At 45.4% G+C, this 141,634-nt stretch overlaps 5 protein-coding genes and 2 long non-coding RNA genes across 12 annotated transcripts; 4 read left to right on the forward strand and 3 right to left on the reverse strand.

The window, feature by feature from the left end:
* The first annotated feature begins 4,516 nt into the window (after positions 1–4,516).
* On the forward strand, positions 4,517–6,699 carry LOC123640551 (glycosylation-dependent cell adhesion molecule 1-like). Its single transcript, XM_045555161.1, has 4 exons — positions 4,517–4,580; positions 5,262–5,333; positions 6,092–6,325; positions 6,569–6,699. Exons 1-4 carry the CDS (start codon positions 4,517–4,519, stop codon positions 6,697–6,699), a joined length of 501 nt encoding a protein of 166 aa, XP_045411117.1.
* A 13,283-nt stretch (positions 6,700–19,982) lies between these two features.
* On the reverse strand, positions 19,983–21,049 carry LOC123639732. Its single transcript, XR_006735793.1, has 3 exons — positions 21,010–21,049; positions 20,110–20,254; positions 19,983–19,997 (listed from the first exon to the last, which is right to left on the reverse strand). It is a non-coding gene; the product is annotated as an uncharacterized LOC123639732 (long non-coding RNA).
* A 3,223-nt stretch (positions 21,050–24,272) lies between these two features.
* On the forward strand, positions 24,273–32,287 carry PPP1R1A (protein phosphatase 1 regulatory inhibitor subunit 1A). Of its 3 annotated transcripts, XM_045553786.1 has the most exons (8): positions 24,465–24,543; positions 27,977–28,065; positions 28,319–28,379; positions 29,346–29,383; positions 29,715–29,778; positions 30,375–30,530; positions 31,487–31,593; positions 32,157–32,287. In XM_045553786.1, exons 2-8 carry the CDS (start codon positions 28,036–28,038, stop codon positions 32,163–32,165), a joined length of 465 nt encoding a protein of 154 aa, XP_045409742.1. In that variant the 5' UTR covers positions 24,465–24,543; positions 27,977–28,035; the 3' UTR covers positions 32,166–32,287. The 3 variants fall into 3 exon arrangements, with proteins under 3 accessions (XP_045409740.1, XP_045409741.1, XP_045409742.1); XM_045553784.1 differs by lacking the exon at positions 27,977–28,065 and having other exon boundaries at positions 24,273–24,543; XM_045553785.1 differs by lacking the exon at positions 27,977–28,065 and having other exon boundaries at positions 24,273–24,543; positions 32,160–32,287.
* Positions 32,288–33,305: 1,018 nt separating this feature from the next.
* On the reverse strand, positions 33,306–60,512 carry PDE1B (phosphodiesterase 1B). Of its 3 annotated transcripts, none has more exons than XM_045553745.1 (15): positions 60,398–60,512; positions 43,944–44,057; positions 42,878–43,060; positions 42,623–42,689; positions 41,810–41,926; positions 39,413–39,553; positions 38,915–39,015; positions 38,680–38,805; positions 38,451–38,552; positions 37,279–37,399; positions 36,880–36,961; positions 36,441–36,549; positions 35,824–35,954; positions 35,198–35,318; positions 33,306–34,699 (listed from the first exon to the last, which is right to left on the reverse strand). In XM_045553745.1, the coding sequence occupies exons 1-14, from the start codon at positions 60,505–60,507 to the stop codon at positions 35,215–35,217; spliced, it is 1,608 nt and encodes a 535-aa protein (XP_045409701.1). In that variant the 5' UTR covers positions 60,508–60,512; the 3' UTR covers positions 33,306–34,699; positions 35,198–35,214. The 3 variants fall into 3 exon arrangements, with proteins under 3 accessions (XP_045409701.1, XP_045409700.1, XP_045409699.1); XM_045553744.1 differs by lacking the exon at positions 60,398–60,512 and adding an exon at positions 54,313–54,443; XM_045553743.1 differs by lacking the exon at positions 60,398–60,512 and adding an exon at positions 48,665–48,852.
* On the forward strand, positions 52,635–56,083 carry LOC123639730. Its single transcript, XR_006735791.1, has 3 exons — positions 52,635–52,811; positions 55,074–55,157; positions 56,069–56,083. It is a non-coding gene; the product is annotated as an uncharacterized LOC123639730 (long non-coding RNA).
* A 5,046-nt stretch (positions 60,513–65,558) lies between the features above and the next one.
* On the reverse strand, positions 65,559–108,539 carry NCKAP1L (NCK associated protein 1 like). The gene is made up of 31 exons (XM_045553736.1): positions 108,362–108,539; positions 107,129–107,239; positions 106,350–106,442; positions 100,800–100,856; positions 99,873–100,015; positions 98,643–98,733; positions 98,415–98,552; positions 97,356–97,404; positions 97,101–97,257; positions 92,486–92,542; positions 92,085–92,181; positions 91,425–91,534; positions 91,132–91,264; positions 90,668–90,749; positions 90,429–90,487; positions 90,069–90,214; positions 88,883–89,015; positions 88,474–88,593; positions 85,876–86,021; positions 85,451–85,582; positions 82,697–82,915; positions 81,022–81,152; positions 77,880–77,977; positions 77,658–77,751; positions 77,423–77,505; positions 77,040–77,120; positions 74,543–74,636; positions 73,577–73,693; positions 73,129–73,238; positions 70,521–70,610; positions 65,559–66,986 (listed from the first exon to the last, which is right to left on the reverse strand). The coding sequence occupies exons 1-31, from the start codon at positions 108,461–108,463 to the stop codon at positions 66,855–66,857; spliced, it is 3,405 nt and encodes a 1,134-aa protein (XP_045409692.1). The 5' UTR covers positions 108,464–108,539; the 3' UTR covers positions 65,559–66,854.
* Positions 108,540–124,130: 15,591 nt separating this feature from the next.
* GTSF1 (gametocyte specific factor 1) lies at positions 124,131–137,614 on the forward strand. Of its 2 annotated transcripts, XM_045553788.1 has the most exons (9): positions 124,138–124,230; positions 124,529–124,666; positions 126,142–126,186; positions 130,133–130,233; positions 133,505–133,631; positions 134,076–134,159; positions 134,622–134,685; positions 136,232–136,326; positions 137,251–137,614. In XM_045553788.1, exons 3-9 carry the CDS (start codon positions 126,171–126,173, stop codon positions 137,265–137,267), a joined length of 504 nt encoding a protein of 167 aa, XP_045409744.1. In that variant the 5' UTR covers positions 124,138–124,230; positions 124,529–124,666; positions 126,142–126,170; the 3' UTR covers positions 137,268–137,614. The 2 variants fall into 2 exon arrangements, with proteins under 2 accessions (XP_045409743.1, XP_045409744.1); XM_045553787.1 differs by lacking the exon at positions 124,529–124,666 and having other exon boundaries at positions 124,131–124,230; positions 137,251–137,306.
* The last annotated feature ends 4,020 nt before the right edge of the window (positions 137,615–141,634 follow it).

The raw sequence follows: 141,634 nt of genomic DNA on the forward strand, positions 1-141,634 counted from the left end.
CCCCAGACATACCCCTAAAGCTGAGTTGCTGGCCATAAGAAGGGAGGTCAGACATGCCTTGTCATGCCCCCTTCCCTTCTTGGAGATTTAATTCCTGTCTCCCTGAAATCTTTAAAACCAAACTTTAACCCAACCACTGCAAGACCACTTGCTCGAGGCTTTTTGAGTGTGGCTCCAGGCCACAGTCACTCATACTTAGCTCAGAATAAACCTCTTTAAATTATTTTACAGAGTTTGGTTTCTTTTCTGTTGACACAGACAACAGATCCTACTCCACAGACAGGGTAGGGGTTCTTTCCCAAACAGGAGGGGAACCCCTTATAGGGCAATAGTAATGTTCTATGTGTTCAAAAACCCCACTAGGGAACAGCCATCATGACCAGCATTGTCTTGCGGGCAGGCCATAAAGATTCATCATCAACTGCTCTCACAGAAAGTAAGCACAAAAGTTTGTAAGGCATCCAGCTTAGTAACTCATCCATCCTCGGGTGGCCCAGGCCGGCGACTTGCTAACAACTTCCTTGCTCAGGGTGGTTAGGGCCTGTTATCGGCCAAAATGGCTGCACTCAGGCTCTCCGGACCTTCCTTTGCTGCCTTATCCCTGCACTGAGAGGAATCTCATTGGCCTTGTGAGGGACCATCCCACATGGAGCACCAGAATCGGACAGGTCTCTCAGCCAGGCCTCCCCGGAAGCCGCTGGTCTTCCTTGTGCCCAGCCTGTTGACGGTTACCTCTGAATAAAGCCCAGACTTTCTCACAGACAGGAGTGGTCAGGACAGCAAGGTCATCTGGCTCAAAGTCTGTATCTTTGAGCAAAGAATCACTGTGACCTCTTTTCCCAGAAGGGAGTTATAGATGTGACAAACACAGTCACCTCTCCCCTGTATCCAAACCCTTCCCTGAGCACACAGCACGAGACTGGGCTCTTGAAGAGACAGGTCAGGAAGGGTGGATGTGGAGAGCCTCACTGCTTCTCATCCCAGTCTGAGGCTGGTCTGGAGCCTTGGGGGCCATATTTAGCAAATAAATGTGCAACACTCAATTAAATGTGATTTCAGATATATTGGAGACATACCTATGTCTTGTGCAATATTTGAGGCATATTAAAAAATTTCACCATCTATCTGAAATTCACATTTAACTGGGTGGCTTAAATTTTATCTGGCCCCCTTATCTGAGAGAGCAGAGACCTGGTCTGTTTTGCTCAGTGTTGGAGCTCCAGCACTCCAGCACTATGTACCATCATGCCTGGTAGATAGTACACATTCAATGCATTCTTGTTGAAGCATTTATTTGTGGAAGAAGGCCTCTCAGAGGTCACATGCACACTAATAAGATACTTCACTGTACAAACATATCCCCCAGGGACCAGCCTTGAAGAGGCAAATTGACTCATTCAACAAAGCTGTACTGGAGCACTTAGCAAGTGTTAAGATTTATGCCAAATAAATTGTGATTCAGAGGTAAGTAAACTATGGCTCTGTCCTCAAAATGGTAGTTGACTAGTAACAGCAGTAGATCCCAAAACAGATAATTACAATAGAGTGTGATAAGTGCTAGACAATCAAGGCCAAAAGGACAGGGACCTGGAGTGACATTTAGGTTACCATATATCTCCAAAACTTGCTATATGGCAGGCACTCAATAAATAGTAATAGAATGAAATAATGAAAAGGTAGAGATATGAACAATATATTGTGGAATTGCAGCTGAGATGACTATCCAAGGGAAGAAGGATGGTGAGAAGGTTGGGTTTGTTGGTTCTGCTGCCTGCCGCCCAAGTACCAAACACAAGAGGTAAGTGTTGGTGAAGGACAGGTGGTTTATTCAAGTGCTAGCAGCCTGAGGAGGGGCACACTATTGTCTCAAAGGCCATCTCATCTCCTCTGCTTCCTGAGCGACTTATAAAGGGAAAAGGGAAAGGCAGTTGGTGACAGAAAGCAGGCTTTGTGCAAGTCATCATTGAAAGGATGGTCTTGCTAATAAACTATCTAACAGAAAATTTAAAAGGAGAAAACTCACTCACAACAAATAATTGCCCCTCTGAAGGGAAAGATCACAGCACAACTGCCCCTTTTTCATAAATCACCTGAAGCTTAACCCGGTGTCTTTAAGATTAAACACCTGCAGAGTTTTGTTTTTACAGCACTTGAAAAGAACTGAGCAGATAGAAGGAGGAGTGATGGTTCCCAAGCTCTTGCCAGACCACATCGCAAGGACTCTGATAAGCCAGCCTCACAGAGAAGAGGGAGAAAAAGGAAAAACAGATGCAGCTGTTTCACAGCCATTTTCTGCTATCAACTGGCAGTAATCACTTGTTTTTCTTCTTTCTCTCTAGCCCCATAAAAACTCCCGAACTCCTTATCCTCCCTGCCAGCACTTCTTTCTTTCTCTTATGCTGAGCACATCCCTCCCTTTGGGAAGTAAAATAAACTTTCTTTCTTTAAAACTATCCTAATCTTTGTGTCGAGAATTCTTTCTCACCCCACACTATGAGTTCCCATCCAACAAGCATGACTTGCTGGCTGATTATCAGCGAACAATAGGGTATCTGGTGGATCTTGTTATGAGTCTGTGGTTGGCCTATTCTGGCTACATCTGTTTTTCCTCAAATTCATTTTCTAATCTTGTGCCTGGCAGCTATGTAAGCAAGCAGCAGGTTAATTCTACACTTTTAAGACAGAACAAGCTGAAAACACACTGGAAACAAATGGCTCCCCTTTAGCCTAGGCTAGTGAACAATCTGAATGGCCCTTGGGGTGTGCTTACAGGTTCACTCCAGGGAGGAAATGACATCTGGCCTGGATCATGGTGTAGGAACATACCAGGCAGATAGGAAAGAGCATTCCTGAAGAGGAACAGCATGAGCCCAGGTCTAACATTTTAGGGAGTAGGGAATACTCCACAGGGCTAAGAGATGAGGTTGGGAAGGTGGAGGGCCAAGGAGTTTGGACTTTATCCTATGGGTGAGGGATAGTCATTAAAGAATTTTGAGTAGAGACGTGGCATGAACTTGAGGCGATTGCTCCAGCATTAGCATGGAGAATGGAGTATAGTGGAGACAGACTGGAGGCCACAAGAGCAGTGAAAAACTAAAATATCCTGTTCTGGAGATGATGGAGGCCTCAACTTATGAATTATTATGTGCATTAGGAAATAAGCCTGCAGAGCTAAAAGCTCTGTCCTTGTGAGCTTGCTGTGAATGCCCTCATCTGTCCCCGTCCTATTCCTAAGTGCCCTAGGCTATGGGAGGGGAGGTTTCTGGTGAAAGGGGGAAATCAGGGAGGAAGGGAAGGTGGGAGGCAGCCCAAGACAAACTTCCTTCACTGTACCCTCTCACCTAAGGAGATGGCTGTTCTGGAGCACATGGAGGACAACTGCTAGCCCTCTGGGGCTCTCCCCTCCTTCAGTAGGAGGGAAGGCCTCACACTGGTTGGCACAACCAACTGTGGTCTATAGATAGGACGTACCCTCAGTGGAACCCCCACTTTCCCAAAAATCCATGCTCCTTGCTGGAGGCTCAGTCTCAGGGTACAGTAGCCTTCTCCTTCCTGGAGATGATCCAAAAACAGAGGTTCCAGTGAGATCATCAAAATGTCCAGCTGGAGGAGGGCACAAAATCAACTAATTCAGTCCCTAGGTCCAGGACCAGTGCCCAAGGCCTAGGCACAACCCCCATCTCTTTTCCCAATGCCTCTTTGGGCATCCAACTGCTCCATCTTGCCTGCTTCTGGAGTCACTAAACCCTGGATGTGGAGTTACACTGGCCTGGGTTCAAATCCAAACATATATATGCAGATCACCTCACCTCTGTGAACATCAGTTCCTTTGCTTGATAAATAACACATATCTCTCAACTATCATGATTAAATATCACACATAAAAACACTCAGGACAGTGCCTGGCTCATAGCTGGAATTTCTGTAACCACCTCATTCCTTCATTCCTGAAGTGATGGGAAGTTTTATCTGGAACCTACAGGACAGCCTGGCCCTTCATTGATTCATTCATCCAACTAATATTTTCTGTGCTGCTACTATGTGCCAGCTACTTGCTAGGTGCTGGAAAAACAATGGCAAGAAAAACAGATATAATGGAGATTTCAATCTTCTGGGGGAGAAAGATATTAATTAAATGACCACACAAATAAAAGTAAAAGTATACCAGTAGCGAGTACCATGAAGGAGGAGAACTCACACTCGGGTAGTTATTCCAAGGACGTCCGGGGATGGAGCCTGGGGCTGGCACACCCTTGGCATGGCCTGGGCCAGGGGGAAGGCTGGGGGCCATACTTTCCTATTAACTTGTTTTCCAGAAACTCCAGTTCCCCAAAACAAGTGTATTCAGAATGAGGAACTTGGGAGGGGAAACATAGTATGCTCCCAGGTCCAATCCTGAACCAGTTTCCCCAGAGCCCATCCTTACCCCAAAATAAATAAAGCCCCTGCCAGGCAGCCTCCTCAGCAACCCTAAGCAGCCTCCCCCAGGGAAAACTGATCCTGCTACAGCTCTGCCATGACATTTTTCACTGTCCTGCTGCTGGCCAGCCTGGCCTCCACCTCTCTCGCCGTCCTTAATGGTGAGTCTGGCCGCCTTCCCACTCCCCTTGGCCCCCTAGAGGTCATTGAGCCATCAGCTGCAGAGACCTCAGCACCAGGAAGGCCCTTTCTTACCGCTTGTAATGTGCTGTATGGAGAGGTGGAGAGATGCAGAACCAAAATTCACACCTGGAATGACTTGGTATGGAGGCAGAGAACTAGGGCATATGACCTGAGGAATCCTGCAACCTAGGAAACCTGGGGCTAAGGCCAGGGAGTCAAATTGGACCCAAATCAGGGCAGAATATGGGTCAACAGAGATTCCAGTTAGATTCCAGCCTCTGGTGATGCTGGACAACCCAAGCAGAGTCACTGCCTTTCTCTGGACTTCTGTGCCTCCCTCTGCACAATGAGGACAAGATATATACACACATTCATTCCATAGCTATTTATTGAGCATTTACGCTGTGCCAGACACATAGTTCTAGGCACGTGGGATACACTAACAGAACAGACAGAGACTCAGCCCTCACTGAGATTACATTTTAGGTGAAAGAAACAGTGAACATATTACATAAATTACATGATGTATTAGAAATGCTAAGGAAATCAAAGAGTAAAGTAAGAGAGATTGAGAATGCTGAGGTGGGAGGGGGTTACAGAGAAACAACTCGAATTAAGCATCTTGAGACTACCAGAGACTTTAACCTCTTCTCTATCAGAGCCAGAAGATGAAATCCACTGGGAGACTCAGCCCACAGATGCTCAAAAGTCTCAAGCTGGCATCCCTCAGAGTAAGTTGGTGGTGGTAAAAGATTTTCCAGTAAGTGATGAATTCTCCATCTGGGGAAGAAGAGGAGCTAAGGCAGTCACTCCCGGTTTTGGACCTTAATCCTTCCTGCTGCACTAACTGGCCAAGATCTGGAGGCCAGGAGCACTTGAATAGCACTTTACGGTGGGTAGTCATTGGAGGTGGGAGTGGGGCCTACATCTCACACCCAAATGCTAGCAGGTGAAGGGTTTTAGCTTCCCCTGAGGTGTGGATGTTGGAGGCGCTCATCGATTCCAGTCTCCCCACCCCCACTGCCCCCAAACCATGAACATTTCAGGGTTCTGCTTCATAGATTACCAGTATACATGGGTTATTCGCAGGCTGGCTGGCTTCCCCCAGTTTACCTGAGAGAAGCCAGAGAAGGCAGATGCAAGCAATACCCGGAATTAAGAGGAAAAGAACCAATATTTATCAAACTCCTCCTATGCACTAGACAATGGGACAGGTGTTTGCAAAGTTAATCTCTTTTAACTGGGAAGGTAGATTTGATGCAAGAAGTGGAATTCCTGATCAATGGCATTCAAAATCAGGGACATGACTTTCAAGTGCTTATAGATCTGGATTCTGGTATGGGACTCCAATCCTACTTGTATGTTAATTAGGCAATGATTCCACCTTGATCTCCTCCACCTGCTAAGGGACATGATCTAGGACTGGCTGGCTGCTTCTCACCATGAGCTCTTTCTCTGCCCCTCACTCTCTCTATCTCCTCCATCCCAGATGCCCAGTTCACCGCTAGCAGCCACCCCGGGATGGACCATGTCTCCAATGAGGACTTTTCTAAGGAAAGTTTTAACTCCCAAGAAGAGCTGATTTCCAAAGAGAATGTTGTGATAAAATCTGCTGGACAAAAGAGTCAAAACCCTGAGCTGCTTCACCCCATGCCACAAGAGGACAGTTTCAGAAATGCTGAGCTGCAATCAGAAGAGACCGCAGAACTCACTCCCATGGCTGGTATGAGTCCCCGGGAAGAGGGGAAGACGCTGGGAAGATACTAAGCTCCTTGGGTGGAAATAGGTAGGGTTAGAAAGAGAAAGGAAGCGGGGGGGGGGGGGGGGGGGGGGGACAATAATTAAATGTAAATAGCTTCAAACGATGCCTTGATTGCCAGCACTGTGGAAGATTGTTGCTGGGGTGCAAGGAGGGACAGGCTGGGAACTCGCCTTAACTTGACATTTCTCTCTCCATATTGCCCAGCAATCACCTCAGAGGGAAAACTGCCCAAGTTTGGCCAGAAAATCGGGAAGTATCTGGACAAAGCAGCAAAAGAAATCACGAACTCTCTGCAAAGCCTAATCCCTAGCGCCAATGATGTCATGAGGCCCTAAGGAAGAGGGTGCCTGAATCCTAGGCTGGGCCGTGGAGGCACCTACATCATCCACACTCCACTCATCCCAACACCATGTCTTAGCCCCTCAGACTCATGCATTAAAGCAGTGCCTCCCATGCCTGGCTCTGTGATGGGTTCGTTGGGTCCAGGAAGGGAGTCGGGATGCCCCACTCTACCAGGATTCTTCTCTGGTTTCCCTGTCCCTTTGAGTTTAAACCTCTCATCCTCCTCAGTGAGTCTCCACATCCCAAACATCCTTTGCCAAGTCTTGGCCTTCTCACGCTGCCCCCAGCTCACCAAGGCATCGCCTCAGGGCCACCTCCTACAGCCTGCCCGCTGCAACTGCTCTCCCCGAAGTCACAAACAACAACAAACCCATGTCTGCTTCTCAGTCCTGATGCTCTTTACTGTCTCTATAGAATTGGACACAATTACCCCTTCTAGAAACTTCTCCTCCCGGACTTTCCAGGACACTGCACTCTCCTGGTTCTCTAAGCTCCCTGTTCCTTTCCCAGCACTCTATGCTCCCAGGGTCCCACCCTGCACCCTTGTCTTCCCTCCAGCCCTCTTCCTCTGTGCCCCTTCTGCCAAGACTCTGCCTCACCTCTGAATGACCCGTATCTACCCACTCAACAAACGTCCACCAAGTGCTTGCGATGCCAGACCCGTCTACCTGATATGTGCCGATCTCCTCCCAACACTGGCCAGTTTTCTCAGTAAAGGCGTATGCGGCTCAATGGGTAAAGATGAGCACAGGAAATGTAAGCCTCTCTGTCTTATAAACAAAAGGGAGGCTGCCACACAACGGCAGGCAGGCGGGATGGCAGAAAGGGAGCCACCTCTGATCTCTAGTGTCCTACCCCCAGGACATATCAACACATGTGCCTAGAAGATCAATGGAGCAACTGACCTACTGCAGTGCAGGGCTGGTGCTGTCCCGGGCCAGGAACATCTGGAAGTATGTTCAGAGCTAGAGACAGATAAAATTCTCCTTCCTTCCTTTGCTCTCTCCTGGTACAGAAAGTTGCCACATGCTCATTTTCCCTAGTTTACCCACCCTCCTCCCCGTAGAAGGACACACAACTCTGCAAAAAGCATCTCCCAAACTAGATTGAAAGTTCTATTATGGGTCTTTCTTAACCTATAGCTTGAGACGAGGCAAAATTCTTGTCAAAATGACAGAGGAGGTAGGGTAGGAGATTACCAAGTTCAGGAAGGAATTGGAGGGGACATTTCCTGAGAAAATTAGATTAGGAGAATGGAAGTGCCCTGGAGACTAAGAAGCGCCAGACTCATCCTTCTGATGCTCTAGTTCAGACCAATAGAGAAAATGGCGTGAGGGTCGTTACCCAATGGGGATGGAAGCACCCACCTTACTAATGGCTGCACAGCTGCACCAGAAACCCACAGTGCAGGTGAGGTACAAGTTCTCACCACTCTTCTTTGTATCCTCCTGGAGTCGGCGAGGAGGGCTGGTCAGCTCACTTTTGGCCCCCATGGCCTCTGCATTGGGTTCATCTAGGACACAAATTAACTCCAAGACCATCCTGTGCCCTAGACTCTATGTCCTCGCTCTAATGACCTCAGTCATGTCGCTCAGCACCACTCACTCGAGGGTTACAACACAAGCACTACACAGCAGCTTAAAATATCAAATAATTCAATACCAGCAACAAAAGAGTGCCCTAAATTGGAACATAAACCCCCTCCTAATTTCAAAAATAACAAAGAACAAAATTGAAATACACTCTCTTTTAAATAAATTAAAATTCAAGGAAATGAAAGTCTAAAATTTCTTCACTTCCCAATTTCTTATTCTGCTCATTCTTAGCCAGGGGTCTCACTCCAAAGGAATCTAGGTATGTCCCTATTCCTGTTCCTAGATATCCCTATTCCTAGAGATATCAATGTCCCACAAAGTCAGTTCTCTATTTCCCCCAACTAGCTGCCAGGCTCTGGCTGGGCACCCACACCTGAAAAAACTTTGTGACCCCTTGGGATGGGCTAGAGAGAGTGGTTTTGTTGCTGCTGTTGCTCCAGCTGTTTAGCAGAATAAGGTCTGGATTCTGGAAGGGAAAGGGCAGGTACACACACCCTCGGTAACTTTAGCTTCCCAGAGTGGAGGTAGCGGGTAGGTATCTCCATCCTCTCCCTGGCCAGGGCTGAGCCACATCTCCAGACCTCCAAAGTGTGACCAGAGGAGGGAGTGTGGTGAGAACTCACAAACTTCCTGAGGATGAGGAGGATGGAGAGCCATTAGCATGAGGCGTGTTCCCTTGGAGTCTGGGGAAAGGCTGTTAGGCCTGGAAGTAGGGGACTGGCTGTATCCTGCTCTTTTTCCCCCTGAAATGTGAGTAGTTCCTCTAGTATCTCCAAAGTTGACTTAATCCATCCCCAAGTAACTCATAGGCCCCTCTTTTTCAAAGTCAGAATAACTAGGACACATGAAATACCATGGCACCAGCTCCACACCAGCATAACTTAGAAACATAAACACATTCGCAGACCCCAGGGCAATTACGTGCCCAGAACCTAGTGCATGGCTTTGTGTGGGTTTTGTTTTTGTTTTTGTGTTTGTGTTTGTTTGTGGGTTTTTTTGCAGGGAAGTGGTGGGAAAGAAACCTTTAAACACAGGTTCAAAGTGCAAAACAGATGTTGTGGAGGGCGGGCGCTCAGTGCAGCACCTCGTGTATACATGCCCCGTGCAGGTTCCCCAGCCGTGCTGCCGCTGCTGCTTGCAAGCCTCCTCTCATCTGTGCCGTCCTAAGCGTCACCATCAGTGAGCAGCTCGCAGCAGCACAGGGGGCAGGCATCTGTCTTGCTCAGCCGGGGCAGAGTGCAGTTGAGATGGAAGAGGTGACAGCAAGGCATCTATGTCAATGACAGTCTCCTCCTCCTCAAAGTCCAAAAGACACACCGGGGCACTTGAACTCTGTGGGAATCACATTGCTAATGCCAGCATCGTGCTATGGCAGAAACTTCGTGGTATCTGCAAGAAGACAGAAAGCTTTGACTTCACCTCGCCAGGATGTGCTCAGTCTGTGCCAGCCCTTTAGAGTTCTCAGCACGTGAACTTAAACCTCAAGTGGGAGAAATCTCTCATGGAAAGGTCAATTTTGACATTAAGTTTACCTTTGGAGGGTGGGGGCGTGCATACTGTCTCTTCTCTCAAAGTGGAGCATTTGAGATATTTCTGGCATCTTGTGATATTTAGAAATTTAAGGTTGACTTAATCATGCCACAATGTATACATATATCAAAACATCCCATTGTATCCCATAAATGCATACAACTGTTACCAACAAAAAATGAAAATCTTTTTAAAAACACAGAATCTCTTTTAAAAAATCATGTTGTACACCTGTAAAAAAGTTATTAAGAAATTTAAAGTAATGGTGCCATTAGTCCCAATTTAACTCAGAAGTGACTAGATCTATTTCTTTTGTGCATGAATTCCCTTTTGAGTACGTTTCATCTTCTCAGTAACCTTGTGGTGTGTTTCCTGGGCACATTTCCTCAGGACATAGGCAATACCCCACCTCCTAAAAAAAAGAAAAAAAAAAAAAAGCTGTGTCCCTTTGAAACTTACCTAATAATACTTATGCCACTAAACCTCCTGGTCTTCTTCCCTCACACTATGCAGGTGACTAAGTCTGTGCTCCCTCTAGTGGCCTCACTCCATTTTGCATCATTAACTCTCTAGGCCTCATTCATCCTCCCTGATCTAGTAATGAATAAATATTCAGCCCTTTTCTAGCTCCAACCTTAAAACTCTTTAGGAGGCTGCATGTGGTAGCTCACATCTATAATACTGGCACTTTGGGAGGCCGATGTAGGAGGATAACTTGAGGCCAGAAGTTTGAGAAAAGCCCAGGCAACATAGCCAGACCCAACATTTTTTTAAAAATTAGCTGGGCATGGTAGCATGTGCCTGTGGACCTGTAGTCCTAGCTACTTAGGAGGCTGAGGCGGGAGGATCGCTTGAGCCCATGAGTTGAATGTTACAGGACTACAGTGAGCTATGATGGCACTGCTGCACTCCAGCCTAGGCGACAGAGGCAGACCCTGTCTCAAAAAAGAAAGAAAAAACACTACTTAGGCATGGAGACATTTCCTTTTTCTTTTAGTATACCTCAAGCATGGGCTTTAAGAACTCAAACTTTCTCCCAAGAAAATCTTCTCTCTTCCCCCAGCCCAATCAACAGAACTGCCTTCTTTTTTTCTCTCCCTTTCTCTGATTTTTCTCCTTACAAGACCAAAACTTGGGCCAGGCGCGGTGGCTCATGCCTGTAATCCTAGCACTCTGGGAGGCCAAGGCGGGAGGATCACTCAAGGTCAGGAGTTCTAGATCAGCCTGAGCAAGAGCGAGACCCCATCTCTACTAAAAAAAAATAGAAAGAAATTATATGGACAGCTAAAAATATATATAGAAAAAATTTAGCCAGGTATGGTGGCACATGCCTGTAGTCCCAGCTACTCGGGAGGCTGAGGCAGGAGGATCGCTTGAGCCCAGGAGTTTGAGGTTGCTGTGAGCTAGGCTGACGCCACGGCACTCTAGCCTGGGCAACAGAGTGAGACTCTGTCTCAAAAAAAAAAAAAAAGACCAAGACTTGTATCTTACATGAACTCCATGTCTCCTTGATTCCCTAAGTAAATCTTATTTCTAGAGGCAGAAATTTCTGTGGTTAATCCCACAGGGGTATGGTGGGCCTCTGAAATCCAAACCCTGGTCAGAGCTTAATAAACCTATAACCCCAAGCCAATTGGAGGCTATGCGTTGGGAAATAATCCAGGAGCCTATGATCACACCATAGGCAGAATCCCTCCTCGGTTCCCTCTATGGCCCTAAATGCAGTTCAGGACAAAGTAGACAATCAGGAACTGGGAGCATCACCTACTAAAGATTAGCACACACAATCTGAAACCAAAATTTCAGTCTTGAGATGTGTACCCATGTGTCATTGGGGTAATTTCATCTCAGCCTCAGGGATGACCTGCACTTACAAAATTACCCGTCGGAGCTACCTTTAGAGACTTTGCCTATTAAAGGCCACTGAACTTGGGTCCCCCAAGGCCAGTCTTTGACTTTACCACCAAGTCTCCAGGGAGACCCATCAGCATGCCATCCTTCTACTACCCCTGAGAGTCCAGAGGTGTCCAGAGAGCAGAGGGCAAATAGGAGACCAAAACGTCAGTCTTATTAAGGGCTACACACACTCCAGAAACCCCAGCACTCTGACCTCTCTGGCAAAGCTGGGCTGGAGAATGCAGCTGAGACACAAGTCCAAAAGGGGCCTCCTCTCCATCCTCCCATCTGAGCCGCTAAACAGAGGGAGAAACAGCAGACGTCCCCCAGGGGAAAAGTGAGGAAGGGAAGCCCTGGCCAAGTGTGTGCCCTCATGAGACAGGGCAGGAGAGAAAGAGGCAAAGCTATGCAGGAACATTCCTGTTCATGCATTAACTCCACCCCTTTTTGAAACATAATCTAGTAAATGTTCTGTCTCACCAGCTGTCATAGCATCCCCCCCGCAGAAGGGAGCAGTCACCCAGAAGACGAGAGCCTTTCATCTTGTATTAGTTTTCTAATTGCAAATTACCACAAACTTACCAGCTTAAAACAACACAAATTTATTATCACACAGTCCTGTAGTTCAGAAGTTCCAGATGTCTCTCACTAGGCTAAAATCAAGGGGTCTCAGCAGGGCTACATTCCTGTCTGAGGGCTCTAGGGGAGCATCAAGTTCCTTGTCCTTTACAGCTTCCAGAGGCTGCCCACATTCTCATGCCTCCATTTTCCAGGCCAGCAACATCTGGCCAAGACCTTCTCACCCTGCCATCAGTCTTGGTTCTCGCTTCGGAGTCCTTCTTCCACAATTTAAGGACCCTTGAGATTACCTTGGGCCCACCCAGATAATCTGGGATAATCTCCCTAGTGTAAGAATAGCTGATTAGCAACCTCAATTCCATCTGCAACCTTAATTCCTTATTGCCAATGTAAGCTAACATATTCGCAGCTTCTGGGAATTAGAATGTGCTCCCATGGGGCTGGCCACCACCCACATCCTCCCGCTAAGCCACAGTAATCAGTCACTGGGGCTCCCAAACCATCCAGGCAAGTACTGAGGTCTACCCCTTGTCCTGATTGCTCTTAGAGGAAGGTGGGCCACCAAGTTCCTCCTGTCCTGCTCTCTGTTGACCTCAATCCCCACCAGGGCCAAGTCAAGGCCACCAGGTATCTTTGTTATCCAGAACCCCATCCCCACTTGGCTCTGTCAACCCCAAATCCAACCAATCCTCTGCCAGTCTCTCCCTCTCAAACCCTTTTACCATGCCCTCTAGAACTCTTGATCTGTGATCAGCAAATTCCTTGATATTCCCAGTGTCTTGTTTTGAAGGCTCTGTTGCCTAATCTTAAATAACATTCTAAGATTTTCTAAGAATCCCACAGCCTCTACAGCTCTCTCAAGTGGAAACTGCTTCCCCCTTAACCACTAATCACCCAGAATCAGAAGGTGGAAAGGGCAATCCTCTGTGTTCCCCACTGCTGCTTCACCCTCCTCCTCCTTTCCGCTGCAAAATCTCCCCTCCTTTGGAGCTCAGAACGCAGCCGGCCCCCTCCTCCCAGCCGCTCTCTCTGCATCGCTGATGACCTCAGCACCTGGCCTTCCTCCTCCTACTGCTCCTGTGGTCATTCTTGGGGACATTCAACATTCATGTGTATGACCCCTCCAGCACTCTGGCTTCTCACTCCTTGACCTTTGTACCTCAGACTACACTTTGCTGCAGTAACCTCTGAAATCCGAAGTTCAAGGACCACACCTTCTGTCCACAGCCTCCTGTCCCAGCTCCATCACTGTAGGGCCCAGCCGTAACAACTCTGACTTGATCCAGACCTCCGGTCACTGACCCTGCCATTTTTCCCACGTGGCTAATGGCTGCCTTTCCCCAGCTTCATTGCAACTGGATATAGCCACATGACTAGGTGTTGGCCAGTAGGATCTGAAGAAATATGATAACGGCAAATTATGGGTGATGCCCTTGACAGAAAAGGGGTGTGCCCTCCCCTTCTTTCTAAACCCTTGCCCCTGAGTGGTAGGAGCTAGATCAGCCTTCTTAGGCCACTGAATGGAAGCTGCGTACTGAAAAGGAAGAATGACGAGATAGAAAGTCTTGAATATTGTGGAGCCACCATATTATCCCTGTTTAACTTCTGTTCTGTTTAAACCATGGTATTATGACCTTGTTGCTGCACCTGAACTGGTACTTTAACATACTTTCCCATCTCATCTTCTGTGTCCTGAAATACCACCACCTAATACTCAAACCAAAAACCTGAGGATCAATCTTGATTTCTGCCTTTCCCGTAATCTCCACAATCAATACATCAATAAGACCATAGACTGTATCTCCAAAATATGTCTTTATTTCATCCCTGTCTTCCCTTCTTCACTGCCAGCACCCTATTCCCACCACTGTCATGTATCACCTGAACGTCTGCGACAGCTTCCTGACTGACCCTCTGCCTCCGCTCTCACCCTTACACTCCAGCCTCCATTCAACACTTAGACAGGTGACTTTTTTTTTCTTTTGAGACAGAGTCTCACTCTGTCACCCAGGGTAGAGTGCAGTGGCATCATCACAGCTCACTGCAACCTCAAACTCCTGGGTTCAAGCAATCCTCCTGCCTCAGCCTCCCAAGTAGCTGCAACTACATGTGCATGCCTCCACATCCAGCTAATTTTTCTATTTTTAGTAGAGATGGGATCTCACTCTTGCTGAGGCTGGTCTCAAACTCCTGACCCCAAGCAATCCTCCCGCCTCGGCCTCCCAGAGTGCTAGGATTACAGGCGTGAGCCACCATGCTCAGCCCAGACAGGCAATCTTCCTACAGCATATGTAAGATCATGTCACTCAGTCTGCTACTTAAAACCATTAGATTGTTTCCAATTACACTTCAAATAAAATCCAACCTCTTTACTGGGCCCTACCTGTGTGGTCTGGCTCCCAAGCAGCGCCCCCCCCCACCGCCGCCTTCATCTCATTCCACCCCCAGCCCAATGCAGTGTGGCCACGGCGAATCCTTCATGGTCCTTGCGCACTCGCCAGCATCTTCCCCGCTCAGGCCTTCATCCTCGTTCCTCTGCCAGAACCCTCTTCCTCTTGCTGTTTGCGCAGCTGACTCCTGCCCGTCCTTCAGGTCTTTGCTCAAAGGTCATCTTCTCAGAGAGGGTTCCCCTGGCCACCCTCTTCAGCACCCTCCCATCTTCCCTCCCTCCAGTCACTTGTCACCTTGCCCTGTTTATTCCCCTCATCGCATTCTTACCATGCTCTGAAATTATCTTACTTATACATTTGCTTACTTGTTTATGTACTTTTTCCCTCATAAAAATGTAAGCTCCATGAAACCTGAGAACTTATCCATCATTGTTATTCACTATTTTCTCTCCAGTGCCTCAAACAGTAATTACTGGGCAAAGAGTTGGAGCTCAGTGAATGAATTTGAATTGAACCCAGGAGTGAACTGAATGAATAAATAAATGAATGAGTGAGTGAGTGATCAGTGAAATTAACTACTCTTTTCCTCAAAAGGAGCAAGTAAGGAACAGAGAGAGGCTAGACGGGTTCACATCAACACTCACCCCCTTGTGAGGAGGGAGCAAAGTCCTCTCCTCTAATGGAAACAGGCACAGGGAAGGAGGGAAGAGTCTCCCTCTCTCCGAGTGGTTGGGAAGGAAAAGACCCAGGGAGGGGCTGAGGAGCCTTCCTGCTCGGAGGTCCGGTGCTCCCATCCGCAGCCCCCACAGGGTTAATGTAGAGGTGAGGAGAAGGCACCTGCCCAGAGGCTCACGTGGTGTTGGAGATCCAGACACTGCAGGGAGGAAGCCCGACGTTATGTCTCAGGCAGGGCTTCTCAACACATGTCAGGTAAAGGGACCCCAGAACGGGGACCTTCTCTTATTGGGGGTGGGAAAGGGTCTCACAAAAGAAGAATGTCCCCCTTTGCTCCCAAATTTCCTACCCAGAATATGGAGTTCTATCACAAGGAGGTAGGATGGGCAGGACAATGTCCACAGAGCCTGCTGTAAGTCCTCCCCGGACACAAGGAGGCAGGACAACCAAAGCCTCAGACGACCTGGCTCTAGACTAGCGAAGCACCAAGTCTCTCTACTGCCAGCTCCTTGTCTCCTGTCCCAGGGGCCCTTTTCCTTCAAGAGGAATCACAGAATCTTTCACTCACAGCCTCTGATGCATAGTTTCAGAACAACCCAGGATCCCAAAGCACTGAGTTAGAAAGAGCCCCTGGACAGCTTCTGCTTGGGCACCTCCATCAACAGAGATCTCCTTCCGCACAAGGCAGCCTGCTCCAGGCTCTGGTGGCCCTGAGGGAGGAGCTTTCTTCCCCCCAGCCAGTCTAACCTGTCACCCTCCAACTGAGGGTAGTTCATCCTGGTGGAGCAGCACAGGTAAGTTGGTCCGTGTGACAACCTTTGAGACATCTAAAGACAATTATCCTAATAATAAATGACGCCATTTAATGAGCATTTACCAGGAACTGTGCTATTATTTACTTTATCTCATCAATACCTGCAACATCCCTAAGGTGTAGAAATTATTATTCCCATTCCATAGACAAGGAAATAAGCTCAGAGAAGTAATGCAACCAGCCCGTGATCACTTGAGTATTGAAGAGTCAGGATTTGTTCCAAGGCCTGCCTGACTCCATCCAAAGCCCGTGTCCTTGCCCCGTCTGTTACACCAAGCTCACCCTACCACTACCGAATCTTTTCTCCCAGTTGAACAGCAAATCCTTCCAGCGATTCTTCTCTGAGGAGTGCTGGGTCCCCTTCCTCCCCCATTTCCTCCAATAACCTCCAAGTTCAGTGAAATCTTTGCAGCCACAGAGTCTCAGACCCTCCTCCTGGAAACTGGGAGTGGAAAAGGAAGTCCTGCTTCTGCTAATAGTAGAAAATAGAATCTTCCCAAATTTCTCCCCCCACAGCCCAGTCTTCAAACACAGGCCGCAGCAACCCCACCACTCCCTGCCACCCTCCCTTGTTCAATTTCACCTCCCTTGTCCACCAGGAATTTGTCAATCCGCCTCCCCCTTATTCTCAAGTTCTTCTTCCCCAGAGTCCTACTTAGCCTGTTAAAAACCTAACTCCAGTTCAGCCTCCTCCACAAAGCCTCCTCCAGTCGTTCAGGCTGCCCCTTCCTCAAAGCTCCCAAAGCCCTTATTTCTGCCTCGACAACAGCAGTTACTATTTGCAGCTTCTGGTGTCTGTCTACAGGTCTCCGTCCCCAGCTGGGCTTCTCCAGGGCACAAAGTATGACTTTAATCTCTGCATTCATTACAACGTAGGTGTTTAGTACATGGTTGTTAGCATCAAATGCAGATTGATTCATTTTTGATACTTCAAAAATGAACCTAGAATGGTGGTTAGGCTGCAGAAATCCAGGAAGCAGTACTAACATCAGGGAACTAATGGAGATACCATGAGAGCTGGGGCCCCAGCACGTAGCGGGCACCTGGCCTCTGGAGATTGAATGAAATAATGTATTCCAGTGATCATGAGTTCAAGGAAGGAAACAGGGTTTGAAGCAGGGTCTGCTGCCCTCTGGTGGCCATTCCACCACTGAGCCGTTTGTTTTGTTTCTATTTTTCCCCGAAGAGAAGTCAAGTTGCTGGTATAGACTTAGAAACTGACACCTGTCTCTCCTGGCACAGTCTTAACTAACCCAGTTGCTTTGTAAAAGGTTATTAAAATTATAACTTCAACTAAGCATCAGGATACAATAAATGAAATTTCAGGCTGGGCACAGTGGCTCACACCTGTAATCCTAGCACTTTGGGAGGCTGAGGCAGGAGGATCACTTGAGCCCAGGAGTTTGAGGTACACTGAGCTATGATCAGGCCACTGCACTCCAGCCTGGGCAACAGAATGAAACCCCCCTGTCTCTAAAAAAAACTTTCTTTAATTTTAAAAAAGCAGTTTCACGGTAAGATGCCAAACCATCACATGAAGAATTTCAAAGGAAATTTTTAAGAACCAGTTTCTGACCCCCTAAAGCCAGATCAAGGATATAAATCGGGGTCGTATTACGGGGAGGAGGGGGGATTATGTGAGGAGGAAATGTATGGAGTAAACTGTGTTGTCAGCCCCATCCGCTCCCTCCCAAGGAAGGAGAGAGGGGCCTCCTCCCTTAGAGCGAACCTAGTGGGGTGCTTGCTCAGGTTACCCCACTACCAGGGTGTTCTGGAGCCTGGGTGCTGCCCAGAAGTTTAGAAGGAAAGAGAAGACTGAGGAACTGCCGTGTGCGCACCCTGGCAGAGCCGCTGCTGAGACACCTGGGCCACAAGATTTGTGTGACAAAGGAAGAAGCAGCTACGGCCCCGCAGAAGCTGGGTGCATCCCCATGGGTTCACCTTCGGTCCTGTGCAGTAGGGCTACCTCAAGGGACAAAAGGACCCCAGCAGTTGAGGGAGGAGTCTCAAGCTCCTGGGACAAGGGAACCAGGAGAACGGGGCTGGCAGGGCAACTCTGAGGAGCCAGGAAACCCCCCGAGAGAATAATCACTGGAGAACACAGAGATGGAGTCTGGGGACAGCACCAGCTGATGGACAAGGAGGCTGAGCACCAGCTGATCTCAAGCTGGTCTGCCCTGCCCACCTGCTGTGCACCACCCCGCCCCTCACCAGCACACCCCGCTCTGAAACAACATCTAGTGACAGCGGGAGAAGGGCCAGGCTGGGGGGGGAGCAGGAGGGAGCACATGACGGATAAACAGGACAGAAGCCAGCCGCACCCCCTCCACCACGGCAGGCTTCCACCACAGTAGGGCCCAGCAGGCTGGAGAAGTGACATTAAATAGTTCCAGGTTTTGATTCATACACTGGCCTGGTCATTCTAATCTCTGAATAGAAACGGCCCCTTCCCTGAGAGTGAGCAAAAAAGTTAAGAGGCTTTCCTGGGTTCTCACCAAGGAGCAAAGAAAAAATGTACCCTTGCCCACCGCCCAGTAAACTACAAAGGAATGGTTTACGGGAAACAAAAAGTATCATGAAATCAAAATGCGACTTGGATTGTATAATCAAAACGCAACTTTATTTTTTAATTATTTGACAAGTCTTGGTTTTCATCACACAGGTTACAATCTCCACTTCACTGGGACTTAGGTACAGCGACCCAAGATTTTCCCTTCAAAGTCCTCTCAGCTTTCTTTTCGCCAATCTAGAACACCCCTGCTGCTGCCCCTCCCCTCCGTACCCCAGTAGTCTCCCCTTCAAGGCCTCTTGAGAGCAGCACAACCCCACCTAGGGGTCCTGAACACTTCCTCCACTTTTTGGGCAGGGGAGAGAAACACGTGCCACTGGCCTCCTGTACAGTCCAGCACGGTCCCCTCACCACGCCCCTGCCCTGTCCGGCACTCTCACCATCTGTAGTGCATTGAACAGTGTCCCCCAAAATTTATGTCTACCCAGAACCTCAAAATAAGGACACAGGGTCTTTGCTAATGTAATTAATGACAATTTCAAGATGAAATAATCCTGGATTTTGGGTGGGCCCCAAATCCAATGACTAGTGTCCTTGTAGGAAGAGGGGAGGACACAGACACACAGAGGGAAGAAGGCCATGTGAAGATGGAGGCAGAAACTGGAGTTACCAAGCCAACGAACACCTGGGGCCATTAGAAGCGAAAGAGGCACAGAAGTGTTCTTCCCTGGAGCCTAGGGTCCTGCTGACACCTTGAATTCAGGTTTCTAGCCTCCAGAATCGCGAGAGAATAAAGTCCTGGTGTTACAAGCCATTCGTGTCTCACCCCATCCCTCCAGCAGCAATCAATGGCTAACCTCTGGCAAGAGGAAATGGTGTGGGGGGGGAGCGCAGGGCTGTAACTTTCAAATGACCCCTTTGTCCACACTCCCCTGCTGAGCAGCCCCAGGAAAAAGGCAGGCATCTGCTCCCCCGGCCACCTAGAGCAACATGGCCAGAGCCCAGGGGGCCCTTCCCCGGCCACTCCTGGAAATCTACCTTCATCCTGTCCTGCAGGCTGGGGAATTTTCCATCCTCCCACCCCCCAAGGCAAAGTCATTAGATTTAATCATTAACAAGGCGGGTGCTAATTAGCAGAACAGGGTGATTGTCCCTGCTGATGAGGACACACTGGACATCAAGAACAGCTGTTCCATCAAGAGCGGGGAGGAACGGGACCTGGCTGAAAAGGAGCAAGGGATGTCCTCCTGTGGACGCCTTCTCCCAAATCCTGAAGGCACTGAAATCCCCGTTCTTCATCCTGCTTTCTCAAGAGTCAAAGGAGAAAACATTAGCAAGTGTGTAGTGGGTGCTAAGCACTTTACTACGGACAGTACCTCATCCCACCCCTCACTGTACACAGTAGGGATACCTACCTGTTGTCAATCCAGTTTTAAGGGTGAGGACATTGAGGTTCAGAGAGATGAAGCTACTTGCCCAAAGTCACAGAGCTAGTAAGTGGCAGAGCTGGGATGTGAAGCCAGGCAGACTGCTCCCGAGGCTGTGCTTTTAACCACCATGCTAAAAGGAGCCAGCACGGAAGGGAAGCAGTGGGGTCTGAGCAGAGGTCACGCTGATCTCCTTCCTCCTTCCCATGCCCCTTACCCCACAGCATATCGTACTTCCACTTTTGTAATACTCATGGCTGATGACTACTTGGCCACCCCCCGCCACCCTGGCTCCTGCTAGCCCCATAAGCTGTCAGCGAACAGAGAGACTTTGTCTGTTTTGTGCTCCACCATGTCTCCAGCACTTAGCATAATGCGTGGCACATACAGAGACCCAATAAATATCTGTTAAAAGAATAAATTCAGCCTTTCAGAGGGTTGGGAATGGAAGGGACCGGCTAGAGGCTAGCTAGGGATTGGGTCTTCTGTACTGTTGATGATCACAGTTAAAATGCATCTCAAGAGGTCATCTGGTCCATGCCCCTGCTTCAGGTTGAGCCATTGCCCTGCCATAGCCACCAAACCTGGTTTGCTGGGAAAAGCATTGGCGTGGCTTCTGGTCCTTGGGAGAGCTGCTGCTTCTCTATCGGCCTCCATTTCCCCTCTCTAGCCTGAGGGGGGTGGATTGGCTGTTCTCTAAGACTCTCCCACCTCTACCAGTGGTGTTTGTGGTTCATGAAGAGGCAAAGCACTTTGGAGATGAGCATCCCCTCTGTCTGAATCACCAGCTCTGGCCCCATTCCCAAGAGTGCCAGCTGGGGGGGGGGGTGCACCCAAGCCTGGCAGAATTGCAACAACGGGCTTTTTCAAAGGCAAACTGGGACTTACACAGTCATCTCCTCAGAGGCCGTACATCTACTCCACTGCCGCTTCTGGGGCTCACAAGAAGCTATGGAAACTCTTGCAGAGAGGCCTTCTACCCACAGGACCAGTCTCCCTGCAGGGCACCCACGCCTCTGTTCCAGCTCAGGGCCTGCTCCCCACCTGGCTGCCTCCTTCACAGCGCTTGCCCCTTAAAGACTCTCAGTCATTTCCAAAAAAGCAAAGTCGCCCCAAATGACACAAATTCACTCCCCAGTTAGGATTTTCAGAGCATATGCCACAACCTCTGAGATTATTCCAAAAGAGCTTCCAGAAATGTTTGAGAAACTGCAGCACATCAGCATGAGCATATGGCTTCCTGGGGGACCACTTGGAGGGGTCGCTGCTCCTTTGGGTGTACGAAAGCAGTCTCGCCTCAGAACTGTGTGTGTGGAAAGTGCACACACATGAATTTAACAGGCAGGAGTGTGCCCTGCCACACTGGCCAGGCAGGGAGAAATGCAAAGACGGAGGCAAGGTGCCCACCTGGTTGGTTGTGAGGATTAGTGGATTAATGCATGAGGAGGTTAGTGGGGGGTGAGAAGGGTAAATAAATAAAAGCAGAAAGTGCTGAGAGCAACCAAGAGCAGCCACATTAACCCAGAGCCCAGCGAGATGAGAGCGGGCGGGTGGGACTTGCTAAGTGGCTGCATCACCAAGTCGCATCCCTGTAACCTTAAATATTTCATGGACCCCGAGGTGCAGCTCCTCCAGCCAGGCTGTGACTGCAGCAGGGCCGCGAACACTTGCACACTCGAGCACACCTGACACAGAAACACGCAAGCGGAGGGAAGGGGTTGCGATGAGGCAGCTCCATGTCTTACTCACTCTAGGAAAGGCTCCAAACGCAGGCATCAGGCCCCGTGCAACTCCCAGCCTGTGTGTGAGCAACCCACGCCTGCTTACACCCACCAGCCCACCAGGCACTCTCACACAGCCCTGGACATAAATAAAAGTCAAAACAACACACACCTTCACAGACAGACCCATTCCAGCTTAGCCCAGCACCCAGCCACACTCCTCCTCCCTACTACCCATAAACACTTCGCCCACCTGCCCCAGTCTCCTCCTCCCCAAAGCCAGTACTGAGAGCTCTCTCCGCCTCCCTCTCTCCTCCTCTGCCTCCACCCCAGCACCAGCTGCTCCCAGGACCCCTCTTCCCACACGGCCCCTCATGAGCCATCTCACCAAAGCCTGAGCTCTCTTGCCCCCTCCCCTGACCTGTGGCTCTCGGGACAAGGGGCTCTCAGAATCTGGGACTTGAGATGACAATATGAAGGGTGGGTGTGAGGCTTTGGGAGGAATTTCCACGACCAGACCACAGTTTGAGGGAAAGAAGGGAATATGCAAGAGGACTGGGCAAGCTGGATGGCCAGGTGGGGGTGGGGATCTTCTTAGGAGAGTCTGGAGAGGTGGCCCCCACCCCAATTCTGCTGACCTGCTAGGAGACAGCAATAATGCCAGCAGCTATCAAAGCATTGACGACCTTCTGTGTGCCGGGTCCCTTACTTCACAGCTCAGCCCTGTGAGGCGGGAACCATTCTGTCCATTTTACAGATGAGACTGTGGCTCAGTGAGAGGAGACTGAGTCCCCGGAGATGAGGGTGTAGGAATCCCGGCTTCACGTCCCCTGGTCCTGGTAGAATGGGGGAGGGAACGGACAAGCCAGCTATCTAGAGGATACTTTGCATGCTGCTCTGTGCATGTGTGAGGTGAGGAGGGAGAACAAGTGACTGGGCCCTAATGCGCCAGGCACCTCCCCACCCCGCAACCTTATCCTGGCTGCTTCAGTGCTTTCACAATCTCTCCGTCCACTGTCACTTCTTGGGGGTGGGGTGCACAGAGGTTGGGATCCAGGGGCAAGCTGTTTTCCGGCTGGCCCTGCTACACCCAACAGAGAGGAAAAGGGCCCAGCAAGCGCAAGCTGGGTGTAGGGAGTCATTCCTGGAGTCCAAGTGGCAGCAAAACAGGGGCCAATTAACATGCAAAGGGAGGTCCAGCTGGCTCACTGGGTCCCTATAACCCCAGCCTTGCTCTAAGAAAACTGAGCCTGACGAGTGTAAGAAGATATGGCTGGGGGGAGGGCAGGCCAGGTTATTTTGGGAGGGAAGGGAAGGGCTGCCCAGGAAAGGAGATAACTGAGAGTTGAGGCTGACCCCATAGAAAAAAGGATGATTGTAGGGTCCTCAGAGAACCAGGCCTAAATCTGTATGGAACTTGGCAGTTGCTTGGTTTAAGGTAGGAAGGAAGGATGGATGGATGGAGGGACAGAGGGAGGGACAGAGAGAGGGAAGGAGGGAAGGAAGGGATAAAGGAAGGAAGGAGGCGAAACAGACCCCCTGCCCCTCCTCCAGCACTCCCTGTGCTCCTCCTCCCCAACCTGTCCTTCTCCCCTCCAAAGACATCCAGCCCTGTCCCTCCCCAGTGCCCTCGCCCCATACCTCCCCTCCCTCTGTCCAGTGATCCCCAGCTCCTAGGAATACTCTGTCTCCCTCACTCCCCGGTGTGGATTGACAGCTTAGTCCTACACCAAACTAGTAAATTCTCCACATAGTCTAACCGGGGAGTCTCTCTCCTCATTCCCCAGCATTCTCCCCTTGCAGGCCTTTCACCTACTTTATGGTCCCCTAATTTAGCAAGCAGAATGTGAAATCTATTTCACAAGCATTATTGGCTCCCCACCCCATTACTCCTTCTGCCGGTTCCCAGATGGTCCTCTCTCCCCAAGCCCTCCACCCACTCCCATCCACAATTCAAGGGAGACACTCTCTGAAGACCCGCTGAGGTCTTCAGTTCCCTCTCCTTGCCGAGTGAACACAGGACGGGTGCCCAGACCCCGCACCTCCCCCCGCCCCAAGTTTTCACCTCCACTCTAGGGTTTTTCTCTCAAGGAAAGTCCCTCTCCGAGTCTAACCTTAATCCCTCCTGCTGCATGCCTAAATCTCCTTTCTACCTTTTCTCTATAACACAACCCCTTTTAAGATGATAAATGAAATCTTCCTCGCCTGCAGCGCCCCTCCACTTCCCCAGACCCTAAAACCTGCCCCAGCTTGAAGAAGTTCTTCGTAGCCGCTCCCCAGCCCCACTCCCTGCCCAGAAGTCTGAGGATACCTAGGCATCTGCCCCGGCCACCCGCTCGCCCGCGGGGCGGTGACCCCGCAGCCGCCGGCGCAGCCACGAGGGGGTTAAGGCTCCGGGCGGGGGGAGGGGGCCGGGCGGGGCAGGTGCGGAGCCAATCGGCGGCTGCGGAGTCCCGCGGGCCGCGGGCTGGGACCGCTGAGCCGCGAGCCGGGAGCCGAGCGCGCCGGGCTGGGGCCGGGGCCGGAGCGGAGCGGAGAGGGAGCGCGCCCGCCCCAGCCCCGAGTCCCGCCGCCTTCCCTCCCTCCGCAGCGCGGACCCGCGGCCGCCGCCCCAGCCATGGAGCAAGACAACAGCCCCCGGAAGATCCAGTTCACCGTCCCGCTGCTGGAGCCGCACCTTGACCCCGAGGCGGCGGAGCAGGTGCGGAGCAGGGCGGGGCGGCAGGGTGCTCGCCCAGCAACGAGCGAGGACCCCCTGCGCCGGGGGGACCCGGGATCCCTGCCCAGTCCTTCCTTAGCAGTGCGCCCTTCTGGGGACGAACGCGCCCAGTTTGGGGGGTCTTCTGTCCCCTCCCCCACCGTCAGAGCCACGTCTCCGCATCTGGGCTTCTCTGAGACCGACCAAAGGACTAGCGCCTCCGCTCGATGCCCATCCCGCGAGTCACTCTCTGCCTCCCCGGCCCTGGGGGAGGGGGCCTGCCTGAGGCCTCGACCCCTCCCCCCTTAACCAAGCCTGCGTCCCCCACCCAGTCGACCCCGCCGGAGTCTCTGAGTTCGGTGGCGTGGCGGCGCTGGCGGGTACCAGCAGCAGCGCGGGAGGGGCTCGGGAGGGGATCGGTAATGGAGGGAGCCTGGGACTGTGGGAGTTGGAAGAGGAGAAGCAGCTCTCCTTGTCCCCTCCTAAGTGGAGGCCACCTTGCCAGGCTCCACAGAGAGGTGACACGAAGGGGCTGAGGACAACCGAGAGAGCTGGGGCTTTGGGGAGAGGGCCGGTAGAGTCTGCAGACTGAGGCTTCCTTCTTCAAGTCTGGGCACATGGTCCTTATTCCCAACTCCTGCCCTGTGGAGTGGGGGGTGGGGGTGGGACGAGTGAGTGGCACTGGGAGGCCAGAGGCGGGAGCTTTCTAAGGGCTGGGGTCCAAGCTGAACAATATGCAAGGGAGAAGCACAGTGACAGGCTTGGCTCTAGGGGTGGGAGTCCAGGGCCCTGGCCCAGCCTCCCGGCCTGGCCTATTTTTAGCTCAGAGCAGCCTGGCAGAGGGGGCAGTGTTTGAGAGTGTGAGCAATTGTGAGTCTCGGTAAGACGGAGCATATGTGTGGAGAGGGTGACCACCCGTGAACCTTACTACTGCTCAGTTGTCAAATATTTGCTTATTTGACCGTTGCTCCATTTCTTTGTGTTCTCTGTCCATTTGCCTAGACATCCTCATTCCTAAAGAATATTGATTTCCCACAAGGTCACTCCTCTGTTGCCCCCAACCCAGCTGCCAGGCTCTGGCTGGGCACCCACACCTGAAAAAACTTTGTGACCCCTTGGGATGGGCTGGAGAGAGTGGTTTTGTTGCTGCTGTTGCTCCAGCTTTTTAGCAGAATAAGGTCTGGATTCTGGAAGGGAAAGGGCAGGTACACACACCCTCGGTAACTTTAGCTTCCCAGAGTGGAGGTAGCGGGTAGGTATCTCCATCCTCTCCCTGGCCTGGGCTGAGCCACATCTCCAGACCTCCAAAGTGTGACCAGAGGAGGGAGTGTGGTGAGAACTCACAAACCTCCTGAGGATGAGGAGGGTGGAGAGCCACTAGCGTGGGAAGTGCTTCCTTGGAGTCAAGGGAAAGGCTGGTATGCCCAGAGGCAGGGGACTGGCTAAGACCCAGAAAAGAGGGCTCTGGGGGTTGGGGGTGAGGTTCCAAAGAGAACTGCCTCCCACTGGCACAGCCAGGGCCTGACACCTGCATCTGTTTGGTATTGGAGGAGGCAGGTGTAGTAGGTGTGTGTTGGGAGGAGGAGGGGTAGGCCAGCTGGTTCAGGGATGTGGGGGACAAGGGAGGGGCATGAGGCAGTGCTAAGAAGCAGAGGAAAAAAGAGACCTGGGACTTAGGCCTGCTTTTCTCTAATCTTCAGAAATCTGTGTCCCAGGCTTGAAATTCTACCTGTAGTCTAACCTCAGCCCCTCCTGCTGTGTTACCAAGTGTGCAGGCAAAAAGCTCCTGGCTTGGCAGGTGCTCCTAACCCAGACCAACCCAGGAGGGTGAAAGGATTTGGAAGCTCTGAGTGATGGAGCACAGAGTGGCAGGGAGTGGAGGGTGCCCGCAACTTCCAGATCCTTGGTGTGACTGGTTTAGAAATAAATCAGAGATGAAAGCACCACTGTCAAGGTCCTTGCAAGCTAGGATTAGGGGTAGGTACGGGGAAAAGATGGGCAAGAGACCATCTACTTATTTCCTAGTAGTTCGGGTGCCCAGGAGGTGCTTCAGGAAGTCTGAGTTTCCTCCTCTCTGCTGTAGGATATCACAATTCTCAAGGACTCTGAGTGCTTAGAAACCTTGTCCAAGGCAAAGCAGTAGGTTAAGGAAAGGACCTGTCCAAGATCACAGAGCCCTGCTGCCCTCTCAAAGGCCCTTCTTGTCATACTTGCAGCCTCCTTCTCAGGCTCCCAACTCAGATGTTATCTCAACTCCTAATCCCCACCCCACCCTCTCCCTGTCTCTTCCACTCTTCTCCAGCGAACACCTCCCCACCCCAGGATGGAAAGAAAAAGAGAGGAGGAGTCTCCTAGTAAAAGAATAGCCCCCACCCCACATACATGAAGCACACATGCCCGCCTGCTGGCCCCCAGCCTGTTTGTACCAGGAATAGCGCTAGACAACTCATAGTTAATGTTTGTGCGGTGCATGCATGTGTACACACACACACACACACACACACAAAGGACTGGTACTGCTGGGGACCTTGAAATGTCATCAAACACAGATGCCACTGGATTCTCCTGGGAAAACAATGCTCTACCCCCACATACCCCCATTCTGTGCATCCTGTTTCTTCTTTGGGGAGAGTCCCTACTCAGGCTTTAACAGCCCCTCTTGCTGTAGCTGGTACCCACTTTCTGAGCATAGAGAAGGACAGCGTTCACCACCCTGCATCCCCCACTGCCAGTGGTGATGGTACTAAATAATGGATACACAGAGATGAGGATTTGATCATTCAGTGTCCTCACCCTACTCCTCTCAGTCCTGGATAATTTAAGCCCCACTCCCAGCCTCACTGGCCTTCCTTCCCCACTTCTGACCTAGAGGAAGCTGCAGGGACTCTAACCCCCATCCTTCTACTCAGCCAAGCCTCTAGAGCCTCCAGAGAAAGGGAAAAAACTACATCTCCCAGGAGCCTTTGGACTAACTTCAACAACAGTCAACTTTATTGGCAGCATGACAAAAGAACAGCAGGGTGAGGGGCTCAGAGGGCCAGCAGTCAATCAGCTTTATATGTTAATTTCCTAGATTGGGACCAGGAGCCCACCATAAGATTTTTCAGCTAAACTTTAGTCCCTGACCAGGGTCCTGCCTAGGGCTCCACCTCATATTGTGTTTACCATGACGAGGATTTCCCTGAAGCCTATTTTTTGACAAATCAGGATGGTAATGTGTCCAAGAATAAGGAGGACATTAGAGGATGAGGGCACAGGCCAGAGGAGATGCACATTCAGACCTTCCTGCGCTGTGCTGGGCTCCCAGGCTGGGGGTGCTTGAGGGATGCTCTGTGCAGGCGCTGACCCACAAAACCTTAATGTCTGCTCGAGGGGTGGGTGGGAGACAGAGGGAAAACCCTGTGCCCTCTCAAGTTATTTCTGACCATTGATCCAGGATGGACGGAAGGACAGCAAGCCAGAGATCAATACATTAGAGCAGATGTAGCTGCTGAGATGGAGAGCTGGGGCCAGAACCAGGGGGAGGTGAGAGATGGAACAGAGGGATGGGGGCAGGCAGTGGAGTTGGTCTTTTGGGTGCTCAGGAGTAGCTCTCCCCTGGGGAGGGGGAGGGGCCCAGCCAAGGATGTCCACCCTGGACAGTGGGTCCAGTGTAACGTGGCAATTTCTGTGGTTTGGTAAATAGGCTGGCCTGGGTTGTGTTGCTGCGTGGCATTGGGTGGGGCATTGATGCTTCCACGTGCACTTGACCTCTTCCCCCTTTCCCACTTTCCCTCAGATTCGGAGACGCCGCCCCACCCCTGCCACCCTTGTGTTGACCAGTGACCAGTCATCCCCAGGTAACCCAAAGGATGGGTTTCTGACGGGAGTGGGGGCCGCCGCAGACAGCTGGGTCCCGGTGGGAGAAGATGGTGCTAGATGGAAGGGCAGATCTGAGGAGGCAGGGATCACCTCAGTCCCCGGCGTGAAAGTGGCCTGGATGAGCAGGATTTCCTTCGCTTTTAGAAAGATGGAACAGTGCTAGGAAGGGGAGGGAGACCACCTGGCTTCTAAGCCCCCCAGGAATTGGGGTGGTCAACTAAGTGCTGGTTGCTGCGGCAACAGCCTTTCAGGTTCCTCCAGCAACTGGGATGCTGCTGCCCCCACCCCCAGAGGCAGTGTCAGCTGTGAGGGGGAGGGACTGCCTCCATCAGCTGCCTGCACAGCCCCCAGAGGGGAGGGAAGGTTAGAAACAGCTCAGGGAGCAGCTGGGATTCTGGTCACCAGCATCCCCATCAAGGTCTAGGGAGAGAGCAAGGTCCCGGAGAATGTCAGGGAAGCTTGCCCGGGGGTGGAGGAGAGGCGGCCAGGCTGATACGCTGGGCTGGAATTCAAGGGCCTGGGTCTCCAGCTTTCCTCCAACTACTGAAAATGACTGTACCTTCCTGGACCCTGCACAGAATCAATTTCCTGTTCTTTGTCAGTGTTCCCTCCTATACAGGGCTCAGTTCTGGCTGGCCCTGGGGTGGGGAAATTGGAAAGAGAAAGACATGGATACTTCAGAGGGACGATGAAAGCAGAAAGACCACAAACTCCGCCTACAGGACCGCCAGGTCTGAGGCAAGGATGTGGACGGCAGAGTCAAGGCCAGGGCTAGTGCAGGGGCCAGAGGCAGCCAGCAGAGCAGGAGGAGTAGGTCGGGGGCAGATGTAAGGGACAGATCAGGAGGGAGGTGATTGCAGAGTCTCCTCCCCTGGGAAGTCAGCTCTCTGAGGACCCCTGGATTTCCTGTCCTGACCGCCTTCTCCTTTCCCTGTTCCCCTCAGAAGTAGACGAAGACCGGATCCCCAACCCGCTTCTCAAGGTGAGCTGGTCCCTCCCACTCAGCCTCGCCCAGGGATCCCACAGATTCATTAGGGGATTTCTCCTCAACACCCTGCCTTCCATCTCTAGGATCTTCTAATTCCCTCTTCCCTGCACCCCTGCAAATGTGCATGAGTGGATCACATGCCCCCCACACATGCACCCTCTCAGTCTTCTTGCTCACCGCTGTGGAGGTGGCTGGGGAAGCAGGAATTTTGTCCCCCCACCTTTTGAAGCTCACACCTACCCCCAAGCTCCAATGCAAAAGCACAGCAAGGCGGAGGAGGGGGGCAAGGGGGCTGGCACCCAGCTGTGCTCTGTGTCCTTCACAGTCCACTTTGGCAATGTCTCCACGGCAACGGAAGAAGATGACAAGGATCACACCCACAATGAAAGGTGCGGAAGACCCTTCCCATCCCTTTTTTCTCCTCTGTGCCTGAAGCTGGGGAGTAGACCTAATGACCCCCTTAGAAGGGAAGTCACTCAATCTGCCTTTATCATAGTGGGGCTGTTGCTAGACACCTGAGGCCCGAATCCCAGCTCTGCCACTGACTAGCTGAGTGGCCTTGGAGAAACTGCTTAACCTACTGAGCCTTGAGTACTACCTCACTATGTCAGATAAATAAAATATGTGAGCTCATCAGCACAATGCACAGCACATAGAAAGTACTCAAATAGTTCTTGAATCTCCATTGAGTCTTTCCTCCTGCCCCCAGGGGAAACCATGTATCCCAGCAAGCTGAGTATCTTTTGTTGTTAAAGGCTCTTCCCCTACTGTCCCTTACCTGTGAAGGAAGTACTGTTTACAGTCTAGCTTTCCTCCATCCTAATTGGCCAGCTAATGTCACCTCCTGGTTCAGATCTCAGTGGATGGGAAAGTCAAACACCTGCAGTGTGTGCTGATCCTTTAGTGGGGCTGTTGAATTCAGGGGTCCACAGGGAGACTCTAGGCAGTCATGTCCAGTGTTCCCTCCCTTTCTCTGTGCCCCCAGAGCTCCAGATGATGGTTGAACATCACCTGGGGCAACAGGAACAAGGGGAGGAGCCCGAGGGAGCCGCTGAGAGCACAGGGACCCAGGAGTCCTGCCCACCTGGGATCACAGGTGCCGGAGCGGAGTCAAGGCTGGGCACCTCTGGGACAGCACAAAGTATGTTCAGGCTGGGGAGGGCCCCAGGCACCCTGCTTCCCAGCCCAGCAGGAGGCAAGCCTTATCTACTGGGGGAGGGAGAAAGGGCTGGAGCCTGGGAGAGGTCTAGCAGTAGCCAAAATCTATCTCAAGGATACAGATATATTTGCATGTTTTGCATATATTTGAATCTTCCCTTTCCTTACCAAACGACCAAGCCCTCCCAACTCAGACCAAAAAGATCCCCATTGAGGCTGCCTGGGGGAACCTACCTGAAGGGGAACAGCATTCACAGGCTAGAATCTTGTCACTTTACCGGCCAAGAGGCCTTGAGCAACTTACTTAACCTCAGTCTATGATTATAATGATGGTGCTTACTTCATTGGGTTGTTTGTGAATATTAAATGAGACTGGTTCTTAGCACAGCATTGGACACATACAAAGAATGCAATAAATGGAAGCTGGTGCCAGTGGTCTCATACATGTCCACCATCTCTCTATCCTAAGTGTATTCCAGAATTCAGAATTTTTCCAGTATTATGAAGGTGATATAGTATATATATTGTATCCTACCTAATAGCCCCAGCACAGTACCCTATAATCAAACACATTAATATTTCCACAATCCACTAAATGGTCTCATTAAATGAGATAAATAATAAAGCCTAAAAACAGCTTCATATCAGTTCAGGTCAGGTTTAGCCACACATTGACTTTATACCCAAGTTTTGTTTAACTTTTGTAGGAGAGTTTATTCTTTCTTTTTTTTCTGATTGCAGATAAAAAAATAGCGAACCTATAGTAGTAATCATGATCAGAGAAAAAAAACCCTGTTGGTCTTGCCCAGTTGCACCCAACTGAGTCTTGGGGCCCTATCAGGGGCCAATGGGGTATGGGATGTAGTAAGCAGAAGCAATCCCTTCTCTCCAAGGCCTTCATAAATGCTACCTCTTCCACCACCCACTTTCCATCCTTAGAGCCTGCAGAATCCATCCCTAAAACTCAGGGGAGGGGCAGTGAGAAGCCCAGCACAGAGGAACCCTCAACCCATATACCACCATTGGATTCCCAGGGGACCAACTCGGTAAGACCCCAGGGCTGGGCTGCCAGGTCTACGGAAAGCAAGCTGTGTGGATGAGAGTAAGGGGCTAATATTTGGAGCCCAGAAAAAAGGGAACAAAGGACCAGCCTGAGCCACTGAAAAGTTATCCTTTATGGTAAGAGAACTTGCATCTCTGACAAAGAGAAATGGGATTAAGCTACAGCAGGAAAGATTGAGGTTAGACTTTATGTAGGACTTCTGACTCCTGGAATGGGTGATAGAAGTGGGCCATGAATTTTTTTGACTTTATCAAATGCATTTAGGTATTTGGAACCCAAAGGGAGAGCCTCACCTGCCCAGGCTGGGTAGGCAGTGTCCCTCCCTGCCTGGAGGTGGATGCATCCATAACTTCCTGAGCTTTGATTTTATAATCCTCACTTCCCCCGCGTGCACTGGACAAGAGTCAGCCACTGTTACCAGACATCAGAACATACTTCTTGAGAATTCTGTTAGGTGCTTGACAAATGGGATGGTCAGCAGGGGAGGGGACAAAATGACCTCTCATCCTCTGGCCTCTCACCTCCTTCTGCCTCTTTCCCCCACAGCAGGTCTGAGAGATGAGGAGGTCCTGGAATCAAGACTGCAGTTGGGAATGCATGGACACTGGATCTCTTTCTTATTTCTTCACTTTTGGGGAAATTTTGTTTTTAAAAAGTGATAAATTTGTTGTTAGGTCTTTGGCACTTTCCTTCTTTCATGACTCAAAGAATCCTTTCCCTCCCTCTTGTCCTGCTCTTTCCAGCCCCTTCCCCTCCCACTCAGCTGTCTCTGGGGAGAAGGGAGGAGTTCCTCTATCCCTGCCTTTACTTGCTGTGGGGAGAGAGATGGGGGGGTCTCTCTTCCCACGGATAGGCAGAAGGACTAATTTCCAGGGTGCCAAGAAGGAAGAAAAGCCCCAGGTTCTTTTTTAATTGAGGAAAGATCTGACCACCAGGCAGGCGTGCCCTGCACCTGAAGGACTTGGAGCACTAAGGCGCGAGCCACGTCCAGCTGTGACTGTGCTGTGGGCGCCATCTGCTGGACACAGGGGGAACTGCGCCCTGGCGCTTGGCCCGTGGGAAAGAGAGGGTGTTTGTGTGGATGCCTCCTTGCCTGCCCTCCAAACCTCAGCTGCCTTGCTTTTGGGTTCCCAGGCTTCAGGATGTGTTCCCTCCTCCAGCTCTGAGACCACGTCCCTTATTCCAACCCGTTAGCAAAGGCGGATAGAGAACACGGTGGCTGTTAATGAAGAGGCCCTTGCTGGGAGCGGGAACATCTCTCCCCTTGTTCTAGATACTGAGGGGCCCAGATTAGACCAAAACCAAGCGTAAGTGAAGAAACTTCCTCAGCTCCCACAGCCAGGCCTCTCCTGCCACTGCTTTTGATTTTCCCAGGTAGTGGAGGGGAGAGACGAAAGGAGGGAAGGCAAGATTCTTTCCCCCTCCTTGCTGAAGCAGCAGTGTGGTGCGGAGGAAAAAGCAGAGCCCGAGAAGTGTCGGGTCCCACCTCTGCCCTGCACCTGCTGTGTGTCCTTGGGCAAGGCCTCGTCTCTCTGGGCCTCAGCTTGGCCACATACACATTCATACATTTATATAAATACTTGGTGTGTGCATAAAATAAGAAGAACACCTTACCCGGATTTTATCAAGCTTAAAAAAGTAGTGTATGTGAAGATGCTCAGTCAACGTCCACCCAGTGAATACCAAACAGCCATGCCAGGTCTCTCTTCTTTATTGATCTCTGGCTATAGCAGGGGTCTGGGAGACCATGGGCAGGGGTGAGTCACATGCGTCTCTGCCCCACTAAGGGTGGGGTGGGAGGACAGGTATCAGGGTGGCAGGTCTAAGAGACCATGGATATGGATTTCACACGAACAGGGCCCACTGTACAAATGCATGGTTGGTATTTACAAGAAAGGAGAAGGGCAGTCACCTGGACTGGCCTTTCCTGGGGCAAGGTGGGAGCAAGGAGGAGCCTAAGGAGAGGAAGGGGCACCAGGCCTGGCCGGCATCTCTCCAGAGGCCATGCCAGCGGCAGCCCTGAGCCTCTCGTCCATCTGCCTTTCACCCACCACTCCCTACTTGTCCCAGGGGAGGAGCCTCTTGGTGCCCGCCGGGCCAGTTCTGAGAGATGGAGGGAGGGAATGGACCCACAGGATTCCTGGATTATACCTTACCCTCCCCACGCACCCTTGACCCCAACCCGGCTGGTCTCTCCTGCCTGTGCTGATGAGATACATCCTGAAGGTGCTTTGCTGGGGAGATCTCAAAGCACTTTACAGACATTGGTCGGATGGGAGCCTCCCAGCCCCCGGGGAAGAGGAGGGAGGTAAAGAGCTTGGGGGACTCAGCCAGGGCAAGTGACAAGCCCCCAGGGCCCAGACCAGTCCCAAGTTCTTGAGGGCTGCAGAAAAGACCTCAGGCCCTGGTCCCAATGGCTCCTCTTTTCCCCCAGTCACTGTTTCAGAGTGAGAGGGAGGGAAGATTGCGGGGGTCAGGCTGGGAATGGGCTGAAGCAGTAGAGTCTGGGGTGAAGAGGATGCCTCCCCGTTCCAGGTCCTGGAAAGGTACCATGCCCTGAAGGAGCCCACTCCAGTCCCTCCCTGCACACAGGGCTCTGAAAACCCCATCTTTCTATCCTAGTCCAGCCCTTCCCAGGGGAGGAGCAGGGGCACCCAGACCTGCCAGCTAAGATCTGGGGTGGGGGACTGAGGGAACCCCCAAAATGTATTGCTTAGAAACTTGGAGGCAAATAGGACAGGGGAGGGCCAAAGGGGCTGGCATCTCTGACCCTCCCCCCGCCCTGGGAAGCCCCATGAAGCTCTCCCCTCCCAGGTAGCCATCTGGCCATGGGGAGAGCCCAGAGGCTGGGGGGAGGGACACAGTGACCACTGGGAGCCTGAAGTTCCCCAGTCTTGCTGCTGGGACATTGATGTATGCCCCAATGGGTGTCAGGTGGGGAGGGGCCCTTCCCCCAACCCCACAATCTCTGGCATGTGGCCTTCGGGTGGGTTGTCTCTTCCACAACCTCCACGCTCCCTTGGAGCAGATGGGGGAGCCAGTCCTGATGGATGGTGCTGATGATGTCGAACACTGGACTCAATGAGGACCTGGGGAAAGAGAAACCTCAGTGCTCTGACCTCTCCCTTCGTCTCCGGCCTGACCGTCCTTCTCCAAGTCCCAGTCCCCACTCAGTCTTGAGTATAGTTGTGCAAACAAATGCCCTTCAAAAGGGTGGCCAGCTAAGAGTGTGAGTGGGGGCTGAAATCAGAGTCACGTTCAACAGACCTCACTGAGCCTTGTGCCTTGGCTGGGCTGCTCCGCCCTCCCCCACCAAGGTGCTGGGCCGGCCAGCTGCAGCCCGGCGCAGGCCCCACCCTGAGCTCTGAGAAGCTGCCTCCTTTCTTCCTGCTGGGACTGTAGGACAAAAGAGGGTGGGAGATTTCCCTGCCCATCCACACCCTAGTTCAAGACTGTCTTTACTTCCTCCATTTTACTGCCTGGAAAGAGGGAGGGAGAACCTCACATCCACTGGACCCCAGAGATGACCCATCCCAGATGCTACGTGGCATGCCCAGCTCTCCCGACTCCCCCCACAGCAGGCCCACCTGGGCCAGCCCCAGGGCTAGTCCAGATTCCCATTCTGGTTGTGTTCGTCTTCGGCAGGGGAGGGCGGGGCCTCTTCTTCACAGGGGGACAGCTCATCAATGGACATCTGGTTGGTGATGCCTGCAGAGGAACATAAAGTTGAGCTTAGACCAAGAAGTATTTTTCCCCAGGACCCAAAAAGTATGTGGAAAGAAGTAAGGGATTCTCATCCACCTCTCTGCCTTGAAGCTCAGCTACATTCAACCCGTCCCCACTTAGGAAGAGCCTCTCCAGCTTTGCTAAAACTCACAACCTCCACTCCCCCATAAAGGAAGACATTTCCTTGCCAGGGCCACCAAGTTACCCAAACCTCCAAGGACACCACTGGCAGAGACCACAATGTGCACGGGGTCCCCTGGGTTGTGGAATATTATGGCTGTCCCTATCTATCGTCTATCCAGCCCCCATTCTGGAAAAGTCCAGGCCATTCAGCCAGTCTTTCCTGTGATCTAACATTAGTCTGGTCAGTCCGATTGCCAACTCTAGGAGTCCACCAAGGGTTGCTCCAGGGGCTTAAGAACAATGGACCTGCCGCTGCGCCATTAGCCGCTCACACCAGCGCTCCCCACCCGCCAACGGCACGCACCGCTTGCAGCCCGTTCCTTCCACTTCTGCTTGTTCTCTTGAATGTACTTGATCCAGGTGGCACGGAAGCTGACCACATCAGGGTTGGGGTCTCCCACTTCCACATCTAGAGAGGGCTGGCGCCACTGGAAGCTAGAAGAAGGACCCCACACACACCCCCAGAGGTGAGACTCAGGCCCCTGCAGAACCACCTTCGCAGCCCCCAGAGTGGAGGAGATGGAAGACCAGGAAGAGGTTCAGGGAGCCTCATCCTTCTCCTCTTCTCCCTCTACTAGATACCCTCCAAGTCCCTGTCCTTCTCCCCTAATTTCACCCCTCCCTCTCCACATCTCCCTAGGAGAAGGAAAAGACAAACAAGTTTAGCCAAAAGGCAAAAAAGACAGAACTAAAGGAGTAAACAAAAATATGGCAGAAGGGAGCAAGATGCAGGTCACACCCTTCTGATCCCATCCTTCTGCCCCTGTGTGACAAGCACCGGAGGGGCTGCCAAGCTTGGAGCAGCCTGCCACCCTGCCACCTCCACCACAGCTGCACCCCCTCCCTGTGAGTCAGGCCTCTGTGTGAGGCCAGCTTCCCTCCCCCAGAGCCAGGGGACCTGGCTACCCCAGCCACCGTCACCTGGGCTGGTTTTTAGACTTGGAGTCTTCATCCGATAGGGGCTGGACACTCTTCTCTGCCACATCAGTCAGCACAGAGAACGTGGGATCCACGATGAAGTCGATGAAACCTGCGGCAGAGGGAGCAACACAACAGGGATGTCTTACTCTCACCTGGAGGGCTGGGCATGGCCGGGACCCCTGGCTGCATGTAAAACAGGGTGGAGAGGTAACCTGGGGCTGAAAACTTCCCACTGGGGATAGGCTTCGGGATGATGTCTTGGTGACCCCAGAGAACTCCTCCCTACATTGCCACCCCCTGGCCTCCCCCCAGGACACCACGCTCTGGCACAGCAGGCCTGCCTCTGCAGGGCTGGGGGCTTGGAGCAACCCTGGCCCAGGCCCGGATAGCATCCTTTCCCCTTCCCAGTCCTCTCCTCCCTGCAGGAAAGGACACTCACCAATCTGGGACTGTGCCACCAGAGTGGAAGTGCGGTCACAGAGAGGAGAAAAGGGCAGGCCCAGCTCTGCCTCCTTGTCACCCTGGGGGAGAAAGGACAGGGTGGGAAAGCTGGAGAGGATACCGCAGACCTACCAGATCTGGGGTGCAGGTAGAAGTGGGGGGGGCGGTTGAAGGAGGAGAGGAATTTCTGTGCCTTTGACCTGGAAATGAGTGACATGCAAATGGAATGCAGCCACTGTTAAGCTTTTAAGATAATGAGATTTTATCCCACAGATTTAGGATCAGGTCAGAAGCTACAGGTAGCTGAATGAAGATCTGGAGTTGGAGTAGGGAACTCGGAGAGCAAAAGGGGAGAGCAGACCCCATGGGCAGAGGGTGGGCAAAGATGCCAGGCTACCTGGCGGAAGAATTCCTCCATGAGGGCCTTGGTCCAGCGGCTGTGGACCGCCCACTGCTTGGTTGGGTGGCTGATGTCAGCAGCATGGAGCAGTAGAGACAGGGCCTTGGACTTGTCAATCCTGGTTGGGGCAGGTGGCAAGGGAAGGGAGATTGATCTTTTAGGGAAAGGAAACCTGGACTGTTCCTAACTTCCCATCACACACCCTCTCTCAGACCTATACGAGCACATCGTTCCACACAGCTTCAAACACTCTCCAAGGCTACACACACCCACATGTTTATAGGTAGCAGCACAGGTTAGTAGCTGAGAACCCAGGCTCTTAGAATCAAAGGGCCTGGGTTCAAATCCCCACTATACCTACCACACACTCGCCGCGTGACACGGAGCAAGTTACTTAAAATTTCCATATTTCATTTTCTTCAACCCTAAAATGGAAACAACTCTACCACATGTTGAGTTGTTCTGAGAATTAAATGACATACAACGTGTAAGCATTTAGGAAAGTGTCTGGCACATAATAAGCCCTCAGGAGATATTATTTATAATAATAATAATCATTATTATACCCCCAACAATGACCCGCTGTGACGCTGCATTCTCCCCCACACAGGCATCATACACAGAGATTAATACACACCTTCAGGACACACACGAACACAGTCCAGTCTCACACATTTATATACACCCACCCACTTTTAAGCAACATTATATGTAATTATGGCGTTTATTCTGTGTTTTTTTTTTTTTCTTTTTTACCTCGCATGACTCTCGCAATAGCCCTGTTAGAGTAGGAATTGGTGGCAAGCTGTTGTGGAGGGAGGCGTATCATTTTTACCATTTCACAGATAACAAAACCGGAGTACAAAAGAGGTGGATGAATTTCCCAACACTTTGGAGTGAGCCTGTCCTGAAGCTGCGGTGAGAACCCCCATGGCAGAGTCCTGGCCCAAAGTTCTGTCCCGCAGACCAGCCACCTAGGCTGTGCGTAAACCCAAGACCACAGGCGCACACGCACACGCACACGCTTACACACAGACACACTCAGATACCTGGAGCCAGGACAGTCTCTACATCCAGGTAAAGATCATACCAGCTACCCATGGCTACAACCCCCAACTCACACACCCCTCCCTCTGGCCTGGCCCCAGCCACACCCCGCCAGATGCCACCTCTCCAGCTGCTGCAAGGCCGTCTTCATGGACTTCACTTGCTGGAAATGGCAGGACATGTCTGTGGCCAACACCATCTCGATGACCAGGGCCCGCAGCTCTCTGAATGGACAGAAAAAGAGAAGCGATCAGCCTCCTCACCACTGCCGGGCAGGAGGTCCAGGAAGTGGGAAAGAGGGGCTTGGATAAGGGAGCCTCTTAGGGATGTCAAATACTGGCTTCTGCTCACACAAACTCATCCTTGGTGAGGTTGATGAAAATGTTCATCTCGTCATCCTGCATCATTCGGAAAACAGAGCTGATGTGGTGATTCTCCAGCACCGAACGATCGTTGTACAGGATGGCACATTCTGACCTGCAAAACCAAAGGTCATCAAGTCCAGCCCCTTGTAAGGAAGGACTCTGGCAACCGCCCCCCGCTTCCACCTGGCTCCTCCTGCCCCTGCCACATCCCCACCCCTCACTTGGTCTGGATGTGGAAGCTGTTGGTGGTGCCTGTGTGCTCATAGTCATGGATGGCTGCAGCAAAGATGATGGCCAAGACCTCAATCTCCGACAGGCAGTGCTAGGGGAAAGAGACAGAGGATGAGAGTAAGCTGACCCCGGCCGGTCACTGCCCAGGAACCTCCACACACAGGCTAGACGACCTAGCCCGTCCCTTCCAATCTTCAAGGTCAGCTCCTAGGTTACACAGCAGCCAGGTTTCTCAGCTCCTGGAATGGCCAAGGACCTTCCTCCTCCCAACCTGCATCCCAGCACATGTCCCCAGCACTGCCCATGAAGTTTTGGTCCACCCAGGAATTCTCTAGAGTTGGAATTCTCCAATTTGACTCCATAAAGGCTTTGGGATGCCAAAAAAGAAGAACCAAAGAGAGAAAAATGGAAATGGGAGCAGAGTCTAGACTTCCAGTTCTGCAGCCATAGACCCTGGATCACAGAAGAGGGATCTCCAGGGCACCTACCACCATCCCTGTGCGGAGCAAGAAGCAGTGGACCGTCTGGGTGACATCAGCTGCGTGGATCTGGTTGTGGTAAGGATTCTTGTACTTCCCATAGCCTGTCTCCAAGGCCTCCAGAAAACTCATCAAAAACACAGTGGGAATCTGCAGAAGTGGGAAGAAATCGAGATGTATTGAGGCAGCGACTGAGGACTGCGATCAGCAATCCCACCGTTCTTCAGAGGGCAGCGTGCACTGGGAGAGAGCATGGGCTCTGCAGTCAGATGAGTCTGGGCTCAGATCCCAGCTCTATCGCCTGCTGGCTGTGTGACCTTGGACAAGTCACATGCCTCTCTGTGCCTCAGATATGTAATTGCAGAATAAAGATAATATCACCTACCTGGAATTTAATGAGATAAGAAAAAGGCACTTAGCAAGTGCTCTCTAAAGAATAGCTACAATTATTATTATTTCTCTGGAGATTTTTAAGAAAAGGAAAGAAATCTTCCCTCCTACCTTCCAACCTCCCCAACTCCATTCCCAAATCCAATACCATGGAAAAGGGCTCAGAGCAGGGCAAAGAATAAGGTGACCTAGGGAGGACCCTTCCAGACAGATGTGGATCAGCTCTCCTCGGAGAAGCCTCTTCCAGCTACTTCCCCTCCACATACGCTGACACACCCACACCCCTGTCCCACAGCACACGCACACACAAAGCACCAGGAGCCCAAGGTCTGGCCAGCTACTCTCAGTTCTGTCCCTGTCTCTGTATATGATCTTGGAGTATGTCTGCCTCCTTCAAAAAGCCCAGGGTTCCCAGAGGGCAGGGCTGGTGTCTTCACCTGTCCCTGAATCTCCGAGGCTGAGAGGGGCCCAAGGTTCAGGACTTGGGGAAGCTTCTGTAGAGATGAGCAACAGAGGGACAAGAGGCACAGAAGATGTGCCACTAGTCAGTCAGACCCTAACATCCCCCACCCGCACCCCTGGAGGGCTGTGCCCCAAATTCAGGGAATTTTAAAGGACTGTTTCCATGACAACTGCCCTTGCTATTGCGTTGCCATGGAGTCCCTGGAGGGAAAGGAAGGGAAAGGGAGGAGCAGGGGAGGGGCTAGGTGCCCAGGAAGAGAATGTGGAGTTTGAGAAGGGCGGATCCCACCGGCTCACTACCATCAGGGGAAACCAAAGCAGTAAGCACCCATCTTCCCCTAACTGCCTTGGAGCAAGGCAGACTGGGGATGGGCCAAACCCAACTCAATCCTTCAGGTAAGAAAGTAGAGTTGAGGAGGTGGTGTCTGAAATGTGAGAACCAGTTTGGAGAAACACGAGCTGGGAAGAGTCTTAGGAAAAAGAGGGCTCAGCTGTCCTCCGTCCTGGAGGGGGCAGGATTGGAAAGAAGAAAGTGAAACTGCACAAGACAGGTCTCAGGAAGACACTGAAGAAAATCCCAACCGAGCATCTCAGGAAAGTTGTGGAAACTCTCTTGGGATTCGCTGGAGGAGTGGAGGGTGGAGGACAGGATCGCATGCAAGAACAGTCTGGTACAGCCAAGGGGAGAAAGGGGGTGGGTGGAATGACCTCCCAGAGCCGGTCTGGGTGGGGACCCTCCGACTGGACTCCTTTGACTGTCCCCTCTTCAGCCCCTCAGAACACACATCTCCCCCCATCTCTAACATCTACGGCCCCCCAGCACTGACCCAATATCCCCATTGCGACCCTTCAGCCCCCCTCACCCTCCACTTCCAAACGTGTTTTTTTATGTGACAGTGTTGTTTTCCTGCCTTTATTCCCTCCCAAGAGATGCTCCCTCCTGTCATAGGACTTTAATTCCATAGGAGAGGACTTTAATTCCCTATTATACTTCCTGGCCAGCCAAGCTGAAGAACAAATGGGGTTCACACCCCCTCCCTGCCCTGCCCAGAGCTGATTCTCTCCATAACATTCCTGGCACAGAGACTAAAGCTGGGGGTGGGGGGACGCGGGGGGTGAGGGAAGTGGCCAATTTTGTCCCCCCTCCCCCCACAGGAAACAAACACAGAGACTCTAGTCCCAAAGGGCACTGCTGACAGCATCTGGACTGCAGGCCTCTGGTGTCCACGGGCAGGAGGCAGAGCAGCTGAGGGGAGGAGAGCTCCAAGCCAGCCTGGAGACGGCAAGTTAGGGGAAAAAGGCAAAGCGGGAGAGAGCGGAGTCCAGGTTAGACAGCTGCAGACCTAGAATCTTCCCCTAGAAAGTAATCTACAAAGTCTGGGGCTGGGACACAGCAAGCGAAAGAAAGGCTAGACTCGGGTGGGCGTGGGGAGACTTCCCTGGTGGTGAGACTGGGTGACGGAGCCCACAGAATCTACTTGCTGGGAATCTTTAGAACAAGAATGAGAGGAGTGCGGAATCCTGCCTGGAGGCAGAGGTAGAATGCTGCCCAACCTTGAAGCGGCTGATGAGGTTATGCCGAGTCAGCAACTCAAAAACAATGGTCCTCAGGGCGTGGTCATCTGCTGCTCGGTTCAAGGAAAAGACATCAAAGCACCAGTGGTCCAGGTTCTGTGGAGAAACAATGGACTAGGTCGCTTTCCAGCAGCAGCAAGGATTGAAGTTAGACTTCAAGGAGGACTTTCCAATGAGTTCAGAGACTTGAAAAGCAGAAAAACAACAAGGTAGTAAAGTGGGCTTCTTTCTTCCCAGACATCTCTCAGTATGGGAGAGACAAGAAGGCAAGGATTTGCCTATGGAGTGGCCAAAAGTTGTTTTGACAAACGTGAGAACAACGGTTAAAAGAGAAGGCAGGCTGGGTGCGGTGGCTCATGCCTATAATCTTAGCACTCTGGGAGGCCGAGGTGGGAGGATTGCTCGAGGTCAGGAGTTTGAGTCCAGCCTGAGCAAGAGTGAGACCCCATCTCTACTAAAAATAGGAAAAAATTAGCTGGACAACTAAAAATATATAGAAAAAATTAGCCGGGCGTGGTGGTCCCAGCTACTCAGGAGGCTGAGGCAGTAGGATCGCTTGAGCCCAGGAGTTTGAGGTTGCTGTGAGCTAGGCTGACGCCACAGCACTGTAGCCTGTGCAACAGGGCAAAACTCTGTCTCAAATAAATAAATGAATGAATGAATGAATGAATGAATGAATGAATAAATAAATAAAATAAAAGGAAGGCAAAAATTATGCCACAAACAGAGTGTGGAAGTCCCAAAGGCTACTCCATCCCCCAACCTTCTCTTCCCGCAAAACCCGGGGATCACCTTGAGACAGTTGAGGACCGCAGTGGAATGGGTGGGGCCCACAGAGGTGTACGTTCTCCGGAACATCCTAAGAGAGAATAAAAACAAGAAGCCCAGGTATAAAGGTCTGGGGAGGGAGGGTCTGGCCAGGTGGGGGTCTGGGAATAAGCCATGGACACGTGGGATCATATGGCTGGTGGGATCATGGAAGAACAGGTGGCTGGGAAGAGAGGAACAGCTAGAGGCAGAGGGAGGCCGAGTGCAGGCAAACCTCACCGTTCCACAAAGATCCCAGCCTGCACAGCGTGCACGATGCTCCGGAACTTGGGCTTCTCCTCTGCTCGGCGGCCTTTGGCCCGGGCCTGCTGGGTGAAGGTGGAGGCCAGCCAGTCCCGCACCTCCGAAGGCACAGCGTCTGACCGCAGCTCCTGCAGCTCATCCTCCGTGTCCAAGATATGCCTGAGACCCCAGAAGGGCAGTCACAGAGGAAAGATAGCAGGTTCTTCCACAGCCTAGAGACCCTGCACTCGGCCACACCCCACACTCATTAACACTCATGCCAGCTGTCTCCAACCCTCCCTTTTCTTTCTCTTTCTATATCTTTGAATTCTGTATCTCTACCTAACATCTCCAATAACACTGAAACGGGTCACTATGTGAGGTAGTGAACATCCCAACTACGGAAGTGTTCAAGCAGGCAATGGAATACCATCTTGCAGGGATGCTATACAGCAGTACTGTCCAATAGAAATAAAATGCAAGCGATTTCATAAAATTATGAAATCTTAAATTGTCTAGTTGCCACATTAAAAAGGTAAAGAGAAATAGGTGAAATTTATTTTAATGATAAATTTTATTTAACCTAATACCTCTAAAATATTATCACTTCAACATGGAATCAATATAAAATATATTAATGAGCTATTTGACATTCTTTTTTTTAAGTCTTTGAAATCCAGCATGTATTTTATGTACACATCTCGATTCATACTCGCCATGTTTCAAGCGCTCAATAGTCACCTATAATCAGCAGCTCCCATGTTGGGCAATGCAGGTCTAGAAGGATTCCACACTGGGAGGAAGGTCAGGACTAGAAGAGCTTTAAAGTCCCTTCTAACCCTGAAACTGTCTTCTCTCCTTCTTGATATCTGTGTTTGTCTGTTGCTGCATCTCTCTCTCTGTTCCTCTGCCCCTTTATCTCTGCCAGTATTTCCTGGAGCTTTTTATATCGGCCCCACCCTCTCCCTTTCTTCCTGTCCCTCATACATCCTTATCTCCAGCTTTCTGTCTTACTCCCTGTCTCTGGAACACTGTGCCTGATAGTTGTAGGTCTCTCTCTCACCGTGTCTCATCTATATAGACAGCCTCCAGCAGAGAAGCTGTGTACTCCAGGTTTTTCTTCAGTTCCTCGATGTTTACCTCCCCATTCTCCAACTGCTTCACCATGTAGCGCAGCCTGTAGAGAACAGGTACAGACATCCTGCTTAGGCACTGCTGCCTTGTGCAAAAAAGGACACCCTCTAACAGGGTCCATTTTACAGAAACATCCTCAGTCTTCCATAGAGTAAATAATTCTAACAGTAATAATAATAGCAGCTAATTTATTTTTATCTCAGGCTATTGCCACTGCCTGTATTAAGTGTATCTACCCCTAAAATTTAATGCCAGGCATTCCTGACTCCACAATCCTCACCCACCATCTGACCTCTCAACACCCCTCCTTTAGCCAGTGTTTCCTACAAACTCTTGTTTAAACGGCCAGGCCCCAGCAGAATTAGGCAGGTGATGTTTTTCGGTTGATCTGTTTCATAGTCTGAATAACCAAGAGCTAAAACTGCTTATTTCCACCATAAGAGAAGGCTTGGGATCAACAGCAATCAAAATAGCCCCCATGATTCTTTTATCATCTCTTGGCTGGGTGGCAGGTGAGCCAGGGAGAACATGCCCAGAGCTCCTCTGTCCCTGGCGGGATGGCAAAAGCACACAGAACAAAGACCAATCTGAAGGCTTCCGCCTGGCCTCACTCCATGCAGGCAGAGCTAATGGATTATGATTCCAGAATCCATCAACCAGGACAAAGCCACATTAACCCCTGCCTCCCCAGTCTTGCACCAGAGGGAACCTCTGGCAGAGTTACTGTACCCACCCCCTGCCTCTGTCCCAGCCAAAGCTTTCCCCAGTGCAAAATCCATGGGGTGGGGCCAGAGATCTCACTTGCTGGGTACTTTGCCTGAAGGGACAATCCCCTCCTATTTTACACTTACGAATTCTGGGGGGTCAGTGATTAACTAACTGGGAGGCTTAGAAATCTGGTGAGTCCAGCCCAGGCAGTCACCAAGCAAACAAAGCTCTCTGACTTTAGACAGTGATTTTAATGAAAGCAATTAAAATTCCCTCCTCTCTTCCCCTAGCCCTGCCCCACCCCATCTAAAGCCAACACGGGGATAAAAAGCTGGCCATCACAAGTCCCCACAAAGAGGGGCTTCGGAAACCCAAGGTCACTCTATGAGTCAGGGTGGAAAAAAGAATGAGTCAGGAACTAGAGACTGGAATTAGCATCAATTCTGAGGGATGCCGGGGGAGGGAGAACAATGGCATTCCTGAAGAGAAAGAGCTCTAGAATCCCAGGGTCTCGCAGTTTTGGAATAGGGGTGCCCAAAATAGCCAGCCCCAGGAAGCATCACAAGCCAACTCTCACCTCAGGGCCCAGCAGTCGTGGCCAACATGTCAGAGAACAAATGGGACAGAAGGGAAAGTGGCAAAGAAGTTGGAGGATGGCACTGCAGCCTCCTTGGTGGGCTATCTTCAAATCTCACTTCCAGCCTTCCTGCTGTACTGTCTCCATGTGGAAACAGCAGGTTGTTTAACAAGAAAGAGGAGGACAGTTTTAGCAAAGCTCAGCCCCAGCTCTGGCTTCATTAGGGAGGAGGAATAGAGGCAACACATCATAAAAGTCTTTCCCAGCCAAATGAGCTGGAAAGGGGCCAGGAGCCAGTATCTCCCAGAGTACCCACCGAGAGATTTCAGAACAAAGAGGTACACTCTGCATGCAGGACCCAGCCACAAACCAGGGCTTCCCTCTCCTGATCAGTCCCACTAGCCAGGGCTCTCGACTCCGGGGACATACAACCCAGAAAGAAAGAAAGGCCTTTTCTCCTACCTATGGTCTCGTCTCTCCCCAGACCCCCACCCTAGCCTTCTGCTTCATTCAGCTCTTATTACAACCCAAAACTCTTCCCCCAGGGGTCAATGCAAGTCACCAAAGTCCTTGCAGTTTCTTTCTGGATTCATCTCTTGAAACTCACAACCCAGCAGAGTTTCCCAAAGTGAACAGCCACACCCACGGATGCTCATTTGCATGTATTTGCATAACCACTAACAATGCTGCCAGCTCTACATTTTAAAAAGCACTTTCTCCTACATTATCTCATTTTATCCTCACAATGGGCCTATGAGAGAGGGAGGAGGGGAAGGAATTGCTGTCTCCTTTTACAAAGCAGAAACCAAGGCTCAGGAGGCAGCTAAGGCTCCGGGGGTGTACCCAGCCACAGAGGGGTCTAGGAGGCAGAAGTCCCAGGTTCAAAGCTATGACTTCCTGCTGTAAGCCCTTGGACAACTCACTAACTCTTAATCAGTATTTATTAAAATGTGGCCTGTAGACCACCAGCATCAGAATCATCTTGGATACATGTTAAAAATATGGATTCTAGGTCTCACTCCACACCTGCTGAACGAGAATTTCTGGGGGTACAGTCCAGGGATCTGCATTTTCAACAAACACCCCAGATGATTCTAATGTACACTAAAGGTTGAGAACCTTTAGAGATTCAATTTCCTCATGTGTAAAACAGTGAAGATGATGATAGACCAGTCTCACAGGGCTATGAATAAGAGGATTAAATGAAATAACATATGCAAAAGGCCTGGCACATACAATGGGTCTCCATAAATAGATTGGAAGAGGAATTAACTGACCAACATCATCCCACCCAGCTCATACCACACTCCCTTCAAATCCAACAGGTGCCTTCTCTTTCCCAAGTCCAGATAGAGAAGAGTGAGTCTAGTTTGGATGGAGGCTGGTAATTAGGAAGTGTCCTGACAGGAAATGGGAGAATGATAATGACCACAATCTTTCCTTTACAATTGCAGAAGTTAAGTGATTTGTCTGAGGTCTCACAACTTGTCAATCTCAGGCAGGTGGGAAAGGCCTACCATTCAAGCTAATGGAACCTAACAGCCAAGGTGTTAGGGCAGAACAAGCCCAGTCATGTAATCAGCTTGGAGAGAGGACGGAACTCACAGCTTCCTCAGTCTCAGTCAGTCCAACCTTAATTAACTGTTTGTGACAGTCGGCCCATAGGAGACCATGAGTGTCTTGATGGTGCTGACTTGTTTATCTGGGCCTCCATCCTCAGAGCACACAGAACGTGCTTAGTAAAAGTTCATTGAATAAATAAAAGCAAAAGGGAAGATGAATCAGGTGTGAGGCTACCTCCCAGAGCTCACAATTGAGATTTCTGAGCCAGGATTCCCAAAATGCTACTGGCAAGCCTGAAGAAAAGAGGAAGGCGGTAGGTTGACTTTCATTCAACACATGCTTCCCTCCAAGTTCCTCCTTCCCCCACCTCTAGATCTTGTCCAGGAGCTCTTGGATAGCTTCTGCTGAAATCTGAATCAAACATGATCCAGACACCAAAAGGAAGAGGTAAGGAGGGAAAAACTAAAGAATAAATTTCACAAACGCACAGTCCAAGAAGAGGGCCTGGACTCGGGCAGCTGAAAGGATCCAGGTGCTGGACTGCACCCTCTTGAAGTCTAATAACCCCTTTCCCCCACATACACATCATACTTTCTGGCCTGGCAGAGGCCTCTTTTATTCTAAAGTCCTTCAGAGTTAGGATCTCCCCAGACTCACACAAAGTCCTCACCTCCCTGTTCTTCTGCAGGAAGCCCTTCTGCCCCACTCACATTAATCTTTTTTTTTTTTTTTGAGACAGAGTCTCACTTTGTTGCCGGGCTAGAGTGAGTGCCGTGGCATCAGCCTAGCTCACAGCAATCTCAAACTCCTGGGCTTAAGCGATCCTACTGCCTCAGCCTCCCGAGTAGCTGGACTACAGGCATGTGCCACCATGCCCGCTTAATTTTTTCTATATATATTTTTTTAGCTGTCCAGATAATTGATTTCTATTTTTAGTAGAGACGGGGTCTCACTCAGGCTGGTCTCAAACTCCTGACCTCGAGCGATCCACCTGCCTCGGACTCCCAGAGGGCTAGGATTACAGGCGTGAGCCACCGCGCCCGGCCTGACATTAATCTTAATCTCACCTCTTGTTCAGCTCTCAGAGAATCTGGCATGGAAATGGTGCCTTTCCTTGTAGAACAGGATGCTCAACCTGCCCAGTCTTCATCCAGCACCAAGGAAAACTGGAAGCTTCCCCCAACATTCCTTCCACCTCTACCCACACCCCTGTTTCACCACCACTTCCTTCTTTACCCTCAGTCCCTGCACTATAGGAAAAGCCTCAGATCCTGACCCCTGGAAGGCCCCAGTCTCTCCTAGCTCCAGGTTGGAAGGGAAGACTTCTAGCAATAACGACCCCAACACCTCAGAAGGGCTCAGCTTCCCCAGCCATTTTCACCAGTTCGTTTCTTTGGCTGATGTTCTGGGGATTTCCAAAGCCCCTTCCACTAATTCCAGTACGCATGCTCCTGAAAAGATCACTATAAGTAGGGGGCTTAGGACCGGGCAGCCTCAAGCCAAGGAGCTAAGAGGAGAATTCTATTTCTTGTTTGGGTTCTTAAGACAAGGTGAGGAAATTTCAAAGGGATGTGAGGCCTAAGCATGCTGGGGGTCAGGAAGGAGGGGTGGGGGACACTGCTAAGTCACCTGCTATAGTCAAGAGAAAGCGATACAAAGGAAAGGGAGATGGAAATGGGAGGAGAATAGGTGAAGGACAAGATGGAGTAAAAGGTGGAGAAGGTAGCACGCACACTCACAAAACGTATGGGGATGTCAGGTCTTGATCGCTCTCCTCTTCTCTCCTCATCCCTGGCACCTACCTGAGGATGGGGCCCTGGAGATGGATCCTCTGAACAGGAACAGGGTTTGCCATGGGAACCAAAGTTTCCTATTTTAGAGTATCAAAATACTGACCCCAGGGCCAAGGCCCCTAAGGGGGAACAACTCCCTCTTTGGCCCCTAACTTCCTTCTCTAGGTCCCAGCCGAACTGAACAACTGACCAGAGAGAACTTTGGGGAGGAGCCTGGCTGGAGGAAGAAGAGAGTGATGAGGCAGAGACCCAGCCTACCGGAACTGGGTGAGAGGCTGCAGAAAAAGTTTCACATCTGAATCAGACTGAAAACAAGAATCTGTTCTCAGAAGAATCCCAGAAAGGACATAAATAGCACAGGCCAGCCCCTTGCTCTGAGGAGGTGGGGCTCCTGTTTGGGAAACAGGGGTTAGCAAGAGGCTTAAGGGTGCAGGGACAGGGAACCACCCTGAATCTGTCGTGGGAGGGGAAGGGGCCCTGCAAGAGCCCTCTAGAGGGGCTAAGCAGATTCAACTCCCTCTCTGGTCTTTTTCTGGGGCCATTCTCCAAAATGAGCTTTAACCCACCTGATAGAATGGAAGCAAGACAGGAGGATGAACTTCCCACACAGAATTAGAAACTGTAGGGGAGGGGCTTGCTGACACTAGAAGTCAGGGGATCCTTACCCAGAGACCGGCTCAACAGAGAGGGAAGGGCCTCCCACCTTCAAGCAGTGAATAAAAGTCAGGAGAATTTGCTCAAAGAAGCCAAGAGGTTGGGCAAATTATTTTAACACTCCCAGCCCCAGTTTTCTCAGTAAAATGGAATTTGGGGAATAACCATGAATTAACTAGAGAGAGTTCAATCCAGCTCAGAGGCAGAGGAGAAGGGATCAAATGGCCCAGGAGGGGCCAAAAGAGGCATCTAGTAGAGGTCTGGGGGCCAGGACCCCCTCTTCTGCCTCCAGACTTCGCTTTCGCCCAGGGTGGGGAGGACAGCACCGGCCTCTGCAGCGCCAAGTGGCGGTGCGCACACAGCCCCAGCCCGCGTCCGATTGGCTGTGAGATGACGTCACCAATACAAGTACACTGGGGCCGCGATTGGTCAGCTGAGGGCTTGGGCGGGGCCAAGGAGGAGCGAGGGCGGGTGAAGCCAATTGCAGCCAGTGAAGAGAGTTCCGGGCTTCTACGGTCTCCTAGATCTAGGTCTGGGGCCGGGGGTGATGTGAGAATGAGGAAAAGGGATGAGTGGGGATAAGTGTTACAGGAGACAGGGAAAAGAGAAGAAATAGGCCAAGAGCTAGGATTTTATAACGGGAAGTCTTCCTCCTCATCCCTACCCCTCAAAAGCCGAAAAACTAAAATACCTTGTCACTGTGCCAAGCTTTGACGGATTATAAACAAACGAAGTTTGGGAACCTGCTGTTTCTCAGCTCCACTGAGTACTGGGATAAGTGGACGTGGGCTTCAACAACAAGAGGAATGGAAGTTAAATATCTACAAGTTGTTTTCTATTGAGCACCTGGTAGCCATAAAGCAGAGCTGCAGCAGATTTGGAAAAAAAGAAACCTGCTCTCTGTTCCCGTCTTTTCCTGTGTCCCACCACCACTCTCCCCACAGTGACCACAAGCTGATTAGTGTTTTTAGACAGAAAGGACTATGGCTGGGCGAGGTGGCTCATGCCTATGATCCCAGAGCTTTGGGAGGCCAAGGCCAGAGGCCAGAGGATCACTTGAGGCCAGGAGTTGGAGAACAGCCTGGACAACATGGTGAGACCCCATCTCTACAAAAAATAACAAAAATTAGTCCCACATGGTGACGCGGGACTGTAGTCCAGCTACTTGGGAGGCTGAGGCAGGAGGATTCCAGGAGTTTGAGGTTGCACTGAGGTTGCAGTGAGCTATGATTGGGCCACTACACTCTAGCTTGGGCAACAGAGCAAGACCCCACCTCACAAAAAGAAAAAAGAAAAAGAAAGAAAGGACTAGACCCCATGTCAAAAACCCTTACTCGACATGCCACCAGGGAATGAGGGACAAATTATGCTTGCCTGGAGGGATGAGGATGAGAGTGGGGACAGGTGGTAGCACACAGCCTGGAGCACCAACAACCTCCAAGCCAGGCCAGCTCCCCTCCCTCACCTTGTCCTCTTACTCTAGGCCCTGCTACTCTAGCCAAGTGACCCTCCTAATGAAAGGTAGAGATTTCTGAGACTAGAAAAGCTTTGAAGAGCATATCTTGTCCATTCCTCTGATCTCTTGCCCAATAGAACCAAAGCTGGCTGGACAAATGACTGTTCACCGCCTCATCCCACATACACATGCCACATCACTCACCCTAGCCTATTACTAATTGTTCTAATAAGAAGGGATATTGGTCAACCACAGGCCCTTCCTGGAGAAAAAATTTCACACATATACACTTACCCACACATATACACACACCCGACACTCCACCCCTAAGCTAAGGAGACTGTCACCTGGGAGAGGGGGCACAGAGGTGATGACCCCAGCAAAGGGTTCAACATGAATTTTCCTTTAGCCCTTAAATTTAGTTTAAAAACAGAAAGGAACCCAACCATAATGCCTCCCTCCTCTGCTCACCCACAGCTTTCCCCACCCTGCACTGAAGAATAGGAGTTGGGATAGGAAACAAAGGAGGGGACACTCTGCCTCTGGTCAGAGAAGAGGGGTGGGTGTGCCAGGGAAGGGGTTAACTGGCTGACTTCAAACCTCCAAAATCTCAGAAGTTGAAAGAACCAAGAAAATCACCTAAATCCAATAGAAAGAGGACACATGTTAAAATCAGGATACTTTTGCCTAGACTTTATCATCCTATGTGACCTTGGGCAAGTCACTCTGAGCTCCAGTTTTCTCATCTGTAAAATGGGCAAATATGTGCATCACAGAATTCTCACAAGGATCTAGTGAGATGTGGTATGAGAGCACCTCAGGAACTATAAAGGGGTACATGAACACAAAAGATTATTATTTATTCCAATCCTTTAGTTTGTTTAGCAAATATTCATTAAGAATCATCCATAAACAAAGTCCCATTTGCCCACCCTTGTACCCAGGACCCCTGATTTGCCATCCAGCCCTCAAATAGCACCTGGGATATTTGTGGAGAAGCTCTAGTCTCCCTGACACCACCACTCTAGACATTCGGGACTTCTCTCTGGCTTCCTATTCTGCAGGGCCCAGGGAGGCAGGGGAAGCAGAGGCTGGGCACATGCAGAGCATGAAGCTCCAGAAACCAAGAACAACCAGCTCTCCTCCCCACCCAAGCATTCCCACTCCCCTCACTCCCCTGGCTTCCATTGCTCCACAGGCAGCCCCAGTTCTGGCAGCTGGCTGGGCATAGTGGCGGGGGTGGCTCCAGAGATAAAAATAACCCCCCTGGTGGCAGAGCTGGGGTGCCATCCTGGGAGGCACTGTTGACATGGCAGCAGTGGTGACAGATCTCTAGGCACTGGACAGAGGAGCTGGGGGGTGGAGGTGGGATGGGGGAAGGGCTGGGGCAGGGCCTGAGGAAGACTGGAAGATAGTGGGGGAAGGCTGGAAACCAGGAGAGTGGAGGAAGATGAGGAAGAGGAGCAGGAGGGACTTAAGGGGGCAGGGAGGGAAGGAAAGCAGATTTGAAGTGTAGAGGAGAGTCTGGGAAAACACTGAAGAAGGGGGGCAGGGCAGAGTCTGCTTCCACCTGCGCATGTGTCTGAAGGCAACTCCCCCTCTGCCTCCTGACCAGAAGCCCTCTCTAACAAGTGTTCCTAGCAACAGCCCAGCACAACTCAGATCACATGAGGAATGGAATAATCTAAGCAGCTTGAGCCTTAGCCCAGATGAATAAGAACCCAGGTGTCCCAGCTCCCAGCCCTGAACACAAATGAGTCGCCTCTCCCTCAGGCTTCAGCCCTTGAGAGGGGAAGGAATCGGGAGGTGTGGGCAAGAAGGTCAGAGGAAGGCAAATTTTGAAGAGGAGGTTCCCGGTACCCAGTCCAGAAGAACTTTCTCTGGTTCATTTGTCCACCCTTCTTCTCTCTCCCTGCACTATTTAATTCTGCTCATTAACCACCTCCACGAGGACCACTCCACCAGCCACATCCCAACAGATGTTCCCAGCAGATGCCCTGCTTCCAGGAGGCCTAACAGATGTGGAAGGCAGCCTGGGATGGAAAAGTGAGTTGGAAGCTTGGCAAGGGACTAACTACCAGTGTGATCGGGGCAGCACTGGGCTGCAGGTCTGCAGACCTCCAGTCCCAGCACTGCCCTCCATCTTTCCAGCTATCTCTGGGCATCAGTTTCCTCCTCTCTGACTGACTCTTCATGGTTCTCAGATTTAGGGCAGGGGTTGGAGGCATTAGGGAAGTAGGATGCCTGGGTCTCATTCCCCCAGTTCCAGAGGTCATCCTGTCTGACTCACTGCTTCCCCCAAATCAGCTCTAAGCAGGTGCTTAAAGGAGCACGGTGGCTTTTTTCTTTATCAGAGAAAGGTTACATTCGACCCTCCATGAACTTTTCAGGAAGTTCTCCAGAATATCTACCTTCAATCTATTTCACTGCAATCAAAACAACAGCAAATTTTCTTGGCATTCCAAAGAAGAGCAGAATGAGAGAGAACAGGAGGGACAAAGAAGTCTTTGAGGTATCTAGTGCAATTTGATTTATTATATATCTTTCAGATTGGAATTTCTACAGCTACTGCTTGGTAGAGAGATGCTCAGGGTAGACAGCTTGGCAACACTATTGGCATGTGTGCTCACTCAGCTCAGGCCCCAAGAAGTTTCCAAACAAGGTGGGCATAGAGGAGAGAACTAGGGAAACGGTTCCAAGCTAAATATGCAAGAGCTGATAAACAGGGATCAGTGAAGCCTCGGAACAGGAATGAAAGGAGAAACTTCCCTAGCCCCCAGGTCCTGCCTGTCAGAGAATCACTAAGTACCCCTGCCCCCAGCAAGCCAAGCTCCCTTCCCAACATAAATGGTGCCAACACCAGCTGGCAGCCCAATCACCCACTGCAGCCACCATAATTATTTGCAAATCTGACTTCTCACTGCAGCTGTGGAATCAACTGACCTGGGAACCCGACTTTATCCACTAGCACCACCTGAAGCACCCCCTTTCTAGCTCTTCTCCATGCCCCATGCCCCCAGGCCTCACCCTGGAGACATCCTGACCCTTTCCCCACAAAGCTTGCCCCTTTACCAAAAGCCCATCATAGCTCTCTCAGTGGACCTCTGCCAGGTCTGGGATGCTGAAGTAGCATCCTAACCTGATGTTTCCTTCCCACACAGGGAGCATTGCCATAGATGCAGCAGGAGCTGAGGAGAGAGGAGCAGTTGCAAGGTGGGGGGACACTGTGGAAGAGGGGCAAGAGCACTGGCCTTAGGGGCCTCTCTGCATTGGATGGATAACAACTCGGTATTCCCCTTTTCCCTTATCAGAAACACTTCTTTTCTCCTCAATTCCCATCAATGCTCCTTCCCAAAGAAAGGGAGAAATGGTCTCCCAGTTCTGTTGGACCCTTTAGTCTTCCTCCCTCAGGGGACAATCTCATTATCTAACAACTTCCAGTCTCCCCAGTTGTCTCACCTCCACCCCACCTGCTGCCCTGGTTTCGTCCCTCTTTCTCTGCTGCTATCCTGAAGAGAGTTGGAAAATAGCTACTCAACTTCCGTACCTGAGAAAATCAGCCCCTTGAGATTCAAAGGCAATTACTTGGCTTCCTCCCCAGAGGAGCTGGGCGGATGAGGTCAGTGAGAAGGCAAAGAAAGGCCTTGCAGAAGACAGGAGCGGAGGCTGGACTCCTAAGGCGGCCCCACAGCGTGCCCGCGAACTTACGCTGCACCGTCACCACAGCAACACCTGGGCGAGGGGAGGGCACCCCAGGGACTTCTGGCTCCTAGCCTAGATGAGGGAGGAGGAGAAGCACTGAGGGCAAGAGAGGGTACATCAAAGGGAATAGGGACAGAGAGAGGAAGTGGGACAGGAAAGAAGAGCAAAATAGAGCCTAACAGAGAAAGGGAACCCAGAGCAGGATGGGGCAAAGGAGAGGATGCAGGGAGAATCAGAGGAGTAAAGGAGAGAGAGCAGAAGAGTTGGAGAAAAAATCCTCAATGATGCCTTTAAAGATTTGACAGAGAGGAAATAGCTGTTTCAAGGTTTCCTGCTCCTCCATCTCAGTCCAAATGTGGCAAAAAAAGAAAAAAAGAGGGAATCTGGGATTCAACCACTAATTTTAGGAATTCCCTGGGTGGGGAGCAGGTGGAGAAGGGTCTATTGATGTCAGCTTCTCTCCCACTGGGTCTCTTACCTGGTCTTCCAGTCCCACAGCATCCCCAACCTCCTTCACCATCCTCTGGGCAAATTGACAAATGCAAGCTCAAATATGGCATCTCCTCTCTTTCCCAAAACTGCCTCCTGACACTCCTGGACAAGCAGAGGTTCTAAGGACTTTAGAGAGTCTCCAAAACAGGATATGTGTGGCATACCTGATGATATTACCTGCAGGCCCAGAGACGTGGGGTAAGTGGCAGAGGGGAATTCCCCAATACTCAAAGAAGTCACCTAAGGCAGCCCTTGGCCTCCCCACACGCGCTATGTTTCACAACTGCAATGGCTCCAACCACTTCCAGTTTGACCACTGGGTCCTTTCCTTTGACTGCAGCGGCCCACATTGTTTACAGTACAGCCCTCCTCCAGCCCCACCCAGGCCTCTGGTCTCTAAGCTCAAACACCTGCCCTCACCTCGTCCAGACAACCATTCATCAACAAGACTCTTCCAAATCATGTCCCAGACACTAGCACTTGAACCTATTAGGTAATTCATATTCCTGCCTCTTGAATCTTTATTTTCCTCTGTCATCCCAGCCAATAGTCACCCATTTATTCCCCTTCCCCTGCCTTTTCCACATAGCAAGCTCTCTCATGCCAAAAGATCTCCACAGTTTATCATTTAAATACCATTTTCACATGATGATATCAAATGAAGAACTGAGACTCAGAGCCTATGTGACTTCAAGATGACACAGCTAGTAATTGACAGAGTGGGAATGTGAATTCAAACTCAGTCACGTCCCCTAATATTCTCTGTGCCTCCCTGGTTCCCTGCCTCCAACCACCTATTCTGACCAGACGTTTGTGAAGTTCTTCTAAATTTTATTTCCCCTGTCTCTGCACCTCCCCTTCCCCTTACAGCTGGAATTTTCCACCCTCTATCATCTCAGAGATACCACACAGTCCTCATTCAAAACAAAGCTGATGGAGGAAATAGAGAGACAGAAAACATTTGATGGAAGAGAAGGGTATAAAGCCCAGGAAGGAGAGACTCCCTTTGACATAATTGGAAATAAAACAGGAAGGGCTAATCCAGGGAGAACAGCACTAAAAATCACCCCTGCCAAGGCCTGGAAGAAATGATGCTCCTTTTTCTCCAGAGTCCCAGGGAGCCATAGTTTATACTGCAATCTGCACAGCAACTCCACATCCAAACGCAGAGAAAGGAGGATGGCAGCACGATTTTCAAAACTGGTAAGAGCCACAGAATATCACACCACAGGGCATATACCAAATGAGGGTAAAAGGCAGGGTAAATCAATGAGGCATCCTCAGCTTCCTCCTTCTGCCCACTAGACCTTCTCAGGATTGTCAAAAAATCTGAGTGTATCACAAATACATACACAAGATCACACATACCTCCTATTACCTACATAGACACTCACACTCACACATCATCTCATTCATACCTAGGACAATTTCAGGTATTCAGGTAAGTGCATACCTTCCCAACACATTTCTTATCACACATGCCATTTATAAACATAAAAACAAAGACACATCATTTTGGACCTCTCCTTCCACAAACTGTTCCCAGCATGCACATCAACCTTTACGCAGACATGTATGTGTACACGTCAGGCAGGTATTCGCAGTTTCATCCTGACATCTCATTCACACACTCCAAATGCCATAGTTTCCGTATTCTCTGTAACTCTTTCAGTACCAGGCTCTGTCCCGAGGTCTCCAAACCCCACATCTTTAAGTATCTCTCAAAAAACATCTCCGTACCTCCATCTCCAATTTCCTACACACACACACACACACACACACACACACACACACACACACAGAGGTTTACACGCACCACAAAATCAGAGACAGAACTGGGCCTCATGCCATATATACATGTATTCATTAATTCATTTGTTCATTTGTTTATTTAACAGCGTTAATTAAGTGCCTGTTATGTTCAAGGTACCACACTAGATTCTGATGAAATAAGATGAGCAAAAATAATCCCCAACGGGGGCCTTGTTCCAGCTCAACTGTAATGACCTTGAACCACAGCATAGGACATTGAGCCTAGGCCTTGGGGATCTTGAGTGTGTACCATGTGGAGAAAGAGAAGAGAAAGGGATTATGTCTATACTGTCCCAAAGGAAGAAGGATGTTCTATCTGTAAAATTTAAAATTCTAAGAGAGAAACTGGAGCAGAGAAAAGAGAGCGATACTTGTACTATCCTGAGAGAGAACTCATATTATGCTTTTCCTTTGTGCATAACCCCCCACAAAGAAAAAATTAGGCAGACACTAGAATGGTAGAATTTTACCACTTGGGTGAGGGTGGAAAATAAGGAACAGGATGTCTTCCCCATTCTCCACACCACTTGATGGAGTTGAACCATAGGAGCAGGGACTGTGCCCATTTTGTCCACCACTGTGTGCCCAGCACCCAGCCTGCCTCCTGGCCCACAGAAGGTACTCAATAAATAGTTGTTGGCTGAGTGACTAAGCTAATCTCTGCTCATAAGTTTTTCTTGATTCACAAAAGACACAGAAAACTCTCTCTACCTCTTCTCACTCTCCCCACATTCCCAAAGCCCTCTGATCTCAGAGAAGGGTAGACAGGCCAAACCCTTCATCTTAAGGTTAGGGATGCCGAAAATCATCCTAGCCAACCCATCATCTCCAAACAGCCTCTTTCATGCCTCAGCTTATGCGTTTGCTTATTAGGAAAATTTTCCTGCTAGCTAGAGGTAAAATCCCACAGTTAGAGACTCTTCAGTGCATATGTTCCAGATTCTGAATTTATCTTTGACAGGGTCTTAGTGTGGGAAGCAGAATTCTTGGGTGTTCCTCCCAACAAGAAATTGCCCTGCACCATTATATTAGTGTGGGCTTCTTATCCAGGGCAAAAACACCAGGCCTGGTCTCCCTGAACAGAGTCTAGATGTCCTAGATTAGAAATTAAAAGGGTAGAGTGGAGAAAATAGGATGTGCTTAGTAGAAGAATCTAGATGGATATTTTATTTTCTTTCTTTTCTTTTTTTCCTTTTGGTTACAAGTGACAGTGAAGAATCTAGATAGATAGATGATAATACACACACACTTACATATTTCATCTGTCTTCATTTCTTTTCAGTACCCAGTCCTGAGATAATCATGCCTACCCCACTATTTCCAAACTAAACAGCCCCTTATTACCCTGGCCCATGTAGGGGCATTGAGGGGAGGACACCTTTATTTTCACTTAAAAGAGGGAATGTCTCCTTTCTCACCTCTTAAGAAAACACCTGACTTTGTCCTCCTACGCAGCTAAAGCTCTAAACCCTTTTATTTCCCTTCATCTGATTATCAAAGCCTTCCAGATATTAAACCAAGGCCAAATCCAGTAAGCCATCAACTTGAGATCTACCTTGATATCAAGATCTTTCTCTGCTTTGAGAAAGTGAGACTGGGAATGTATTCCTGGTGATTAATAACCAAGAGATGGCAGTTTTCTGGGTAAGTTATGACATGTAGCTAGCATTCTTAAGGACAAGATTGCTGAAGTGAGTGAAGACCAGAATAATCTAATCAATAAAATTAGTGAGCCTTGTCCGCCAGCATCTCATGTGAGGACATCTCAGCCAAGGCTCTCTGGAGGGCCTGCTGCCTCTACACCCTTCTCTTCCTAGGTTCCAAGGCCTCCTTCTGGGGATCCTCTTCTCTTACGGTTAAGCACGTCTCACACGAAAGGAAGAAACAGCAATTCATTTTCAGGAAAAACTTTTGGTTAGAAAGGTGTGGGAGACAGTGAAACTGGTAAAACCCACTCTTTCGCAGGGCCCTCTTTCCTGGAATGGAGGCAAGATGAGTGTACGATGAGCCACCAGTGCTAGGGAAGCCCTCCTGAGACACCTTGGATTCTCCCATTTATAGACCGTGAGGCCCCTTCTTTGCCTTCCAGCCACTTCCTTACCTGCCCCTTCCCCAGCTTAGTTACCAGAGCATTAACAGAGCATCGTTTTCTATCAAGAATCACCCAGTGCTCCTCCCAACAAAAATCAATTCAATCCGCTTTTCCATTTCTTCATCCAAGAACTCATTCCAAGGCTGCGCTTCATAGAGCCCAGCAAATTGCACTGGCCAGAGGCAGCAAAGGAGAGGGACTGAGAAGCACATTTGGATTCCAAGCCTTGTTGCCCACTATGCCTCAGTTCTCCCTACGGCCTCTCTAAGCAGCTACTGTATAAATCAGACCCACCCGCCATGTAAAGGCGTCATCTCATCACCACAGGTAAAGTATTTAAAGAACAATACAACCATAAGTATCTACCCTACCCCCATCTCTCCCTCTACCAAAACCCAGAAATACAAAGCTTCGGTGCTCACTATTGAGGATACTGGGGAGGAACTGGGTTCCAGGGCTATGTTTACTGTGTTTCCTCAATAAACATCCATACTGTCCTACCTATTGCCTCTTTCCTGGGGCTGTGGGAAGTCATCTCAGGGAGAGAGCATCTTCCCTTGTTCACTGATTAAGAACTAACAGACTGCAGAGATTACCCAGTGGCAGCAGCTGATTGGGAGATAAACATAATGCTTGTCTTTGACTCAATCCTCTTTTTTTCTGAGGAGCAGAAAGAAAAGTTCCTTTCCTTCCCTAGGACTAGAGTCTGAAATACCTGATTGCTTCCTTTCCCCATTTATTTCTCCCTCATGCCCTCCCTGGTCCTGCAGCAATAGAAAAGATACCTAAATGTGCTTGGAGATCCTGGGAGACCCTATATAAACAAAAAGGCTTTGATGAAGCCAGTTACCTTGCCAGTGTCAATCAATCTTTATTCACCACCACCACCTCCACCAGCTCCCAGGTAGGGGGCTCCACCCCCCTCCAGATTCCAGGTGAATCTCCTCATCATTTATATGCAGGGTGAGTTTCCAGGCCCCAAGAGATGAGCAGCTCAGGTATGGGGTGCTCTCAACCCCCACCCCCACTCCCTGTAGGATGCAGGAGGCAGACACTAGCAGTCCCATCTGAGATACCTATGACCCACAGGTTGGCACAAGTATCCTCATGCACTAGATCTGCATGTGTGCAATCGCTCTACACACCTCTGTGACCCATGGTCACTCATGCACACACATGTGATGTGTCTCACATCTGCACAACTCCGCACGTGTGAGTCAGCTTGGCACCTCCGCTGCCCCTCTGCAGCCCTGTCACACCGCACATACTGTGTCGCCTCTCCGCGCTGCGTGTCACCCGGGGGTCCACAGGCACGTCTTTACCTCTGCAACTCCTAAGCCCGCTCCAACCAGCCGTCTTGCTCCGCACATGTCTTGCACATGTGGCCTGGCCACGCGTGTCAGGGCCGTGTTTCCTCACACCTACCAACATGTGTGCCCGAGAAAAGCTACCAGCCCAGCTCCAGCTATTCCCCCCCACCCCCTTCAGGCTCCCTAAGGTCCCTTCCTCCCATTCCCCCCGGCCGGGGACTCACAGAGACCGGAGCTTAATCCACATTTTCTTGCTGGGAGCTGACTTCAGCTCCAGGGGTGACGGGCAATCCGACTCCAGCATCTCCGGAGGGCTGCGGGGGGACAGCTCCATGCTCAGCCACTGTCTGCGGAACAGAAGGAGGAGACAGCACCTCGGCTCAGCTGCAGCCCCCAGCCCAGAGACCCTCACCGCCGATCCCAGGCCCTTCCCACCTGCGGCTGGCGTGGACCAGCCAGGCCGGTGTCTCTAGGCTCGGCCCCAGCTGACAGAGCTGCAGTTTCTGCGGCTCCTCCTCTCCCGCCGCCCGGCGAGCTCTGGGTTCCCGGTCCAAGCTCTCCGCGCCGCCGCCGCCGCCGCCGCCGCGCGCTGCCGGAGCCGCCTCCTCGCCTCTCTCCTCCTCCCCGGGCCGGGCTCCCCCTCCCTCTGCTCCCCTCCCTCCTCCTCAGCCTGCCCGCGGGTCTCTCACTCCTCGCAGCCACTCCTGCCCCTCCCAAAGGAACGATTGGAAGCCGGGGCACACACGGACGAAGCGCCCAAGGGCGAGCGCGCGCACACGGGCGCCCGGTGCGAGCGGCTGCGTGTGCCCTGCGCGGGGGTGTGCGTGCGTGTTTACAGAGTGCCGCGCAGGCGGCGGGCAGGACTTCGGTGTGGGTGGTTGTGTGCGTTCCCTCGGTGTGTGTTTTGAGTTTCTGTGTCTGTGCGTGTGGTTTCCTGCGTCCGCGTGTGCCTAGCCGCCTGTGTGTCCCCTGTGTGAGGGAGGGGTAGGGAACGAACACCCCTCTCCGCCTGGACACTGCGGAGTGAAGCCACCCACCATCAGAACCCAGCCGACGAGACCCCACCTGTGCTAATGCCTTTGAAGGGAAAAGTTCAGGGTCTGCGCTGAGCTGTGAGGGCATGCCACACCTGGCCTCTGGTCACCCAGCTTGACCTTCCCCATCTGTCCCCAGTGCTGTGGCCTTCCTCGTGGTGCCTCGAACTACCTGTCTGGCCATAGGAATTTCTCCCAAGTTTAAAGCTCTCCAGAGCAGGCAGCACTACATCTTCCTTGACTACAAAATAGCTCCACACAGCCAGGAAATCATTCCTGAGAGCTCAACCCCTGCGGCAGCCCTTCCAGCTCATTCCTCTTATTCTGTCTTCGGAGAAAGAAGTCTAAGGGCTAAAGGCCCAGCACAAAACAGCCTAGCTGCTTAGTAAACATTTGTGGAATGAGTGAACTGGAATTTGAATTCAAGACCTTGTAATAGGACAAAGCCTCTTCCATCCACCTGAGTTCCACCTGGGACTCTTGTAGGAACCACTTCTCTTCCTTAGTATTGTTCTCCCCCTTATTAACCTACTTTGGCACTGGGGAAACTCCCATGTAAACAGAAAGTGGAGATGTTTTCACTAACTGCTGGATCCAAAAGAGGAAATTAATCCAGGATCCCAGAATGTGAATTTTGATTTCAGAAACTAGTGGTTGGAAGGACGGTGATCAGGAGAAGGTATTTACTCTGTTCTAAATACTGGATGGAGGCTTCCCCTTTCCAAGGCAAAGGAAGAGAAAAGTAAAGTGGTAGGGTGAAGAAAAGGATGGACTGCCACAGCTAAGACTCCCAACGTAAAAGAATTACCAAGTTAGGTCAGGGCTTCATATCTGGCAGCAGTATCAGCAGAAGCAGCTCCCAGGAAGTACAGAGGCTGAAGGAGATGGCAGAGTCAGAGATGGAGAAAACAGTGGAAAAAGTGGGACTTCCCCCTCTCTGTCCATCTAACTTCAGCACATCTCCCTTTTCCCTCCTTGCCAAAGGAAAAGTCCCAGCCAAGAAATAGCTGCATCTGAGACCCTAATCATACTCCTACAACAATCCAGTTCTCAAAATTTGGGAGCAATCTCCTTCCTTATCAACTGAAAAAGGATTGGGCTGGAAACTACAAAAGAATTACAAATGAAGATTAGAGCCAAAGAGCTCTAATTAGGAAATTAGGATTAGAGCTAAGGAGTTTCCCAATTTAGGCAGGCATTTGGACTACCAGAGGTGGGTAAGAGGTAGAAGACATTCTTCCAGAGGGATCTCATAACATTTCTTATCAACACAGTGGCACGTCCTGCGCTCCCAGGCCCCCGAGACTCCTAACCCATTTTAAGGGGAATTCACACACAGACAAAAAAAGTTATTTGTGAAAGAGACTTTTGAGTCCTAGTCTAATTCCTTTCGTTTAATAAATGGGAAAACTAAGCCCAGAAAAATTATATGGTAAGTGATAAAGGCAGAGCCGCCTCCCAACCTCTCCACTCTGTGGCTCTCTTTCACTTTCTTTAGTTACCAGTCCTGGTGTTTAGCCTCAACCTCATTCCTCTTGTTGCAATCCAATCCCATTTCTGCCTTACTGCTTCTCTAAAGAGATAAGAATAGGGTATACTTGTTCCATTCATAGGCTTAAAAGACAGCTATTCTCTCCCTGCCTTTTCCTCTTGTCCCCCACCCCCACCTTTCCCAGGCTCCTTCTGCCCAACCTCATTCCTCTCCTTTTCAGCTTCTGAACTGCCCCCTGCCTCCTCACTCCCCTAACCCCACAATCCTTTCCAAAAAGCTTTGAGTTTGATAGAGACCAAAAAATGATGCTTTGGCAGCAGGTGACGGATGGATGTGATCTGCCTCCTACGGGAATGCTATTTAAAGGGGCGGCCTCACAATCCTCTCCTTCCAAAGTGACAAGAGAAAAGCCTGCTCCTCAATCTCTCCAGAGCTGCAAACTCAGCTCAAGTTAACTTCTGACTTCCTCAACCTGCAACCTGGCCTGCTGCTCCTGCTTCCTATTCAGGTGGGAGGGAGAGTACTTGACAACTCATTGAGGTGTGGGGGCTGAGGGGGGATTCATCTCCTTTCATGACAGGTACTTAGGAGAGGCAGGAGGCCCTGTGGGGAGGAGGACTAGAAGAACACACTTCCCCCAACCGCGTGAGTGCATTTCAACCATGTGCCAGCTTCTCAAAGTCAAACTTTGTTGGAGAAGAACTGATACAGGCATGAGGACCTAAGGTTAAGCAAGCCTTATCCCTAGCTGGGACCTCCCTCTATCCTGGATCCTAGTGCTCACACCACAGTTGTTCTCTTCCTGCAAGGCAAAGTACTAAAGGACAAGATCCCCTTGGCCAGGCTCTGGACCTTCTGCACTTTGCAATTGCCCTCACCTGCCCGTTGGATTGAACACCAAGGGGATGGGGATGGGGACTGTTTCTACTGTCCAAAGGAAAGGGAGCTCCTCTGCAAGCATCTTGCCCCAGGCCTAGTGGGAAGAATAATTCCATTTTATTGCAGCAAACAAGTTAATGGAGATTTTAATGAAAACACTGCACTAATGAAAATGCTGAGGCTAGAACCTACTCTCTGACAGTAAGACAAAACAATCAGGGTCAGAATTTCTCCCTGATATTCATTCCTCAGTTCCTTTTGGCCCAAAGTAAAGCAAACTGGGGAACTGGGAGCAGAAAGCAGTTCATAGTTGATTGTGTCCCACGTTGTAGGAGGTCAGAAACCCTCCTTGTCAAGGAAGCAAATTGCCAGAAATGCTGATGGGTTTTGTCACCTTATCTGTCCCTTCACCTCTAGACCTTTTGTTTCAGGTGGAAAAGGCCATTGTGTCTTCACTTTCTCCTATTTGCTCCTTTTAGGGTCTCTGGATTCTAACAATGAAATCTTCCCTTACGAAGAGGCAACCTGGTCAGGTAGAAAAGGTCTAGGAGCGAACATCAGACTTGGGTCCCAGTGCCAATTCTGTAAACATTTGACTTCATTAAGTCATTTAACATTTCTGAACCTGTTTCCTGACTGAAAATAGGAAAGCCTTCCCTGTCTACCTTGCAGAATTGCTATAAGGATGCAAAAGCACTTTGAAAAAGTATAGGTGGTAGAAGTGTGTGTACAATTATATGTTTATAAAAAGATATTATGTCAAATGACAATTTTAGAAATGGAGAACAGATCTGTGTTGCCAGGAGTTAGGGATGAGAAAGGCGTTGTGGGAGGGAAGTGGGTGTGGTTATAAAAGAGCAACATGAGGGATCCTTGTGGTGATGGAGCTGTTCTGTATCTTGACTGTGGTGGCGGATACATGAACCTACACATGTGATAAAGCTGTGCAGAACTAAATACACACACAAGAAATGAGTATAAGTAAAACTGAGGAAATCTGAACAAGATCTGTGGATTATATCAATGTCAATATCCGGATTGTGACAGTGTATGGTAGTGTAGTTTTGCAAGATGTTACCATTGAGGGAAACTGTAACAGTACAAAGAATCTCTCTGTATTATTTCTTACAAGTGCATGTGGACTAACTATCTCAATGAAATTTTCTTTTTTTTTTTTGAGACAGAGTCTCACTCTGTCACCCTGGGTAGAGTGCAGTGGCATCATTATAGTTCACTGCAGCCTCAAATTCCTGGGCTCAAGTGATCCTCCTGCCTCAGTCTCCTGAGCAGTTGGGACTACAGGCATATGCCACCATGCCCAGCTAATTTTTCTATTTTTATTAGAGATAGGGTCTCACTCTTGCTGAGGCTCACCTTGAACTCCTAAGCTCAAGCGATCCTCCCACCTTGGCATACCAGAGTGCTAGGATTACAGGTGTGAGCCACCGCACCCAGCCTAAATTTTCAATTAACACAAGTTTCTCCAGGGGGATAGGAGTCCTTTTTTTTTTTTTTTTTTTTTGGTAGAGGCCAGGTCTCACTATGTTGCCCAGCTGGTCTGGTCTCAAACTAACTCCTGGCCTCAAGCGATCCTCCCTCCACCGCTGGGATTACAGGCATGAGCTCAGCCCTGCTCTTGTGCAGTTCCACATGCAAATGGAAAAAGGATCTGCATCCCCTCAAGCAGAACTGGGCAGAGACGTATGAGAATATAGGGTAGTTGTTCAGATACTTCTGAGCCTTGTCTTCCTCATCAACTTTGTAGGACTGACACCAAATCACTCCTTAGAACATAATGTCTTTCCTGTTGCAAGGAAGGACAATTAGCTGATGCAGAAAACAAGATTCCCTGTTGCTTCTATCCTAAAGAGCAGACAATTGTTGCCAAGAACAACTTGTGTGTTGATTATGGGTGCCAAGTTAAGAAAGTATTGACTAAGCCTGAGTCTTGAGAAATAAAAAGCAAACACGCATACAAAATCCAAAAACAGCTATCAAATTGGTTTAATGAAGGCTGGATGGTTTCGCTGAAAGTCAACAGTTGCTTCTTTTTCATCATGGAAGTATGGACATGAGCCTAATTAATCAACCGGCTAATTATTTTTGCCCCTTCCAACCACTCTAGACCCATGACATATATGATCTGTTGCTCCAGTCCTCCATGGCAGTGGGTGCACAAAAGTGATGAATGGAGGCCACTGTTTCCTGCCATGGAGTTAACTAAACCTAGTTTAGTGCCATCTTGAACGCCCCAGGCTCTGACACTTGAAATTCTAATTAGTGCAGAAAAGGACCAAGTTGAAACAGCTTGTACTCCCTCAAGGATACCCACTCTTAGGGCCCTACAATCTAATGAGGTCTGTGAAATTTAAGATCTAAAAGAGAAATCCCTGCCTGGAGCAACAGCTGTACCCAAGCGGACAAGAGGATTTAGGGTTAAATTAGCACCCCTAGATAGGAGGGGGAGTACCCCCAAACGGTATAGGAATGAAAACCCATGAGCCTGGTCCAATTAGTTGTCATGTGACTTAGAACTGACCTACACTGACCCTCAGCTCTGGGCTGTGGAGATATCAAGGCAGGGGGGGTTAAAGCATGCCAGAACTCACTCATTACCCACAATGTGTAGTGAGGCAGGTGGGCAGTGGAAATCTCCAAAGGGCACTTCCTCTTTGCCCCAGTAGGAAAGACAGTCAAGTTGGAGGCTAAGGAAGAGCCCCAGTGACTCCTAAAATAGCCCCACAAAGGAAAAGGGGTTCCTTTGCTGCTACTTAGTAGTATGAGCAGGCTGAATGTTTGCTGAACACATTTGGAAAAGGAAGAGAGGAGATAATGGTCCTAATGAATGTGCTGGAGACAATAGCAGCTCCAGTGGGAGGATTATAAGCTCATTATGGTTTAATATGATGATTGATCATCTCTGCCCGCCAGCATTAGCCTAGAATAGTGATGAAGGTCAGAGAGACCCATGCCTGTCAGAGCGCAAGCTCTACTCACCAGAAGATAGAAAATATACTTGTATATCACTTGTTTTCCATTGTAAAATTCACATATGTGACCCCAATCCCCTAACTTTTTCCATAAACTGTTCTCCATGGCCCCAGGCTGGGCCACTTCTCTGTGATTTCTCAGCCCCGATTGTTCCTCTGTGACCTGTCCGTCAGCTCTGGCTCCTGACCCCTTCCCTAGTGACCCCACCCCATTCCCATCCCACCCCTTGAGAAAATGACCACAGCTTCCACTATGGCATGGGTTTAGGTAGGCCCCGAGGGCCCTTCAGTGGGTGCCAGCAGGCACCCGGTTTAGATGGAAGGCCCGGGACACCTCCCGATAGGCATTTCGAAGAAGGACATAAGGGAAACAGGACTCCAGCATGTCCAGGGTCAGGAAGGATGACTCCTCCACCACCTGGAAGAGATAGGGACAAGAGATGAGAATCTCAGGTAGGACCTATGTCTGTGACACCCTGTTCCTCTTCATGTTGTTCCTGGGCCCTCTGAGCCCTTCGAGTCACAGTGGACAGCGTTCCAAATCATGCTTTCCCCCTTCCTCCCTCACTTGGTTTGGCTCCAGGAAGGTAACGGGGCCTCTTCAGCCCCTTGTAGTGGCCCTTGTCTCCTTCATCAGGGCCACGTGAAGGGCACAGAAGCAGAAGGCAGGAGAGACCACTTCCCTAGCAGCAGAAAAACCCATTCCCTACCATTCTGGATGCTAAATCATACGTGGGTGGGAAGCACAGATGCAGGTAAAGATGGATAAAAGTGCTAATTACAAAGCTTTGCAGTGAGAGAAACAATCGCCACTGCAGGCCAAGGAAGAAGGGCCTGGAATCCACATGGATCCTCTTGTATTGGCCCTCAGTCTCCTCCGTCTCTCAGTACAGTGCTCGGGGAACAGTAAGGATACTGCATAAAGGAGCAGGCATGATTAATTAGTTTAATTAGAAGCCTGCATGCTGCAGTAATCCCAGCAGCCCCCACAGCCAAGCAGAAAGATAGATCAAGATGCCTGGGTAAGGGTGGGGGTGGGCAGAGGGGCATATTCGTGAAGAACAGCACAAACGAGTGTTGGGCTGGAGGGTCCCCATCCCTGAGGAAGGAGCAATGTGTGTTTCCTTCAGTACCCTCCTAATCCCAAACTAAAAGAACACTCTGGAGAGAAGTGTCCCATATCCTCTGGCAATTCACACAGATGGACCCTCCCCAATATGTCTGGTATTTCAAGTCCTGAAAATTCACTAAGGAAAGAGAATCTCCCATATCTATTCTAACATGTTTCTCTCTCTGAAGTCCTTTCAAGTTTTAAAATTTGTAAGATTTGGCAAACACATGCACACACAATATACACAACAGCTGCAACAGAATAGAAACTTCAGGCAGAAGAAAAGGAAATCTGCTGGTAAAACTGTAACCCTGACCTTAGGTTAGACAACAGAAAGAACTCCTCACTAGGCAAGACTTTCAAACTCTAGGCCAGGAGAGAGATGAGATCTCCTCTCTAGGATACTACCCTCAGGTACAGGGAAATGAGTAATGACCAAGTGAATCCGCTGGCCCAAGACTTTCTATTCTCCAGGAAGCACAGGAAAATAACAGGACTTCCAACTGGCCGACGTTTATGGGAGTGGAAACAGCCCTAATGTGAAAGCCAAGAAACCTGGGTTCTAGTCCCAAATCTGCCATAGGTTTTAGGGGAGACTTTGACTATCATCTTTCCCTCTTCCTCGGTCTCCTCACCTATGACTTGTAAGTACTGGACTAATTGCCAGGGTCTGGTCTGGTTCTGACACTAGGATTCCATGATTCTATGAGGGCCACCTCCTTCCCCAGGAAACCCATGCCAGGAACAGGCTGCCAACACTGGGCATGGGCACTGCCCCAGCTTGACAGCCAAGACAGAAAGACCCCAGGGAGAGAAGTGCTGGCCAGAATTTGAGGCTACAAGAGTAGCCTCTTAACTCAGAATACCTCTCCTCCCCCTTCAGTCATTTCCAATTTCTCTGTGGAAACATTTGCATTTAAATTGCTTTGCAGCAGCTAGTCCCTCTAGTTTCCCCCTCCAGCAAAAAGCGCCTGGTCCTAGCTCTGCTCCTGCCACTCTGCCAGTCTCACTGGGAGGCCACAAGGGACAGACACTTTTCTACACTTGGGGTGGTGGGGTGGATGGAGGTGTCAAAGCAGAAGAGGGAGGGGTCTGGGGAGCAATACAGAATCACCTCCAACCTTACAGAGTTGAAAACTGCCTGAGGAAATGAAGAGGCATGCCGAAATCATCCAGAAACTAAAATGAGCAGCACAGAGAGGGAGCTTATATTTGTTGAGCATCTATTATGTACTGGGCACTTTCACACATATTATACCTCATTAATTCAAACCACTCTCTCTTAAGGGTTATTACCCACTTTATGGATAAAGACTCAGAGTCCCAGAAAGTTAGCTGCCTTGCTAAGCTCATGCTGCTCCATATAATGTGCCCACCTCACCCACTAGTAGCCTTTGCCCTCCCTCTGTCCTGTCTGCCTCCTCCTTCCTCCCACCCCCTCACCACACCCACACGCCCACGTCCATTCTCTTCTCCATCATAATCCTTAATCAGCCCAGGCTAGGCCTTTTTCTAGCTGGAGAAACTGAGACATAAATACCACTCGATGCCTGTGTACTTATAGGAGACCAGGGGGGAATCCTAGGAATTCTACCCCTAACATTTCTGGGCCTGGGTCAAGAATACAAACGGAGATGCACATAGCATATGACTAATTAAATCAAACCAATGAACTATTATATTCTATCTTTCAACCTCTAGAATGTATCTTTGCAATTTTATAGAAGTCCAGGTTTGAATTAAGAATTCTCGGACTCCTCAGAGTTCTGCACCAGAACAGGGTGAAGGGGAGAAACACGCTTCCAGCCCAGTCTCCCTTCTCTTCCCACCCCCAGTTGGAGGGGTTTTGTATACACATGTAGACCTCCCTAGCTGCACATCAAGACTCCAGCCTTATGTTGCTTGGGCATTAGAGGCATATCCACCAGCAGCATAGTCTGCCTCGGTAGGATGGACGTGGGGAAGAAGTTCCACATGGACCCTACGAGTGAGCTGAAGCTGCTTAGAATTCTGGGGTCGCAGACATGTTTAGTGTGGGCTTGGAGGTGGGGCACAGGCTCCAGGTGGGCATATCATCTCCCCATAGGCCAAAGGAAGCCAAAGGAGGACGTTTTAAACATGGAGCCCCGGCAGGTGCCCTCCTGTCTGTATGTAAGTGCAGTACTAAGCTGGAGAATAAGACCTTTAGAGAGAAGAGTAAATGTGTTGAACAGGGAAACAGGGTCATGAGAAAAAACAATTTTTTTAAGTTAACTGAGTCAGAGTTCCCAGAACTTTCTGCCAGAGTAGAGGAAAGCCCACAGCTTGGGAAGCAAGGAGAAAAGATAGCAGGCGCTGCCTGATTCATAGCCCGCTGGGCTCCCAGCCTTATAGCTTTTCAGCGAAAATCCCTTCTCTCCTCTGAGCCCCGACCCCTCAATCCCCTGCATTCAGCTCTGTGCCATCTAGCATCCTCGTCATCGTACCCTTAGCGACAAGAAATACAGTGTAGGAAGCTGGCAAGTGAAACCAAACATGTACTGAACAGGTAGTTACAGATAAGGGACATAGCTGCCCCTCCAGGTCAGACTCAGAAACCTTGCAGGAAAGGGGCACTGCCAGCTAGGGGCCAGGAAGGCCCTATCCTGCAGGGAAGTCCCTGAAGACTCTACTCTGGGGTTGCAGGACAAGTTTAGAATGTTAACCAAGATGTGAGGACTAGACCCAGAGGGCCAGGCAGAATGAAGTTCTTAGGTAATGCTTTTGGATGATGACAATGGCAGAGATCCAAAGACCCTAAAGAGGAGTCTCCCTCTGGCCTTTCCTCTCTCTTTCCCAGACCAGCTTAAACCAGATACATACCAAGCGCATGAGCAGAGAAATAGATTCCCGATTTCTGGTTTTAAGCTTGTCTGTCTCCTGGCCCAGCTGCAAAAGGCTGACAGAGGCCACCTGTAAGGGAAGAATTTATAAAGCAGATTTTTATGGAGGTCAGAAAAGGACAGCCTCAGGCCACAGGAACTTCAGAAAAGATCAAGGAGGAGAGTTGAGAAGTGCCAGGATGTTCCTGAAGACTCAGGGTGGAAAAGTGGCAAATCCCCTAGGTTTCAGAGACACACATTGCCTGCAAACCAGCCTGGATCCCGTTGGCCTGCCAATGCAGACAACAGGAGGTGCTGGGGGAGAGGCTGCAAGGAGCAAGGAAAGAACCTAGGGCAAAGGCAGGTGATGCTGTATGCCAGGAGATTCATTTCCCTTTTCTAGGCAGCCTCCAGACACCACTGTCATCAGGCTGTTTACAGCTGATTCCCCACCCAGTTCGAGACAGAGCAGGGCCTCTGATTCAGACACAGAGCTCTTGGTGTTAACTCCCAAACGGCTGTCATCTCCATTCACCTCCAGGCCCCCAACAAATCAAAGAGGGAGGAAGAAACATGACTCATTGTATCCCAGGCCCAGGTTACCTGCATTTAGCAAATAAAGAGGATAAAAGGGAAAATAAGAGGAAAAAAAAATTCCGATCCCACTCCATCTTAGAGATCTGGTGTGAATCCTCCTTATGTCTAAGACGCTCAGAGCCAGGTCTACCTGGTTGGTTGTCCCAGCTTAAACAGAGACTCTCTAACTAAGCTTACAGTCTCTGATACATACTTCTCAGGATGAGAGTATAATTTCTGAGAAAACAGTCTGATCTGCTGTATTTCCTCCTGGAAAGAGACAGATGAGTCCCCAGTTCTAAAACTGGGACCATGCTTTGCAAAGAAATAAGCTCCCCATTACTGAGAATGCTCAAGCAGGCAGTGGGTAATGGACCATGTATCAGAAGTATATGAACAACATTACTCCAAGGGAGATTTAGAATGGAAAATTCTAGGGCCTCTTTCACCTATGGAAATAGTTCGTTCATTCTGTGTTTTCCCAGAGGCAAAACTGAGATCAATGGTGATAGTTACACAGAGTCAAACTTTAGCTAAAATTTTTTTGAACAATTTTTTTAAACAAATTGGACATATTAATAACTTACAGTGGAATCAGCTGCCTGCCTGTAGGCTCCAGTCCCCAGAAATTGAGACCAGTGGCTCCCAGACAAAACAGCATCAAGATTACCTGAGAACTTGTTGGAAATCCAAATTATTCAGCCCCACCCTAGTCTACATCAGAAACTCTTCAGGTGACTCTGATCTACACCAAAGTTTATGAACTAGTCATTGACTATTTGTCAGTACAGAGTTAGAAAAGGCCTTATGATTATGAAACTAGATCGGGCGTGGTGGCACATGCTTGTAATCCCAACATTGGGGGAGGCTAAGGCAGGAGGATTGCTTGAGGCCAGGAGTTCCAGACCAGCCTAGGCAACATAGCAGAAACACAGTCTCTATAAAAAAATAAAATTAAGTGGGCATGGTGGTGTGCACCTGCAGCCCTAGCTACTTGGGAGGCTGAGCAGGAGAATCACTTGAGCCCAGGAGTTCAAGGCTGCATTGAACTATGATGACACCACTGGACTCCAGCCTGGGCAACAGAGCGAGAGACTGTCTCTCTTTTTCTTTCTTTCTTTTTTTTTTTTTTTTTCAGAGTTAGGATCTCAAGAGACTGTCTCTTAAAACAAAAAGATTATAAACCAGGCTCAGTGGCCACGCCTATAGTCCTAGCACTCTGGGAGGCCGAGGTGGGCGGATTGTTTGAGCTCGGGAGTTTGACACCAGCCTGAGCAAGAGTGAGACCCTGTCTCTACTAAAAATAGAAAAATATTAGCTGGACAACTAAAAATATATAGAAAAAATTAGCCGGGCATGGTGGCACATGCCTGTAGTTCCAGCTACTTGGGAGGCTGAGGCAGGAGGGTCACTTGAGCCCAGGAGTTTGAGGTTGCTGTGAGCTAGGCTGACACCACGGCATTCTAGCCCGGGCAACAGAGCGAGACTCTGTCTCAAAAAAAAAAAAAAAGATTATAAAACTCAGTGTCTCTCTAACTTTAATATGCATCTGATCTCCTGGAGACCTTATTAAGAACACAGGGGCCGGGACTTACCCTGTGATATTCTAATTCAGTAGGTCTGCTGTAAAGATCAGGAATCTGTATTTTAATGAGCTCCCCAGGATATTCTGATGTACACCAAGGTGCATGGATTCCGTTTAATTTGAATTCATGGATTCAGTTTAATCTCTATATTTTATAAATGGGAAAACTGAGGCCCCAAAAGTTTGTCTCTTCAGAAGTCGAACTTCTTAGTGGCAGATCCAGAACTAGAACTCAGATTTTCTGACTCGTTGTCCAATGATCTTTCCAAGTATTCAGCTGTTAGGGAATAGAAACTCCTGCCTTTCGAAGAGTAGCCTCTCACTACTGAATGAGTTAGGTGGGAGGTTAGACTCGAAAGCCTGTTCAACAATAACTGTCTACAGATTTAAATCAAACCAACCCCAGCCCTTTGCAATCTTCCATTCCTCATAACCTAGGCCCACTCACCACTAGAAATTCCTTGAGGTGAGTTTCAATGTTCTTGTTGTAGAGAGTGAAGAGGGCAGCAGACACTTGGATGATGGCTTTGGTCAAGCAATGAACATTGTTGTTGTATCCTAGGTTATTATTGATATCGGGGAGAGAAAAAAAGGAAATGACAAAGTGAGTCACCCCAGGCTGACCCCAATTGGTAATTTCGCATTTTTTTAGGCTGGGCCACCCCTATTTGACACCAAAAGGACAAGAAGGCATTTTGGGATTAGGGGAAGGATATTCCTATGAAATCTTACTGGAAGACAATTTTATGCATAGCTCACTCTCAAGTGCTTTTTGAAATAGAACTTAACACCTGAGCTAAAAGTCTGTAATTTCCAAAAAGTGTCTCTGTCTCCTCTCCCCACCCCAGGACACTAACCTGAATAGTACTGGCCTCTCAACCCTACTCCCTACTTACCATCCTTCTCAATGCTATAGAAGGAAGAAGGGTCAGTGGCAAGGAGTGGGAGGGAAACAGCAAGGAAGATCAAAAGCAGGCAGGCCACCTTATATTCTTCCTCAGGGGATGAAGTATCTGGCAAGAGGGAAAAAGAAAAAGAGGAAAAGGAATAAGGCCAGCAAACAGGAGTTATCATCTGTAGGGATCCTACTTCACAGAACTGCCATGAGGATCACATGAGAAAATATCCATGAAAACACTTTATAAAGCACCACAGGCAAGTTTTACTGTTGAAGGGGCCAAAACTAGCATCTGCCTAGAGTGAGGGGCCCCAGTCCTGGAAGCCTCCCCTGGTAGCCGGGAGAACTCTCAGCCAAGGGCTCTGCTGACACGCGGTCAAGGACACCTGTCAGCTGCTTGATGGGGTAGAGGGGCAGCAGGGAGAGGAAAGATTCTCACAGGCCAGGAGAGAAGTGGGGTGGGTCTGGCAATCTGGAGGGACTTAATCCCAGCTCCTCGGTGCCATCCTATTCTGAGTGTGTACAGGTGTGACTGTGCTAATCGGAGGAAACGTGTAATGGAAAATATAAGAGACAAGTGTGAGACTGAGGAAGAAGTGAATAGTGCTAAGGCGACGACATGGGAGGAGAGAGCACAAGATCACTGGGGCCACTTAGATGTTAAGAAGCTACACCACACAACATAGTGTGAAATCGTATACTGTTTTGTCTTGTTCTCTCAATGTTTCATTTGCATTAAGATTCTCACTCAATACTTTTTAGCTGATTGGTAGATCAACTAATTGGCACCTGAGGTGAAATCTAAACTGCTTATGTGTGTATTTTCTGGAAGTGAGGGTTTTCCTTAGCTCCCGGTTTATATCCTCTGAATTCACAATCCCAAATAAAGGCTTCTTTGGCATTGATGTTTTCCCACCCAAAAACAGGGCCCAAGCCCTCCCTTGTCCCCTTCCCCCAATCTTACCAGCTTTCAGATTTGCAATGGCCGCCACCAGGGCTGGGTCAATGTCACAGCCCACCCCTGCTGCAGATGCCAGCTCAAAGACACTCAGGGTCACCTGGCAGAGAAGAAAACAAATTCTGGAGAGGATTCCCAGGAGAGAAGTACTTGGCGGAAGCCACAAGATTGTTGGATCAGGAATTCCTGGATCACAGATTTTTAAACTTTTGGTGTACTATCTTTTCTAGGTATTCCTTTCATAGCACTCCCCAACCTACAGGGAAAAAACCCAAATGCTTTTAGCTTGGCATTCAGGATACTCCACAGTACAAATTTATTTTTTCAGTCAATGCTTCCTTCAGTCAGTGCAGCCAGGTTAATTTATTGACTTCCCAGAAACTACAACTTCCTTTCTTTCTTCCATGCTCTGGTTCGAGTCCCTTCCTCGCCTCTACATTTATCTAAGTAATGCCCATCCCTCGAGGTTTAACTCAGATCTCATCTCTGTGAAGCCCTCCCTGATTACTTCAGCCCAAACCCATCTCTCCCTGCTTATACCGGTACCGCTGATTTAGCATTGATCACATACAGCATCTGGTATTAGTTATTTTTCAGATAGGAGGTGAGACTCAACCTCCTTATCTCACCAAATAGATAATTTGTTTAAAACCTCATGACATAGTGAAGGGAGAAAAAAGCTTTGGAGTAAGACAGATCTAGGTTCAAATACTAGCGGCACCACTTACCAGTGTGTGATTTGGGCTAAAAGTTACTTAACCTCTTTGAGCCCGTTTTCTCATCTGTAAAACTGGGATAATAATACTTACCTCATGTAGTCGCTGTGAAGATTAAGTTAGACCACATGTGTAAAGCATCTACCCTAGTGACTAACAGAGTAAATGTTATGCCTTTCTCTCCTCTTCCTTTATCTTAAGGCCAGGAACTTTGCATTTCTCTCCATCCTCTCTAGTGTTTAACACAACGCTGAGCACATAGAAGACATTCAATAAATATTGATTGATTGACACCTGGATCCCTCAGTGTACTTAGAATCAGATTCCCAGGACATAACCTCAAACCCCCACTCCCACACCAAGTACTTAGACCTCTTTTGAGATTAAAAAAAAAAAACTTAAAAATGTTCTGAGAGAACAAGGATTATTGTTTCAATACTAGACAACTAAGAGGGAAAGATTCTTAAGCAAAGAATCCCACAGACATGACAACACACACACACTTTGCCTATGGTACTCAGACAGAAGTCAAACCTTTGCCAACTTCTGCTCTACCCTTTATTTAAATCCCCTGCTGCCTAGATGACTGTTTGTGGCAACCATGGCCTAGGAGATAAGAGAGCTTGTCCACGACCTGTGGTTTTCTGAAGGAAGAAAGAGAGGATTGAAGGGGTCTTATTTTCTCTTCTCCTAATCGTCTGGCCCCTCTGAGGCAGTCAGAGCTTCTCTGATGGACAGGCCATCCTCCCCCTCAGCCCCTACCTGCTTATTTTCATAGGCAGGCAGAGCCTAAAGAGCGGAGCTGCCCAGAAGATATCAGCTAGACAAGCTCTTGACAGGCTAGAGCATTGGGCCCAACAGCAGCAGCTGCCAGAAACCCAGGCTCAGCTTAAAATCAAAGGCCATTCAAGAGGGGCAGCCATCACAATGAAACATCGCCCCCTTGCTGCCTCCATGGCCACTTGACTCTCATAAGATTTTAGGCAGATACGGGAGAAAATTGCATAACTCTTTTGATCTCAATGCGAGGATGTTTTCCTTAACATCTAACTTGAATTCTTCCTGCTAGCCAGTATCCTCTTATCATAGACCTGTGTCTCCACTAAAGAAATCAATTATAGGACAAGTAGCCTTCCCTATGTGTTGGAAGGCCCTTGTTCCCAGGCTTTGGCTATATTTCCTGCACAACACCAGTTAGTTCCAGATGATTCAAAGGACAAGATGACTCAAAGGTGGGGGAGGGGTGGGGAGTGGATGTTTAGCTTAGGCTGTCTGCAGCAGCCTTTCTCCAGCCCTCCATCTCCTGTCACAAATGGTAGCCTGAGGCAGGTGATGCGGATATAGGGAAACCAGAAAGTTTAAAAGGCCAGGAAAAGAAAGAACACCCTGAGGGCAGGCATGGTGGGCGGGAACATTAGGAAAAAATCTTACAAAAAGTACCTAAGCTCCGGACTAAAGAGGGGACTTGTTTGCACATAGTTTGGCATCTAATTTGCACAGTGCTCATTTCAGGTGAAAACCTGCAGACATTTCTTACCCCTCTCCTTCCAGTAATGTTTCCCCAAGCCCCACGGGGTCTCCCAAGCTCCCACTTCCCTCCAGCCCCCCATGTATCCCCAGCTCTGCTGTCTCTCTCTACAAGAAGAACTGTCTGCCCAGGCTTCCTATTCAAATCCTGGCCATTATCCCTATGGTATTCTTCAGAGCCATCCCTCCCTTACACGATCCTAGCTACACCCTTTGTCAACAACAAAAATCTCTTAGATTCCACTTTGACTCCTCCCTACCTTGATGTCTGTGTCTGGAGTGACAAACTCCTTCAAGCACTCAATGGGACCCATAAGAAATGGGCAGTGGGAGGAGAAGACCTGGAAGAAAGAGAAGATAAATGAGTCCACAGGACAGTAACCAAGCAGTGCCTTCAAAAATAGGTGGAAACAAACAAAAAAGAGCTTGACTTAGAAGAGAACCTAGCCAGCTTTCCAAGCCATCCCTCTCCTTATGCCTCTAGGTTTCCTAAGCTCATCTATCCCTGGGAATCTTCCAAGACCTCTGCCTCATGAAGCTCCTTCTTCTCAATGCCCACCAACCCCTTCTGCAACTTCTCATACGAAGCCTACCCACAGAGGTGTCAGTGATTCCGTGACAGCCTCACTCCTCCCCAGCTCACCTCCCGAAGTCCTTCTTGAGCCATGGCCCGAAAACTCAGGATAACTCCAATGATGGTCATGCGCTTCAGCACATTTTCAACCCCTGAGGAGAAAGAAGGGTGTTCGAGAAGGGAGCTTAGGAGAATAGCAATGATTTTGCTTCTTCAGACCCAGCCTAGCCCCCAGATCCCTGAAAACTCCTGCCATTCGCAATGCTATTCCCACAGTTCCTTCTCACTTGCAGAGGGTGCTCACCCATCAGCTGGGGCAGCAGGGAAGCCATCAAGTCCGGCTTGCTAAAGTTGGATCTGATCTGAACAAGTATGTCCATGTTTTCCACTACCAGCTTCTGCAGCCCAGGAACACAGAAATATTAAGCAGGAAAAGAAGACCAACGTTACCTCTTTCCCAGTCTCCTACACCTACCCCCTTTCTCCCAGGGGGGAACCTTTTTCCCAGGGCTTGTGTCCACCATACCTTCAGCTCCACAATCTGAGAGGTCACATGCCACATCAGGTTTTCACTCAGGAACTTCATGCCATAGGGGCCCAGGAGTTCAGCCAAGGCCCGCATCTCTGGAACAGAGTTACAGAGGTCCCAAGTGGGACTCAGAAGGCACCGGGGCATTTACACAACAGCTATAGGGTAATTTGAACATTTAAAATGTTTTCCATCAGTGAAAGGAAACAGGAAGTCAAGGAGCAAAGATGGCCTGAAATCCTACATTCAGGTGGCAGGTCTGGCCTGTCCGCGGGACATTCGCCCTCTCCCCACCGATACTCACACCAATACTTAGCACAGGAAACTACTTGCTTTACTCTCTTACAAGAATCTATACTTTCCCAAGTCCCTTTACTTGGTACCTGGGTTTTACTCTGGCTGTACTGGCTGTACTATTTTATTAGATGTAAGACCTTAAACAAGTCACTGAACCTCTCTGAGCTTTAGTTTACATCTCTGTAGAATGAAGAAATTAATATCTGCCATGAATACTTCACAGAGTGGATGTGAGAGTAAATAAGACACACATAAAAACCTTAGAAAATTATAAAGGTATATATGAATAAGGGATTATTGTGATGATAATTATTAAGTATGTGGCGCAGGTACTATCATCCTGGTTTTACAGATAAGGGGGCTAAATGCTTGTCCCAGGTCACTTAACCACATCTGGGGCTGGTACCAGAAACCTAGTGCAACGCCTTATACCCCTTACTGTGTCCCAGAAGATACAACTATTTCCTTACCTAAGGTCTGGCTTTTTGCATGTTTCTCCCTTCACTTCCCTTACTTAGTACTTCACTGTCCAAATTTCCCTGTCGTTGAGCCACCTTTTCTTTTTTCATAATCAACACACATCCCCAGAGTCCCAGTTCTTTTTTCCTCTAAATCCTTCTTCTCTTTCATCTGCCCCCACTGCCTTATCCCTCACTCCCCAGCCTGCTCTGGCCTTCTGTGAATTAAATAAAACCTGCCTGGGGAAATCCCACGTTGGAAACACTAGTGACAAATTCAGACAGGAAAGAGCTCTAGCCATGATCTTTGGCTCTGGGCCATCCCAGCAGGGAAAATTATGAAAGACCAGTAGAAGAGAGGCAAGTGTAATGTTGTTAATAAGAGTTCAGAGAGAAAAGGAAGTCAAGGCTTTACGCTCAGGTCTTTGAAGGCAGGACCAGTTGATCTCCACCTCCACCAGTGACAGAGGAAGTAGAACTGGTCACAGCAGCTGAAACAGAGCCTTGTCCAGTAGATATTAGACATTTTTAGAGTCACCTATTGACAACAGAAAGAACTAAGCTGAGAACTATAAAAGGATTTCTGAACTGGTCAACTTAGATTATGCTAAAATGGCTGACATAGAGGCAGAGGGGCTCAATCGTGTACTCTGGAGCTGATAGAGAGGAGATACACTGATCACCGGTTTAGATCTGCCAGACCTCCTTGCTCCAGTCTTCTCTACCCCTGGCTAGTAACCCTAGGGCATCTTTCTCTTTCCATCTATCTATTTTTGTAGTAGCATTGCCCCATCACCATGGCAACCCAGAGAAATTGGGGTGGGGGTGGTAGAAGGGGGAATGAGCATTACCTCCTGCTGCTTGTCATTTGTCAGCAAGACCTAAAGCTGATTTTAGAGGCTGCCTACGGTTTGTGGGTAGAGCTGATGAGAAGGGGACATCTGAAACCTCCAGCAGGGAAGAAGTAGGGTCAGCTTACTGATGGGAGTGGGATGATGGTAAGGAGGCAGAACTAGAAAACAGAACTATGGGCTGGACGCAGTGGCTCACACCTGTAATCCTAGCACTCTGGGAGGCTGAGGCGGGTGGATCGTTTGAGCTCAGGAGTTCGAGACCAGCCTGAGCAAGAGAGAGCCCCCCATCTCTACTGAAAATAGAAAGAAATTAACTGGACAACTAAAAATATATAGAAAAAATTAGCCAGGCATGGTGGCGCATGCCTGTAGTCCCAGCTATGCAGGAGGCTGAGGCAGTAGGATCGCTTGAGCCCAGGAGTTTGAGGTTGCTGTGAGCTAGGCTGACACCACGGCACTCTAGCCCAGGCAACAGAGTGAGACTCTGTCTCAAAAAAGAAAAGAAAAGAAAAGAAAACAGAACTATGTACTCTGGCTTTCTTGACACCCCCAAAGAAGGGGAAGACTGGAGAGGGCAGGGTCACTGGAACATCTTCTGCCTGTCCCAGATACCATGCAGCATCCATGATTTATATGGAGGTGAGAGGAGGGAGGAAGAAGTAGCATAGTTTATGAATTAGTCAGTGGGTAAAACAAGTATATTAAAAAGGATCTGTATGGTTTCAAGCCTTCTTTAAAAAGGGAATGGCTTCCTAACTCATTCACTACACATCCCTTACTCACTCTGCCTTGAGACCCGAAAGCACTTCTGTATACCAGCGAGCAGCACTACACGGTACTTAAGCACCCAGCCTCTGAAATTTGACTGTCTTGACTTGAACTCCCAGTCCTACTATTTATGAATGCGTGGCCTTAAGCAAGCTCCTTAAACTCTGTGTCTCAGTGTCCTCATCTGAAAAATGGGGATAACAGTATCTACCTAAAGGCTGTTGTGAGGATTACATGCATTAATATGTGTAAACATTATAACTTAGCCCACAATGTATGTAATTTATCATTTTATCATTATTATTATTAAATATCAGCAATCCAAACACTGGCTAAGGCTCTAAAATTTATGTCTAGGGAAGAAGATGTTGTGACTTCAGACCACAGTTAAATAATTCCAAGCACGAGAATTCCTCCTTGCACTTTATCCTTTACGCTTTACACTACGTCCTACTCTTTCATTCTTTGTGGAAATGGAGAATAACCATTTAGCACACTTCAAAGAATAAATCCCTTCAGCGAGCTGAGTGCCCCTGCCTAACTCCTAAACTCCCCCCATTTTCCCTCTTGACCTTCAACTTCCAGGCCACTCCTCAACCCTAGGCCTCAATGAGAATCTCTTTTTATTGTCCTGAAGGTGGAGGCTAGCAGAGACACTGAGGAGAGCGTAGGCAGGAGAATTCCCACGGGGTCTGTAGGCCAATGATTGTATTGAGGGGGAAAGCTCAGCTCCTTGACAAGGAGACCAGGCCCCGGGCTCACCAGAAATGTCAGAGAACTCCTCTGCACTGAAGTTCTGCTCTCCCTCTTGGGGAAGGCTGGTGAAGGCCTGCATGGCTGGGGAGAGGATGATGGTCCCACTGCTCGCCTGTCTGAGCAGACTTTCCAGGTACCTGCAGGGTTGGCCAAGAAAGCACAGACGATTAGTGGCTAATCCCTTCTCCCTGCTACCACCACTGGGCTCAGAAAGAGAAACTCTGCTAAAGTCTGGAGTAGGGTGAAGAGACTCAAAGAAGACAGGACAACTGTCTGATTAATACCCTACGCTGTTGGATCTGAGACAACTGGCAGTAATATAATTCCACTTCGTCTCTAAGCTGCAGAGTATTTTGCTGTGCCGTCCAATGCAATGGCACGCACGCCCCTTCATCAGCCTCTGTGCTTTTCCAATAGCTGTACTCCCCTTGCACTTACCCTCACAGGCTCAACCTAGCAAGAAAAAAATTCCTACTAATTGGGCTCCTCTGAAATATATTTAGCCTCAATCTCTCCAAGGAGAATGTTGGACTGAGGACCTATGATCCTGGAAGCCAGTTTCAAGTCAAACCTTCTGGGCAGAGAGACGACCCGTGGGCATCTGGTCATCTACTTTGTAACATTCCCTCCTGACCGCTGGGCAAGCATAGAGGGGCTGGGCTCCAGCCAGTGTTGGCAGAGGAAGGCTTGAGCAGTCCCTGCCACTCCCAGGCACTAGCTCTGGGTCTGGGTCTGTATCTTATAGACATCACAAGCTAATCACCACTGGGCCGAACCCAGCAGTCAAATAGGGGTGGTTTTTTTTTTCCTTTTAATTTAATGTTAAACGGCTGCAGAGGAGAAGAGGGGCTGAACTCTGGAGCTCGTGGATAATTAGCTATCAAAATTTTGAAACAGAAATTTCACATAAAAAATGAGGATTTAGTGGGGCAGCAATCAGGTGGAGCGCCTTTAGAGGGGCTCTCCCTCTCCAACTCCTCAAGGTCCCCACTTAGCCCACCACATCCATTACTTTACCTGCCTGACCCCTGGCGGCCTTTGTGTTTGCAAACTTTGTTCCCCCTTACTCAGGAGGGGCTCTCTGCAGCCTGGCTCCTACTGAGCTGATTTTGGATTAAGAGCGCCACCCAGTGGCTTGGGAAGGTAGGAATCCAGTTCCTTTCCATTCCTTAGAATCTCAAAGGAAACTGATTCCACCTTCTCCAGTTTGGGGGAGGAAGCCCCCTTCTCTATTAAGAACAATCTACTAGAGTCTACATGTTCATGTCAGGGGACAAGGAGATAGTGTTCTGGAGAGATGGGGGTAGGCAGAATGGTTTTCAGAGGGAGAAGCTAGGGCAAAAAAGAGAAATAAGAACTTCAGAAAGGGGAAGAGAGATCATTTGAAATTGAAACAGTAAGAATCCAGAAAAGGAAGGTGAAGAACTGGAGATTAAGAGGAAAAAGATTAAATAACTACAGGGTGGGTCAATATTGCATTGACGGCTAGAAGGAAACTCCACAGTGGACTAAAGGGGAGCTGGGTTTGCCCAGGCTATTGTTCCAATCCTCAAGCAGAAACCAGCCTCCATTTGGGGGTCTCTGACCCTGGGAGACAACATGCTTGGGCCCTGCGGTCCTACTGAGTGAAGGAAAAAGTGCTAACAGAGGTGAAGCAGCGGGAAAGGATAAGCACACTAACCAATTTGTGTAGAGAGTGGTGATAGTCTGTTCCCCACAGGAGTCCAGCGGCTGCGTCTGCTGCAGGAGGGCATTGCGGATGACTCTGGAAGCATCTGCACCCAAAAACTGGGCCAGTGACTGTATGAAACTGATGTACGCTTTGAGTCCTGCCAGCAGCTCAGAAGGCCTTACGATCTCCTGGGTTGTGGCGTTGTAGCCAGCCAGCCACACAATGGCTCTGGGTGATACAAATCCATAATTACAATCATAATGATGAACGTGGTAACAATTACTGAGTGTATATAGTGTTCCAGGTGCTGTGCTATGATTTTACTACACATATCTCATTTAAACCTCATAACAACCCAATAAGGTAGGGACAATTATTATCCCCATTTTACAGATGAGGAAACTGAGACACAGAGATATTAAATCATTGCTGAAGACCACACAGCTGCCAGTGGCAGAGCTGGGACTTGATTCCAACAACATTTGATTCTTAATCACCAAGGTTTTCTGCCCCTTTGGAGAAACTGGGTCAGGTGGTAAAAGACCTGAGTTCTCAAATTCTATCAAACTCTACCTGAGAGTGTATACCACCTGCATTCTCAGTGCCAGTATTTATGTTCTGTCCTTGGAGAGAACTGGTTCCAACCATTGTCAGAAATGGAAAACCATGCTTAGAAATCCTTGGAAATGCAGTGCAATCCCAAGTTAGCCATGGGATGCCAGGGCAGGATAGAGAGCATGTTTGGCTAGCGTGCAGCTATAGCCAACCTTAGAGAGGGTGGAATAACTGCCTCCCTTATACTATTACAGGGGCACATCAGCAAGACCCCTCCCCACTGGAGCCCCAACTCTTTCCAAAATACCTTTCCCAGGTATCAGAGATTTCACAATTAGAGTCAGTCCTTTGACTAACAGCTTTTTTTCCTTGTTAAAACATAACCCTTATGGGAAAGAGGTAGCCTTTGTCAGTCATCTGCATGTCAATATGAATGAGTTAACCAGTCTTCCTTACGCCATAAATGTTTGGGAGTTTTTTGTGTTTTTGGCAAAATGCTTATGACAGGGGAGGGGAGGGGAACAGGAAGGTCTGCTGGGCAGATGAAAGGGAAAAGACCCTCACATACCACTTGAGGGAAATAATACAGAAGGGACAGACTGAGGGCAAGCCTAACTTGTTTTAGAGTTTTCACCGAGGCTAAACCTCTAGGCCAACCCTGGGGCTCTGGGAACACTGAGGTTGGTGAGGCCAGCTTCTGAGACATGCAGGGAAAACTTGAACATCACGTGCTGCTCCAGGGCCTGGAAACCACCACCAGTTTCTGAAGGTTTGCAAATGGGCTATTATCACACTGTCATCTTCCTGACATTGTGCATGCGACTGAGACACTTCCTTCCATATAGCTAATGTGTACATAATGAAAACAAATTTTACTCCACCCAAGCAAAAACCTAATTGAAAAATAAATCTGCATCTCCTACAATCAAAACATAGACTCATAACTTGTCTCCCCGCTTCTATCCTTGCCCCCCGCTAATGCAACCAGAGTGAAATATTGCATCAAATTTTACAATTACAGCTCTGCTCAAAATCCACCAAGGCTACCCACCTCATTCAGAAAAAAAGCCAAAGTCCTTACAATGACATATAAGCATCTACACAGTCTGCCTCTCCTGCCCTCCAACCTCATGTCCTACCAGGCTCGTTCTGCCATAGCCACACTGGCCTCCTCCATGTCCCTTGAACACGGCAGGCACGTTTCCACCTCAGAGCCTCTGCACTTGCAAAGCATTCCTCTTTGCCCTGAGAGTGGCATGCCTGGCTTTCTCAGTTCCTTTGCAGGCTTACTCAAATGTCACTTTCTCAAGGAAGCCTTCCCTGGCCACCCTATCTAAAACTGCAACACCCACCACCACCACCACCACCACACACCTCCTATCTCCCTTTCCTGCTTTATTTTTCTGCTTAGCACTTATCACTATCCAAGCTACTATGCATTCTATCTTCTTATTTTGTTTATCTCTCCCACTAGACTGTGAGCTTCGTGGGGACAGGAATTTTTATGTTTTGTATGCTGCTGTATCAACAGCTATTAGAACACTTCTAACACAGTAGGTATTCAATAAATATTTGTTAAATGAATAAATAAGCTACATATCCCAAAACAAAACTCAGAAGAATAGAGGATTATTCATAATAATTCTTCTTCCCATTGCCCTCATTGCTGACCATAGTGCCCAATTCCTATGTAAAGGGTATTCCTCCTACTTTAGGGGACAATAGAATAAGGGGCAAAGCGGAGGGAAGAGGATGTATTTTACTGAGGCTTAACGTATGTCAGGAGCTTTGCATTCATTATTCACTTTCATTCTCTGCCAATTCTAAATTGTAGGTAATTCTCAATTATCTGTAAGGTAAATACTGTTATCCTTACTTGATGAGGAAAGAAACTGACTCATAAGTTGGATAATCTACTCCAACATCTTAGCTAATGGCCAGGTTATCAACACAGGTCTGCTGACTGCAAAGGCCCTGCTCATTCTACTAAACCAGTGGTGATCAATTCTGGCTATTCATCAAAACCACCTAAAGAGGGATGGGGTTCTTTTTGTTTGCTTGCTTTTTAATAGAGATGCTTGGGACCTATGCCAGACTGACTGCGTCAGAATCTCCAGAGTGTGGCCTGACCACCTGGATGAATCTAATGGAACCCAACTTTGAGGAACACTATACTACACAGCAAAGAAAATAAGGAAAGAGTGATACCTGTTGAGTCTGGCCTCCAGGTGGCTGCTGAGATACTCCGAAGGAAAGATAGTATGTTCAAACACAGAGAAACTGTATACATGATTCATTGTCAGTGCCAGTTCTGTCAGGTTTAGGTGTAGCTTGTCCATGCTAGAAAGTAAAATGAGCCTTGATTATGGGTCTGGCATCGTCTGCTAGGATCTGGGAAGGGCGTGTCGGGCTATGACCCTCAGGACCCTTCCATCTTCTGGGGATACTCAGCCTAGAACAATACGTGTTGATGCTGACTTCAAAGGCAAGGTAGAAAATTCACATTCAAGTGATTTTCCATATCCATCATTCCCCATCACCACTTCCACATTTTCTGCTATAACACCCTCCCTCTTCCCTTTTTTCCTTCTTTGATGCAGTGCCCATCGGCCCTCTAGGGCCCGGGTCCTCACTTGGTGACGATGCTGCGGTTCTTCCGGTGACTCTCAGCTCCTGGCTTATCCCTCTCAGGCTCTCCTTTTCTGGGAGTCTGCCTCTGCTTCATGGTTTTCTTGTTCTTGGCCTTGCTGATGGTAGTCGCACAGTGCTTAGGTAGAAGCTTTAGAAACAAACACAAGTGAACAGAGAAATGGTAGATTTGTTGCTAAATCTGCCAAGTAGCCAATCAGTTATTAAAAGGTCTTTCCACTGTTGTCTATTCTTTCATCTTTCTGCCTGTCTCTCTCTCCTTCCATGCATCTCTTTCCCTAATGAGAGCCTATTTGGAATGTGTTCACTTCTTTTAGTTTTTATAAATATCTCTCCATGTATAGGTTCAAAGTCTCAAGATGGCAGTGTCTTTCAGGGATCAGAGCGTCACTCCCCCGCTCACATCCTGAGAGAGCCTTTCCTAATGGAAAAATTCAAGCAATACAAATAAGATCTAGGCTGGGCTCACGCCTGTAATCCTAACACTCTGAGAGGCTGAGGCAGGAGGACAGCATGAACTCAGGAGTTCAAGACCAGCCTGAGCAAGAATGAGACCCCATCTCTACTAAAAATAGAAAAATTAGCCAGGTGTGGTGGTGCCCGCCTGTAGTCCCAGCTACTTGGGAGGCTGAGGCAGGAGGATCACTTGAGCCCAGGAGTTGGAGGCTGCTGTGAGCTATGATGACACTACTGCTCTCCACCCAGGGCGACAGAGCAAGACTCTGTCTCCAAAAAAAAAAAAAAGAATAATACCTAAGAGCACCACTGAACTGTGGTTTCTAATATCTTCCAACCTAGGAAGCCAGTTATTATTTCCTAGCTAGAACAACCATCTCACTTGCTACATTCCTTCATAGTCTGTCCCATGGGACAGTTACCCATACCCCCACAGCCCTCCAAAGATTCAGAGTTCACAATATGCTCATCACTTTCTTCCCACTTCCTTTTTGAAATATCATATTTCTTTCTAGTTAGCTTAAACATCAATCCAGCGGCTCTTCTCTTCACCTAGATACCCCAGTTAACCATACAAAAAATATAAACTAGAATTATATATTTAAGTATCTCCTTCAAAGTAACTGGAATGCTCTCCATTTATTCCAATGCTGCTGGGCATGTGAAAGGCATGTCTGGAAACTCCTCAGCTGGAATTACTCTTAAAGTAGCATAAGGGCCACACAAGAAAACTGGTTTTGTTACTTTATAGTCACACCTTCCTTTTTAAAATTCAAATTCTTATCTGTTTCAAAAAAATAAAAAATCAAGTCCACCTTGATGGAAAAGGATGCATCAACCCTGAGATTATGCAAAAGTGTCTGCAGTAGATCCTGAAAGCAGTCCCAAAAAATGTAACTCCATTAGTAATTACTAGTCACTAATTACTTACTCAAAACGTTAACTTGGGAGGGCCAATACTCATTTGGTTGCAAAAGTTCTGGTGTTGTAAAAATTATTCACATCATGTTTTAGTCATCCCTGATACAGCAGTGAGCAAACCTCCTCACCAATGTCCCTTGCATGTAGTAGGTATTCGTAGTGAGTGATGAATACACCTACAATTGTACTTGTTTGCATATCTTCCTTGCATTAATTATTCAAATTTCTTTCAAACATGTATTTGTACTCCCTTTTCCTTTAAACTGGGACATTTCTCCAGGGCAGGGATCGTATATCTTCCTTCTGGGTCCCCACCCCAAAAACCAAGCACAGAGCTTAATGCCCAGTAAGTAGCAAGTAATATCACAGCTAACATTTATTGAGTGCTGCATGCCAAATACTAAATGAACTCTATTTTATTTAATACTTATGACACTTCTGTACAGAAAGTATTTTCATCCCCATTTTACATATAAGAAAATAAAAAAGTTAAGTAAAAATGTAACTGTGCCTCTGTAAACACACACACACACACACACACACATACACACAGCCTGGCTCCACTTCTACCAAAGCTGCTACAAAGCCTGACTCAAACCCAGGAAGGGTGGGTAGTCTGGGAAATCTAAAAGACTCCAGGGCAACAGCAAAACAAGTTTCTCATCTTCAAATTTTCTAAAATTTAGGCTGAGCTAATCATGAGCAGGTGCTATGAGTCAATGAAGGGAGGGGGAAAACAAGAAGAAAAAGGCAAGAAACCAGCCCTGAGGATAAACACACAAGAGGTGCCCCCAAATGCCCAAATAGCCACAGATTAGGATGCAGATGAACAGAAAGATGAGACAAGACAGGTGATCTGGGGGCGACTGTCCTAAGTATATGTACACAGGGCAGAGAGAAGAGGGGAAATAAATTAGAAAGTAAACTCATCTCTCAGGACTCTTCAAATGACAGCACAGATTTTGTTGGCGTGCAGCTGTTCAAATAAGAGTATTTTTATACACCTCTATCTAGTCCTAAGGGAGTAAAGACTGAAGGGACTATACTAAGAAAAGAATCCTGCCATAAACTTGAGTACACAAAGGCCCCAGTCGTCCTTGAGAGAAAGAGAGAACTTGGCATCCGAGAGGGAAGCAAGGGTGGACGGAGGAGAAGGCAGTGAGCGCGGGCAGAGGGGAGGCTGAAACAGGGCGGGCTCAGCCTACCTGCTCGCTCAGGTTTCGCTGCTCAGCACAGATCTCCAGCACACAGTTGCTGGTCTGCTTGGCCAGCTCTTCCAGGAAGGAGTTGCAGTGGTGAAGACCATGGCTCTTCAGGTGGGGGTACTATGGGAAAGAGGGACCAAGGAAGACATTGTCACCCCCGGGACGGCCACGTCTTCCTCATAATACCGCTCTGATCTCCCCTTGCCTGAGCTACCCCCTCCTACCGAAGAAGACTCTGAGGCCCAGAGAGAGAGGATACATTCTACATCAAGCTATTTAGGGACTCATATCACATACCTATATTTGCACCCTTCCTGGGACCAAAATCAACCCCTGGAGTTGTGTTTTTGAGGAATAGGGATGAGACGTGACTAGAAAGATGACATGGTTTGGAGTTCAGGATACCCACCTCCTCTGGACACATCTCATGCGTGCAGTGGACAAAATGGGCACAGATCAGGGGGAAAGCGATGGCATAACGCAACATAGCAGGTTCCTCCAGGGTCACAGCAAACATCTTCTCGAAGGTACGGAGATGAAAGCTGCAGAGAAAGGGGTTAGGAGTTGGTCTCTTTGAGGTGGAGAGAACATTAATTCTTTCAATAAACATGTATTGGTATTTACCACTCCCTCCTTAATTTCTCTACCCTTGAGGCAGAAGGCAACCCAAGAAACTTAACCCTTTCAGACTTTTATAATGGCCCCCAGGGCAGTTTAGTGATGATCTTCTTCCCTTTCTTTACGCAAAATTTGCTATTCCTCCTCAGAATCCTGGCATGATTTGGGCCATTCCCCCTAATTTAGAAGTTGTTCAGTAATGCTAATTCACATTCCTCCCAAAATTTGACACTCAGGCTCCAGAAAACCTTCTTGAATTAATCCCATGAGACTGATCTTTCCTTAACCCTATATCCTCTCAACTTCTTGTACTCTTTTTACACTTTCTTGTATTTCCAAGTATTGTTAATATGTTGACACCCTTTTCACATATGAATGCTATGTCTCCTCACCTGTACTGATTACAGAAAGCAGAGACAACATATTTTTCACTTGTTTGTTTGATCCTTCAAAGGGTACAGTTATGCACAACAGTGGTCACCTATATAATAAATGTTGAGTGCTACCTAAGGAAGGCAAAGTAATTAATGTTCATTCTCCAACTCTATTTTTCAGCCCTTCAAGTATTTTCAGTTCTCTCCACTACACCTCCAAGTTTTTCATGTCTCTTTTAAGTCGCAATGTCCCAAGAGAAAAAAAAAAAGCTAAAAAAGTTCCCCAAGGTAACAGCAAAGATGGGAAAAGATTGGAACTAGACATATGGATTATCCTAGAGAAGGGAAGGTTTTGTAAACTCCAAATGGCTTTCCACAAGAGAATGAATACAGAACAAAAGGGAATCAACTTCAAATTCCTATCACTTAGGATTATTGGTAGAAGCTGGCATGAGTTTGAGCATCGTGGAGTTTGAGCATCTGCCTTTAAGGAGATCTCGAAGAAAACAAGACTTTCCCATCTGTCTAGGGGAATTATAATCCTTTACAGAGGACAGTTAAGGGAGAAAATGAATTGATAAACAGCTCTGAACCAGGACATACCAGAAAATAGACAGGTCAGAAGTTTCCACCAGCAGTTTCTCTACTGAGTCCAGCATTCGGGAGTGAAAGACAATGAGGTTCATCACCTTGGCTAAGTCAGGGTTCTCATGCAGGTGCAGTGGGGCCTTGGCCACACTAGTGTATGCCTGTGGTTGGAGTTGGGGAAAGGGCAGAGAAAACGAGATGAGTAAAAGGACCCCCAGCCTTGGAACTGAAATTTGGCCTGTATACGTCTTATCCAATCGGCAGTTTTCAAGATTGACTCACTCTATAAAGCAGAGCTTAAGAGATAAACAGATAAGGGATTGTGGGGGAGGAAGAATCTGAGAATGGGGACCACTAATAGCAACAGACAATTACCTGTAGGCGGAACCAGTCCAGCCTCAATCCTGAGAATTCAAATTTCTCTCCATTATCAACTGGAAGAAAAACAGAAGCAAATTCTTTAAAAGAAAAAATAAAACAGCACACTAATATCCAACTGCATAGGTCCTCTTTAAAGACATCTTGTCCCATTCTCTGGCTCAAAGGTCAATATTTCTAGAAAAAAGATGTTCATCCTCATATATACACTGCCTTCTCCTCCTCCCCCCAGTTACCTTGTTTGAGATTCAGAGAGGAGAGAGTGCTGACGAATGAGGACATGATGATGGATTCCTCCTCTGGACACACAGACAGGTTCTAAAAGAGGAGTGGGCATAGGTTCCCCAGGATGGAAACCAGGGCCACAAGATTCAGTCAATGTATGAAGGTAGAAGCATTGCTAAGTGCCAAAAACAGAGAGAAAAAGCCAAGCAAGAGATGGAGGAACCTTCCTGGGTTCTTTGCCATGTTAACACCCAGCTTCTCTTTATTTTTCTCTCCTATTTCTATGTAGTTTCACTTAGGGAGGGAAAAAAAAGACTGCTGAGATTTTTTTTTTTCTTTTAACAATGTAGAGGAGGAAATCGGATTTTTTGACACCCAATCTAGAAAGCATGAGATTCAGCCAGGGTGACTCCAATAGGAAAATGAGCAGGGATTGCCCTGAAATTTCCAAAGTATAATCAATTAAACATGATACCTGAATGATGTCACTAAGCACGAGAGCATCAAATCTTGCCAAGTACTGCAGGTGGTATTGCTGTATCACTTTGATGTGTCTTCGGACCAGAGCCCTAATCTCCTCCAACAAGAAAAGGAGCTCTGCAATGCTCCTACAAAGTTGAGGATGAGAACAGAGAGATATATGAGACTAGAAATTTGAATTAAGACAAACGCAGTGATAACAGGGCAGAAATTAAGACCTCCTGAGGTCATTTGATGCCTCCTTGTCCCCAGTTCATCTAAGGACAAGGTTCTTAGCCAAGTACTAACGAGTCGGCATAGTCCTCAGGTGTCTTTGTCTTGGTGACATTTTCAGCATGGCGAACCAGCCAGGTGACCTCATCACGAATGAAGGACAGGGCCATGAAAGCAAAAAGAGCCTATGGAGAGGACAGGGACTATTAGAATTTTCAACTTTAAAAGTGGATTTCAAAGCACAGAAAAAACTCCCATGATAATATACATATGGATATAATTGTGTAGCCACATCATCAGTGTCCAATAATAAACACACACACCCACAAACAATCTCAACTATGTGACGCAAAATCAGACATATATGGATGCTGACACTGGCTCACAGTCAGTATCCCTCTCTCCCTATCGAGTTAAATTTTAGAAATATTTACTGGGCATTTATGTGGTTTAAAGCGAAAAAGCAAGCTGTCTCCAATTAGTTCACACTCAAACAGAGCATAAGACAAGTACACAAATAGCTAGCTATAATATATGACATGCTATGATAGTGCCAAAAACAGAGATATGAAAAGCTTTGGGGTGCTCCAAGAATACGCGAGGGAATCAGCACATACACATCAAATAGCTCACAAAAGACTCAGAAATGCAAAATCCTGTGAATGCGAGGTCACCCCCCACACAGAGGGTCTTATCACTGGTCATTGTCCCCCTCCCACCGTTTCTTTCTCTTGCCTTGGGACCCAGCAGTCCTGGTTCATCAGTTAACACAGCCTCCAGCTCCTTCACTGCCATCCGCAAAAATTGCCGCCGTTGACAGTGAAACTGGCCACTGAGGAAGAAAAGGGAAACTAGAGAATATTGCCTCTCCCACCCTTAAAAATCCTCCAGAGGCAGCACAGGAGAGAGACGCACTTAGGAAGGGGTGTAAGGCAGGAGGAAGGTCCAACGCTAAAGTTAGACTTGGTTAAAAAAAAATTAAAAAACAAACACAAGAGTCTCTGGGGCAGCAGCAGTTTCTTTGGTTGAGGTGATAAAGCTATACAGAAACTAGGGATGGCTTAGGTGAGAGAAAACAAATGTCAGGTGAGATTCCTATTCCACCCCCTTTCAGAAAGCACATTCCCCACCTTTACCTGTTTGCAATTACATGTTCCTTGCTCTCCTTTATGTCTGCCACTCGCTTGCCATACCTGAGGATTGACACAAGCACAGCAGGGTTGGCCATACTACCAGTTAGGGACTCTGCCCCACCTTCCCAGTCCTCAGAGTCCAACCTGCAGCCCGGGGGGAGCATGGGCAGCCCACACTAGCAGCGTCTTTCCAAAGATCATTCAGCTCTACCTCTTTATTTTGCAGATAAGGCAAATAAGACCTAGGGAAGGGAAATGACTTGCCAAGGTCACATAGGGCTTTAATGGCAAAGCTGGGGCTAGATTTCTCATCCTGTGCTCCTGCCTTGATGCCCTCAAGTCAAGGTGCTCTTCCGGGTTTGAGCGGGGTAAGAGGAGCATCACGTAAGTATAACACAGGCCCTGGACTCAGGTAAAAGTAGTTACTCCAGCTCTACCTTGGGTCCCATTCCTGCACGCTTCCTTTTAGATTGTAACTTTATCTATTATCTCTTTGTCACTTTAATCCCTCCTTCCCCATTGGCTTATTCTCTTCTCCCAACAAATAAGTTCAAAGCCTCCCTTATTCTAAGAAGGCCCTAGCTTGACCCTGACAATCCACAGTTCTCCCACACCACCAAACTCCTCCAAAGAAACACCTATACTCTTTACTTCCTCACCTCTCACTGACCCCGGAATTCCACAAGGCCTTCCACACTAAGCAAATTGCTCTTTCCGAGGTCACTGTGAACTTTTGTATTACCAAATTAAATGGCTTTTTCATTGTTTTTGGTTTGTCTGCAATACTTGACTCTCCTGACCGTATCTCCTTTTTTCTACTAGTGACCCATGCTCAAAACCCCAGCATTACCTAGACTCTGTGCTAAGTTCCCTATAGCTGTCTTCTCTTGTCCTGTGTCACTGTTACCACTTTAGTGGGACTTCATAACCTCTCATTTCCCTTCCCCAAACCACCCCTTTATTGGAATTAGCACAAAATCAAAGAAATCTGGAGTTGGAAAATATCTTAATTAAACCAGGATTCAATGCCACAGCATTCCTTTTGGATAATTATTTCAACCTCTGCATAGTACAATGGAGACAGGATTGGAAGTCAAAAAATCTAGAATTATTTCCTAATTCCACCTCTTCTTAACTGAGTGATGCTGAAACTGAGTCTCAATTTTCTCATTTATAAAAAATGATATTAATACTTATACCTGAATTATCATGAAGATCAAATTAGATCATTTATGTCAAAGAACTCCCTAAACTATAAATCATACATGGTGGTTGCTGTTTTTAAAGACAGGAAACTGAACACCCTTCAAACATCCCCTCCATCCCTTAGAAACGGTAATCACTGGAAAGTTTTTCCAAAGCCACCTCCAGTAACTTCTGAAAATTATGATTCTTAGATTCACTCTCTCTTAACTCTGTCAATGTTTTTTTTTTTAGTGATACTACCCAGTTATTGAGAGTGTAAAGAATCGATATTCTCATAGACTGTTGATAATACAATCTGTTTGGAGGGCAATTTGATAAGAGCTATTAAAATTTAAAATGTGTACACCGTTTACCCTACTTCTTAGAATTCACTCTATAGAAATAGTCACATAGCTTCACAAAGATATATGTCTAAGAACGTTCATTACAGCATTGTTTGTGATGATTTTAAAAAGTGAAAAGAGTTCAAATATCTATCAATAGGGGTTTGGGTAAATAAATTATGTTATAATCACATAATGGAATATTATTCAACTGTTAAAAAGAATGTCTTTATGCACTCTTATTCAAAGATATCCAAAATATAGTAAGTAAAAAAAAAAAAAAAACTTTAGAATATGGAGTGTAGATCCATTGCTTTTTAAACATTACTTATATAAGATTGAAAATACATGTATGCCTTTATATGTTTATATATGTATATATACACACAAGTATCTGGAAGATGTTCATCAAACTGTTCGAGGAGGTGAGATTGTTGCCAACTTCCACTTTGTATTTTTTATATTTTTGGATGTTTTATTTGCAACCAGAAAAAATAATATAGGTATTTTGACCCTTTTCTTAATCCCACACCTCCTTCTCATTATGGCTCTCTCTATTCTTGCCTTTACATCAAACTTCTTGAAAGAATTATTTATTAAATTACTTATCCCTCATTTTCTTCTAAACCCACTGCAACCCAGCTTTCAACCTCACCACTCAACTGAAGTCATTCACAACAAGGGCACTAGGACTTTATAGCCAAATCCAATGAACACTTTTCAATCCTCATTTTATTTAATCTCTCAACATCATCAGACATAAATAACCAGTCCTTTCTTCTTGGAATGCTTCTTCCCTTGGCTTCTCTTTCCTCTCTTCTTCTCAATATCCCTCCCTGACTTCTCTGCCCCTGCATGGCCCTTAAATATCAATGTACACAGAGGTTTGTTCCATCCTTTTCTCACATCACATGTTCTCCTTGAGTAAACTCATCTACTTTCATAGCTTTGATTACCTGTTCACCAGTCTTCCTCTGAATCCAGACGTCATTCCTAAGTTCCAGGACCACAAAGTAAAAGGCCTAATACACATTCATCTTATCTTCACTGTCCTAAATATACTTCAAATTCAACCTGTTCAAAACAGAATATACAATCTTTCTCCCACAAACTTATTTTTAGTCACATGTTCTCTTATCTTGTTTTTTTAAAATGAGGTCTCACTCTGTCACCCAAGCTAAAGAGCAGTGACTCTTGGGCCAAACGCAGTGGCTCACGCCTGTCATCTTAGCACACTGAGAGGCCAAGGTGGGAGGATCGTTCACGGTCAGGAATTTGAGACCAGCCTGAGCAGCGAGACCCCGTCTCTACAAAAATTAGAAAGAAATTATCTGGACAACTAAAAATATATATAGAAAAAATTAGCCAGGCATGGTGGCGCATGCCTGTAGTCCCAGCTACTCAGGAGGCTGAAGCACAAGGATTGCTTGAGCCCGGGAGTTTGAGGTTGCTGTGAGCGAGGCTGACGCCATACGGCACTCACTCTAGCCCGGGCAACAGAGCGAGACTATGCCTCAAAAAAAAAAAAAAGAAGAAGAAGAGCAGTGACACTAATAGCTCACTGCAGCCCTGAACTCCTAGGTTCAAGCAATTCTCCCGTCTCAGCCTCCTGAGTAGCCAGCATTACCAGAGCAAGCCACCACATCTGGCTGTTCTCTTGTCTTAAAGAATGCCAGATATCCACACCAGAAACCTTAACATCATCCTCAATTCCTCCTAATTTACTTAATTAGTCCATGTCTCTACTTTTTCCCATATACTTTTTCTTCTTTCAGACAGAATGATCTTTTCTAAAATGCAAATATGATTATGTCACTCCTCTGTTTGAAATCATTCAAAAGCTCCCTATCCTTTTTAGGACAGATTCAAACTCCATAACAGAGCATACAAGGTCTCAACTTACCTCTCCAAATTCAACTCTTGACATCCTCACCTTCGTAACCCAGCTGCCCATGCACTGAACTACATGAACTTCTTCGAACTTGCCATGCTCTCTCAATTCAAATATCTTGACAGTTTCTCTGCTTAGAATTATCTTTCTCTGCCTTAAGCAAGTCCCCTGACTTTCTACCCAACACACACACACACACACACACACACACACACACACACACACACACGCACAGTTCATCTGTTTAGCTCTTCAGGTCTATCTGTCTACAGGTTTTTCCAGATCCTGCAAGGCCAGTTTAAGTGTCCATCTAAATGCTTCCATGGGCCAAGCATGGTGGCTCACGCCTGTATCCTAGCACTCCAGGATAGTTTGACCAGCCTGAGCAAAAGCGAGATCCCGTCTCTACTTAAAAAATAGAAAGAAATTAGCTGAACAACTAAAAATATATAGAAAAAATTAGCCAGGCATGGTGGCACATGCCTGTAGTCCCAGCTACTCAGGCGGCTGAGGCAGGAGGATTGCTTGAGCCCAGGAGTTTGAGGTTGCTGTGAGCTAGGCTAACACCATGGCACTCTAGCCTGGGCAACAGAGTGAGACTCTGTCTCTAAATACATAAATAAATAAATAAAATAAATGCTTCCATGGTACTCTGTGTTTACACATCATAATCCCTTACTATATCACAAGTTTGTCTATTTTCCACCAGTTTGTAAACTCCTTGAGAGCAGAAACTGTCTTTTTTTATTTAACAAGCACATAGCACTTACAATGTACCAGGCACTTTTCTACATACTTTACAAATAATAATTCTTTTACTCTTCTTGACATCCCTAGGATGTAAGTCATAGGGAAGGTACTACTATTATCCACATTTTATAGTTGAGGAAACTGAGGCAATGGCATGGAGACGTAACTTGCCCGAGGTCACACAACTAGGAAGTGGTAGAGCTTGAATTCAAACCCAAGCAAACTGGTTTCAGAGTCCATGCTCTTAACCTCTATGTTATCTTATGAATTATTGTATCCCTAAAACCCAGTGGCACACCTAGCAAATAGTAGGTAATCAATAATAATTTCCTCAATAGTTAGAATGAACCCTTACTACCCATACTCTGAAGCACTAATGGAGGCTAAAAAGGGACATTGGCAGGGGCTAAAAATCCCCAAAGATCGGCTTGGCTCTCATGTCTCTCACCCTTTCAAACTGCTAAACAGGTCCTCAGTGACCTTGTGCACCTGTAGCACATCCTCCCGGATGAGGGTGATGTACAGGGAGCCCTGCAGACACAGCTTCCATAGCTTCTGGCACTGGCTGTTGGAGTTGAGGCACCCGTGACAAAGAAGAAACCCAACTGCGGATGGGTAGAACAGTACAGAGGCAGACTTTAAGAACTTGTTCTCCAGGTAACACGCTGCTGTATCCATTCCCACCTACTGCCACTAAACTTACTTATGATCCAGCGCTCCATGACTTCCACAGACAGATATTCACACGCCATCTGGGAGAAGAGAGACAGAGATGGTCAAACAGTTATTTATCTTAGTTTTCCCCTAAAGGAAAAAAGTCAAGCCAGAATCTAAGTATCAAAACCAACTTTTAGGCCGGGCGCGGTGGCTCACGCCTGTAATCCTAGCTCTGGGAGGCCGAGGCGGGTGGATCGCTCGAGGTCAGGAGTTCAAGACCAGCCTGAGCAAGAGTGAGACCCCGTCTCTACTAAAAATAGAAAGAAATTATCTGGCCAACTAAAAATATATATACAAAAAAATTAGCCGGGCATGGTGGCTCATGCCTGTAGTCCCAGCTACTCGGGAGGCTGAGGCAGTAGGATTGCTTAAGCCCAGGAATCTGAGGTTGCTGTGAGCTAGGCTGACGCCACGGCACTCACTCTAGCCCGGGCAACAAAGTGAGACTCTGTCTCAAAAAAAAAAAAAAAAAACCAACTTTTATTTTGCCGGCTGGATTAAGGCACTTTGATAAACCAATAGCTGGGAAACCTGCCAATAATGAAGGTGAGGCACTGGAAGTGAAGCGAGGAATAAGGAATATAGCTGAGAAAGGGAAAGGAGCTTGGGCTGGAAAGGAGCTTGGGCTGGAAGTTTAATATAACCTCGCTTCAACAGTTCGGGTACTTTTAATAACAATAAAATGAGGAGAGCAAAACTAAAACGTTCTCCCTCCTTTGGATTCTTTTACCACTTAAAGTATAAATCATTCATCTGGCACTTATCACTAATCTGGTACCATCAGTTGTATTTTTATGACATGGCATATCTTCCCTAAGAGACTATAAGTTCTTTGAGGGAAGGATTTTGGGCCCATAGTTGTCAAACAAAAACATTTATTAATTAATTGACTCCTAAGCTCAAATTCCTCCTGGGCTGAATAGATGCATATCCTAGAAGAGAGCAAAGGATTCTTAGGGCTGATATTTCCTGAAAGAAGCACCCTCAACAGAGATGGCCTTGGCAAAGAGAATGCCTCCACTAACAAAAGGAAAAGGGAACTCACTGTATCTGAATTGGCCGGGTTAATCATGGCTGGGGGGGTGCTGATGAGACTTAGAAGCTGGGCACTGCGCCACTGCTCAGCCCCCTGGTTCCTTCGGACAAAGAGGAAGTGCAAAGAGAGGAGGGCTCCGCTCACAGCCTGCAGGGGAAAAGCAAATGAAACCTTAATGTCAATGATGAGGGCAATGTACTTCTGCCTGAGGAATTCTCCACTCTCGGGGGAACTTGCCTTTGTATGAGGCCCAAACTCTTCTGTCAGCTTTTTCAGAGGGTGGTCATACTCCAAGACCATCTGACCCAGACGAGCAAAACTGGGGTCACTAGAAGAAAGCAAGCAGAAGAAAAAGGAGTTACAACCCTCCCTTAACCGTGACATAACTTCTTATGTTTACATATAGAACAAAGATGTGTGCATAGACTGGCATTCCACACCATCTCCTAAGATATACTTACTAAACTAGGAATTACATGTACAGAGACCCCACTCCAGGCTCAGGTATACCAAACTGTGGCTAGACAAAACAATACAATTTTGGATAGGTCCATGAAAGTTTTTTCCTTCTAAGCACCCAAAATTGGGTTGGACACATGATAGGTACTCAATAAAGTTGTGTCAATTAGTTGGAAATCAAGTAATATGCCTGGACCCAAATCTGTGTACAACCCAAAAGGGCACATAAATATTCAAAGCTAACAGATAAGGCCTGTGCCTAAGTATCCATGTAGACACATGGGAACACACATCAAGCATAGAACGATAGGCCACAACTCTGATCCCTCTGATCTTCATTTTTTTCAGCCCTTAAATACTTATATTTATACTAATGGAGGGGGACATAACTGCAGCTAATCCAAAATCCATTTGTATTTGGCTTCAAATGTATTATCATACATTACTTACCTCTAATGGCTTTATCTTACTAATATTATTCCTACCAATACTAAAAAGAATTTTCTTTGCCTTTTGTAATAAACTGAAAAGCAGAGTAGAAGCCAGTCCAGGATTAAAAATTGATCAGAAATAGTGCAAACTGGATAATCCACTAGCAGACATTCAAGAGTTAACTACAGTTGTCCCTCAGTATATGCAGGGGATTGGTTCCAGAACCCCTGTGTATACCAAAATCTATGCATACTCAAGTCCCACGGTCAGCCCTGAGGAACCCAGACATATGGAAAGTAGGCCCTCTGTATACTCAGGTTTAACATCCTGTGAACACTGTATTTTTGCTCCATGTTTGGTTGAAAAAATTCTGCATACAAGTGGACCTGCACAGTTCAAACCAGTGTTGTTCAAGGGTCAACCGTATATGTAAAAGTGTACCTTGTTTTGCGTAGGTTATCATATAGATTATAGATTCTTATATGAGAACTCATGGCATCTATTTTGTTTGTATCCACCCCCTACCTCATAGAACCATCTATGAGACTGTTCATGTAATACCTTCCCTTAACTCACCCATGACCATGCACCATCTCATGGGCACAGTTGTACATGCCAATGAGTATCCGTCGATCCTCAATCCGTGACAGAAGTAAAATAACTGAGGTGTAAGTCACAATCAAGTCCAAGTAACTCCGAGTAAAGTCAAAGTTGAGATTCTGCAAGGAAAATACAAAGGAACTCAAGAACAGCATGGCCAATTAATTTGTATCTCCCTATTTCTCCAACCACTCCAGACAGTGCTAAATGATTCTGAATGGGTCTATTTAGAAGTAGGAACTGACAGCCCAAGTGTGGTGGCTTACATCTATAATCCCAGCAATTTGGGAGGCCAAGGCAGGAGGATCTCTTGAGGGCAGGAGTTCAAGACCAGCCTGGGCAACAGAGTAAGACCCCATCTCTACCAAAAATAAATAAATAAATAAGCCAGGTGTTCTGGTGCATGCCTGTAGTTCTCGCTACTTGGGAGGCTGAAGCAGGCTTGCTCAACTTCCTTGAGCCCAGAAATTCAAGGTTACAGTGAGCTACGATTGAGCCACTGCACTCCAGCCTGGGCAATAGAGCAAGACCCCATCTCAAAAAAAAAAAAAAAAGGAAGAAATAGGAACTGACAGGAAAATAATTCAAAAGAAGAAAGTTGGAACAAAAGTCAGAGGCTCTAAAAATGAGCTCAAGATGCAAGGAGACCAGGAAATAAGGTAACATTTGGGAGCTGGAAGAAGTGGAGTAAGATTTTTGGGTAATTTTTATGTTAATTAAAACACATTGCTGATCTGTTTAACATGTAAATATATTTTATCTTTAGTACTTCTTACAAAACAATTATAATCCTGAGAAGGAACTAATGAAATAGCCATTCTTCCAGTCCCATCCCACCCCACACTGTCCCACCTTGGCCTTTTCTTTGATTCTATGATAGAAGAGAATTGCAAAGGATCTTACGATATCAAAATGGCACTGGCAGGCATCAATGGTGTTGAGAAGTTCATAAACGTGATCCTGAGGGTGGAATTGAAGATGCAAATGAATAAAGAATAAAGAGAAGGTGACATGTACTACCAGAATTTGAGATTCTAGGCCAGTCACGGTGGCTCACGACTATAATCCTAGCACTCTGGGAGGCTGAAGCAGGTGGATTGTTTGAGCTCAGGAGTTTGAGACCAACCTGAGCAAGAGCGAGACCCCATCTCTACTAAAAATAGAAAGAAATTAGCTGGACAACTAAAAATATATAGAAAAAATTAGCCAGGCATGGTGGCGCATGCCTGTAGTCCCAGCTACTTGGGAGGCTGAGGCAGAAGGATGGCTTGAGCCCAGGAGTTTGAGGTTGCTGTGAGCTAGGCTGATGCCATGGCACTCATTCTAGCCTGGGCAACAGAGTGAGACTCTGTCTCAAAAAAAAAAAAAGTAAAATGGCTGGATCAAAGAGTATATTTTGCATATTTTTATTTTTAAAATATGTTGCCAAAAGATTTGAAAAGGCACTTCATGGAAAAAATATACAAATGGCAAATAAGCACACAAAAAGATTGTCAATGTTAGTCAGCAGGGAAATGCAAATTAAAATGACAATAAGATATTCACAAGAATTGCTAAAATTTAAGTCTGAAAATAGCAAGTGCTGACAAGAATGTGGAGCAACTGGAACTCTCATATATTACTGGTGGGAGGATAAAATGGAACAACTTTGAAAAAAGTTTGGAAAAAGAAATAAAGAAAAAAAGTTTGGCAGTTTCTTGCCGGGCGCGGTGGCTCACGCCTGTAATCCTAGCACTCTGGGAGGCCGAGGCAGGTGGATCGCTCGAGGTCAGGAGTTCAAGACCAGCCTGAGTGAGACCCCGTCTCTACTAAAAATAGAAAGAAATTATCTGGCCAACTAAAAATATATATAGCAAAAAAAATTAGCCGGGCATGGTGGCACATGCCTGTACTCCCAGCTACTCGGGAGGCTGAGGCAGTAGGATCGCTTAAGCCCAGGAGTGTGAGGTTGCTGTGAGCTAGGCTGACGCCACGGCACTCACTCTAGCCTGGGCAACAAAGTGAGACTCTGTCTCAAAAAAAAAAAAAAAAAAAGTTTGGCAGTTTCTTATAAAATTAAACATGCTCTCATCACAAGATTCAGCAATTCAACTTCTAGATTATTTACCCAAATGAAACGAAAAATATGTCCCCACTAAGATTTGTGCTTGAATGTTTATAGCAACTTAGGCATTAATGGCCAAAATCTAAAAACAATCCAAATGTCCATTAACAGGTAAATGGACAAACAAATTGTACCCATACAATGATAAAGTTCTCATCAAAAATGGGAACTGAATCACTGATACATGTAACAATATAAATAAATCTCAAAAACATCATGCTGAGTGAAAGAAGCCAGACACAAAAGAATACACGCTGTATAGATTCCATTTACTTGAACCTTTAGAAAAGAAAAATCTATTCTAAAAAGCACATCAGTGGTTGCCTGAGGCTAGGAGTGAAGGGTAGGGATTGACTGAATGGAAAAAAGACACAGGGAACTTTTGGGGTCATGGAAATTTCCCACACTTTGATTGTGGTGGTGGGTACACAGGCATATACATTTGTCAAAACATGTTAAAATGTGTAGGAAAAATTTTTCTAATTTATCTTCCCAAAAAGGCTGTGTCTAAATTAATAGATAGGGAAACCAAGGCTAAGAGCAGTTAAGAAACTTGCCCAAAATCACAGAGCTAGTCAGGAATGGTACCAGAATTTGAACCCAGAGCCATGATCTTCCCTTTCTGCTACATGACCTCTAGAACTCTGTATAGGTCTATGCTGCCTATTTGCTAGTAATGCCTTTCTATAACTCCAACTAGAAACACAGTTTCCACGGGATATAGCTAAAGTTCACTTTCAGCCACTCACACAACCAATTTCGCCATATAGGTCTTATTCTCTAAAGACAAGAGTCAGAAGTGAACAGAAGGGAACAGAATTAACATTTGTTGGCCTATTACTTTACTATTATATGCTAAACCCTGAGCTAGGTGTTTTCCATGCATTATCTCATTTAATTCTCACAAACACTCCATACAGTAAATTTTATTTCTCCATTTTATAGATAAGGAAACTGGGATTCCAACAGTTCTTTGTCTGAAGCTGTACAGCTTATAAGTGGTAAAGCTGAAATGTGAAACCAAGTTTGTGTAATTCAGTGCCTACCTACTTTACAACGCACCCCACTTCAGTGCCCTTATTTCCCTTCCTGCCCTAAACACGCCATACCAAACACCTCAGGCTCCGAACTTTACAACTGCAGCAACCAGCAGGTATTCTAAAATCCCCTTTGGACTCCAACTTTTTCCAGTAAGAGGCTTTTTTATATGCTTCCAGCATTCTTTCCACTGCCTCCACCAGTGCCTATCCTCTTCCTAGCCACCACTCTCAATTCCAAGATTAATACCCTTGACCTGACATTCCCTCAGATCTTACAGTCCTTCATGTCCCCACCTCTCTCTTCATTGTGTGATCTAATGAATGTCCTAGATTACCTTTCCTGGGGTAGGCACAGGGCACCTAACGCAGGGCCCGTACTCTTGTACCACCTGAAAAAATATTATAATACCAGCTCTTGGATTGCTCAGAGGGCTAAAATTTGTATTATTTCTTGAATACATAAATAATACATGTTTATTGTAGAAAAATTAGAAAATACAGATAAGTTTAACTTTAATTAGTTTTTGAAACCACGAATAATCCCACCAATCAGAAATTCTAATGTTTTTTAAATGAACATTTAGCTATGTAAATATCCATTTTAGGGGCATCTTATATCTTACACTGTATTGTAATTTGCTTTTACATTAAACATATATGAAAAACATTTTTCCATGCCAATTAATATAAATAATATGTTATCATCTTTAACAGCTGCAGAATATTCATTTATGCACACATATTCTGAACTTTCAACCAAACATCTATTTATTGGATATATCATTATCAAGTTATAACTGTCAAAATAATGCAACAGAATACATTCTTGCACAGATATCTTTGCACTTCTGATTGTTCCCTTAAGACAAATTTTTAGAAATAGAATTACTACATTAATTTTTAAGACTTTAGAAACACATTATCAATTTGATTTTCAAAAACATTGTGTTAAATAATTTTTAATTTTTGTGTTTATAAAAATAGTATGTGCTCATTGTTTAAAATTTAAATAAAATATCACCCATGTAGTATTGCTACTAAAAGCTGTTAACAATAAGACAAATCCAAATTGAAGGATATTCTAAAAAACAACTAGCCTGGACTCTTCAAAAGGTCAGTGCCATGAAAGATAAAGGCTGGGAATTGTTATTAATTAGATTAAAGACTAAGGAGACAAAAGTAAATTCAATGTGTGATTCTTGAGACAACTGGAAAAATATGAATATAAGCTATGTATTACCCAATAATATTATAGCAATGTTGTATTTCCTGAGTATGATAATTGTATCAGGGTTGGGTAAGAAAATATTCTTGTTCTTAGCAGATATATGCTTAAATATTTTCGGAAGGAAATGTCATGATGTCTGCAACTAACTCAAATGGTTCAGAAAAAAAAGCCGGGATAAGTAAATGTGGCAAAATACTGACAATTAGGAGATCCAGGAGAATTCCAAAATGATATTCATTGTACTACTCTTGGAATTTTTCAGTAGGTTCGAAAAATACTTGAAATTTTTAAACCTTTAATAATGCAAAGATGCATAGCTTATACAAGTTGACCATCCCTAATCCAAAAATCCAAACTGCTCCAAAATCTGAAACTTTTTGAGTGCCAATATGACACTCAAAGGATGTGCTCATTGGAGCATTTCAGATTTAGAATTTTTGAATGAGGCATATGCAGCCATATAATGCAAATATTCCAAAATCCAAAAACATCCCAAGCATTTTGGATAAGGAATATTCAATCTGTATGGAGAATTCCTAAAACTAAACAAAAAAAAGCAACCCAATTTTAAAACAGGCAAAGGATGTGAATAGACATTTCTATAAAGAAGATACACAAATGGCCAATAAGAATATGAGAAAAAAGCTCAACATCACTAATCATTAGCAAAATTCAAATCAAAATTACAATGAGATAATACCTCACACCCATTAGGATGGCTACTATCAAAAAAACCAGAAAATAACAATTGTTGGTAAGGATGTGGAGGAAGTATAGCCCCTGGGCACTGTTGGTGGGAACACAAAATGGTACAGTATGGAAAACAGTAGGGAGGTTCCTCAAAAAGTTAAAAATAGAATTATATGATCCAGCAATTCCACTTCTGGGTGTATACCCAAAAGAACTGAAAGTAAGGTCCTAAAAAGATATTTGTATACTCATATTCATAGCAGCATCATTCACAATAGCTAAAATGTGAAAGCAACCCAAATGTCCATCAACATATAAATGGATAAGCAAAATGTAGTATATCCATACAATGAAATATTATTCAGCCTTAAAAAGGAAAGAAATTCTGCAATATGATACAACATGGATGAACCTTGAAAACATTATGCTAAGTGAAATAAGCTAGTCACAAAAAGACAAATACTTATTATTCTACTTACATGAGGTACTTAGTCAAAATCATAGAAACAGAAAGTAGAATGGTGTTTGCCAGTGGCTGGAGGGAGGGGTAAATTGTAGTTATTGTTTAAAGGGTAGTTTCAGTTTTACAAGATGAAAAGATGGTTGCACATTATGAATTTATTTAGTACCACTGAACTGTACACTTAAAAATGGTTAAGATAGGTTTTATGCTTCGTGTATTTTAGCACAATTTTTAAAATTGGGGGTCCAGGCGCAGTGGCTCATGCCTGTAATCCTAGCATTCTGGGAGGCCAAGGCGGGTGGATCATTTGAGCTCAGGAGTTCGAGACCAGCCTGAGCAAGAGCGAGACTCCGTCTCTACTAAAAATAGAAAGAAATTAGCTGGACAACTGAAAATATATGGAAAAAAATTAGCTGGGCATGGTGGCACATGCCTGTAGTCCCAGCTACTCAGGAGGCTGAGGCAGGAGGATTGCTTGAGCCCAGGAGTTTGAGGTTGCTGTGAGCTAGGCTGATGCCACGGTACTCTAGCCCAGGCAACAGAGTGAGACTCTGTCTCTAAATAAATTAATTAATTTAATTAAATTAAATTGGGGGGAAAAGTATAGCTTAGTAAATTGAAGCCAATCATAATCCATCCCCAAATATGGTTAACAGTTTAATATATAATATTCCAAATATTTCTTACATATATACTAACACTGCGTATATACAAGCTTATATAGCTTTTAAAACAAAAATATGATGTGCCTTATACTATTCTGCAATTTGCTTTCATTTAACAATACAACTTAGATATCTTTCCATATCAGTACATCTCATTTTTTTCAAGAATCTATATTAAGCATCACATATGAACATCTACTAAAGAAGGAATAGCCTCTGAAAGACCATGCCTACATTAGGGAGCTAGGATAGGGAGAGCTCACCCGAAATTCCATGACATCCACAAATGACTGGTAGTAGTTAGTGAGGAATCTAATTATTTCAGTTTTTTCACGATGTACTGGTCCTAAATGTTGCTGAAAGAAACACAAGGCAAAATTAAAAATGCAAAATAAAAGACAATTGATTAAAGTAACTCAAAAAGAACAGAGGTTACACCTAAAATATTCTTAAAGAGGGTTGAAAGACACTGACAGAAGAAGTTGGAAACTCTCCGATGCTCTGCAGGTCTTTAAACAGAAGAGATTCTCTATCTAGGCCGGATGGTTGTGTGAGAGGAAATTTCAAAGACCCTTTCAGCCGAAGAGGTTTACTATTTATATCAAAATCAAAAGAAGCAGAATGAGAAGATGCTATAGGTAAGATGGGTGAGAAATCTGGGGTAACATTTAATAAGGAAGAAATGATATCCCAATAGATGCAGAATTCTAAGACAAGTAGCAAGGAAATACTGACTGTGAAACAGGAACAACAATAAAATACATGCACCCTGTCGGGTTGAGAGAGCTGACTTCCTGCACAAACAATGTGTTCTCATGAATCTTGCAGTGGAAAAATAGGCAATGCTTTGCTCCAGTTTACCGTGGAAGAATCCCATCTTATCTCAAAATTCTCAAGATCTAAAGCTCTACAACAGTCTGAAGCCCTGTGGTTGCTCCATCCCTTGCCAAGTTTGAAGAGAGGCAGTCAAAAGAAAAGAATCCCAGCCATCGCAGCAGAGAATTATTTCAGAGACAAGCGAGGAGGAAGATGGAGTTCTCACCGTGCTGTTTCGGACATCTATGTTGGGAAATTTCTTGTTGATGTACTTCAAAGATGACTCCATGGACTTTTCCAGTAAGAAAGGTGGCTTGGATTTGGGGTCTGCACAAGTCTGCACAGATAAACCACATTATATTTCAACCGGTCCTCCTGCCCCTAAGAAACATACCTCTTCCCTCCATCATTCAACCTCGAAGCTCTCTTAGGAAAAGGCAATCTGGGAATTAGTTATAAAAGCATGAGAGTTGGTCAGGAACAAATTCCAGGACATTGAGCCAACTATCAAAGAGCTAAGTAACAACCTGGGCATTTTGTCTTGCTGGGTAAAGCTTAATGTCTGCTTGGCACTGGCACAAAGAGGAAACTGTTTCCCCGCCCCACAACTGCAGCCAGAAGGAGTGAGAAAAGCAACTGCTCGGGAGTTAGACTTTGTGCAAGATTCAGTGTCACAATTTGGTCCATTACATAAGTATCTTATCCCAAAGTGCATTTATAGGATTCATGGAGACAGAGAAACCATGTTCTTGGTGATTTATTTTATTACAAAATGCACAAAGTTCCCTCTCCCAAGTCCCCTACCTTCTCTTCCAGGAAAACACCGTCTTTACCTCTTTATTTCCTATGGCTTGCCAGCCCCTAGCCCACCTCTCGCCACCAGCTTCTCCCAGCTGCACAGTTTCTCTTCTGAACACACAGATACACAGTCACAGCATAAATTGCACCAGACTAAGTCCCTCAGAGGACAACTACCTTTTTTATCTAAATATCTATCTTTTTTTTTTCCTTTTAGAGAAGTACTTCTGTGGAAAAGTTTTTGCCAGAGACCCAACTTCAGATTTCTTCAGAGTATGGGAGATCAGCAATAAATAACAAAACCCAGAATTCTAGACACCAGAGCTTTATCCAAATCACTCAGAACACAATTATTCCCCCGACACTCCTACACCTGCCCCCAGCCCCAGTGGAAAGCAGATGCTCCCATCGGGGTGAGAACCGTATCTAGAAAGGGGAAGCCCTGAAAAGGAGCTCCCCTTCTGCCTTCGGGAACCGGCTGGCCTATATAATCGCAATGACTGAAGGCCTGTTAAAGCAGTGGAAAAGAGGATGGGGTCCAACTGCTGCACCTATCCGCCTCAGGGTTCCCTACCCGCCTCAGGATTCCCTGCCCACCTCAGAGTTCCCTGCCCTACTGTTGCTAGAATAATTAATAGTGGTTCCCGTTGCTCATGCTTACCTTCTTGATGTTATACATCCGGATCAGAACCCCCTGACCTCGATCATTCAGGATAGTGAGCTTCTCTGCAAATTTATGCTGGTAGGCAGATGTCAAAGACATGATGGCCACTGAGAGAGAGGAGCATCCAGACAGCAATGCCTGATCTCCCCAAACACTTTCAGCTTGGGTGGTGACACCCTCTGGGTGGAGGGACTCAGCCTGGTTGGTGCGCTGGTCTTCCGTTGCCTCTGCCATTGGCTTATGGGTGAAATCAGTCATTATGGTTCACAAGCCCTCAGAGCCTTCTTGCACTTCCTCTTGCACACTCAGCAGAGGAGACTTCCTCTTTCTGGCTGCATGACACTTTTAGTATGGCTGTCACGTGGGTGGAGGCTGGGGAGAGGGATAGGCTTTCAAGGCTCTTCACAGACTAGCATTGACCGTTTTGGTCTCATGCCTCCACAAGTGTCCTATACAAAACTCTATGCCATACAAACAAGGATCTACCCCCCCCCATACACCTCTATACTTTCCCTTCTTTTATCCCCCCATCAAGAATGCCTATATTATTCTCTACTAAACCTTAGACCTCATCATCTTTTAGGACCCAGATCAAATCCCATCTCTTCCTAACTACCCCATCCAATGTCAAGTATTGTACTACACTGTATATTGTCAAATATATTATTTTATTCCTTGTTATATTAAATGTATGTCTTATCTCTCCCAACTACATCATTTGCTCCTTAAGGAGAAGAAGTATATCTTATACTTCTTTATAGCCCTCACAATGCTCTAGCACAGTGATTCTCGAAGTGTGATCCAGCAGCACCAGCATCACCTGGAAGCTTGTTAGAGATGCAGATTCTCAGGACCCACCCCAGACCACTGAATCCAAAACTCTGAGATGGGTCCCAGCAGTCTGTGGTTAAACAAGCTCTCCTCGTGATTTCAATGTACACTCGAGTTTGAGAACCACTACTCCAGTACAATGGTATTTAGAGGTGCTTAAGAAACGGAGATCAATCTCTGTCCTGAGATTCAGGATTGGAAGGTAGGTCTGTAGTGGGGCCTAGAAGTCTGCATTTATTAGCACCCTTAGAGGTTTTGGTGCAAATGTCCAGGGGACACATGTTGAGAAACACTGATCTAGAACAACACCTTTTAGACACAGTAGCTACTCAGTAAATATGCTGGTTTATTTGTTGAATTAAAACCAAAATAGGAAATAGGCCCCCTGAAGAATGAAATTAATTGATTAATAAGAGGAAACTAATTATAGCTCTTAAATCTTAGAGGACCGAATGAATTTTAGCACTAAAATATTCTTGCCATTCCAACCAGGCCTTGATCCTCTAACTCAGGAAAATTTTCACTCATTTCAAGTTTCTTTCAAGGCACAAAGCAAAAAGTCCTAGGTAAAATTCTAAATCAGAAAGAGTTATCTTCATTTCCACCTCCTTTCCAATACCTTTCCTCCGGTTTTCAATCATTCCCATTTTCCATATCCAGAGCTCTCATGGTCTTAATAAATCCTATACAGGTGAGGGGAGAGAGGCAGGGCTGATCAGCATCATTATTTAAGGAACTTAACATGTTTGATCCCAAGACATTGTATTTTTTTAATAAAAGAAACAGCTAGATGGCAACACTTAACATATGAAATTTCAAACATCTCTGAGAGACTTTGCATTTTTGGAAAATAGAATCTGCCTTCCATTTTATTTACTGGACTGTGTCCCTAGAAAGCTGTGGGCCTGAAATAATGTGATGTTGGCCCTAAAGATTTGGGTGTTTCTTTTTGGTTTTGGGTTTTTTGGGTGGTGTTTTGGTTTTTGGTTTTTGGTTTTTTTGGTTTTTTTTTGAGATGGGTCTCGCTCTGTCACCCAGACTGGAGTGCAGTGGCATCATCATAGTTCACTGCAACCTCAAACTCCTGGGCTCAAGCGATCCTCCTGCCTCAACCTTCTGAGTAGCTGGGACTACAGTGCACGCCACTACAACTGGCTAATTTTTCTATTTTTTGTAGAGACCGGAGTCTCACTCTGTTGCTTAGGCTGGTCTTGAACTCCTGGCCTCAAGCGATCCTCCCGCCTCAGTCTCTCAGAGTGCTAGGATTATAGACGTGGGGGCCACCATGCCAGACCAGCCCTAAAGATTTGAATCACCTGCTGTTATCGAAGAAACCCAAATTCTAGCAAAAAGATCGGTGGGATTTCTAATGTTCTTTTACCTTGATGGGGGAGAATTTAGAGCAGGCAGTAAGAGGCCAACATTTAGGAAGCTGAGCAGCAGCATAGTAGCAGCCTTCTTAGGTTAAGTATAGTTCTATTGGCTCTTTTTCACTTTCATTTCTTACCCTTATCCCGAAAATTTTGTTGAAGACCCTCCATACCAAGCCAGTATTGTTTTCTGCCGTGCCTTAATATGTATTCCCCAACCTGGTAGGGACCATCTTCTCAGCATACTGTGAATGTGCTACATTCATTTCTGCCTCTCTGACTTCACTTGTGTATGCTTTCCCTCCGCTGACCCAAATCCTATTCAATCTTCAGGATCTAGCTCAATAGTCCCAAGTGCAGCCCTTGCTGAACTCCTATAGCACTTGGTCTACCACACACTTTACATCCAAGTCGTGTTCCACCTTTAATTGCCCACCTCATATTATACTGTCTTCCCAGACAAACCAAAAGATTGCTAGAGCCTGGAAACACTATTCTCCTGTACTTGGTATGCGGGAAAAGCCTACGCTTTGGTATGGGACAGAATTAGGCTCCCATGTAGTTGAGTACAATAGGCTGAGCCTTATGACTTAGTTACTAACAGCCCAGGTTCTAGGGCCAGATATCTTGAGTTCGAATCTCAACTCTTTCACTTACCAGCTCTAACCCAGTTTCCCTGTCTTTAAAATGAAGGTGATATTGATAATAATTCCTACATGGAGCTATTGTATTTAAAAACTGATAATATAATCATTTACTGTGTACCAGGTACTTTAAATGCTTTAACTATATTACCTCAAATAATATTAATCATGCTACTCAAATACTAGCTTTGTAACTTTAGGCTATCTATTACCACTAAGTGGGTTTTCTAATCTATAAAATAGTAGTAATCCCTCATACAACTGTGGAAGTGATTAAATGATACAGCATATGTAAACATTTGGCTCAAGACCTGGTACTGTGGATTAGGAATGCCAATAATAAAGTAAAATTTTTGAATATGTAGTGAGCTTGCTATATCACTTTCTGTGGAATTCTATTTGGCACCCCATAAAGAAAAAAGTCAATTTAAAAATGGGGGCCAGGCATGGTGGCTCACGCCTGCAATCTAACACTCTGGGAGGCCGATGCAGGAGGATGCCTTGAGCTCAGGAGTTCGAGACCAGCCTGAGCAAGAGTGAGACCTTGTCTCTACTAAAAATAGAAAGAAATTATATGGACAACTAAAAATATATATAGAAAAAATTAGCCGGGCATGGTGGCGCATGCCTGTAGTCCCAGCTACTCGAGAGGCTGAGGCAGGAGGATTGCTTGAGCCCGGAGTTTGAGGTTGCTGTGAGCTAGCTGATGCCATGGCACTCTAGCCTGGGCAACAGAGTGAGACTCTGTCTCAAAAAAAAAGGGACTAGTCATGCCAACTGGTAGTCTTAAAGGAGCAGCAGCTCCTCCTATAAACTGGAGGAGCCCTTCTAAAGGTATTTTATCCCCAAAGCAGGGTCTTACAACCCTGGCTCTAAATCAGAATCCCCTGTAGAACTCTTTTAAAGCCACAGTTAGCCAGACTCCATTCTTGAAGATTCTGATCCAATAGTTCTGGAGTGGGACCAAAGGATCTGTCACTTCTGTCACTTTAAAACTACTCAGTGATTCTCATACACAACCAGGATTGAGAACCACTTCTCCAAGGCTTAAGTGTGACATCAGAAACCTCTAAGCATCTGAGAAATCACAGAACATATGGTGGGAGGAAAGAAATTGAGTAGTTTGAACAGAAAGTTGATTCACATCACTTACCTGAAGTATTGTGCTTTCCCTCTCCTCAAACTTCAGCTATTTGCCTTGTTTTGCCTTGTCCAAAGAGTGTTTTCCTCTTCGAGTAACACTTCCTTTCAGATTCTTGAGAGACACTGCTTCAAGAATAAGATAGGTCTCAAGATCCTTTAGACAGGTATCAAGGTTGGAATACTCCTGTCAAGTCTAATATGTACCAAACCAAATGGCCTCCATTATAGTCTTAGCCTCCCCACGTGGGATATTCAACTATTAATAATTAGGTGAATGACCCAACATCGCCAATTCTCGCTGCCTATTCTGAAGCAGTTTTCATTTATTAAGATCAGCCTTATCAGTCTGGTCAAATTTCATACTTTTCTAGGCTGCTGGCTAAAATAAGGGTTTGGGGTTGTCTGAAGATTATATTTGGGTATTAAAGCTCTTTTTCCATTATCTTTAAGAATCTAAAGATAACTATATACAATATTGAATTATATCACAGCCTTTGTTTTCCAGACAGCCAATTCACTTTTAAATAAATGTTCTTGGTTCTAATGTAATTATTAATATTCAGTGAAAGTTTTAAAGAGCCATGCTGGCTTGTGTTCCTTAAATGTACCTGAGTCTACATCCCTGGCTTTAATCATCAAGATGCCCTTAGGAAAATCTGACATTTAACAGTCTAGCTCTGTGCCCTTTGTCTATGCCCTAGGCATCATGCAAAACAGAATTTAAATGGGCTATTCTAAGGCATTTTTCTATCCCTCCTGCTTATGCCAGTCTGCCTTGATCTTATTTTCCCCTCTGTCAAACTATACTGTCCCTGCTTTGCAGAAATCTCAGATGTAGCTGTTGCCTAGAAACTTGGGAGTCCTTAAAATGAATGTCTGCTAGGACAACTAAAGACAGCTATCCATAGAAGAAAGTAGGCCTTCTATTGGCAGTAAAATGCAGCAGATTTAAGATGATATATGCTTAGATCACTTCTAGGAATCTTCATATGTTAATTCCTACAACTTTAGAAATTTCAGACTGACATTCTCAGGTAATTATAAAGAAGCCCAACCGGAGCACAGTAGCAGGCACCTGTAGTCCCAGCTACTCACGGGGCTAAGGCAGGAGGATCACTTGAGCCCAGGAGTTTGAGGCTATAGTGAACTATAATCGCACCTGTGAACAGTCACTGCACTCCAGCCTGGGCAACAGAACAAGACCATCACTAAAAAAAAAATAATTATAAAGTAGCCTGAACTTGAACATTATACTGTTCATTTTTCTGATTCCCTTTTCCCAAAAGTGACTATGCTGAACTATCTGACAATTAGTATCCTTCCCTGGCAAAGAGCTTAATGTGGGTAAGTTAGAGAAAAGATGGAAGGGAGCAAAGCTGAACAGTAAAGGAACCAGCTGCCCCAGCCATGCTTTCTCCAGCACTCAAGCTGACGGTATTAAACTCCATCTTACCCCAGGACTGTGAGTTTTCCAAGGATCTGTGCCTGTTTAACTCTCTATTTCATGAGCCAAACATTCTATTTAAAACAACCTATAAGACTAAAAATATGTATGATGTTAATTTTTCGTCTTCCAAGGCATGGAAACAGTGAATTTCCCCTATTGTCTAACTGGCTAGGCGATTGCTTTAGTTATTCAAAACTTTCATAGGTAAGACTTTAGATACCCTTATCTTTCACATCACTTTTCTTTTGACATCAGAAAATAGTTCTATGTCAAGACTACCTGATCTTAAATGTCAGTCTTTTCTTTGCCAATCTGTGGTTCCTGCCATTTAGGCCTCATGGAGCCAGAAGCCTCAGAAGTATGTCCTTAGGACCCAAACCACAGGATGCCAGCCAGCAGGTTACAATACCACCTGGCAACATGCAGAAAGGTAAGTTTTCCTGATAAGAACTGTAAATCAGTAGAGGGAGAAAATAAGCTCAGACTATAAAGTATTTAAAAAAAAAAAAAAAAACAAGCTGTGACTGTATGTAGCACCTGGCAGTTCTTAATGTTGGAACATAGCATCTCCTCAGTATTTCCAGAAAGGAGTGGAGGGTGGAATACAGGCAAAACCTAACAAGAACTTTCTAGCAAAATCCAAAGATAGCTAAAAAAGATGGCTAACTGCACATATAATGCTTGTCATGTGGCCCCTTAACCAAACAAGAGAAAGAAAAAACAAAAGGAAGTTCCTACTCTACTTCTTTAACTTCTAGTCTGCTTTATTTCAGAGCCATTTAATCTTCCAAATGTTATTTCTCCAAGTTTGGAACCAAATGAAAAACTTCCTAAGGCTATCAACCAGATTCCTGACCCTGATGTCTGGAACATAGGTGAGCAAGGGTGAAACAGTTAACATAGTCATGAATTGAGGCCTGGACCCTGAGCCCTGTAGCTAATAAGTACTACAGCCTTGAGGAATTAAGTCCTAAAACTCTTACCACAAAACCTTTCACCAGAACAATCAAAATAGTAAATCTAAGAATACCACCTGTCTCTGGAGCAGCAGCCCAACAAAAATGAGTTTAACTAAAATCTAAATTCATTTATAACAGTTAAAAGATGATTCTTATGCTACCAATATCTGTTCATGTTCAAAACTGTTACTGGTATAAAGTGAAATTTGTAATCTGAAAGGTTGGGATTTTTCTTATCTCAAGTGACGTCCTTTCTTTAAGATACAGCATGTTATAATAGAGACCTCACTAGCTTTCAGTCAGATCTGGGTTCAACTATCTGCTCTGTCCTTAAGGGAAATTACTTCTCAAACTCAACTCCCTCATCTATAAAAGGCTGCCTCAGAGTCAACCTCATAAGGTTAACTAATATTAAATAAAGTTGTATGTGTGTGTTAGAGCAACACTAGCTCCTGTATGTAAACTCCAAATGGTGTTAATATCATGGCTTAACACAATAGACATTTTCTTGTATAAATCCCAGTACAAGTATTCAGTGGGTGCTGGTGATTCAAAGATACAGGCTCATTTCATCTTGTGATTATCATCTTTCACATTTGGCTTTCAAAGCTGCCACAAAAGGAGAATGGCAATTGCCTTTTAACCACCTCAGCCTGCGAGAGAATACTTTCAATCATATTCCATTGGCAAAACTAGCCACGTGATCATACCTAAATGTAAGGGAGGTGAGGATGTAGTCCCTGGCAGGGCAGCCACTTGGCAACAACAACGATGGAAGGGAAATTCAAATCTCTACTACCAGCTACCCTTCTCTGCAACAATAAAAAATGCTAAGTACTTGTGTTACTTCTTTCTAGATAACTTACATCATACACCTTCATTTGTTCTTAAGACTTTTGCTCCAAAAATGCTGGTTTAAAAGGTAAGATAAACCAACTTTTCATTGTTGGAATAGAAAGCAGAATGCCTTTAAAGGTGGACTTTTTTTTTTTTTGAGAGAGAGGGTCTCACTCTGTCACCCAGGCTGGAGTACAGTGTGCAATCATAACACACTGCAGCCTCTACTCCTGGGCTCAAGCAATCTGAGTAGCTGGAACTACAGGCACACAACACCACACCCAGCTAATTTTATTTTTCGTAGAGACAGGGTCTCACTGTGTCACCCAGGCTGTTCTCAAACTCCTGGGCTCAAGCAATCCTCCTGCCTCAGCCTCCCAAAGTGCTGGGATTACAGAAGTGAGCCACTGCGCCCGGCCCTAAAGTTGGACTCTTAAAGTAATATGGCCATTAGGTCATAGGCATGACAGATGCCTAAGTTTCAATTACAAACTTAAAAGATCTGTGCTGTGGGCTCTGAGTACTTCTATTCCTTCTCAATGACTCCGCTTCAGACTATATTCTATCAAGGACTTGCATATACAACATTTTGATTCTGTGTAATATTTTCAAAGAATAAAAGACCAATTCCTAAAACTGTGAAGGGAAAAGAATAAGCATACTGTACATGAACCAGGTCAGGATTCCCAGCCAAACAAGCTTGAAGGCACATCCAAGAGTTATAGGAGCCATTAATGTAGTTACCCACCACACATACACAGGGGAAAGGGAAGGTGCAAAGGAACTAAACAACACAGAAGTTAGCAAAAACTCAATGATTCCTACTCTGACACTTAGGAATATGAACTATGTTTGACCAAGTAACTTCAATCTCCTATACTTGGTCATCCAGACTAATTCTCCAGTTCCGGTTGCCACTTAACTTTCCTCTTATGGTCATCTCCTATAGCGACTCAAGAGACCTAAAAAAAGAGGTTATGAATCATAAACATCCTAATAACAAAAAATCCTAGAGAAAAGGTAAAAACAACTTTTTAAAACTAATATCATAGCTTTAACTAATATCATTTATGTTGTATTCTAAACCTTTAAGAGTCTTAGACAAACTTTTCTTTTTAAAAAAATTAAACCATATTTTCTATTCTAAGTACCTCTTCCACTCACAGTAGAATGCAGGGAAAGTCCTGATGGATTTAAATTAGACTTTGGAGGAAGGGCTGTTCAGAGCTCGATTTGAAATGCTACTAACACGTATCAAGCTTAGGTCTGCCATAAAAACACTTGCTATCGAAACAATACTACTTCAATCTTCTCTTTTTCCTCACAGGTCAGAAAAACGCATGGAGAAATTGTGGATGAAAGAGCCAGCAGACAGAAGATTTATTTTTTTTTTAAACTTTGGTAAAATCTTAACTGCCAAGTTTTAAGTAACAACTCTTACCATTATTGGCATCCTCACATGTTTTTTTATTTAAATAAAGAATGTATTTCCTATGACAAGTTTCAATTGTTTTTTTTTTCTTCTTCCTTGTTTTCACATTCTCATTTGTCAATTAAAAGGCTAGAGGGCTTATTTGCCTACTTCTCTTCTTAGTAGGGGAAATACAGTCATCATCAGTATATGAGCTATAATGCTATTCTATAATTGGGTTCTTCATCCTCCAATTTTTTTCTCCAAGTCACTTACTATATGAACATCAGATCAACTTTCTTCAATCAATCCTCTATACAAATTTTCCTGTTTAAAAGATGTATTTTTCATGAGAAGCTGAGTTTGGAACCTGGCTCCAGGTCTACCTTCCTAAATCTATAAAAAGTCAATTTACTCCCATCTTAAATATGTCTTATTCTTTTTCACTCTGTTCATTTTTAAACGTCACCCCTTGCTCTTCTATCATTCAAATCCCTGTTCCAGCTTTCTTTTAAATTCAACTTTTATTCCTCACCTCATTTAAACCTCTCCTGTCTTCTTTAGTGACTTCTAACATGGCAGTTAAATATAGACAATTTTATTTAACCATACCACAAATCTTCATGAAGGAAGTTAGAATCATGTGTTGCTTTGTACTTGCTGTGCAACTAGCCTGGTGCTGTGCATCTGATAGAATACTTAGTGCTTAAGCTGAACCAAGACAAAATTTATGACAGGCCAAAATCAGTTCCTTTTAAGCTGTAGTTTTTTATTGTAGCTAGCTAATCCTCTTAAAATAATGACAATTGGTTTTTTGCTAGTTAAGTGGTTGGTTCAGGGGTATTTAGATTTACAATTAAAAGTAGAAATTATAGGCAAATGAATATTTTCTGTCCTTAGGAGGCTCATCCCCACCTAAATATTTTCTAGATTATTTTCAAATAATCTTTTTTTTTTTTTTCAGTTAAAGCAGAAGAAGGAAAATAAAACTAGGCACTTTTAATATCCGTTACATGCTAGTATATTTTGTACAAAGGAGGGCTACTTTCTCCTTTATATTTATATAATATAAACATGACTTAATTTCACCTCTTGATTAAGTCCTTATACATATTTTCAATTTTTAATTTACACTTTGGTATTAACACCAGACTATAAAAACAAAAGAATGTTCTATAGGAAAAATGGCCCAATATCATCAGATATCTTCCTTTATCATATTTTAGATATATAGAATCTTCCTCTAAAAGGTCATGCAGTCTTAACTGCAGTAACCACATAATATTTCTTCCAAACAAGGATACTTTTGAGCATGAAAGGGGGAACTATCAATAATTATCCTGGGGCAACCAGAATAACCAGGTTGGCTACCCTAGTCTTAAGAGATAAAACATCACCTACTAGGCAATTGTGTGATTCAAAATATGGGTGCCAGAGCCATTCACATCTTTAAGAAGTTTTGAGGCCCTTGGAAGAAGGCACAAATAGAAGTTAAAACATCACTTTTTGGCTTGTAATATAACATTTGTTCAAAGCTTCAAGAAAGATCAAATAAACTTACAGAGGAAAAAAAGTAGAGCTTAAAAGTAATTGCCTCAAAGGCCTCCTCGATTCTTCAAAGTCTTAATTATTCCTCTATGCTCCCATAACTGGTGCCTTATGTCTCCATATGACCTTTCATTCTGCTTTATTATTGTTAAACTGTAAGATGCTTTGGGATAGGTATGATCTTGACTATGTACTAATCCTGTGCCCACAATCAAGGTTGCTGAATGCGGAGAATCTATAATTTATAGATACGATGGGGTAAAAAGAGAATACTCTGGGCTAAATATTTCTATCAGAATAAATCAACCTTTCAAAAACTTTGGAAACCAGCTTTTCTTATATTCTCCAAAAAGTCCTATTAAGGCAATTTATATTTATGGAATAGTAACAAGAATTTCCAGCTATAAAATTTCTTCCCTAAAATCAGGTTTTAAGGTTCCTACCCTTACATTAATGGTCTGAACTATGGGAGAAAAAATTCCAAAGGCCCGTTACTCATGTCCTAGATATGTACCAAAACATATCGCATTGGTTCCACATCTTTATCTTTCCCATGGTTGATCTATACTTCATGGGCCTTTTTGTGCAAGCTTTCCAAGCAGTTATGGTATAAAACAAGTTTAAAAAAAAAAAAAAAACCTCAAATACTTTAGTCTCTTTTTCCCACATGCTCCTTTACAAGACAGATGATGTCTTGCACTTGCTGCAGCACCTGACACACCTGTGTTCTCAAGGAAAATAATCAAGTATTTACTGTTTGTGACACTATTTAAGAACTGTAGTGGCATCAGGAAAATGAGGTGATGATGATGAAAGGGTACATTTAGTTATAAGATGAATGAGTTCTAGAGAGCTAATGTAAAGCATGGTAACTATAGTTATTATAATGTATTTGTATACTTGAAATTCACTAACGGAGTAGATCTTAAGTATTGTCACCATACGCACACAAAAAACTATGTCAAATGATAGATCTGTTAATTAGCTCGATTGTGGAAATAATTACATAAGGTGTACTTATACCAAAACACCATGTTACATGCTTTAAATATATATAATTTGTTAATCATACCTCAATTTCAAAAAATAAAAAGAATTGTAGTGGCCATGGTCCAATATAAGGGAAAAATGTTGACAACTACAGTATAAGGCAATGGTTCTTAAGCTTTAATGGATATCAAAATTATAATAGTTGGAGGGCCAGGCACGGTGGCTTGAAGTGGCTGAGGCAGGAGGATTGCTTGAACTCAGGAGTTCTGGGCCGTAGTGCACTATGCCAACTGGGTGTCTACTGTAAGTTCAGCATCGATATGGTGACCTCCTGGGAGCAGGGGACCACCAGGTTCCCTAAGGAGGGATGAACCAGCCCAGGTCAGAAATGGAGCAGGTCAAAACTCTGGTGCTGATCAGTAGTAGGATTGTGCCTATGAGTAGCCACTATACTCCAGCCTAGGCAACACAGGGAGACCCTGTCTCTGAAAAAAAATCTTTTTATATCAGTTAGAGGGCTTGTCAAAACACAGATTGTAGGGCACCTCACCCCCTAGAGTTTCTGATTCAGTAGGTCTATAGTAAGGCCCAAGAATTTGCATTTCCTCAAATCTCCAAGTGATGCTGATGCTGCTGATCTGGGTATGACACTTTGAAAACCACTGGTATAAGGGACAGTTTAAGTGCTGGGGAGGTAGAAGCATGGAGGGAGGTTACAAGAAAATGTAAGGGCTTAATCCCAGATACAGGTTAGAAGATGGCTTCACAGAGAAAATGATCTTGGATTTAAACATTTGGCATTCCTAAAAATAACAGATCCGAAGAATAGCAGTATTGGAATTTTAGAACTGTTCTATGCAAAGCCAGTCCTTTACACAATTTTTAGTAGGTAAAGTTTCTTTAGCGTAATTCTGCTATTCTACCATCTTTTCAACAATCTTTTAAGACGGTCCCATTTCCTTGCCTATCTGTTCATTAAACCTTTCAAAGTGATACTAACACTGGTTTGCAAACTTTGGCTTATAATTTACATCTTAGATGCCAGCACCAGAAAGGATGTAAGGAGCTATTTGTTGCTAAGTCCTGGAGAAAAGAACAGCTATAGGTCAAAGAAAAACACAGAGAACAGATATCTCAAGTATACTAGTAACTATTAGAGGTAATATGGTGGCTCTAGCCTGTAATCCTAGCACTTTAGGAGACTGAAGTGGTAGGATCGCTTGAGGTTAGGAGTTCAAGACCGGCCTGAGCGAGAGTGAAACCCTGTCTCTACAAAAAATAGAAAAATTAGCCAGGTGTGGTGGAGTGTGCCTGCAGTCCCAGCTACCTGGGAGGCTGAGGCTATGATGATGCCACTGCATTCTGAGGCAACAGAGCAAGACCCTATCTCAAAAAAAAAAAAAAAAAAGGCAACGTGGATTACAGAGTAATAAATATAATCTATAAAACTTACATATTAGGACACAGAACAAATCTAAAGTGTAGACAAACAAAATATCACTACTGTTTTTTGTCCATCCTGTAGCTTACTTTAGCTTTCTAGAGCTGAATGTTGGATATTCTAGGCAAGTTCCCACCAGCAACTCTTTTTTAAACATAAATTCACTTTCATTGGCTCCCACCACCTCTCCCTGCTACTTTGCTTGAACAATTGTAACCAACCCCAACTTTTTACCCTCCTCTAAAATAATATTTCCCAATCTATCCTCACCAATAAGAACACCTATTATGTTCCCTATAGATCCCTCATTTTGAAAGATTTGCAACTGCATTTATTGAATAATTTTTCTATTTTTAATTATACACTAAACTACCAATCAGAAATCATAATTAGATGAGAGAACCAGAACTTAGTTGACAAAATCTAAGCCAGAAACAAAGAAATATAATACTTTAGTCTTTTGTTGGGCAAAAGTTTAAGTTTTATTAGGATTTCTGAAACACTGAAAGTTTCTAAAGAATCTCAAGGACTACTAGAATTCTTCAATCCTAAAAGCTCAAAAACCTGTAACAAAGGCTTTTTCAATCACCAGCTTACAGATCTATCTAATCATTAGCCCAGAGATTTTATTTTTAATAATTAACTCTAAAACTATAATCTATAATTTAGGGATAAACACCAGTATATTCATAGATAGAACCAGCAAGGATTAGATTGAGTTTAGAGTATTAATTCCCACTAGCTCCTAGAATGACCCTTGTGTAAATGCCTTGGTCTCACTGCTTTTTCCTTTTCAAATATAATCAACCTGGCTAGAAAACCAGTCTGAAAGAAAGCTCAGCAGGGATCTCAGATAAAGCAGGAAATTTATGCATTGGGAAGGAATGAATAAAGCACTTAAGAATAGAAAGAATAGATGTGTGGTGCATTTTTATTTCAAAATCACCATTGAAAGACAAGTTTGGTTTTTGTTTGAAAGTTGGTGAGCTTGTTCACTGCTGCTAAATGAAACAGCTTTATCAGTTGAGGATACTGTCACCCTGACAAAGCATTACTGAGTGCAGCAAAGCCTGACTTTGGATTCTGGTTTGGTACCTACTTTCCACCCTTCCAAGCTTTTAGCTCTTTCTTCCTCAGAAATTTCTATCTGCAGGTATCTGAATAAAAAGTAGTTATGGGTCATAGTATTAATAACACTGTCAACAATTGCACCAGATCACTGCAATTTAGAGCCTGAAAAATCATATTTCCATTTTATTTTTATTTTTCTTCAGGTTAAACAATAGAAATTTATTTTCTCATAGTTCTAGAGACTGGAAGTCTAAGATCAAAGTTTCAGCAGGCTTGGTTCTTTCTGAGGCCTCTCTCCTTGGCTGGGAGGTGGTCGTCTTTTCTCTGTGTCTTTACATGATCTTCCCTTTGTGTGTGTCCACATCTCTGTTTTCAATCACACTGGCCCCATCAATCTGCATAAATGATACTGTAATAAATTTAGACATTTAGGATTTCATAAAAACTATTTTAAAATATTTCCTAACAATCTAAAACTGATTTGCCAAAACAGCACCTTTTTCTAAAATGCTTTGTGCTAAGCTTACAATGAAGTTTTCATTCTTAGCAATTTTCTTTCAGGAAGCACTTTAACAGTTTGCTCCTCCTTCCTATGAATCATCCAGGCCACCCAGGTGCAAGAATAGCTTTTATAAATTCAAAACAGTGCCTAGGTCAGTGGTTCTCAGCCCTGAGAACATTAAAATCATCTGGGTAGATTTTAAAAATAACTGTGCCTGGTTCTTTCTAATTAATTGGTCTGGGATGGGAACTTGGCATGGTATGTCTTAAAAGTTCTCCAGATGAGTGTAAGGTGCAGACAAGATTAAGAACCACTAACCTACAAGAATGGCTTGAGCCCAGATTCCATCAACACCTATTTCTTTTTAGTGTCTTAATCTGAACCAACAGCTGTGAAACACACTCCATTCAGCTTAAGGACCACTAATTGGAAAAAACAAAACAAAAAAGATAACAATTATTTGTTTACAAATTATTCAAGTAAAAACAAAATGTCCCACCCCCATGATCCTTTTCAATAAAGCTACATTCAGTTTTTGCCGTCAGGATGGGTTCTCTCAAATCATAGCCTCTAAACTACTGAAATGTTGCAGAAATCTCAGTATTTAGCACCCAAACTAATCTCCCAGACTGCCTCCTACACCTTGGACGGCACAGAATTTTTTGTCATATCTTTTACTTTTTAGTTTGGAAAACTATCACCAGATCTACCTGTGGTGTCAACACCTTTCTTTTTTTCTGTCTAACCTTCAAAGGCCCCAAGTCCCTTTTCTCCATAATGCCTTCTTGGGTCATTTCAGGCTCCACTGATTTCTTCCTTATAGTAATTTACAGCCTCTACCACTTTTTTTTTTTTTTTTTTTGGCATATGTTGTGCTGCCATTTAACCTTTCAACCACTTTGGGACTTGTTTTTCTAAACACTTTGGGGATAAGAATTGCTGCTTATGGTTTTTTTGGTGTCTCCGTTTTCAGAACCAAGGCTCACAGGTGTGAGCCTCACTAACAAGTTGTAACTTTCCGGACCTCTTGTCCTCTCCGAATGTTCACTGAGCTCTCTCCCCAACCCGAAAACACCCTCAGATTCTATTACTGCCTTTTGAATTTTGGGATTTTACAACACATGCTAAACATAAACAGCTAGACACAAAATTCCTGTCCTTGGTGATTGTTTTTTTGGCTGTTCTGCCCATCTCCTTTCTAGTTCCCCGTCTCTCCCCTCAAAATCTAAATTACCTTTCTAGCTAGACAACTTCCACAAACAAGGCTTTTTTCTGGGGAACTGCCCACCTCTAACCGGTCCCGTTCCTTCAAGTGCCCATTTCTAAGTGCTCTTTCCGCTTTTCTAAGATGGCCGCCACGAAGCCCAGGGAAGGAAGCGCGAGTTCCACCCCTGCAAGGCCACTATAGTCCTGCGGACCAGAGACGGCAGGGCTAAAAGAGGATGAGCCAGAGGAGAGGACCCCGGCAGGGAAGGGCCCGAGGAGCGAGGGCCACAGGGCCCGCCCGGACAGTCCCCAGGCCCACGCTTAGCCAGCGCCCGCTCGTCACAGGAAGTGGGGGGCCCCCACGGGCCCCCACCCCCGCCTCCCGCCGGCAGACGCCGGAAGTGAGCGTTGCTGAGGCTCGGATGTGGGGCGAAGGCGACCGTGGGGAGAGTGTGTCTCGACCGAGGTAGGAAAGGTGTCGCGGCTCCGGCTTGGCGCCTCCACACAATTCGCCTTTGGCGTTCCGAGATAAGGGAGCCGTGGGATGGCTTCTCGGTTCCCTTTTCCGCCCGTGAGCCTCGGCCTTGTGGGCCCACAACGTAGCGCTTTCGGCTACTGGCCGCTTCGGCTCCGTCGCCCACTCGAGGGCCTCCCTAGCGCGTTTTGTGCATTCTTTTTAAATTAACCACCTTTTCCACCTTCTCCTATTTAGTCGCATGGCTTAAATCTACTCTGTTTTCGTTTGTTTGTTTGTTTGTTTAAAGGAAGAAAAATGATTCTTTTACGGAGGCCCCTACTTCTGTTAAGAGCTTAACCAGTAGCCTCTGACTACGTCTAGCCCCCTAACCGGACTGCTTCCGTGTAGTTTGTCCATTTCACCGCGGTCTAGTATTAGTGAAAAGGTAAAGAATTACCTGTTAACAGCTTGATGCGGAAAATAGTGAAATAGACATGGCTAAGTGAGGATGTTTAGTCTAATGTTATTCGTCATTTTGCCCACGGAAAATACGTTGGCTTCCTACAAGCTGCTGAATCTGGTGCTCATTACTCCTTCGTATGTCTTAAATTCATTAAACATAGTACTTAGTTCTTCCTTCTAAATCTCTTTTATTTTTCATGAAAAAGTGTGAAGTAACTGTATAAGTAAAATGTGTCAAAAAGGACAATCAAGATTTCTTAATCCAAACATGAAAAATATTTTTAAGATAGTTACACTAATAATTGTCATTAACAAATGGGCTCTGCAGCAAAAACTGGAGTTCCAGCTGCTCACTTGTATATCCTATCATAGGTTCCAGTGCTGCTTATGTCATAGAATGGGGGGATAAGGGGTGTAGAATTGTATGAGGGGCCAAAGGAGAGCATGCTCTAGAGACAATAGCTGTAAGTCTAGCCAATTTTCAGAAGTTTCCTATGGGGGTAGTTTTATATAAAGTTAGTTTTTTCTCATAATAATAAGTTTATTTAGTCACAGTGCTCAATAGAGGAGCTCTCTAGTAGAAGAGGATCCAAATTATGAAACCATTTGTTTTAATCTTTCACATTTCTTACAGACTTGTTCTCTTGTGACTGTGCTATCCATAATATGGACAGTCCTTAAGTCCTAATATTCAGAAATTTTCCCTTGGTGCATAGAGGGAATGAGTATTAACTTGAAAAACTTAAATCAAGTCTTGCCATTTTAGCATAGGAGATTGGAGGGAGAGGAGAAGTGAAGCATCACTAGAAAAAAGGAGAATGTCAGTGTGGCACTTCTGATCATGTTTGAGAAAAGTCATGAAAATGATAAACTAGAATGTCTCTGAGCATATTGGAAGGGTTAAGTGTGTACTGTCTGACATAAGCTTCTAATATTACCAGATCCCAGAGAGGAGCAAGATTGGTAGCCTGCCCATCCAGTATTTTTAAGAACTTGAGAGGAGAACTTTATGATAGTACCTATTCCTCAGTTTATGCATAAGTTTAAAATAACAGTATTCTTGTGGCAAGTCTTGACTTGCCCCCTCTAACGTTAAATAGCATCAAACCCTGATAGATGGTGAACAGTGACAGGCACTTAAGTAATAGCACTTAAGACAGATTGACATCTTATCACCTGAATAAATTTGAACTGTAGTAGTCATATTTGATTTTTCTTAACTATTGGTGGGCCCTAGAATTTATTCCAAGATAATGAATTAGGCAGTGATGTTAAAATGCTTCAAAAAAGAAGGCTCTAAAGAGGAGAAAATATTGAGAGGAGGAGGAGGGGAGAGTAAGGGTTTCCTATGGTGAACTTAGGTAGCTTCAATTCCAGAAGTGATTCTGCTTCTACTTCCAGGGCTACTTTTGGTACATTTTATTTCTGATTCCCTGAACCATACTTTTTTTTTTCCAGCACTTGGATTCAGCTCCTTCATTTCCAACATGGAAGAAACTTACAGTATGTACTTTTTGTTGCTTTTAGAAAATAAGTTAAATCATTTACATATAGTTTTATGTCTGACAAGACTTCTAGTGTGCTGGGAAAAATTCAGGTTTCTCCCTAAACTGCTGAGGAGGAAAAGTCTTTGTGGTATTGATGTAGAGAAGTGCCCAAATTTGAAATAAGACACTTGAAATTTAAGTAATTTAAGATGTATGAGAAGTCATAGAGCTTTGAAAAGGCTGCAGTTAGGTCACTTATGTTAAACTATTTTTTTATTAAATGAGGCTTTTTAACTCCTCAGGACTTCAGCTTCTCCTTGTATGTATGACACAGGGATAGTTACTTCTCCTTTCTTTCTGTTTTGAGGGATAATATGGTATATGTAATAATGTTGATGTAGAATGAGTTTTGGGGATAAGAGATCCTGGAAAGAATTCTTGTTTCTCAGGTGACTCAGGAACCTTAGATGGCCCAAGAAATCAAAGGGGAGCCAGCACCTAGAATCATACAGGCGTAGAATCAACAGGGACCTGAAACATCATTTAACTTATTACAACATAGAAATAGAGCCTTTATTAATTGATTTACCCAACGTTACATACTTAGAGACAGAATCAGAGCCAGAGTCTTCTGTATTGTTTATAACTAGTACTCTGCTTGATACCATAGGCACTATGATTTCTACTCTCTGACCAAATTTGAGGAATATCAGAATTGATGTCTGTGGATGAAACTTGTCAACAGGGCCTATTTTGTCTCCTACTTTGGTGTCTTGTTCAAAATCTTGTTATAATGAGTAAGTTCCAACTAAAGGATATTTCAGCCTTGTTCTACCCTCTAGGAAGAGTCCAATAGAGATCTTTATCTCTAATATATAGAAATTACATAGTAATAGTTTTTATTAAATAGCTAGAACACAGTGATTCTCAAACCTCAGCATGCAGCAGATTCACTTGAGGAGCTTGTTAAAACACAGATTGCTGGGTCCCACCCCCAGAGTTTCTGATTCAAAAGGTCTGGGTCTGGTATCTGAGAAGTTGCATTTCTAACAAGTTCCCAGGTGATGTTGATGCTTTGGAGGACCACACTTTTGAGAGTCATTGATCTTCCTTAGAAGATGAACTATTTCTTCTTTAGAGCTCCCGTATATTGGGGGTATATGTATGTATGTGTATATTTTTTTTCTGGCAACTTAACTACTCTCTATTAAATTAGAAAGGGCCATCTCCCCTTTCTGTCTCTCATTTCTGTTAGTTTTGTCAGCCATAGTTTTTTGCTCAAAAAAATATTGCCCAGAAATGCACAATCTCGGGCCTCATTCCAGACCCACTAAATAAGAATCTGCGTTTTATCACAATCCCTAAGTAATTCAACGCCTAGAGATTGTGTTAAAGTTTGAGAAACGCTGCCTTAGAATATGCTTGACCTCTTTCCCAAATTGACCTGGAACTCCAACCTTAATCTGATAGACTCCTGGAGATCCCCATCTTCTCTCTTTGGGGTATACTTCTTAGCTGATGATACTTTTGTCAGGCCTCATTCCTGATTTCCATGAAGTTTCCTCTGTTTCCCACCATGGGTTTTGGCCCTACCTACATTCGAGGAACAGCTGAGTCTGTGCTTTTGGAGGAAGCTTGTCAACAAGACCTACTTTGTTTTCCGAAGTAAATTATATTCCCAGAAGCCAGACAAAAGTTTTTAGAGCAGTTTGATAGTATTTATTACAACTTCACACATACATTTCAATGCAGCACTCTTAGGTATCTGTCCAAGAGAAATATTCATACTAGTGCACAAAGAACTATATATACTAGATTGATAGTCACAGCAATGTATATAATGGTAAAAAACTGGAAACAACCTAAATGTCCATCAGTAAGGGAACTGATTAAGAATTTGGTATATCCATATGTAGCAGTGAAATATTCCTAATATGTACTGACATAGAAGGAGCTCCAAGATACATTAAGTAAAAGGAAAAAAGCAAATCTCAAGATAGAAGACACAGGAAATCCTGTTACATGCTATAACATGGTGGAACCTCGAAGACATGCTAAGTGAAATAAGCCAATTCCAAAAAGACAAATACTCTATAATTTCACATATGTGATCTATCTAGAGCAAACTCATAAAAACAAAAAGTAAAATGGTGGTTGCCAGGAGCTGGGGGGAGTGGGAAATGGAGAGTTGATGTTTAATGAGTATAGAGTTTCAGGTTTGCAAGATGAAAAATTTCTGGAGATTGGTTACACAAAATGTGAATATACTTAACACTACTAAACTGTACACTTAAAAATAATTAAAATGATAAATTTTATGTCTTTTTTCACAATTTAAAATTTTTTAATTAAAAATGAAAAAAATTTAATCTAGAAAACTAGATTAGAGTTGATCTAAGTTGTCAGAGACGAAGAAGTAAAGCATTATGATAGGAAGCTCTCATTATCAATTCTGACATATGCCACTATATGGACAGTATGATGTATGTGAATCATAAGGTACCATCCAATTTGTCAGCTGCTGACATGGCCTAACATTTGCTAGTGATGGAATGGCTTAAATGAAGAGAAACTAAGAATTTCATCTGTAAACTCTCCCTGGGTGTCCTAAAGCTTCAGAAATATGAAAAGATTGCTGGTCAAGAAGAGCCTGGTTGGCATATAAGCCTGCCTGTCCTTTCAGACTTTTCCTTCCTATTCATTCTGTCCTTCAAGTCACCTTCCTGGCTCATTTGCATCACGATCATGGTTAGCAATTTATTCCATGTTTACCACTCTTCAGTGAAACTGTCTGTTTCAATTCCCCACTGGCTTCTGATTTTCATGGCAGTCTCCTGGTTTATAAGCTTCTTATCAAATGTGAATTGTTTATCTTATTTCACTTTTATCATTGCCTTCAGGGGTGGCAAGAGCATTTTATTAGGTTGCCTGTTGTCCTCATAATATACTCAGAATGTGCTTAACCATTTAATTCTCTTCCTTAACCAGGCTTGTTAAAATTTGGGGCTTGGCCTGGGCATCTTGTATAGCCTAAGGGTTGTTTTAAATAGCATTTTATAGGTTAAGGGCTGTCTTTCGCACAGCAGTTCTGTGTCTGTAGTTGTCTTAACCTTAGGAGTTTCTGTTTTTGCGGATTATTCTATTTTTTTAGCTGGCTAATTTGATAGTCACTAGATTAAAGAATGCTCTATTTTTTCTCACCCCTTCCAAAATATGCAAAGTAAAACCACCTATCTAATAACAGTGTTGGTTTCATTTGAAAGGTAACTAGAATAACCAACATCAGGAACTACTTATAGACGTAAGTTAAAGCAGACAGATGAAAAAGAAATCATCCATGCACTTTTACTTCTCAAGATTCCACAGAACAGAAAACTGATATAAAATAGTGCTTACCAGCTTTTTTCATGTCATGAGATGCTAGTAATAGGTAAGGATGCTGGCAAATGGGATTAGTTACCTTCAACTCATGCAGTAGAGAGGGAGTGTGATTTGCAGGTGCAGTGGTCCCCCAGATCAATATACTGGCATACCAGTAATGCAGTCCAGCTTCAGCATACTGGTTGGGAACCTCTGGTTGGACTAGCTAGAGAATGGGAATGAACCTTGATTAGCGCTTTTAGAAAAGGAAATGGGGATATCATTTCATATAACTTTCTGTTTTCTAGTAAGGGTAACCAACAATGAAAACAGTATATATATTCAGTCAAAGATGAACTAAGACCTTACTCCATGATTGCTGGTTTTGCTGGACTTACTAAGATTCAGTTATAACACAATTTTATCTTCTCAGAGTTACATTTTTATTTTAAATGTTTAGTCACCCTTTTTTTAATCCAAGTTTTTTTTAGAAAACTTGTTCTATTTTTATAGATTCTCTTGAAAAATCAAATGTGCCTGGAATGCTGTAGTTTTATAAGGGCCTGTTACAGTTTTACTTACTGTATTTTTCTCTCTTTCAGTCGACTCCCTGGACCCTGAAAAGCTATTACAATGCCCCTATGATAAAAACCACCAGATCAGGGCCTGCAGATTTCCTTATCATCTTATCAAGTGCAGAAAGGTCAGGTATTATTTTCGTAATTTGCCCTCTAATGCCCTCCTGAATTCTTTTAAAAAGCCAGATTTTGTAAACATCAAATAATTTTATCATAAATGTTTTAATTGAATGCAGAATTGTTTTGGGAATCTACCAAATATTAACACATTGACTGCTACACTAGAAAAAAAATTTTTTCCTTGAGGCCACAGTGTTTTATTATGAAAATAGAATAAAAACTTTGAAAACAAAACAATCCTTTCTAATTTAATGAAAAATGAAATTTATTGACTTCTATTTATTTAATCCACGTGTTTAGAATTAATTTGCCAATATTAATTATGCCAATAAGAACATCAACAAATAAGATTTTCACGAGCCAACTGCAGGGTTTTGCACAGGCTTTGCTTCATGAGGCCCTGGGCTCAAAACTAGCGTGAATTAAAGACAACTGACATGGCAGTTAATGTGTTAAATACCAACTTTTATAGAAAGGAGTTTGTTTATTCCTTAGAGTACACAAATTTTCTTCCCCCTAGCTAGTGACAAAGCACACTTTACAAACAGCATCTCTGGGCCAGATGCAGTAGCTCACGCTTGTAATCCTAGCACTTTGGGAGGCTGAGGTGGGAGGATCACTTGAGGCCAGAAGTTTGAGACCAGCCTGAGCAACACAGCAAGACTGTCTCTAAATAAAATACAAAAAGTTAGCCAGGTGTGATGGCACATGCCTGTAGTCCCAGCTACTCGGGAGGCTGAGGCAAAAGGGTTGCCTTGAGCCCAAGAGTTTGAGGTTGCAGTGAGGTATGATGATGCAGTTGCACTTTAGTCTGGATGACAGAGTGAGACCCTGTCTCAAAAAAAAAACCAAACGTATATATATATGTGTGTGTACGTGTGTGTGTATATATTACACATCCATACACAGTATCTTTGGAGTCTTCATACCCTTTGTAAAACAAGCTAATTTTTGCTAGCAATGAGAATTCTCTCTTATCTTGTAAATTTTTTGTGTTCATTGTCTTGATAAAGGTTGAGTGCTATACTAATACTTCTTTTTTTGTTTAGAAATTTTAGAGAGATTGAACAGCTAGAGGCTAGCCCAAGAAAAGATTATTCCTAAAATAACTGTTTCTCCACATTTCAACAATAAGCATCTTTTAAAAAAATAAAGGTTTTCTTTTTTGTTGTTAATAATGTATTTAATCTAATACATTCAAAACACTTCCTTTTTAAAAATTTACATAGATTTAGGGGCTACATGTATAGATTTGTTACAGGGGTATATCACATAGTAGTGAAGTATGGGCTTTTTTTGTAACTTTGAACTGATTAGTGTATGTAATACCCATTAGATAATTTCTCATCCCACACCTCCCCCCCATTTAATGCTATATTATTTCAGACATGTTGACAGGATTATTAGAATTCATATTTCAGATACAGAAGCCAAAATTCTGCCAGGATTTATGCTTTGAAAACAATTTTGTATTTAGCCCAAATTGCATACAATTCAGATTTAATGCCCTTTAAAAAGTGTTTCTCTGACTGGGCACTGTGGCTTATGCCTGTAATCCCAGCACTGTGGAAGGCTGAGGTGGGAGGATCCCTTGAGGTCAGGAGTTCAAGACCAGCCTGAGCAATAACAAGACCTCATCTCTACAAAAAAATAGAAAAATTAGCTGGTGTGGTAGCCCATGCCTATAGTCCCAGCTACTCAGGAGCCTGAGGCAGGAGGATCGCTTGAGCCCAGGAGTTGGAGTTTGCAGTGAGCTATGATGATGCCTCTGCACTCCAGCGTGGGCGACAGTGAGACCCTGTCTCTTTAAAAAAATAAAGGCAAAGCGGGGAGTCTCTTATAATCCTGGAAATATAAGATGCCTTTGTTGATTATATCTGTAGCTCTTTTTAATTTCTAGAGCAAGGATCCATTAATGTTAAACCTAGACAATATAGATCAGCAGCGTCCTCCCGTAGGCTTCCTTAGGCTTGCTTTGCCTTTTTTTTTTTTTTTTTTTTTTTGAGACAGTCTCACTCTGTCACCCTAGCTAAAGTGCAGTGGCATTGTCATAGCTCACTGCAGCCTCCAATTCCTGGGCTCAAATGATCCTCCTGCCTCAGCCTCCCGAGTAGCTGGGACTACAGGCACAGGCCACCATGCCCGGCTAATTTTTCTGTTGTTTTTGTAGACATGGGGTCTTGTTCTTGCTCAGGGTGGTCTCAAACTCCTGAGCTCAAACAATCCTCCTGCCTTGGCCTCCCAAAGTGCTAGGATTACAGGCATGAGCCGCCATACCTGGCCTCCCATAGGCTTTTAAACATTTCCCAAGGGTAAAGGTTGAGAAAGGGACACTATCATAACCCCCTTCTTTTAATGTTCTTAGTCTTTGGCCACAAAACCTTTGCATTGAATGCCTGGTATTTTTTATGAAAATGATGGCAATTCCTGCCCTCACAAGTTTCTTAATCCTATGTTTTTACAGCCTTCTCCCTGCTTAACATTATTTTTGTTTTCTTGAGTTTCATATGTCGCATTAATCTTTTTCTTTTCCTAAAAAATAAATTTCTTAAATGCTGGTATATTTGCCATAGGATTTGGATGATATTAAACTCTTTGTTTTATTTTAAAATAAAGAACTTGGTCAACAAAGTAGATTCTATCATTTGGGCTTTTCCTTAGTGAAATAGCTAAAATAAAGGTCAAATTGTTCAGAGCCTCATTTCAGGCATCATTACTTTAAATAAGCATCACTGTGTTAATCTGAAAAATCATTGGTTTGCCTCTTCTGCAGCTCTCTTACAACAGCTATTTTCCAGCACTGTTGTACTGCAGTGCAGTACAACACTACAGCACTACTGCAGTGCAGACTACGAGTGTGTTTCAGTGTTACTATTCATCCTGAATATCAGCTTTCAAAGACTTCAGAGAGCTCTTATCATTATAGGCAGTGCCTCCTGAATCTTGTGACCCTGAGAAATAAACAGGGGGGAAAAGATATGGTTCAAATGCCCAATCCTAAATTTACTGTTAAGCTCTACATAAGCCACTTAAACCCCAATATCTACAATCATAATAAACAGACTTACATTTTTATGATTTTAAAATAATAATGTGGTCTGTATGAGCAATAAATAATTCCCTCTTAATTTTCTTCTATGAGTTTGCCTACTATAGTTAAGCCAGAAATTTATTGAGGAATTTTAGGGTAGCCATTTATAGAATAAGGCTGAGCCACTCCTCTTGAACTTCTAGAGATCCAAAGAACTGACAGATCCCTTAATTTTATTTCCACAGAATCATCCTGATGTTGCAAAAAAATTGGCTACTTGTCCCTTCAATGCTCGCCACCAGGTTCCTCGGGCTGAAATCAGTCATCATATCTCAAGCTGTGATGACAAAAGTTGCATTGAGCAAGATGTCGGTAAGAATGAGTAGCTAAATGTTTCAGTACTAGAGGTTAGCCCCTTCATATTTGTATTATGCTACATTGTCAGCTTGATTTTTGGCTTTCATCATTTCAGAAGAATGTACTTTTCTACCTTCGAGACTTTTACCTTATAGCGGCAATAGATTGTCAGGTTGTGTTAGACTGCTTTCTCTTCTGAACAGACTGATTCATTTTACTAGTAATTCATCTAAAAATAAAAATCCTCCTATTGCCATAAATATTGTAAACATCTTTGTTTCTGCTTCTCTTTCTTCTGTCAGCAAACAGATAAGATCCCTTTGTTTAGCTTTTATACTATCCATTTTTCAGAAACAAAGACCCATTAGGCTACCCTGCAAGCTTGTAAGCTACTAACTCATTTAAACACTATAACTTGGCAATGTCCCCTTCTTATGTCAAATTTCCATTGTCTTTCAGTCTGCCAAACCAGGAACCTCGGACAAGAGACTCTGGCTGAGAGCTCATGGCAGTGCCCTCCTTGCGATGAAGACTGGGATAAAGGTGAAATGTCTCTACATCTTTTTCTTCACAATGTCTAAATCTCAAGTCATTTGCTTAAGACAGAAGGAAGATTTTCCTTTTTTATGAACATACTGTGTTGTTTGGAATGCCTTATTATTTTTATTGGGCCCCAAAATGAGCACATTTGTATCGCTGTGCAGACACGTGGAACAGCCGATCCCTCTTGATTGGAAAAAGCACTTCTTTACATCTGTTTTTTTCCATAAATTGTGTTGTACCATCTGTGTTTGATTGTTACTAGGCACGTTTATTATTATTTATGTTGCTTGTGTTTATGTCCTTCAATTAAATTCCTGCTACTGTGTCACTTAGGCAGGGTACTTGATCAATTTTTACTTGCTTTTCTAAACTTAGTTGTATTATTTCCCTTATAAATTCAGCTAACATAAACTGGTGTCTTATCTTGTAGTACCACAAACTGTGTTTTGCTTCTTTTGGCAGATTTGTGGGAACAGACCAGCACCCCATTTGTCTGGGGCACAGCCAACTACTGTGGCAACAACAGGTAAGTGAAATGGTCTCATTCCCAGCACTGCCTCCCAATATCAGAGTGTTCTATTAACAAAAAAAGCCACCACAGCATGAATTGACGTCTTTCCTTGATTATATTCCTTGGTAGTAGCTTAGTCTAGATATTGTTTTGGTGTTTTTTTCCTTATTTATTCCTCGATTCAGAAAAAGGTCACGTGCTCTGTGCTAATCATTGGGGATACAAAAGTAGTACCTTATATAGTCTAGCAAGAGAAACAGTGGCACCAGACATTTTTGTGTCTTAGTTGGGTTTTTTGCTAAGTTTACATTATTTTAATGCTTTGAAAAAATTCTCCAGCTATACCACTTGGATCATTTTTACTCTAGGTAACTAGTGTTTGAGGAAAAATTAGTCTTAAAAGTTCTTTATTTCAGCCAAGTGCAGGGCTCATGCGTGTAATAGCCCAAGAGTTTGAGACCAGCCTGGGCAACATAGTGAGACCTCATCTTGTTTTTTTTGTTTTTTTTTTTTTTTGAGACAGAGTCTCACTTTGTTGCCCGGGCTAGAGTGAGTGCCGTGGCGTCAGCCCAGCTCACAGCAACCTCAAACTCCTGGGCTTAAGCGATCCTACTGCCTCAGCCTCCCGAGTAGCTGGGACTACAGGCATGTGCCACCATGCCCGGCTAATTTTTTCTGTATATATTTTTAGTTGTCCAGATAATTTATTTCTATTTTTAGTAGAGACAGGATCTCGCTCAGGCTGGTCTCAAACTCCTGACCTCGAGCGATCCACCCGCCTCGGCCTCCCAGAGGGCTAGGATTACAGGCGTGAGCCACCGCGCCTGGCCGAGACCTCATCTTTTAAAAAAAAGAAAAAAAGTTCTTTATTTGAGATTGGGAAACCAGAGTATCTATTAGGAAGGAAGATGAATCTCTTCTTCCTACTGATTTTGTGTCTAATTTAAAACTCTAAGATATCTCATTAACACCAAGGCTCACACCTTGGAAGATCAGTTTCAAAGCCAAATGAGAATATTTCTGGATTAGAAAGTGAAGGAATAAGATTCTATACTTCATTTTTCCCCCCAAATAGAATGCTTATCAGTTTTTTATTTCTTAGCTACTGAGGTCCATTAATAATTTTAAGTGTATACTATTTTATGCGCACTACCATAGAAAAACTTAAAGATGAATTCCATTGGTTACAACTTTAATTTTGAAATTTGCTGCCTTTGGTTTGGTTGTCTTGGCATTTTATTTTATCTCTTATGTTTATTGAGTGAGTTGATGAGCCTGTCACACAGCTGAACAGTAGATGGCATTGCTGTTTATCTCAATTTCTGGAAAATGAAAATGGTCAGATCCATCTTAACGTCTGTACAGAACAGGGAGCTTTCCAGAGAAATGGTAATCATTCTAATTGCAGAAACATTTTTGATGGAAATGTGTTTACATTTCAGATGAATGTAGGTTGTTGTTTTCCCCCAAATTACAAAAAACACATTTTGATTGTCTTATATATGCCTTCATGAAGAATACAGATCTGCTGACATAGCCAAATTCGTCTTTCTTTTTGCAGCCCTGCAAGCAACATAGTTATGGAACATAAGAGTAACCTGGCTTCAGGCATGCGAGTTCCCAAATCTTTGCCGTATGTTCTGCCATGGAAAAACAGTAAGTGAAATAGAAACAAAATGCTTTTACTCTCTTCTTTATGCTAAATACAGTTGGTCTTAATTATTCAGACATGTTCAATCTGAATACATTGCACTTGCATGACATTGAAAATGAGTGCCTCCTCAAGTTTTGTACCCTAAGCACCTCACTCGGTTCACCCTACTGTCCCTGGTTAGGAACAAGAAATTATGAATAGGAAAGTGCAAGACTAAAGAAGCCAAATGAGTATTTTCAAGATGAGTGACCACTGATATCAAATACCAGGATTAAATTTGGGGACCAGTGTAAAGGCTGTTGATTTTGGCTAGGAGGAGGTCATCCCTGATGTTTTTCAAGGTACAATATCAGTAGAGAATTAGAACCTGAAATTGGATTGCAAGCGCCTAAAAGGAAATGAGTAGAGAGAAAATGAAAGTAATAAGTCATAAGAACCAGCATAAAGAATGGTATTCACATGTCTTCCCTAGACATAAGAGGCCATGCTGGGTTAACAGGTACTCAATTTGTATCATACTATCCTGATAAATCTCTACATATGGAACACCCAAGATAATTGTCTTTTTATTTAATACGAACTTTGTTTTCCTAATATTGCCCCAAATTCAGATTCTCTTGATTTTAGTCTTTGCTTTTGTTTGAGCTGATTTTTAGGTGGCTAGAGGGTTCCCTTTAAAACATTTCTCTTTGGATACTTGCATTTCCCAAAAAGTGAGATCACTAAATTATGCTGAGGCTTGATAAGCAAAGACTGTTTTCTTTTCCCATGCTCTTGAATGGAATCTGATCACTCATTTTAAATTCTACTTTTTTGTTATAATTCAGTCTACTCCAGGAATAGGTCATTTGTGTTCAATAAGAATAGGGAATGGAGTGAATTTCACTTGACATGATGTATTTATTTTGAAATATTTCTACTCGTAGATGGAAATGCACAGTAACTGAATATCAATCTCATCAAGTAAGTGTTTCAGTTTTATTTCACTATCTCTTCAGATGATAGCAAGATTTAACTGGACATAAAGCAATTTGGGTCCAATTTTCTTTCAGATTATGGTACAAATTAAAGCTTTGGGTGTGTGTGTGTTTTTTAAGTGTATAGCCTCTGTTATGGCTTTACATGCTAATGAATAGGCATTTACTGGTTAAATTAGAATTCTGTTAACACGCCAAGTTGTTTTCCCTAACATTAGTACACATTGCTTTTCTTTTTTTTTTTAATCAAAGTTGCATTCTAGATCTATCATGCCTCTTTTAATGGACTGAGATTAATCAGACAGCTGTGCTTCGTTGCCCTGCAGTTCATTGCCTGTGCAGTACAGTTTAATACTCATCAAAAAATTCATATTGTTTTTAATAAGCACTTAAAAGTTTTGGGTCTGTAAGAGTCTTATACCATTGATCTTACCTGAATATTTGATTTAGCAGAATGTCATAAAATCTATATGAGGAGACCAAAATCTCTCATTTTTCACAGATGAAGCCTTTCCTTTAAGTTACTGTATGTGCCCATGGCAGAGCCAAGTTTGATGCTTCAACTGTTGTCTTAGCTGAGGTTGCGTAGCCACATTGCTCTTCCCAAAGGGAATATTATAAAGGCTGGGAATGGAATTATATCCCAACTCTGTCCCACAAATAAGAGGCTTTCAGTGAATATTTATTGAATGAATGAATGAATGATTGGTCTGTTGCATTCCAGTTCATTCATTCTCTCTAGACAGTAAAGCAGATGAATCTGTGAGTTAGGGTTCATTTTGTATCAGAACTGATGTTTCTTCTGGTAAGAAGCAGAAAAGAGATGCTAAAAGTGAACATCCCTTAGCTATGGACAATAATATTTATCAGTTGCTTCTAGGGACCAGCCATTTTCCTTGGTAGGTTCAGATATCAAATTGTTTAATACATTTGGAAGCCAGAAGATGGGATTTGGCCCCAGAAGGAAAAGAGACACAACAGGACTGGGTGTGCCAGGAAAGCTGACATTTGGCATGATGGAATGCTTCTGTAGTCCCAGCTATTCGACAGGAGGATCGCTTGAGCCGAGGAGTTGGAAGCTATGTGTTTATACCTGGGAATAGCCACTGCACTCCAGCCTGGGCAACATAGTGAGACTCTGTCTTCTCTGAAGAAAAAAAAAAAGGAAAGCATACATTGAACAGACCTGGATAAATGGTGAACTTTATGTTCCCCTCTGATGTACTGCACAAGATGTTTGGTGATCATACTGTATGGATAGCTATCTAGTAAAAATGGCTCCTCTAAGATGAAAACCTAGGAGAAACTTCCCTCTATAACTTCATACCAGACACTTCTCTCCTTTGGAACTTAGCTCTGTGTTGTTAAACTTGTTACACACTGAGGAATCAGGAAAAAAAAATTATCCTAGGTTAGATAAGAATCCTCAAGCAGCCACAGACCTTCTTATCTTCTTAATAACAATGAAACATCATTTTTTTTGAATGCCTGTTGCAGAATTCTCTAGCTCCTTTGGAAGGATACAAAAGAAATAGAATTAGCTGGGCATTGTGGCTCACACCTGTAGTCCCAGCTACTCAGGAGGCCGAGGCAGGAGGATCCCTTGAGCCCAGGAGTTTGAGGTTTCATTGAGCTGTGATGATGCCACTGCCCTCTAACCTGGGTGACAGAGAGAGATCCTATCTTAAAAGAAAAGAAAAAGAACAAAATAAGTAGAAGACATAACTTATTCCCTTAAGAACTTAAGTGTGGGTGGAATTTTTTTTAATGTACATACGTGAGAAGAGTTTGTTCACTTAACATTTAAGGTGCTTTATCCCACTGATGTTTTTATCAACAACTCCACTTTTTACTAGATAAGTACCTCAAAAGCAGGTAATATATTAATTTTTGTCCCCTAATGTATATTGTAAAAGCTCAAAAAATATTGTTGAATTAATGAGTAAATAGAGTAGATGAGAAGAGAAAAAGATCAAGATAAGTTCATTGGAATTAATCCAGAATTGTCTGAATGAGTCAATTGCCTGGATAGTCAATTCTGCTGTTCTCCTAACTTGTGAAACTGTTGACACAAGAAGTGTACCTTGATGTCTGTATAGAATGTTTTTAATTCAATTAACAAGTTTCTGTGTGCTCGGTGGTACTAAAGAGCTAAGGGTCAGAAGGCACTTGGTCTTCTGCCATTAACAACAACAGATTCCTCCAGCAGATCAAGAGAATTTAAATTGGGTTATAGTTGTTGCATGGCCCATTGTCAGATGTAGTTGGTGCTTTTGTCATTGAAAGGAACTAAGACCTTTTCCCCCTCATTTCCTTTCAGATGGCAGATCCTAGAAGACTTACTTCTTCCTGCAACCAGCGTGTTCTTCATTTTTCTCCTAATCTAATTATAGAATGATAAACTATCTTGTGACTTTCAAACTGACAAGTACCTTTTTTTCCCCGTACCTTTTGAGTCTTCATTTAATGCAAGAACCCTCATATTCAGAAGCTTTCAAATAAACCATCAATGTAGGTAGCTTATAGTTTGGTTAAGTACTTATAGCCCCAGGTTCAGAGACCACATCCAATTCCACATTAATGAACCATAATGATTTAAAGTTATCTTAAAGGATCCAGCTAGGGTATACAGGAAACTTGGGTTGGAAAAAGTAACTGTGTATTTATTTCTCTTACAGACATGGGCCAAATTCTTTTTAGCATTTATAGAAATGGCCTTTTTCTGATTGGTGCATCTGTTATGCAGCATCTCTGGGATGTTAACAGCATTTGTATAGCAAAGTACCCTTTTCTTATTGAGAATCTTTAGGACTTTATCCCTGAATGTCTCCAACCTAGGCTAGATTTGTTTTTATTTATCTCCCCACACTCAAGCTAGAAATTGTACTAGCTGTCAAACCAAGTGTGGATTACGTAGGAATAAAGATTGGAATGGAGGGGAGGAACAAGTGTACATGTGGAGAATACGTGGGCTTTCCACCTGTGTGTGAAATTTGATTAAGCTTCAAAGCTTAAATGTGTGAGGGCCCTGCTGACTGCCCTGGGATATGTGTATAACACGTTAGATTTCTGAAACACCCAAGGCTCTGGCTTTCCTAGCATCTTGTGGGTCCTTATAAGGAGACTTCATAATCTCTCCAGACCAGTTTTTTGTTTGTTTGGATTATTTAAGAGTTTTGTTTGATTTGGTTTGGTTTTAAAACTGTTTAGTGGGGAGGGGAGGGATTTGGGATCTAATATAGATAGAGACTTAGATGAAACATACTAACAAATATTTCCAAAAAAGATCTCTCTAGAATTGTTTTCAGGTGACAGATAAGAAAGGAAAGTAAGCTCCTGTGGAATGCCTCCTTCTAAGAGTTTTACATAAAACAGGATTCTCCCCTAATGAAGCAGAGCTGTCTGTTTATTTAGTTCTAATCTCTAAAAACAAGTTCAAGATAAGCCCCAGTACAGTAGTATTCCTGCTTCTAGCTGTGTAATCTTAAGTAAATAACTAGACCATTTCTTCTGGAAAAGGTGGTAGTATATTAAGAAGGAAAAAACCCACGCACATGCCCTCCTAATTCTGGTCATTTATGTTTGTATATCAGTCAGCACCTCACAATAACTTTATTTTAAAGTAGTCATTAAAGTAGTCTGGAAAATATTAATACAAAACCCTTTTGATTTTATTTATTTTGGTGATGGACTCCTACCTAGTTTAGAAAAAAGAAGTATTGGTGTTAGTCGTATTGCAAAGAATTACCTACTTGAATGCAACTCAACAAAGGAATTAAGTAGAAAATAGTTACTTTTTCTTTTTTAAATATCTGAAGGTTCTAGGTAAGCTAACATGTATCATTCATGAAAATGATAAATGATAAGTATGCTTGGGTCTCCTGGTAACTGTACCTGAGCTAAACAGGGAGAGTATTTGGATTTAATTTCAAATAATATACTGAAATACCTTTCATTGGTGAGGCAGAACAACAGCTGCTTGTGTTAGTCTATTATTTTAGGAGGACATCTCTTTGCTCATGACTGCTGGAACTTAATCATAAAATATGTGACCTTTTAGAGTGTGAGTAGCACTCACTATAGAAGAATGCTAGCCTGTCTTAATTTTGTTAGCTCAAAAACAGACAATTCTGTTTCTTTAGTAAACTAATGATTAAAGCCACCAGTTTTCCGTTCACCAGCTTTAAGTCTGCTTAGGATTTTCCTGGGCCTAGAATTAACTAGTATGGATTTAGTTTGCTAGAAATTTTTAGAGATTTCCAAAAACTGGTACAAAGAAATGGCTAAAGATAAAGATCTCTATTACTTCTGTCAGAAATTGGGAGAGGAAGAT

This window comes from Lemur catta, chromosome 6, assembly GCF_020740605.2.
Source record: "Lemur catta isolate mLemCat1 chromosome 6, mLemCat1.pri, whole genome shotgun sequence".
Lineage (NCBI taxonomy): Eukaryota > Metazoa > Chordata > Mammalia > Primates > Lemuridae > Lemur > Lemur catta.

Bases quoted from the DNA above. Each gene is read 5' to 3' on its own strand.
- LOC123640551 (XM_045555161.1), top strand. From the start codon at position 4,517: ATGACATTTTTCACTGTCCTGCTGCTGGCCAGCCTGGCCTCCACCTCT. The intron at 4,581-5,261 runs GTGAGTCTGGCC...CTTCTCTATCAG, and splicing joins CTCTCTCGCCGTCCTTAATG to AGCCAGAAGATGAAATCCAC. The intron at 5,334-6,091 runs GTAAGTTGGTGG...CCTCCATCCCAG, and splicing joins TCAAGCTGGCATCCCTCAGA to ATGCCCAGTTCACCGCTAGC.
- PPP1R1A (XM_045553784.1), top strand. From the start codon at position 24,460: ATGGAGCAAGACAACAGCCCCCGGAAGATCCAGTTCACCGTCCCGCTG. The intron at 28,380-29,345 runs GTAACCCAAAGG...TGTTCCCCTCAG, and splicing joins CAGTGACCAGTCATCCCCAG to AAGTAGACGAAGACCGGATC. The intron at 29,779-30,374 runs GTGCGGAAGACC...CTGTGCCCCCAG, and splicing joins GATCACACCCACAATGAAAG to AGCTCCAGATGATGGTTGAA.
- PDE1B (XM_045553745.1), bottom strand. From the start codon at position 60,507: ATGGAGCTGTCCCCCCGCAGCCCTCCGGAGATGCTGGAGTCGGATTGC. The intron at 41,927-42,622 runs GTGATCCCCGGG...GTTTCTCCACAG, and splicing joins CGGTCCTCAACTGTCTCAAG to AACCTGGACCACTGGTGCTT. The intron at 36,550-36,879 runs GTGAGTGTCCTT...CCTCTGCCGCAG, and splicing joins GGTGGCACAGTCCCAGATTG to GTTTCATCGACTTCATCGTG.
- NCKAP1L (XM_045553736.1), bottom strand. From the start codon at position 108,463: ATGTCTTTGACATCTGCCTACCAGCATAAATTTGCAGAGAAGCTCACT. The intron at 91,535-92,084 runs GCAAGAGAAAGA...TCCTCTCCATAG, and splicing joins CAGGACTGCTGGGTCCCAAG to GCTCTTTTTGCTTTCATGGC. The intron at 81,153-82,696 runs GTTAGTGTGCTT...CCAACCCTGCAG, and splicing joins ACCACTCTCTACACAAATTG to GTACCTGGAAAGTCTGCTCA.
- GTSF1 (XM_045553787.1), top strand. The intron at 130,234-133,504 runs GTCAGGTATTAT...TTATTTCCACAG, and splicing joins ATCTTATCAAGTGCAGAAAG to AATCATCCTGATGTTGCAAA. The intron at 134,160-134,621 runs GTGAAATGTCTC...TTCTTTTGGCAG, and splicing joins CGATGAAGACTGGGATAAAG to ATTTGTGGGAACAGACCAGC.